The sequence below is a fragment of the Ursus arctos genome, unplaced genomic scaffold, assembly GCF_023065955.2.
Source record: "Ursus arctos isolate Adak ecotype North America unplaced genomic scaffold, UrsArc2.0 scaffold_13, whole genome shotgun sequence".
NCBI lineage: Eukaryota > Metazoa > Chordata > Mammalia > Carnivora > Ursidae > Ursus > Ursus arctos.
Genome location: NW_026622797.1, coordinates 69,015,745 through 69,156,431, shown reverse-complemented (window position 1 = coordinate 69,156,431; position 140,687 = coordinate 69,015,745). Strand labels below are relative to the sequence as shown.

At 37.6% G+C, this 140,687-nt stretch overlaps 2 protein-coding genes across 4 annotated transcripts; one reads left to right on the top strand and one right to left on the bottom strand.

The window, feature by feature from the left end:
• Window positions 1–30,856: 30,856 nt before the first annotated feature.
• Window positions 30,857–120,345, top strand: ZNF292 (zinc finger protein 292). 3 transcript variants are annotated; one of them, XM_026511846.4, is made up of 8 exons: window positions 30,857–31,157; window positions 78,382–78,536; window positions 78,725–78,803; window positions 81,030–81,165; window positions 95,832–96,034; window positions 102,393–102,529; window positions 104,852–104,993; window positions 111,247–120,345. In XM_026511846.4, exons 1-8 carry the CDS (start codon window positions 30,990–30,992, stop codon window positions 118,396–118,398), a joined length of 8,172 nt encoding a protein of 2,723 aa, XP_026367631.2. In that variant the 5' UTR covers window positions 30,857–30,989; the 3' UTR covers window positions 118,399–120,345. The 3 variants fall into 3 exon arrangements, with proteins under 3 accessions (XP_026367631.2, XP_057167188.1, XP_044244830.2); XM_057311205.1 differs by lacking the exons at window positions 30,857–31,157; window positions 78,382–78,536; window positions 81,030–81,165; XM_044388895.3 differs by lacking the exons at window positions 30,857–31,157; window positions 78,382–78,536; window positions 78,725–78,803; window positions 81,030–81,165; window positions 95,832–96,034 and adding an exon at window positions 101,896–101,919.
• A 4,627-nt stretch (window positions 120,346–124,972) lies between these two features.
• GJB7 (gap junction protein beta 7) lies at window positions 124,973–137,990 on the bottom strand. Its single transcript, XM_057311206.1, has one exon. It carries the CDS (start codon window positions 137,968–137,970, stop codon window positions 137,164–137,166), a length of 807 nt encoding a protein of 268 aa, XP_057167189.1. The 5' UTR covers window positions 137,971–137,990; the 3' UTR covers window positions 124,973–137,163.
• Between the last annotated feature and the right edge of the window lie 2,697 nt (window positions 137,991–140,687).

The window sequence follows — 140,687 nt, the reverse complement described above, 5'->3', positions numbered from 1 at the left end:
CTTTGTGTGAATATTTATGTTTTGCCGAGAAATGTTGGTACACTTGATTACGAGCTGCTCTCCCAAACTGTACCAAAGAGAGATACCAATAGTATTATAGTCTCTCTCTCTATCTGTATCTACGTCTATAGCCTCTGGTAGAGCTGGGGAAAGTAACTCATGATCAAGTAATCAAGCACCCCAATATTTCTTAGCAAAACATATATATACACATATACTTTTTCTAAAATTAATACCTTTTTTAAAACGTCTGTGAATTCTGAAACACATCTATTCCCAAGGGTTGCAAACATGGAATTATGAACCTGAATAGATATAAAAACAGCTACCAAACACAGTCTTCCTTTTCCCATGTGTTCGACCTATTACATAGGGACTGGGGTTGGCTGAGCCTGGGCCTAAAAATATTTTAAATGAGTCGTAATGGGCACCATACGACTTTCATTTACCATTTCCTGCTTGTTAGAAAGTTTTCCAAATCCCCTTCACTTGCAGTCTCCTGGAAATGCTGGTAAACTTGTTCCACTTCCTGGAGATAGTACACATCCTGAAAGTTATCCTTTTTGTGCACCCGCTTCTTCACCCAAATGCTAAAGCCTTTCTGCTTTTATTACCCAGGACTTGTACTGTTGTCCCCCAAATCCCAATGTAGGCCTGAGGGGAAGCCCCAGTTCACCTGTTCCTTTAGAGGCATCTCAGTGTCCTTTGTTCTAACAGAGGTAGCAGGCTGGTTCCAACGTTTGGCTTAATTTTTTCCATCTTTGTCTAACTCAAGATTTCTAAAATCCTGCTCTCCTAATCTGCCATCAACACTTTTGTCATTTTCTTCTTTTATTTTCAACACTATATTTCCTTTATTGCTCCCAAAATAATTATGCAACTATTTGGGGGGAAAATTCATGATTATCAAAAAGCATATAGAAATAAAATTAAGTACACTAGAATTTCATATAGAAGGAACTTGCACCTAGGGAAGGATTGCTGGCCTTACAAGACTTCAAATATAATTTCTAGACGTCACTTTCATGCAGACAGCTCTGATTCCATATATGCAGCATGGTCGTAATAATTTATGGAATAATGTGACTTTCCCCCAAAGGCGAGACTGATAATTCTTATTCCTGGCTTATGAGGGACTTAAATAACTTAAGCAGTTTTCTCCTGCACATGCTTTTACCCCCAATGCAAGCCGTTACCAATCTGGGATTAGTTTAATCATTCAGTCTGATTATCCTGAAGTTTCTCTACACCACGCTTCTCTAAGAAGACATTGCTACAGAGTTGGGCATTTTCTCTGGTAGATGGTTCATATCTTCAGCTTTCATCTCTGCTTCTTAGGTTTATACTTGTTAAACTAGCCACACACGTCAAGCAAAAAATCTTGAGCTCTGTGTATGCAACAGTAATTAGCAGCACAGGATTATTTTTCCATTAGACTCTCAGAGGAAGTTTGTAATCTGTTCAAATTGTAAAAGCCTGGCCTTAACAGAGGAAACTGTGCGACTTCCCAGTCCCTGAGACAACACGAAGGGCTCCTCTGTCATTTGTGTATACTTCTGTTCTCTAAGTGATATTCTTTTAAATAAGTAACAATTGGTATGTCCTGGCCACTGGCATTTTATGACTAGACCCAGCTCCAGCACGGACGTGCTGGTACGTGAGTGGTAAGAAGCAGTAGTTTCTGTTCATCTTGATGCATTCCTGTAGACCAAAAGTCAATAAGCACTTGACATTCAGAAAGCATCCTCATGCTGGCAAGTCCAATTCTTGTGTCTTAGTTTGTTCAGGCTGCCATAACAAAATACTTTATGGGGTTTAAACAACAGAGATTTATTTTCTCACAGTTCTGGAAGCTGGAGATCCGAGATCAGGGTGCCAGCATGGTTGGTTCTGGTGAGAATCCTTTTCCTGGCTTGTAGACAAACATCTTCTCACCACGTCCTCACGTGGCAGAGAGAAAGAGCAGGCTCTGGCCTCTCTCCTTAAAGAGGCACTAAACCCATCACAAAGGCCCCACCCTGATGACCTCATCTAAACCTAATTACCTCCCCAAAGCCCCATCACCAAATACCACGACATTGGGGGTTAGGGCTTAACCATTCATTTGGTGAGGGAGGGGCGGACACAAGTTGGTCCACAGTAACTCCATAATACGTCTTCCAAGTAAGCAATGCAATAGTAATGCAGAAGTTAAGCTTTGTGTGAAAAGCGCCTGGAGAGAATGATGTAGCAGGTACAAGCGCAAGGGCCCTATTGTGAACTACACACACACACACACACACACACACACACACGCACACGATGTCACTATGTGGCAACTGAGAAAATCCCCCGAACTATAGTGCTTGGTTCTTCATGTAAGCCACAACGCACTCTCTAGTTTGATGATTCTATTAGGGAAATTTACATTTCAGAATAATTCTTGGTGTTTTTTGACAATTCCACCTGAAGACTAGCCACAGAAACAGAAATAGAGAGCAGTAGCTTTTCCCTGGCCCTTTTTTCTGCCCAAGTGGTCTCCTAGAATATCTGCATCCACAGCTGAGCCTCCACAAAGGCGCTCCTTTGCCCATTACCGGATTGGACATGTTGAGGGGAAAAGGAGTTGTCATTTGGTGTTCTTTTTAACTCTTTTAAGTTTCTGTATGGCTGTGCTTCATTGATTGGGTTTAGCCTACAGGGGATTTCAGGAATAAGAAATTACTCGGGGTTTTTAAAAGATTTTATTTATTTACTTGCAGAGAGAAAGAGAGAGAAGGCACAAGCAGGGGGAGCCGCAGGCAGAGGGAGAAGCAGACTCCCCGCTTAGCAGGGAGTCGGATGTGGGACTCGATCTCCCTGAGCCGAAGGCAGACCCTTAACCAACTGAGCCAACCAGGCATCCCTAAAATATTAGTCTTTTGAAGACCTATTCCTTCCTTGCCTGGCTTTTGTGCTTGGAGTTTGTTATACTTTTACTGAAAACGAGTATGTCTCCTCTTCCCACCCAACTCCTATCTCCTTCATGAAACTTACTTCATTCTACTCTGAATTCTTCCTTTCTCTGGCTCTTAAAACATGGGTTATGTGGGGTGTACAGTAACTTTCTCAAAAGTTTTTGAAAGTGGTCGGACATGACATTCAATAAATATTTGACTGATTCATTGATATTCTTTATAAATAGCCCTAGTCCATCAATTACGTATCCACGGTGTAGAGTTTTTAAAAAGAGAGAGGGAGGAGGGGAGAGAGCAAGTTGTGTGCAGTTGGACTTCTTCCTGGAAGCCTCTTTATTGTTTCTGCCACCCAAAGCATCTCATCTGACCCATTGGGCCAACTGGAAAAAGGAAGGACAGCAGACACACCCACTCTTAGATACTCACATTTATCTGGAGAGTCTATTCACATCCGTCTCCTAACCCAGACTTTTGTTTGAAGAGATGCAGACCTCTTTTCAAGGGACCTGTCACTAACATCTGACTACGGTGCACTTTCCAATGTTGTCGTCCTCTCCCAGTGCAAGGTTAGGTTCGTATGGGGGTTTGGTTTCATTTTGTTGTTTTGTTTCCATTGCTCTCAGGTAGGAGCAAAGGAAGGTTGGGTTGGAGTGGAAGTCACTTACCAGGTATTCTTTCCAATCTTCTGCCTTATACTTGGTCCTGGAGATTTGAACTTAAAAAGCAAGCAAACAAACAGAAAAGAGGAAGTTGCTGCCTCGGCTCCTGGTTCAGTTGTCCTTGAGGCAATGATGGCCTACCACCCAGTACTGTGTTACTGGGAAAGAGTTAGGAAGCCAAAAAAAAAAAAAAAAAAAAAAGGAAAGTGACCACATGCATTCATATTTTGAAACATCATTTAGTTATAGATCATGATAATTTGGTTCAATGTCAGTAGTACTGCAAAAAGTACTGAAGAACTTATTAAAATGATACTTCTGGGAGGCACCTGGGGGCTCAGATGGATAAGCATCTGCCTTCAACTCGGGTCATGATCTCCATGTCCTGGGATTGAGCCCCACGTTGGGCTTCCCCCTGCTTGTACTGTGTCTGTCTCTGTCTTTCTCTCAAATGAATAAATTTAAAAAAAAATGAAGCTTCTGGAAAACAGGATTTTGTAACAAATTTAAATACTTTTTAAAAATGAATCATGAAATTAAGTTTATCCTGGACTCCTTCATGTTTCCCCAAGTCTTAGCTCAAGCAACAACTTAACGCTATCAACAACCTTTTTCCTATGAAAGTCCATGTGCAATTTATATCTATAAAGTGGAATTTTGATCTTTGATTGCTGTGAAAGCAGTGGGTTGCTTTCAGCAAAGGTGACATTGTGCCCCTAATCAAGTAAAAGAATAGCTGTGTAAGGAGCTGTTATCTTGGTGTGAAAAAATGGAGACTGCGCATCTCTGACAAGGAATGTATTTGCAAGTTGTTGATCTCAGGGGAGATTTAGGGGAGGAAGTTAATATTTTCTTGCTAAAATCTCTATCACCACAAAGTGTGAACTAATTGTAAATAATGCAAAAGCTTGTATGAGCGAAAATTATCTGTATACAAAGAGCTGTAGGAAAGTAAATTTAGCTGCTGAAGATATATGGCATAAAGGCTTTTTATTAAAAAGTGGTTAATATTATATTCTTCTCCCAATATTATCTACATTCTTATTACCGCTAGTCAACAATGTTACAAGGGGAATTTATTACATTCATTGTATTCCTATTAATCTTTTAAAAAATAAATATGATATTGTTTTCATTTTATCATTTCACAGCTATTGTTTTTCAACTAGGCAATGATTTTTACCATATGGCTGAAATCAATAGACATTTCACAAGTAATATACATAGGTTTATCATCAATCAAAAACCCCAAGGACCTAACATAGCACTTAGTAAATTGAGTTTGAATTCATCCTTGCTATTCTTGTCTCTTGTGAAAACTTTTTTAAAAGTCCTGATTTTGATGTAAAGTTCCATGATTTATTACTTGCGTATAACACCCAGTGCACCATGTAACACGTGCCCTCCTTAATACCCATCACCGGCCTATCCCAATCCCCCATTCCCTTCCCCTCTGAAGCCCTGTTTGTTTCCCAGAGTCCATAGTCTCTCATGGTTCATTCCCCCTTCTGTTTACCGCCTCTTCCTTCTTCCCTTTCTTCTCCTAGGGATGTACTGTATGGTGACTAACATAATATAATAAAAAATTATTATAAAAAAATATACTGAAGGACTATGGTAAGCTGGAAAGAACATGCCTTTCTAAAGTAAAAACAGCTGCTCAGCTCCCATCAGTGGTGGCCAAGTTGACACATGGGCCAATTTGTCCAGTTTTTGAAGAGAATTTAAAAATCCATATTTAATGTGAAATTTTCTAAACCTCATAGGTCTACTGTTAATACTATGTGGCCAAGGATTCACTCAGCTGGTCTGGGTTGATTACACCCTCCACATTACAAAGAAAGGTTTGGCCTTTGTCTGGCTCCTGGAAGGTAACCTGTAAGCCCTTAGAATACCCTGCCCGACAAGGGTGTTTTTTGTTTACCTAAGGGCCTTAGATTACATTAGCGAGTCTATGCCAACAATGTGATTTATGGATCCTGTGATATCAGCCTGACCACCTATGTGACCAACCAAGAAAAACACTGGACACCAAGGTTCAGGTGAACGTCCCTGGTTGGCAATACTCCATGCGTGTTGTCATACATCATTGCTGGGAGAATTAAGCACTGTCCCCATAACTACTGGGATAGGACAACTGGAAACTTCTGCCAGGAATGTCCTAGACATTGCTCTATGTACCTTTTTCCATTGCTAATTCTAATCTTTATCCTTTTGATGTAATAACTATAACCATGAGTATAAAAAAAAAAGTTACCTCATTAACATAACACAGGTGATGTATGGAACTGTTGAATCACTATATTGTACACCGGAAACTAATATAACACTGTATGTTAACTACACTGGAAATAAAACAAAAAACATAAATTCTACCAAAAAAATAAATAAATAAAATAAAAGTCCTGGTTTGTTTTACTGAGAAAATAATGCAATTCTCAATACTAATTGACAAAAATTTAAGGAGATATAATTCAAAAATTCATTTACTTCACATAGCTGGGATATGAAAATTTGGGAACTTTTTCTTCCACACTTGCTCTGCCTCTGGTAATACAGTATAACAGGATATTTTGAGACTACTTTGATTTTCTGCAATTTTTGCATAGAAAACCTTCCCTTTAAAAAAAAGGTTGGAGATAGAGTGTTTGCTTTCCAGGAAGGCAAAACCAAGCTCCTCTCTTAGGAAAAGCTATATGAAACCATTAATTGCTTTGGGTTATTTGATTATACCACCTGCCCCCAAGTCAAGACACCAAAATGAGAGAAACTAAAAATTTAAAGGGCCAGGGCACCTGGCTGGCTCACTTTGTACAGCATGTGACTCTGGATCTCAGGGTTGTGAGTCCAAGTGCCATGCTGGGTGTGGAGCCTACTGGAAGGAAAGAAAGAAGAAAGAAAGAAAGAAAGAAAGAAAGAAAGAAAGAAAGAAAGAAAGAAAGAAAGAAAGAAAGAAAAGAAAAGAAAAGAAAAGAAAAGAAAAGAAAAGAAAAGAAAAACTGAAGGATCAAATTATTAAAATGATCATAGCACCTAAATTAGACACTAATTGATATTGAGAGTAGAAGGGAAAATACATAGTTAAAATTAAGGAAATTCAAAAATGTAGTTGTGGATAGGTACACATATCAAAAGAATCTAACTAGCACTTAGAGGTCCTGGTAATGAAAATCAGACAACTCCAGATACAGAAAATACGGAGATAATAGAAATCAATCGTTGTTACACCAGGACCTCAAACTTTTCATACATCACTTTCCTTTTTTGCAGAGTGTCTGGGAATTCCTGCTTCCTGTGTATAGTATAATCCTCCTTAGTATGGGTACCTAGTCCTTTATCATAGCCCCTCATAGTCCAATCTGTACTACTTCTTTAGGTTCTGGAACCCACCTGCAGGTTTCTCCCACCTGCCAAGAAGAAGTTCATGGTTGAGTGTTTACCAATGAATAATTCTCACTTATGTTAACATGGCAGGCCAGCAACAGTGTATAAGCAGTCTCTCTCTCAATCTAAAGAAACTTGCTGCAATGATTTTTACACATTATCCTCATGAAATTGAACTTGGTGTTATTTGGAACGGCAGTACGCATGTACACACACATAAAAGTTATAAAGGAAACCTGCCAGGGAATGTTTCGATAGTAGAGAGAAGGAAAAGAAAGGAAGGAAGTAAACATTTTGGAGAGAATTAAATTTAACAATTAACTATAAATCTCTGCAAGATACTGGGAATTCTGTAAAATAACCATAAACTCTCTGGGCTCACAAATCTTTCTGTAGTCATTTTGACCTCTCCATAAAAGCTGTCAGAGAGCCAGCCTTCCCCCTTCTCCTGCCTTTTGGTTGAGAGATTAGAATCAGAGGTATTTTTTTTCCTTCTTTTTAAATGATTTTTTATTATATTATGTTAGTCACCGTACAGTACATCCCCAGTTTCCGATGTAAGGCTCGATGATTCCTTAGTTGCGTATAACACCCAGTGCACCATGCAATACGTGCCCTCCTTACTACCCATCACCAGTCTATCCCATTCCCCCAGCCCCCTCCCCTCTGAGGCCCTCAGTTTGTTTCTCATAGTCCATAGTCTCTCATGTTTCATTCCCCCTTCTGATTACCCCCCCTTTCTTTATCCCTTTCTTCCCCTACTGATCATCCTAGTTCTTATGTTCCATAGATGAGAGAAATCATATGATAGTTGTCTTTCTCTGCTTGACTTATTTCACTTAGCATTATCTCCTCCAGAATCAGAGGTATTTTGTTGAAAAGGGCCAACAAACCAAAAAGGGATAGGACCATTTGAAATCTGCAGTTTGGAGAAGAGTCAGAGCCAGAAACTTCTTGACTTCTCTATGGCTAATATTATTTTTGCAGAATATGATACAACTTGGCTATATAGTAACCCATAAAATGTTAGAAACAAAATTAGGGTAACAATCATCCCTTCAAGCTTTAGTTGGTATTCCTTTAGAATAGGGTGATTTTCAGAAACTTAAATGCTTGCAACTGAAAACAGCTTTTATGAATAAGAATGAGGTACATTCTTACCAGATCAATACCTTGTTTTCAAGGGGCCAGGTTCTCATTCCATGTAACTATGGAAATCAGAGTACACAGGAAGGCCATCTTCCCCAGAGGGAGCTGGTTACAGGTGAACTTTCTGATGCTGTCAGTGAAATTGAAATTCTAGATCCAGCTATGTTAATTGAATTCAACACACTCTAATGGGCATATACATCATTTTAGTAAATTTTATTCTGGTAAAGGGAAACAAAGCACAAATAATATGACTGAAAGGCTTACTTGTCCTCTAAGTACATGCTATTGAACAAATGTAGAAACATTCTCTGCATCAAAATCCCTATTTAATGTGGCATCTTTTAACTACCTCCAGCAGTAACATGCTAGCAATTGATTTTGATAAATCTTTATCTGAGCCAAATTACTAATATCTACCTTAAGTATGTCTATTTTAAAGTTTCAAGTTGTTGTTCCTCATTATATTAAAATTGACCAGCTTAAACACTATCTTCGTTTTATGACACTAGCACTTGTATTTGTTTCCTATGACTGCTATAATAAAGTTATCACAAACTTGATGGCTTAAAACAATGTCAATTTGCTATCTTATAGCTCTGGAGGTCAGAAGTCCTAAATGGGTCTTACTACGCTAAAATTAGGGTTTGGACAGGTCTGCATTCCTTCTGGAGGCTCTAGGACAGAATCCCTTTTCTGACCTTTTCCAGTTTCGAGAGGCTGCTGCACTCCTTGGCTGGTGGCCCCCTTCTATCTCAAAGCCAGCAACAGCTAGTCAAGCTTTTCTCACATCAAATCATTCTGTCTTCCTCTTCTGCCTCATTCTTGCACATTAAAAGGACACTTGTTTTTTTTTTTTAAGATTTTATTTATTTATTTGACAGAGAGACAGCCAGTGAGAGAGGGAACACAGCAGGGGGAGTGGGAGAGGAAGAAGCAGGCTCCTAGAGGAGGAGCCTGATGTGGGGCTCAATCCCAGAATGCCGGGATCACGCCCTGAGCCGAAGGCAGACACTTAACGACTGCACCACCCAAGTGCCCCTAAAAGGACACTTGTGACAACACTAGGTCCCCACAGAATAATCACCTATCTTAAAGTCAGATTAGCCACTGTAATTCCACCTGCAACCGTAATCCTCCCTGGCCTTGTAACCTAACATATTCACAGGTTCTGGGGATTAGGGCATGGACATCTGTAGGTGAGAGGGCATCATTCTGACCACCACAGTATCCCAATGTTTATCCTAATGTATCACATCCTCAAAGACTCATTTTTGGACTAAGACATATTTCAACTTTGAAAAGAGACTTATAGGTCATTCTCTGTTACAGTTTGGATTGTGTCCCCCAGAAAGTGATGTCAAAGTCCTGACCTCTGTTACCTGTGACTGTGATCTTCCTTGGAAATAGGGTTTGTGCGGATGTGATTTAGGGAAGACACAGTCATGAGGGTGGACCCTACTCCAGTATGACGGGTACCCTGAAAAAAGAGAAAATGTCTTGCGACCCGTAGATACATAGACGAACCACCACAGAGACCCATGGGGAGGCTGCCGTGTGACGGCAGAGGCAGGGACTGGGGCTGCAAACCAAGCGATGTCCAGGACTCACAGCCACCACCACCAGAAGCTGGGAAGAGGCAAAGAAGGATTCTCCCCCACAGGGCTCAGAGTGAACACGGCGCTGCCGGCATCTTAATTTTAGAACTCTAGCCTCCGGAACTATGAGACAATACATTTCTGTCATGTTAGGCCATGCAGCTTGTGCTATGAAAGCACGACTCTATCACAGCCAGCCTAGGAAACTAATGCACACTCTCTGTTCTTATCGCCCTCCTTGACTCTGTATGGATACTTTCTAGTCTATCAGCATCTTTCTTCTAATGGGCTCCAAAGTATGCAAAGCTTTACCCAAAATGGAGATTTACCAAAGATGAGTTGAGAGGACTTCTTACATTTCTTCAAAGTTCCCTGGTTTAGGCAGGTTCGAGTATTTCCTTCATTTTGTGGCAAGATTTTCCATTGCATTGTGAGGTCCTGTAACTTCCAATCGAACCTGTAGTGTTCACTGCAGATTAAGTAAATTATCAATTTAACTTCACTTTTAATATCAGCACTGTTTTTAGCAACCTCACAATAGAAATTTTCAGCTCTTTCCATAACAGCTTATTGAAGGGGTCTATGCAACAACGAGAAAATACAGAAATGATAAAACACTACTCATGCTCTAATGACCTGGTTTTTTGATACATTAACTTTGGAGCATCTGACCCTGAAGGGACCTTCTCTGAGAACTGCCCAGCCCACATAGGGTGGGCCCCAGCAACCAGGTTTGTCTGAGATGACCTGCCCCGCTGCTATGACTGACTGGCTGGCTTAGAATGAGGGCTGACCTGATTCTCTTTCCCCGAAATTTGGAAGTGGGATGCAGTGCCATTTGATCTGTGTGTGGAAGCAAGTGATGGAAATGACAAGCCCTTTACGGAGAGATGTGTTGCTCCTGCGTATAAGGAGAAGTTGAGAAAATCAAAGTGCAAGGGCAGAAAATGAAGCACCTGGGGCCCCAAACCAAGAGTGATTGAGAGAGTGCCTTCCATGGTTCCTGAGTGCTTTCCAGTTCCTGGCTAGCCCACATGTGTGAGTTAATAATTTCCTTCCTTTTTACTTAACTTACTGTGAAGAGTGTAGGTCATCTGTAACTAAGAGAACGTTGACTAAGACAGGGGAAATCGAATAAATAGCTAGAAGACAACTAGAAAGTAAGAAACATCTTAGATAAGTGATATGCACACGGAGAACAGTTCAGCGTATATGACTAAAGAGAATTTTAGAAGGTCAATAAGTGGGATTCTGAGCTAGAAAGGTAGGTTAGAGCTGCACTGTTTGGTTGACATGGCGCCGCGGCCAGTTTGGAGCAGCAAAGTGACAGGATAATAACTGTTAACATTTATTGAGTGTTAATTATGTGCCAGGGGTAAGAATTTCACTTGCATATTTCCATTCAGTTGCAACAACCATAGGTTGTGGGACTTATTAAAATCCACAATACAAATAAGGAAGGAAGGAATGAGAAATAAAGTGGCTTAACCATTCCCCCACACTTAGCTCACTCCAGATTCGGGTTCAACTCTTTTAGATTGTCTCATCTCAAAATCAGAGTTGTACTTTAGGACAGCTCTAGTTGGAACTCCTTAGCACAACACAGAAGAAGAGGAAGATGGTAAAAAGACAAATTAAGAAAACTTACCATAGGAGATACTTAGGAGAGCCACTGGGAATGACATTGGGAATGGAGAAGAGAAAGGATACAATGAGAAAGGATACAATTATTTCTTTGGCACGTCTGAACAACTTATGGCAACAGGGAAAAGGAAGGAAAAAGTCATGGCTGAACTCAAGCTTTGGAACTTAAAGCTTGGAAGCATAGTAATGCCCCTAACAGAAAGAGGAGAGCAAGAGCCTGGGTGAGAGCAAGGATGGGAGAGAACCTTGAAGACTTCATCTGGGGAGTGAGATGACTGCCAAACATCTAGGTGGAACTCCCCTACAGGCAGGTGGATGTGTGACACTAAGGCTCAGGGAAAAGTTCAGATTTTGATTTGGGGAGTCATCTTCATAAAAATAAAAGTTCAAGCCATGAACATGGATGAGATTGCCAAAGGAGAGGATATAATGAAAAGGTTGATAGCAGAATACTCAAAGAAGATAAAGGCAAATATTTATATAATCTTGAAAAAAAAAGAAAGAAAAGAAAAGGTTGCTAGCAGATACTTAAAAAAACATTTAGCAGCCTGAAGAGTTTCTAGTGAGATCAAAGATCTAATATAATGGAATTACATTATATCACCGGAGGCAAGAACAAAGAGATTAGTAACTCAGTATCTTGAGCAACTAAGATGCAATTTCAGGTCTTAAGGACCTTAGAAGATACATCCCCAAACTAGAAACTTAATAGTGTAAACGTGGCTCTTTCTGGGCTCGGTCCTAGTTTGTGGCAACATAGCTAAACACACCAAGGTCAGAATGGTCAAATCCAGGACCCATCATGGTGCCTCCCTCCAGAAAATGGTGAGGAAAATGAAATAAGCCAGTATGCCAAATACACTTTCTCCTTCAGTGGCAGAACCAAAGTGAAAAGACCAGCTGTGGGGATCTGGCGCTGTGGTTCCTGCATGAAAACAGTAGCCAGTGGAGCCTGGACACACAAGACCACTTCTGCCCTCAAGGTAATGTCTGCCATCAGAAGACTGAACGAATTGAAAGACCGGCAGGAGCTCCACCATTTGAAACCTTGCTAGCCTTTAACAAATGGGTGAATGTAGGTAACAAAATTATATGGTTTCCTGTTAAATTTATTAATTAGATATTCTGATTTGCATTGCATTGATTTTGCTTCTCAAAAAAGACTTGGAAATTAAAATCCTTTTTAAGTTTTATGAGAAAAAATCGTGGTAAATGTGTCACATAGAAGTTATTTTCCAAAATAATTATATAAATAAGGCCTTTATGAGATCAGAGGTGGAAGTAAAGAGCTTGAGCTCCAATTCATGAAGGTCTTCACCGCAAGTTTCTGGGCATCCTACACTACACACTCAAGGCACATGTGATCATCTGCAATCATCTTTAACAGAATGAGGTGCTTTACTTTTACTGTGCTTTGGAGGGAAAGCATTTGGAGTAACTGTGAAAATTCTCAGTGAAAAAAAAAAAGCTTGTATGGGGAAGTGATGGTAATCAGTTACCCTTTTAAAAGTAGTCTTTTGCTTCCTATATACATTGTGTAAGTATATGAAAGATGCAAAATACTCCAAAAGACTGAGTTTGTCATAAAACTAGTTTTTAAAGTTTACAGCCTTATAACCTCAAATAGGAAGTACAGAGCAGTTTCTAATACTCCTGTGAGGAGCAATGCCGACTGATCATTTGGAAGTCAGAAAATCATGTTTTGACTTTAATCTTGGAAGTTCACTTGAACCACATCTGGCTCATTTTTAAGTCCTGGTTTTATGCATTTGACAGGAAACTTGAGCAAAAGGAAAACAGATTTCTAGTGGTTTCTCCTTTCAGCTTTACTCCCCTGCTGTGTTGTGGCAGTCAGGACTCTGAGAGAAATGATTCTAGCGTTCTAAATGATACACCGAAGCTGCGGACAGTTGAGTGCTTATAAATGTTGTTACATTCTCTACTTAAAAAAAGGGCAGAGCACCAAAGAAGGAAATGCTACAGTGGAATGGAAGGGACAGCAAGATCTGAGCATCCTGAAGCAAAGGGGAAAGGAAGTTGCCTCCTTGTTTCACATTATATTTCATGCATAAAATAAGTAACCTCTCCTTAGAAATCAAGCCATTTACCTTTGTCACTAATTCAAAAGAGGAATGATACACCAGAAAGCTATTCGATGGGCAGAAATATCAAATAAGAAAGAAACATTAGCTCCATCTTAATATTTCTCTAACGACTTAAGAGTAAGGTATTCCCTTAAGAGTATATTTTAAACCTAACTTAAACAATTCCAAGCACAGTATATTTATGGAATTCCATATCAGTGTTATGTAGAGTTAACAATTGCTTAAAATACTATCTGATTTTCATTGACTATATCCGTCAGAAATTAATAGGAGCTATGATCAAGTCAAGAGATACTCAATTTGACCCAAAACTTAAGAAATGCTCATTAAAAGGAGATACTATTTTTAAACTATGAGTTGTTTTGTTTTGTTTACAAGGGGAAATCACCAAATTTTGTAGTTTAAGTAGTTAGTAGAGGACATTGATGGAAAACAGTATAGATAGAAATTCATCATGGTCTAAGTGGCATTCCAACACCTGTAGTCCTTACAGCCACTTCCCTAGGAAACGGTCCCTGGTTTTTGCCAGCTCCTAGTGGAGTTCCCTCAGCCGGAAGAGGCTAGACCAGGGTTGTGGAGCAGATCACACTACGTCAATCAGGAGGAAACCTCACATGGGAATCTTAAGGTTGGCAGCTGTGCTAATCACTTAGGTGGCTGTCCCGTGCCCAGGACGACTTTGTGTAAGGACAGCAGTAAAGAGAAGGCATCAAGTTTCTGGGTCTCATTACCATCCCAGCCAGGTACTAACTTCTAGCCAAAAGGCAGACTTTCTCCTCCCCATAGAGTAGCCACGGGCTAGAGGACTGGAGCCTAAGCAATCGACATGAAAGTGTTCCTATAAGACTGTACACCTTGAAGGGCCCCTGAAATGAGAGTAAAGGAAGAGGAGAGAGAGTACTCACCAATTTTGCACCAAAACTCAGAGTCCAGATGTAAAGACTCAAAGCCCCACATTCGGACGCTATGTGATGTGGTTTTGGAATATAGGTGAGGTTTGGTGAGGTGGAGTCCAGAGTCAACAACCAAGAAAGAATTCTTGTGTCATCTTTGGTGCAAAGCGGTGGTTTATTAAAGCACAAGGACAGGACCCGTGGGGAAAAGAGCTGCTGCCTAACTATGAAATCGTTTTAAAACTTTGACAAAACAGTTCTACTAAGGATTGAGAGAAAACAGGCTCTCTTCTACTCTGTTGATGGGACTATAAGTTGGTGCAACATTTTGGAAGGGCAATTTGGCAATATCTGACTAAATTAAAAGCACACATTGCTTTTGATCCAATAATTTCTTGTTGGGAGGGGGATTTATCCCATGGATATTTGCTTGCTCAGATAAGCAGATATATGCACAGGGAAGGTCACTGAAGCATTTTTATAGTAATATAAAAAAGGAAATAACCTAATTGCTCATCAATGATATAAGTAAACTATCTTCATTTATCCATGGAATACCATACAGTCATTGTAAAGAATGCTGATATGAAAATATTTCTAAATGAATTGTTAAGAGAAAAAAAAGCAAAATAGAAAAATGCCTGAGTGGTATGAGTTGATTTGTTTAAGAAAGTGAAGTGGTGATATACACGCAAATACTTACATATACAGAAGAAAATTCTTAAGAATAAATAAACTGTTATTGAGTTCAGTGATGGACTAAAGGTCAAGAATGAGGAAGATTTTTTTAAAATTCTATGTCTGTTTTTACTGCTTGAAAAATATATGCAAATATGAATTATATTTATAGTTTTAAAATAAATGGCACCTAATCAGTAATTATAGAAACTGTTGGAATATGGGGCGCCTGGGTGGTGCAGTCGTTAAGCATCTGCCTTCAGCTCAGGGCGTGATCCCAGCGTTCTGGGATCGAGCCCCACATCGGGCTCCTCCGCTGGGCGACTGCTTCTTCCTCTCCCACTCCTCCTGCTTGTGTTCCCTCTCTCGCTGGCTGTCTCTATCTCTGACAAATAAATAAATAAAATCTTAAATAAAAAAGAAACTGTTGGAATTCATAAATCAAATTTTAAATTAAGTCTTCCTTCCCTTTCCACTTACCCTTATGTGTATTTTTAAAATGCAGTTTATCATAACATATAAATACAGGGAAAGTTTTGAACTCTTTTCCTTCTATCCCTGCACACCCTTTCTTTTTTTTTTTTTTAAGTTTTTTGTTGTTGTTGTTGTTTGTTTTGTTTTTTTAATAATCTCTGCACCCAACGTGGGGCTTGAACTTACAACCCCAAGATGAAGAGTCACACACGCTACCGACTGAGCCAGCCAGGCACCCCTGAACACCCCTTCTGACAGGGCTCTTAAGAAGTAATAAAGTTCTTCTCAACAAGTAGCCTCACTAGAGAATGCATGAAGAAGGGGTTGAAAGATGCACATTTATTGAAAACACATCAATTATGTGCCCAGCATGAACTAAGGGCTTCGGATCCAAGTGTTTCACAAAACAAAGGCTTTGGATAATCAGAATGATCAGAACAAATTATGAAGGGTTAGCTATGAGTTTTTAAAAAGTGGTTTGTGTTCATTGGTGAGTGAAGGTAGAAGGAAGGTGTTTCGACATTTTTTTTACAAAATTGGTAGAGTTACCTGGCCGGTCCAGTGGGTAGAGCATGCAACTTTCGATCTTGGGGTCTTGAGTTCAAGCCCAATGTTGGGGGTTAAGTTTCTGTTTTTCTTCTAAGATTAACTTATTTATTTGACACAGAGAGAGAGAGCACAAGCAGGGGAAGTGGCAGGCAGATGGAGAGGGAGAAGAAGGTTCCACACTGAGGAGGGAGCTGGATGTGTGTATCAATCCCAGGACCCTGAGATCATGACCTGAGCCAAAGGCAGAAGCTTAACCAATTGAGCCACGTAGGCGCCCTGATACAGTTTACTTACAAAAAGAAAGAAAAAATTGATGCAAGGGCCATGAGCTAGAGGGAAGGAAGGAAAGGCAGAAGTAGACAACCATAGGTCTAGAACGGTATGATCTGAAGGCCCCTGAAGTGTTAGTCAGAAATGTAGGTTTCCAGGGCCCAGCCCCAGCCTACCGAATCAGACAGACATTCTAGAAGTGTGGTCTGGGAATCTGTATTTAAGTTAACTTGTCCAATTGAACTTTACTACACCAAAATTTAAAAGCTTTTCTCTCAGATAATTCAGATCCTGAAGAATAAGTCCTACTTGGACCCAGAAGTAGTCTCCTCACATTTATTTCCTCCTTAGATTTCTAAGAAGGTAGTAAGGGCTCCTATTAAGCAGTGCATTGGACGTTAGTTCATAAACTCATGGTGAAGAAATTGAGAAAAGAACCAGTCATGGTAAGAGAACAATTGGGTTGGAAATTTAGAATCTCTCGAGAACGATTAAAAAAATCAGTATTGTGACAAAATATAAGAGCGAAGACAAAATTAAATTAGACCTAAAGCACAGATTAAGTTTGTGAAAGAGAAAGCTAGAGCCCACATGTTTGCAGCCCATCTGTTACCATGTAACAACTGAGCACATGTATCTTGTCTTCTTTTGATTGTACTTGTTACAAATTCTGATTATAGACAATTTTATTGTTCAAGTATAGATCCCCCAAATATTTAAAAGACAGTTGTAAATAAGCTCCTAAAGTTTGGAGGGCATATGTTCTCCCTGCAGACTCTAAGACATTTTAAATAATGAGGATAAGTATAAATCTGTATCCATATGACTATAAAATACAAACTGAATTGAATTTGTTTCAATGGGCATTTATTGAGTAGTTATTATTACCTTGCAATGTGCTAAAGGGTATTGGAGAACTGAGGCTGAATACAAAACACAATCTCTACCCTCAAAGGGCTTACAGGCTCCTGAGCAAGGCTCCTGAGCAAGGCTCATCTATAGATCAACTGTAATAAAAGGCAAAGTGACAGATTCCAAACCAAATATAATATGTAGCGAATCAAAGGCATGGGAGTTTTGAGGAGCTGTTATTTCTGTATGGTAAGGGCAGGTAAGGGAAAGCAGAACAAACGAGTTAAATTTACTCTAATGACAATGTTACACCTAGACTTCGCTCCACCCAAGCAGACCAAGGAAGGCTTCACAGAGGAGCTGTGGTTAGAGAGGAACTCAAGACGATGGGGATGTGGGGAGAGAAATAGTAAGAGAACATTTTTGTAAAGGTATGAGAGAGGGTAAGTGCTTAGTGGGACTGATTCTGCCCAGTGTGTGAATAGGATACTATATACTCCAACTGATATTAATTGAATGATTGTTTTTGTTTTATTGAAGAATATGTAAGATTCACAGAAATCACCAAAATTTCTTAAAGCAAACCTTTTTAAAGTTGATGTCCTAAAACGGGAAGAAACCTGTACATTTCCAAGTTCATCACACTTTGACAGGACTGTTTTTAAAAATCCAGATGCTTATGGGTGAAATAGCTAAAAGGTATTAAGAAGTACAAATTTCTAGTTATAAAATAAATAAGTCATGGTGAGGAAAAGTTCAGCATAGGGAATATATATATAATATATATATAATACATATAATGTGATCACATTGTATGGTGGCACATGGTGACCATACTTATTGGGGTGAGCATTGAGTAATGTATACAATTGTTTAATCAATATGTTATATACCTAAAAGTAATATAACATTGTACACCAATTTTATTTCAATAAAAGAAAGCATTAAAAGAAAGCATTAAAAAAAATCAGGTGCCTGAAAGGGAGCAGAATTTGCATCTCCAAAATGTGTCTCTTTAGCATGAGGTTTATTTTATTTATTTTTTAATTTAAATTCAATTAGCCAACATATAGTACATCATTAGTTTCAGATGTAGAGTTCAATAATTCTTCAGTTGTGTATGATATCCAGTGCTCATCACATCTCATGCCCTCCTTAATGCCCATCACCTAGTTACCCCTTCCCCCCATCTACCTCCCCTCCAGCAACCCTCAGTTTGTTTCTATAGTTAAGAGTTGGCATAAGGATTATTTTAAACTAGTTATTATTATAAATTGATTAAGAAACAGCAGACACAGGTAAAGTTCTGAAAACTGAGTAGAAGTTACTCTTTTGTAAGAGACATTTATATTTATGAGGGAAACCTCTGTTTCTAAGGGTGTCTCCCTCTCTGTGCCAGGAAGAGGGGAATGACTCAATCTCTAGAAACTTTTATCAATGGAGAAAATAAGACTTAAATTTGCATTACAACCATACCCTGGTTTGGTGTGCTTTTCCTGGTAACCTCCCATCACTGACTCCCCCCCCCCCCATCCAACATCTTCTTTTGTCTTTAGTTGAAGATGATATTTAAGGTGATGACTTTGGCCATTTGGGGGAGGTACTCAGTTTTCCAGGGTCTCTCCCATGTATACAGGAAGTATATATGAGGGAGAAAGAATTCTTGTCTGTAGAGGCTACTTTTAGGCAACAAGCTCGAGCAATGAATGGAAACCCGAGGGAGATAAAGGGGCCCACAGCAACCATGGGGCTGAATGCAAACAGGCTCATTTGGCAACCCACCTTGAAACAGCCACAGGCCCTAGCTGACCAATAAGGAACTTACAACCCGGCACAGGTACCAAAAAAGGAAAATTCCATTGTTCCCATACCTCCTCACCTTCCCTCCTTCACTATAGCCCCTCACCACTGCCTCCTGTCAGACAGTCTCTCCTTTGCTGTCCTGCCTGCTGTTCTTTTGCAGTGTATTCAATAAACTTCCATCTCCTGGGGCGCCAGGGTGGCTCAGTTGGTTAAGCGGCTGCCTTCAGCTCAGGTCAAGATCTCAGGGTCCTAGAATCGAACCCTGCAAGCCCTGAGCCCTGTTGGGCTCTCTGCTCAGCGGAGAGCCTGCCTCTCCCTCTCCCTCTGCCTCCCGCTCTGCCTACTCGTGCGTGTTCTCTCTCTATCTCTGTCAAATACATAAAACCTTTTTAAAAATTAAAAAAAAAAAAACCTTCTATCTCCTTTGTTCTGCCTTGGGTATATTCTTTCAGCACCCATGCCACCAGGCTCCACCCAATTGGGTCGCCCAACATTGTCCCCTCAAAGGTCCTTGTAACTGGACTAAGATTCAAATTGACATAAGACAGATTCATGGGAGAAAATAAAATTTAATAGGCATACCCACAGGGAATTCACATAGACAAGGAAATTCCGAAGACAGTCAGGCAAAATGAGGCATATATGTCATTCTGAACTAAGTAGAGGAAGTAGGGGTCTGGGATTTCAGAGGAGAGGAATGCACTTCACAAGGTGATAAAAAGAGCAGATACTTGGTAATTAGATGGTTGCCCTACCACAGATGGGTCACTTAGATAAAATTTACATCTGCTAATAATTCTTAGTCTGAAAGACCCCCCCAATTTAGATTCTTCTGTGTGGTTAAGGGAGGAACAAAAGTTTCTCCTGAGCCCACAAGGTCTCAAGTGCTTTCAGCTCAAAATAATCCACATGCCTGAGTTCAGGGAGGGGCCTGTCCTGAACGCCATCGTATACATGTTATTAAACTTAATTTTTCTCCTGTTAATCTGTTGTCTATCAATAATGATGAGGCCAGCCAAAAAAACTAGATGGTAAGAAGGGCCAACGTTCCACCCCTACAGTTTTGGCAAGCCAGGTGGGACCTTCACCGGCCAGATACTGTTTGCTTTAAGGCTGCTGCCACTGAGAGATTCTGGGACCTCTGACAAAAAGCTGGCAGAAGGTGAGAATTCTTATCAAATCAGTCTCCCAGACTGCAGGGTTTGGTGGAAGTGAAGGTGATGAGAGTCCTTTTTTATGTTTTTATTTGTTTTGCTTTTCTGAATTTACATTAGCAGAGAAAATATTTGTGGAACTATTTCCTTGGGTATAGTGACCCTGGTAAAGATTTGTTTTGAATACTCATGGTTTTTATTGATCCTTTTCCTCCCAGAGATAGTCAATGTCTTTCTTAGTTTCTGTCCAGTGCTCGTCATAAAGAGGAAAACCGTAAGGTTTCTTAGTTTCTGTCCAGTTGTTTGTCATAAAGAGGAAAACCATAAGGTAGAATGTAGGCCTAGGCATGCTCTGTGCCTGCTGTTCAAGCCTGCCTCGGACTCGCGGTTCATGGTTCTCACCAGACCAGCATCTGTCTAGACAAACTTGACTGTAGGTTAATGCACACAGGAGGTGAAGGTTGTTGCTAAGGGGCATCTTGGAAGCCAAAGCCACTATATTGGTGGGCACAAATAGAGCACTTAAGAGCAGTTAGAGAGCTTGCCACCTAACGCAAAGACCCCCATGTTAGGATAAGTTGGTCACAGAACAGGTTAGATTGACACAAGGTCACTCACCAACCCCAAGACAATTTCTGTGCAATGAAGTCCCTCTACGGTATTAGTTTGACTCCAAGAAACCCAAGGCTTACGGTTGTTCATGTGCGTATCTGAAAAACTGGATGAGGCTTTCCTCTAGTCTTCTATGTCTTGGGAGCATGGCTTTGTGACCAGAGAGAATATTCTCACTGCCAACTGTAGGATGCATGTACATTTGGCTGACAGCCCAATAGGTTGTGGATCCAAAAAGAGAGGGAGGCATGGAAACTTCTGATTTATAGCCAGTAGGTCAGAAGTATGGGTAACAATCAGAACTTGCAACTGGCAACCACATTCTCTTTGTCCAACTGTGCCAGTTCTCAGGGGAGTTTGTTATAAGGGGTCCTGGTTCATAAGGGACCTTTGTTGTCTCAACCTCTGTTGTTTTGTTAGTGCTGGAAAAGTCCTATTCCAGTAGTGCCTGCCCAGTGTCACAGATTAGCAGGTCTGTGACTGGAGGCATCTCACATTCTTGTGGGAAACTGGATACACTGCACTACACCATTCTTACCACCTGTGCCAATGAAGTCCGACTTCTGAGGCTACCTCTGGGAGTGAGCTTTCTGAATCTTGTGAGGGCTGCATCTTTGGCACTCTCCCTTGGGGATGCCTCTTATGTCTGCAGTTAAGCCATAAAAAGGCTTGTTGGTTTGAGTCATTATTAAGATGAAAGTAAGTTCCTACTCATCAATGGTTGGATGATGGATCCTTGGAACTGGACAAATTTCTGTATCTAAATTTTTTTTTCCCCAAAGAGCTTTTATCCTAAACAATTGTCTTAGAACCTATGGAAAGACCAAATTGAAAAGTAGATACAAAGGATGATAGCTAGCCTTAGGGACTGACTCCCCTAATAAGTTGGAAGAACAGAAATTAAACATAGTACAAAAATTAGAGTCCACATCTAATGTAAGTTCCCCTTCTCCACTCTCTCATACACCCCTTTATCCCCACCTCCCTGTCCCTCACTCTTCAGAAGATCTTTTATATCTCTGGGCCCCTGGTTTAACCCCTATTTCAAAATCCAGCCTCATTGCCCCAGCAAATCCCATTACATACCAAAACTCCTCCAACTCCCCCCTACAAAATCCCTTAAATACCCACGTGCTTGGGTTTTTGTTGTTGTTGTTTTTAAGATTTTGTTTATTAATCTGAGAGAGAGAGAGAGAACTTGCCACAGGGAGAGGCAGAAGCAGACTCCCCACCGAGCAGGGAGCCCAACACCACTGCTGCCAATGGGGCTTGATCCCAGGACCCTGAGATCATGACCTGAGCTGAAGGCAGATGCCTAACCAACTGAGCCACCGAGGCACTCCCAACTGCCCTTTTTGACTTACCTTTCTCTACAAGATTTATAGAGAGCACTCTAGTCTGATTTCTAGCCCCAGGGTATACAGGTTACTCATGTAAACATTAAAAGTCAGGAAGTGAATTTAGCAGAAGCACCTGAGACTGGGGGTAGAGCTCACTCTGCTGTTTCTTACAATTCCTCCTTACTTCCCAGGACTCTGTAATTACACTGTGCCAACTTTAGGCCTTCTTATACAATGCTCTTTATGGACGCATCCAGGACCTCCACTGCAAGAAATTCATAAACCCTGGACAGCAACAGATCTTTTAAATTATAAAGCCCTTTCAGAAGACCCCACCAAATTTAGAGGGGAATTGGAAAGATTAATGGTCCTTCACAAGCCCACTCAGAGGGACCTAGATTGGCTGCTAAAGGGTGTTCTTCATTCCCAAGATTATACTATATTTATCAGACAAGCCAGATGGCCCCCTGGGGGGAACTCCCCCCTCCCCCCACCTTACCCCCAAAGGAAACGGATGAGCAGAATCTCTTCCAGGCCCTCCTACAAATGACTGGGAAACAGCTCAGCTGGAGGCTGACAGGGGCTTGATAGGAGCAATATTAGGGAATTGGTCTGAGGTTGAGTTATGCGTTCAGAAAGAGGAGCATCCAAAGGCCTTTGATAATTGCTTTATACAGACTTTTTAAAGATATAAAACATTAAGCCCTGAAGTTCTAGAACAAAGACATCTTTTTAAATTCCCATTTTATTTGTAATGGAAGTCTTCCTGATATAAAGAAACAAATTGAAGATAATTTAATTGGTTGGGTAGATCAGCCCCTTGATACTCAGGCTGCAATCCAGTTCTTTAAGGAAGTGGAAACAACTGTCTATCTTGCAACTCTCTGCAAAACCAGAAATGTGGTTCTAGAAGCAATTCAAAGCTAACTATTCTCACCAATCCCAAAACCCCTACTCATCTCAGAATTCTTGTAGGTATTATAAAAGATCAGGAAATTGGAAACACAAATGTCTTGCACTTAAGGAAAGGAAAAATTTAAATAGTAACTAATGTAGGGGTGCTTGGCTGGCTCAGTCAGTAGAGTGTGTAATTCTTAACCTCGGGGTCATTAGTTCAACCTCCACATTGGGCAGAGAGCCTACTTAAAACGAAACAAAACAAAACAAAACAGTGATTAATGTAAACTTATGTATACCCTCAAAACTCCTACTGTGAGGCCTTGCCAGGTCTGAGGACCCGGGGCGGGGGGCAGGGGAGGGTCCTGAAGGACCAGCCAGAAGGGTCCTTGGCTATATGCAAGATAGAAATCAGACTTGAGCCAGCAGGAAGTGAGACCAGAGTTTACTGATGATACGTGAAGAGAGAGCAGGTATGATGAAGATGCTGAGAGACTCAGAAAGGAAAAGGAGAATGAATCTTGTTTTTGCTTGGGGTCTGGAGTTTTTATTGAGGATAGTCATCTGGTGGTGTACGTGTCTTCTTGGGCATTCAGGAACTGGTCGAATAAGGACAAGTGTTCAGGCGTCCTCCATAAGTCACTTATGCCCTAAAGACAGGGGTCTTGGTGTCAGGGTGTCTGTAGTCAGTGGTCTTGGAAAATGTACTTGACAACCTTGCCTGGTGACTCCTTAGATATTCTCTATTATGCAGGAAATCTAAAAAAAAAAAACAAAAAACAAAAACAAACCCAACATTAACTCCTTGACCTTTACAAGAAGGACATACATTAAGGCAGGGGTGCAGGTTATAGCAAGAATAGAAGAAGGAAAAGGAGCAAAGAAAAAAACAACAGCTTTTTTTCTTTGGGTCCCTTCAGTTTCCCTCTCACCATCTTGGAGAAAACTTGGATAATTTCTCTGTGCCCTTGTGGTATAGATTTTCTACTCCCCTCTTCTCTGGGAACTAAGAACCATTTTTCAAAATGCAAGCTTCAGGGAGATGTTTCTCATCAGAAGAAATATGAAGGGGGTAGGTATTTAGAAAGTGGGCTAATAAAAAGTCTTAAATGTATTCCTCACAAATATTAGTAGAAAAAGCTTTAGCCTTCGCAAGATTTATTCCATCTGCCAAAAACACAGCTTGGATCCAACTTCTCTTTTATAAACCAATAAGTTTTGCATTATGATGCCCACCTCATAGCTAAAGTTTTATTTTACTTTATTTTTTAAAGATTTTATTTATTTGTTTCTTTCTTTATTTTAGAGCAAGAACGAGAAAGAGAGCATGAGCAGCGGGAGGGGCAGAGGGAGAGGGAGAGAGGGAATCTCAAGAAGACTCCACGGACAGATGCAGGGCTGAATCTCACAATCCTGAGATCACGACGTGAGCTGAAACCAAGAGCCGATGCTTAACCACCTGAGCCACCCAGGCATCTCTCACAGCTGAAATTTTATTTTATTTATTTTATTTTTTTATAATGATTTTTTATTATATTATGTTAGTCACCATACAGTACATCCCCGACAGCTGAAATTTTAAAACAAAGCTTTAAGATTTCTTCGAGTCTGTATATTTATGTTCATCTATGCATGTATACACCTGTTACAGATGTGTGATATTTTTGTTGCTAAAGTTAAGTTGTAGGAGAGCTCTATTTAATTGACTTAAAAACAAATTCTTCTAAACATAATTGCTGGGAACGAATTATTTAGAGAGATGTAAGTGGGATAAGAGTTATAGATAAACTTTTCAGCAACAATTATATTTTAAGGTGTGTGTACTTAAAAACAGTTTCCCAAATCTCTTTGGTAATTTGGAAGTTCAGTTTTGCTAAATTAAAATAAATGATGAGATATTTATTGACTATCTAGATCATTTTCAAATAAGATAAAATAGTGATTATAGAAAGAAAAATTATGCCTCAGTAGAAATTATAATGTGCAGATATCAGATTTTAGTCCTATTAAGTCCAGTCACGATAATTGTCTTTGAGGTTTTGGTATTTCCTGTAAATTGGATGGATCCTAAATTCTTCTAGTTTCCTCAGCTGGCTACAATCTCCAAACTAACTTTTCCAATTTTCTCCCATCCTTTGATTTGGAATCACTGAGAACTAAAACTGTCCTTCACCTCCAAGCCCTGCAAACTGAAACTAGACACTTGATATGAATTTCAGAAATTGGGCTTGGGTGGCTCAATCCATTAAGCATCTGACTCCTGGGTTTGGCTCAGTTAGTGACCTCAGGGTCATGAGATCGAGCCCCAAGTCAGGTTCCATGTTCAGCTCGGAGTCAGCTTGACTTTCTCCCTCTCCCTCTTGCTCTTCCCCATCCCTGCTCCCATGCTCTCTCTCTCAAATAAATAAATCTTTTTAAAAATTCAGAAAAATTGCCACAATAGCTCATATTTAGACAATCTTCTTCACGCTTCTTGTATGGTCCTCTCAGAAATTTTATTGGTACACAGATGATATAATCAGAGCCATTCAAACTGGAAACCAGGAAAATCTCTCAGATTGTCATTGCATCCCCTCACTCCATCTGAAGGTTCTTCAACCCTGACAACTAGAAATCTTGACTGGCTGTCTCCTGGACTCAGAAACTGATTTATAATTTGTTCCAATCATTAACCTTTGCTTTTCTTTTGTTTCCACAGAAATGGTTCTTGTTAATTACCTGATTGCTTACACAATATAGGCCTAACTTTGGGATCCCACCTAGACTGCCTTCTGAAATGAGACATGAGTGTGTAACTGAACTGACCAATTGTCAGGACTAAGAGACAGCTTCTGTGAGATGGAGCAACTCAAGCTTCTTGATTGTGAAATTTCTTATTTAAAGTTTCAAAGGTGGGACTAAAGGGCAGCAGAATTTGTTACCCCAAAATGTGTCTCTTAGCCTGAGGATTATATTAAACTGGTTATTTTTAAGAAACAGCAGACACGGGTAAGCTCTGAGAACTGAGTAGAAGTTACTCTTTTGTAAGAGACATTTATATTTACAAGGGAAATCTCCATTTGTAAGGGCGTCTCCCTCCTTCACTGTGTGTGGAAGAAGGGGATGATTCAATCTCTAGAAACTCATGTCCACAGACAAGACCAGAACTTAAATCTGCGTAACCACCATGCCCTGGCTTACAGTTTCCCGTGTCTGTTCCATGTAAACCACCATGCCCTGGCTTACAGTTTCCCATGTCTGTTCCATGTAAACCACCATGCCCTGGCTTACAGTTTCCTGTGTCTGTTCCATGTAAACCACCATGCTCTGGCTTACAGTTTCCCGTGTCTGTTCCATGTATACAGGAGGTACACATGTTATTAAACTTTGCTTTCTCCTGTTAATCTGTTTTATAGCAATTTAATCACTAGAACCTAGAAGGGAAGAAAGGAAAATTATGATCCTTCATGCCACAGAAGTAATACTCTCTGATAGATTTTCAATGAAGTAAATGAGATACAGTGATTAAAACAGAAATATAAGAAAAGAAAGGTACTTTCTACTTTTTTCTCTTTGCTTCTTTGGAGAGGTACTGTGAACTAACTCAAGGATTCTCTACAGAAACGGTGCATACTACTCTCATGCTTCCAAGATTTTATCTTGCTTTATTTAGTGATTATTTTCACCTTGGTTAATTTGTACGTTTGAATAATTGAGGCTGTATTAAAAGCATTTCCTTAAGGGATTGTTCCTCTTTCTCATTCACATGTGGCTTTTCCTCCTGGGGAAAGAAAAAAAGTTATCAAAATAGGCAATAAAAATATCCCTCCTCATTTAATTACCTGTCCATCTTCTTTCTGGGACAACTCAAGGACTAAAATTAATCCTCCTAAATGTGGGTCCTGTGTCCCGGTGCCTTTGGAATAATTTCAGCATGTGGAACAGCACCTGCCTCGTGTTTTCATCTTATTTGACTCCTTTCACTGTTCCTCTCCAGAAAAATGTCTTCCTTGTCAAAGGGTGGTACGTTTTTAACCGATGCCAATAGAGCTTCAAACCCATGCTCCTTCTTTGTGTCTGTGGGCACGGCAGTGGTTCCCAGACTCCGGGGATACTTTCTACCGGACCGAGCCCCAGATAGACTCTAGCCCTCATCTCCGAGTTCCCCGAGGCGGCCTGTCCGGGGCCGGCGGCCCAGCTCTTTGAAAGAGAGCAGGTTGAGCCTACCAGACAGTAAGCAGCAGTGCCCGCGCCGCGGCCTCGGCAGGACAGACTGGAGCATCCCCTCCCGGTCGGTTTCCGGAGGCCCAGCGCCCCGCCGCGCCCTGTCGAGGCTCCAGCATTTCTGGGCCGGGAGGCCCCTGGCGCCCACGGCTCCCGGGCCAGGAGACACAGCCGCCCTATGGACTTGATCTGCAGCGCTAGGTGGGAAAGCCGCCTTGGCCAACGCTACGTTGCTAGCGCGCGGGCGGCGGCGGCGGAGGCGGCCCCAGGACCGAGGACGCAAGCGCTCCCGCGGCTGCCGGGCTAGCGAGCTTGGACCACGGTCTGCGGAGCCAAGTCTGGCCTCCGCCGACTGGAGACCCGCATACAGGGTTAGCGGAGCAGAGCGGAGCGAGCTTTAGTCCGGCTCTAGTCCTGTGGACCTTCTCGGCCGCGGGTGCCCAGGGAGAGAGCCGGGGAAGGCAGAAACAGCCGCTCCAGAGAGCGGCACGCTGTCTCTGCCATCTCCCGACCTTGCGCTGTTTCCCCGCCTGTTGGGGTGGGGGCCCGACTGCTGTGGCTCTCTGCGCCCGGGGTCGGAAGGACCTGCCCAGCCTCAACCCTCAGCGAACCGTTTTCCGCAAACACCGCGTTCGCTGCATCCCTGGCACGGCCCTCTGGTTCTGTTAGCAGGCACAACCCAGCTCCCTTCCTTCCCCCTGGGCCCTGCTATTTCAAGAATTCTAGTGAAAAAATGTGCACTGGCGAGGTGCAGGTCGGGGCAGGCTGGGCAACGCGAGAAACAGGCAGGCACAGGTGGCCTGGATGCAAACACATCTGTCCGCTAAAGGTTTCCCCAGCTTTATTGATCGCAGGAGTTGGGTAGGGGTCTATTCCTGTCTCTCAGATTTACTCTGAAATTGAGCCTCTTGGGAATGGAAGTCCATATGATTATATCATGTCCATAGCAGTCACGCTGTGTCCAAAATGGGCGCAGGCATTCGCTGTGCAGACATTGAGTTCCCCCAGAGAGGCAGATTCTCTTGGCCCTAGGGTTTATTCTTGTTTCTGGATGGAACAGGCCTCCGAATTCTCCCAGGAACGTCTCAGTAAGTAGGTGTGTGTGTGTGTGTGTGTGTGTGTGTGTGTGTAATGATTCCCATGAACTGACAGTTTGGTATTTAAGAACAAATGGACTTAGGTACAAACAAGTCATGAACTTGTTGATACATGTTTTCTATGGATAAGAATGAGATTTCTGAGATCTCCAGACAATGTCAACCTCAACGGAGAGTATTTCCAGTCCTTCTCATTTAATTAAAAACCTGTACTTTGTTGAGATTCTGTAGACATTCTAGTTAGCACCTCAGACTATTGTGTTCTGAGTTGAATCTACACGCATTTTCATAATAGAACACTTGTCATGTTGTAAATAATGCCTTTGCAGGTGACTCTTCATCACAACTGTAAGCTTCTTCAAGGCAGGAATAGTTTTTATTCACCTTTGATTTTCCCAAACCAAGCAGTGCATGTGCATAAATACTTAGTAAATGATGATTAAATATTACACCACTCACTCCTAGTCCTTCCATTTCCTATAGGCTCTAAAACAGAGGAACGGGGAGGTAGAGCTCAAAGATAACAGATAAAAGTTAAGGACTTAGTCGTTCATGCTGAGGGACATTTGCAAGACCTTAATAGTGCTCAGCATCAATTTGCTAATCAGGTCTCCTTGGTTTTAGGGCTCTCCTGGGCAGGAGGTGGGACTGACCTACATTCTCAGGCTATTTTTTAAAATCAGTATTTGGATATATTTCTCTTTTCATATACATTCCTTTCTTTTCTCTGTTTTTCTTTCTGTAGATTAGGTGTGGTATAAGTCATTATACTTGAAGTGAAAATATACCTTGCTAACCTTTTGGTATCTATCTTTGGATTTACTGGTACATTTGGCTAATTTCATATTTCTCACTTTTTATATTTGCACCGTCATCCTAAAATCACATAAATTGGAGAAACCTGGTTTTGGATGTCTAAAATACTTCACTTGGGAAAGTGAGCTGCAAATATTAAAATCTATTAGCTGCCTTAATTGTTGCTTTTTCAGCTATCAGTGATACTTTAAAAAATATCCCCCCTCCTTAGCCTTTTAATGTACTCCCCAGACTCTTCCATAAGTACATGTATGTTAATATGTAATATCAGTACACATATGTTGTACTAATATTTTAACTGATACTGTTTTTCATAAGGGGTTCAGTTGTGCCCACTCCCCTTATACATTGGCACTTAACAGATGTTGCTACCACTGATGCATTGCAAAACATTAATTCCAGACAACATATTATCTAGAATATTTTCTGTAGCTGCTAGAAATCTCTGGAAGAGGATGCTGCGCACAATAGGAAGTCTTATTTTAAATTCTTGTACTAGAAAAATATACTTCACTTGGAATGATAGTGAAAAGACTAGGTGCCTGATCAGTATCATTATTTCTGAATTTCTGTAGACCATTCAGTTTTAAGAAAGATAAGCATCTTGTCTAATTTTCTACTACTAACAAAATATTCATTTTATTTTTCTGAACATTAGGGTTAAGGACTTGACTTTTTGTTGTACCTCTTCTGTTTTGTTCAAGTGCCACATATTCATTCCTTTCAGGTAACCATATACAATATGGTGAGAATGCCATCTCTATTTGCAGCACCAGGACAAAAAATGCTGTTGAATTTATAATTCTTGGTAACCTTGTTCTTTTATTTTAGCATCAATTTTCTCTCCTCCGTTGTGATTTTAATGGAGTTCTTATTGTTTTTTTTTTTTTTTCTTGACCTACTTTCTTTTCAAGAGCTTTCATATAGTGTTTTCAGTGATGGTGATTTCTGTAATGTGTAGGAGAAAGTCTTAAATCACAGTGAAACAGATTAGTTGGCTATCACTTAGTCTAGAAATGTTTTCGTGGCTTAAAAATCATCTGGTTACAACGTCCACAATTTCATAGAGCTTAATCTTTCAAGCTATGCTTTTCATGAGCTCACTCGGTTTTCCAGACTGAGGATTTGAACCTCATTCTGCTCTGATCCAATTGTTATTTTTCTTTGTTGCCTCCACCCCCTAGAGATTGTGTTTCCAGGGGAGAGGCGTTCTTGGGGCTGAAGAGGAGAGCCTAGTGGGATGAGATCTGGTACCTCAAAACTAGATCCCTCCTCCCCCGCCTGGTGAGAAGTCAGAGACAATTTTGACAGTTCATAGTCCCGCTTTGGCTTTCACGCTTGCGGTCCATGGGTAGGTTTTACCTTCTCCCTTTTCCCCTGTTCCGGATTGCCTACAGGCCAACCGCATATGCAGCCATTGCCCTAGCCCACCCAGAGCTTTCTCTCGCCCATCCTCTTGGGGAACTGGGGCAAATGTCCGTAGAATACTTCGGGGACTGGGGAAAGCTACACCGGAATCGGGACACTCGAGAGGGCAGCCCCTCCCCAGGCTTTCCCCCACCCCTAGTCGCGGCGCCCACGTGACCGACAGCAGGCTTCCACCGGCCCGCCCCTTTCGGCCGCTGCAGCCCACTTCCCGCTCGGGGTAAGTTAAACCGCGGTTTTCCGCACCGCCCCAACCCCGCCCTCTTCCTTTCCCCTTCCCTTCACCTCCCTCGGGCTCCCTCGCGCCACTCTCCCCACTCCCCCATCCTCCCCATCGGGCCCTTTGTACGTGCTCGGCGGCGTGCGAGCGCGCCCGGCACGTGACCCCGCCGAACGTGGCATTGTGTTATCACGTGACCCAGGTGCGTACGCGACGGAGCGGGGTGTGAAGATGGCGGACGAAGAGGCCGAGCAGGAGAGGTTGAGTCGCGGCGGAGGCGGCTGCGTCGCGGAGCTGCAGCGCCTGGGCGAGCGGCTCCAGGAGCTGGAGCGACAGTTGCGGGAGAGCCGCGTGCCGGCCGTGGAAGCGGCCACGGAGTACTGTCAGCAGCTGTGCCAGGTGAGGGCGCCCGGGGGTCCCCTCCCCCTTTTCCCCAGCCAGAGGGGGAAGAGGGCGAGCGAGCGCCTGGGGGCTGAGCGGTGGTCGTCGCTTCTTTGGCATCGTTGGCGCCGCCGCCCAGGCGGGAGCGGGGAGTACGAGGAAGGCGCCTTTGTGTGACTGCCGTTGTGGCGGTTGTTGTCGGCAGCTCCTGACTGGGGGAAGGGAGTTGTGGTCAGGGCGGAAAATCCCCCCTCCCCTTTCCTTCCCCGAACTCGGGACTGCGCGGTCCCCGAGGCCAAGGAGATGTAGACGGCCGAGGACTGGAGTCCTCTCTGCCGCAGGGAGAGGGTAAAGGAGGAATGGAGGCCAGGTCCTCTCTTTCCTCCTCCTCTTATTGTGCACTGGGGATTACCGCGCCCCCCGCCTCTGCGCCTCTGGTTTCCCACTCCGACGGGCCTCCGCCCCCACTGGTTTGATTCCTTTGCTTCCCCCTGCTTTCATCCGTCCCGCCCCCGGCCCGGTCCTCGCTGTCTCCCGGCCTTTGTTGTTCGAGTTTCGCCTTAGGACTGAAGGGGCCTTTGTTGATGTTCCGAGGAACAGTCCTCGCCGACCCCTTCTAGCCGGCCGAGACGTTCGGGGGTGGGGGCGAAGAGGTTGTCCCTTCCTGCGTTTGCTTGCTGGTGCACCGCTTCCATGGTAAAGGTTGCTCTCCTCGGTAGAGGATAGGAGCTCTCCCTGTATCCCGTGGGGCGGCTTCCCAGAGTCAGCTTCTGTTTGGCTTTCACCCTTCGAGAAGTACGGTTTCCTCTGCCCTTCCTCCCCCATCTCCCCACCGCCCCTATTACTTGGAGCCTTCTCTATTTGGCCTCCTGGTGAAACGGAGAGGATTGAGGTCCTTGTGGACCTGTGCTCAGGTCAGTTTCAGACCTTTCCTTCCTTTTCTTGAATAAGGACACTGCTTTCCGGTAACTGCGCTCTAACCAGGATTTGGAATGTTAAAAGCACTGTTTGCTTGGTAGAAATCGGAGAGTTTGGGTCTACATTTGGACCTGATTACAAACCCTCCAGTTACGTTTGAAATTTCAAGCAGCTGCTGCTGGCTGTGGTGAAGATTTTGGTTAGATTGTCGTGTCGAGGAAAAAGGCAATTTATACAGGTCGCATTTAGAGTTAACTTGTCATTGTATCATTATAGAGAACTTGTTTTGGAAAGATACCCTAAGGCCGAACAATGGGTGGACTATTTTAGAATCTCGGAATAGATTACATTTTTACTTAATTTTTAGTGTTCAGAAATCTTTCCTTTAGAAGATGAGGGATTCTCGAACCCATACAAAAAATTCTCCATTAATGTATGCACGCTATTGTCACTAGTTATTTGGTAGTACTTCATTATCTTAAAAAAAAAACTTTGTGAGATCAAGTGGTGACTTGTCTAGGAGTCTGTGCAATGTGAATGCTCCCCACTTAAGGTAATAAACTTCTGATGAATACGTATGGCAAAATTGCAGATTCCATCATTCCCTTGAATCCTTGTTTTAAAGAATTGTTGAAATTTGCCATTTTGACCTACCCTGGCAGTGCCAGTTCATGGTTAATTGGTCTTTTAGATATAAAGATTTACTTTAGCTGTAAAAGAATACTTAAAGTACCCATAAAAGGAAGTGTTTCTTTTATAAGTAAAGTCCGCTCTAGCCACTGGAAAATATTAAAGTCTAGCTTTGCTGAAAGATACTTTTCAGATAGCTACATCCACTGATGGGTTTAAAGCTAATTACTGTAAATATTCTTGGCCAGCAATATTTATATGCAGGATTAATAATTCTGGGAAAGTGGAATCTCACGCAGGTTGGACTTTTTGAGTGTATGCAATATCAAAGTTATCACTTTAAAAAGTATTTTTAGTGGATGAAACATCATTGTTTTTTATCAGTATGAAAGGAATTTACTGTGTTTTAAGTGATTAGTTTTATAACAGGTAAATAGTTTTTATTGACCAGTGCTGCAGGAAACAGTAATAAAACAAATGCTGGGTTTCTGGATTTCAAGAATAATGAAATATTTCATGCATTAAAATCCCACAATAATTTAAATACATTTAAAAGTAATCTCCATTACTTGAACAGTTACAGAATGTATCTGATATTTGATCCCCTCTAGAACAAATGCAATGTTTTTTTTTTTTTTTTCCTCTAATAATCTGTTTTAGTGATTTGGTCAGATGGGCAGTAACTTGAAGCATAATTGTTTCTTTAAAATTGTATCCTAGCCATTATTAACATTCTGATATGAGTTGAGCAAAGCAGTGGTTAACAAAGGATTTATTGGAGCCATTTAAAAATGGTACTTGAAATGCTAGGAGCTAGAAATTAGGTCTTGTTTCGAACCTTGAGATTAGCGTTTTCTTTGTAAGCTTTTTCCGTAAAACTGATACTCACATGCTTCAGAAAGGCAAAGATGAACAAATATTTGTTAGAGTTAGTGGGCTTCAGACTTAATATCTATACCTGTTAACACTTAGTGCTTGTGTAATCCTTATTGTTGCATTTATTTTAAAAAATGAATTAGTTTTAAAAAATGAACTATGTATTTTGAATTTTTACCTCAGCAGATGAGTTTTGGAGAATATAGTGAAACCTACAAAGAAGTTGCTTATGCATATTACTAGTTTATAGATTTTCTTTCTTTTTGAATGAAGAACAATATAACAGATTTCTTGAGTTCTGAGAAGTAAAATAGAAATAAAAGACATTAAGATTTTCTTACTGTTAACAGTATTGTTTTGTTCTTTATATTGTGTTGGAAGTATGCCCCATTTTTACTTGTTTACCTGGACATTTGCTTAAAGCTTAAGTAGGAGGAGGTAAAGGTTGTAGGGGATGAGTGTAAAGGAGTGCCTGTCAAAAATCTCAAATTTCTATAAATCTTTACTAGCTAGCTTTAATCTGGGTAATGTAGTTTACTTCATTGATTTTCTTAAAATCGACTTAGAATAAGATAAGAATATAGGATAACCAGAAAAATTTCTTGCATTTATTTGTGTAAGGATCATTACATAAAAATTGATTATAATTGGAACTTCTTGGACTATTTATTGTATTAGACGGGGTCAGTATTCACTCACTCACTCAGCATTGTTATTGAATATCTACACTGTGGGCCAGTCATGTTCATGGTCCCTGGCTTCAAGGAGCCTACAGTCTCTGAAGGAAGGTAGACAACTAATTGTTGTAAAATGTGATCTATCTTTTATTTAGGAGATCAGTGCAGTAGAGTGGAAGGTTTTTATTTGGGAGTTTAAACCGAAGCATGTCAATAGAAGAATTGTTCTAAAAGGATTTTAAAGTAATTATTCATTTAAAAAGTTAAGCCATTGTAATAGTTGAAGAATGATTTGTTAGGGCATAGTAGTTGTTGACAACATTATATACAAGGCTGGATGAGTGGTTGATTAATACATGAGTTGTGACTGGTTTTGGTTATTTATCTTTTGGTGGCTGATAATTGTTTTAAAAGATTGGATTGCAGTTTTGGAAATATGTTTGTATTTTGCACGAGTGCACACATACACACAGATACTTCATACTTTAATTCATATAAGCAGTGTTTCTCAACTGCCTAGTACTTTTTCCCCTGAAGTTCTCTGTTCAGGGGCATTTGAAAATATGTGGGGTCAGTTCTGTCATTGCAATGTCTGCAGATGTGATACTGGCATTTAGTGCCCGTGGGCCATGGATACTAAATTTTCTGAGGTGATTAGGACAGTCCCACCTCATTGAAATGTATTCCTCTACCTAAATACCCACAGTGTTCTTTTGAGAAAACACTGAACAGAAAGAAAAATAATATATTAAGATTTTTTTAGTTGTTATGATCTTTTCATGTTAAGATAATATAGATATCATATTAAGAAACGTAGCTGATGTAGAACAGGTCCAGGTAAATGCTGTTCAACCATATTTAAATTCACACAGAGCTTGAGAGGTCAAGAAAATTTCTACTTCCTTAGTAGAAATTACAAGCAATTACTTAAACAATTACTAAAACAATTCAGTTTTACTGGGGTAAGAGGGTAGCAATTTCAGCATACTTAACTGTCCTGATTAAAGCACAGATTTGACCTTTTGATATAATTAAAATTCTGTACTTTTAAGAAAGCATTTAATGCAAAGACTAGATTTAGATGTTAGGGGATGTAAGATACAGAGGACTTTTGTAGTATATAAAATAATAAGAATTAAATAAAACTTCAAGATGACAGTTGAAGAGGTGTCAAAAGGCAGTGTGTCATTAACAAATTTACTTTCTGTTCTATTTTTTAAATTGAAAGTGTAGTGTAGGGACTCCTGGGGGGCTCAGTCAGTTAAGCGTCTGCAGTAGGCTCTGGTCATGATCCGAGGGTCCCAGGGTTGAGTCCCATATCTGCCTGCTGCTCCCTCTGCTTGTGCACCATCTCTCTTTCTCTGGCAAATAAATAAAATCTTTAAAAAAAGAAGTTTACTGAATTTTTTTTTTTTTTACAAATTTAAACAGAGAAAGGGCATATAACAAAAACTTGATCTTCCTATCCAGACCTCCTGTCACCCCCAACAAAGATAGTCCCTCTAATAGTTTTTTATTCCTCTTTCCAGAAATACATGTTAGCTCTTTTTAAAAAATTAAGATGAGGACATACTGTACACTGCATCTTGCTTTTATTCACCAAAAAATATATCTTTGAGATCATTCCATAGCTCCTCCTGTAAATCTGAGGCTTTTTTTTTAAAAGATTGTATTTATTTGACAGAGACAGTGCACAAGCAGGGGGAGCAGCAGGCAGAGGGAGAGGGAGAAGCTGGCTCCCCCCTGTGCAGCAGGAAGTCTGCTGCTCCTCCTACCCGTTCCTACTCTCTCACTCTCTCTCAAATAAATAAATAAAATTAAAAAAAAAATAAACACTAATAATTCCAGTCTATGGCTGTCTTTAATCAGTTAATTATTAGTGGGTATTTAGAGAAATAAGTTAATTTTACATATAGTAATTTCAATAAATTGTTCAAAGTAGGAGGTAAGCATTTCTGCCTGGGGTATCAGAGAAAGTTTTACTGAGATAGGATTTGAGATGGACCTTAGTGCTTTTATTAACTGATGCCTTCTTGGAATAAGAAGCAAAAATCAAAGTAAAACTGTTAGGAGAGCTGCTGAGTATTTAAATTATGTAGTTAAAATATTTCAGAGTATATTTTTGTTTCATCTGTTTGATACAAGTTGATTCTTTTATCTCCATGTTCTGTTTAGCTTTGTTATAGTGGCAACGTTCTGAAAATGCTCACTTTCCTCAAAAACTAGACTTTTTTTTCTTTTGATTATTAGAGGATATCTTAAGTTAATTTTTAGGACACTTCAAATCAGAAGAAAGGATGGCTGCCTTGTTAATTAGTGATAATTACTTTAGGTATTGAGGGAGTAATAAGTCATTTAAACTTTAACAGCGTAGGTAATGCTCAAGGGAAGTAATTTTTTAAATGTTCATAATTAGTATGATTGCATATTGGAGATATTAAATTCCACTTTCCAGAATATGCTTTATACCAGTTTTAGCAAAGGAAAACTTTACCAAATTTTGCTTGCCTCCTTCTTGACACTTATTTCCTGGTCCTAAATTGAAATGGAGGAAGATAAGATGTATTCTGCAGTTGCCCTTCATAATATTTTATATGACTAACCTGCAAAACCAAGGATTTTTGAAAATATATGTTAACTATATGAAGCTACTGCCGTATTTATTTTCCTTGAAATTCTGTCGAAGTTGAGAAATTACCTTATTTTTTCCCAACTCCCACACATAAATCCAGTTCATAAAATTAACCAGTCACTATGGGAGGAGCTTCATTTATAAAATGGAAAGTTTGTTTTTTATCAATGGGTTTGTTACATACCCCATATAACTTTTTAACTATGTATTGTTTCCAGGAGAATCTCTTGATTCATTATTTCTTTTTTAGCATTGAGAGTTGCACAGTGCACCTCAGAAGAAAAATGTTACTTTTTCCTCCTTCACTTCACTTTACAAAAACTTAATCTGTGAGTAAGCATATTTAGCCAAGAAGATGTGTTAAAATTCAGTATTACATATATTTTTTCTTATTCATTTTTTAAAAAATGTTATTTATTTGGCAGAGAGAGCACAAGCAGGGAGATTAGCAGGAAGAGGGAGCGGGAGAAGCAGGTTCCCCCAACGAGCAGGGAGCCTGATGTGGGGCTTGATCCCAGGACTCTGGGATCATGAGCTGAGCCCAAGGCAGACGCTTAACTGACTGAGCCATCCAGGCGCCCCTTTCTTAATTTATTTTAATTAGGTAATTAAATTCCTCATGTGGGAGCACTAAGGGAACTATGGAGATCTCTGCCTTCGAAGCTCTTACAAATTTGATGCATATATTAACAGTTAAGCAATAATATTAGATGGTAAAGTGTCTAATGATAAATAATAATAAGTGGAATGTGAATTAAGAGCATTTTGAAATTAATTTAGTAAAAATTGATCAGGAAAGGAAAACTTATTTACATTGAGTCTTGAATGAATTTGGGTAACTAAACAGAAGTGGGAAGGGTGGGAATAAACACTCAGAAAAACGGAACAACCTCAAACTGGCATCGTGGAGGAAAAGGTCAGGGGTTGGGTTGAAAAATAGGATAGAAAAGGTAGATTAGAACCAGAGTAAGGGTTTAGGATCCAAATGAAGGAATTTTAATTAATCTTTTAAGTATAGATAATATATGGTTATATTGCTTAAAGACTCACCCTTCTAAATTTGGGACACTGAAACAGACGAAAAGAAGTTCACAATGCTACAACCTTAGGTGTTTGTTTTTGAAGTAGGCTCCATGTCCAGTGTGTGCTTGAACTCACACCCTGAGATTGAGAATCACACGCTCTACTGACTGAGCCAGCCAGGCACCCCCCGACTTTGGTTTTTCTTGAAGTATCCTGTATCCATTTTATTGCAGTGTAACAAACTACCCCAAAACATAGTGGCTTTAGAAGAACAGCTGGGGTTTTTGTTTGTTTTACATAAGCTCTACCCCTGATGTGGGGCTGGAACTCACTACCCCAAGATCAAGAGTTACATGCTCTACCAATAGAGCCAGCTAGGTGCTCCAGAAGAATAGCTGTTTTTATTACTGTTCTCAAGTCTGTGGGTCCATTGGGTGGTTTGCAGTCACCTGGTAGGTTGTCTGGGGCTGAATGGTCCCAAATGGTCTCACTCATTTGTCTTGTTGTCAGGTGGGTTGGTCAAGGTTCCTTAGTTGGGTTGGCTCATTTGCTCCACTCTTACCATCTAGTAAGGTAACCTGGAATTTCTTTACATGGCAAGAAGAGAACAAGTTCTGTTGCACAACTGCTTTTTAAGCTTCTGCTTGTGTCATGTTTGCCAAGGTCTTTTTGGGTACAAGTGGTCAAACCCATCTTCTTTTGGGTACAAGGAGATGTGATTCTTTTTATAACATAACAGTCTACCACATATCCCCATTCTCTTTAATCCCCACTGCAATGTCAGACACTTTTATAGGTCAGATTTCAATTTTTCCTCTCTGTAGCCCTGCCTCTGCTTTTTTCTTGTCAGTCCATATTCTCTAATCAAAGCACATCTCTTTGTTCCTTTTCTCTTAGATTGGCTAAAGGCATTTCCAGTCCCGTTTTCTAATCTCAGTCTCTAAGCAGAAGAAGGGGGCCCCCACTACATCACTCAGACTTTGGGAAATTTGTAGAACAACCTCTTTATTTACAATAGTTCTTTACCTTAATATTAAATCTGGTCTCAGCTTGGTGTTTTGTGCTGTCTGAACATTGTGCAGTCCAATAATAGCATCCTAGGTCCTAATCTTTAGCCTTCTTCTTCTTCTTTTTTTTTTTTTTTGTAACTGATGAACTTGCTTTTAATCTTACTTTCAATTTCTGAAAGTCCCCAGTATCCTGCGTTTTATCTTTCTACCTAATTGGCAGTCCAATACTTGTAACAGTGTTTTCTCAAGTTTGAGTTTGCAGAAACCCAAGAGAGTGAGTCTTTAGATCTTAGAGTTACAAGTTTTGACATCAGCTTATAGTAAGATGTAACTTTTTTTTTTTAACTTTACAACTTGTCACACTGAAACAAAAATATCACAAAACAGTACTTATCCTTACTAGGTATGGTGCATTCTATTTTATTATTTATTATTATTTTGCAAAGCTGCTCTTGATTTTATAGTCCATTGATAGTTATAGCCAACAGTTTGAAAACTACTTATGGGGGATCACTGTGCTCAGTTTAGTAGTAAGCATAAAGGTAAGCAGGCAGTCCTGAATTATAAGGTGGCCTTCTAGTCTAGCTGATTCAGAACATTCTTACATTTTAGGAGGAGAATCAAAATTTAAATACAGTTTTAAATTTCTTACAGTGAACGCTGGAAACCCAGCATTATGACCGTGGAACCCAACTTGAGAAATACTGGTGCGTGGGATAACATACACGTTTAAGCCTCAGCCCAGGGCTCTACTTGCTCTGTTTACATTTTTTCCATCCTTTCACTGTTCAGCAGGAACTTTCTGCTCCATCGAAATTGGTCTCTTCATTCCTCACAAGTATACCTGTTTGTTTTACTTCCTTTGTGATTTTGCTTAGAGGAGAAGTGTTATGTAGTGGAAAGCCAAATGGATTTGGATATGAGCTCCTCTCTAATCTGAACAAGATCTTTAGCTCATGCTTTCTTTGAAGAAATAAGGTGGGGCGAGAATGAAGCTTGGAGTTAGAGAGAGGCTGGACTAAGATTGAAGAGGAAGAGAATTAATGTTCAAAAAGGCACTGTTAGATTCTTTACTAACAGTGAATTGTTTATTCTGAAGACCTGTGAGACCATAGGATTGAATACCGTTCCATTTGTTTAAATGTTTCACTTTATCCAAATTGCCTCCTAGGATCTCATCATTACTATGTGGTAATTGTTTAGTATGACACTGAATCATCAGAAAATGTTAAATTTTTTAGGCATTTGTTTAAGAAGGCTGAGATATTTGGTTAAATGGCTAAAGTGAAGCAGTTAAAATATCTGGACAGTGTGTTAATGTGGAACATTTGACATCCTTATTAATAACTGACATAGGCAACATTATATATTAACTTCATAGCTCTCAGATATAGGTTTTATATTTAAAAAGAGGTAATCTAAATTTAAAAGTGGTAATTAATAATTGACTGGATTCCCATCCCAAACAATTTTATAGGGATATTAGAAAGTTAGCATATCAAATATTTAAATTAATTCCTGTGGTAATTTTAGCTTACCAAAGTTAATTGAAGCCGATATTTGTGATTTTTGAGAGAAAATTATTTTCGTTAAATAAGAATGATTTTACTACTACTTTTAGATGAGCCATTATCAAAATGAGGGACTTAGAATTTTATTTGTTCTAAATTAATAGCTTACATTTTGTATTTTCTGTGTAAACATTTGTACATATTCTTGATCTTTCCCTAATTTTGCAAATATGATAAATCTCCATCAATAAAAAATGTGAAACATTATGTTTAACTCAAAAGCATTATCATTTTGTCAATTTATATTCTGAAAAATACAAATTTTTATTTTAAATTTTTGAACAAAACTTTCACAAGATTATATTTCAAAAGAATAAAACATGAAGTTTAATAAAATACTAAAATTGATACTTAAGTAGTTTGATCTTTTGACTTACCACAACTTATCCAAACCATATTTGCATAAGTTTTATTTTTTTAAAGATTGATTGATTTCAGAAAAGGGGAGAGAGAGTGCGCACTCCCTTACAGCGGCAAGGGGGGTTGGGGAAGGCACGGGGGAGAGGATGAGAGTGTCTTTAAGCAGACTCTGTGCTGAGTGCAGAGCCCAGCTTGGGGCTCCATCTCATGACCTGAGCTGAAACCTAGAGTCCCACACTTAACCTGCCGCCCACGTGCCCCTGTATAACTTTATTGTAAAGCTCTATTAGGGAAATTAAAAAAAAAATGTTCCCAGCCTAAAATGGGATATTGCATGTAACAACAGATACTATGAATAAAATTATATCCTCAAACAAATTGATCGTGCACTTCATGGTCAGCATGAAGATATTTTATAGGAAGCAGTTCTGAATGCTCATGTCATAATTGCTGTTTCTTTAGTAATTAAGATTCACCCTATTATGTAAAACTGAGTATGTTGTCAAGTCATACTTAGCATATTCAATATTGTGACCTATTTATAAAATATTTCTGAAAAGGTGACCTGGTGTTGCAAACGCTGCCAAAGAGAAATTATTTTTAACACCAGAAAGACCTTTGAGGATTTACTTCTCTTGAATGAAACCATTTGTGGTGTTTGATTCCCCCCTACCCCCGCCCACCCTGAGAATCATCTTCTGTAGATCTTGTTTTACTTAATGGAAAAAACCTACTCTTTACATCCTGTCTTTCATATATACTTTGCTTGACAGTCCATTAGATACTGTGAATTAAAGTCTTGGGATTCTTAGGACACTGGTTTTAATTTTCACAAAATTGTTTATAAAGTCCCTTGGCATGCTACTTAACTTTTCTTTGCTTCTTTATCCTTGAAATAGAAATGTTACAGACCTTCGTTGTCAGAATTGATCAAAGACATAATTATTTTAAATGATTGTTATAATATAAAGCAACATTTTCATTTACACTTAGAGACTACTTTGGAAATACCTTTGATGTTTTATATATGATAATGACCTAGTTTAATTTGAAAACAATAATTCTGTCATATTCAATGCCATCTATTAACCATCACCTTGAAAAATAACAGAGTACCGATCTACCAACTTTTTTGAAGTCTGTATTTTAGAGAAGGTGGAATTTTATTTCATAATAAATTATTAAAAAATTCTTTTGACTTTGGGGGTGTGAGTGGGAGAGAGATAACTTGATGTGTGCAATGTACCAGGAGAAGATTATTAGCTTTACAATTGAAACGTTTCCTTTCCAAATTTTAAAATTCCATAATTTTATATTGGGGATTTGAGAGGCTGGGGATAAGAGAAGGTAGTATTACATATTAAAGTACAGATTTTGAACTATGATTCAAATTACAACTCCCTTACTTCCTTATGGACTTCAGGCTTGGTTTTGTGTCTGTGTTCTCATCTACAGACTGGAGGTAATATCTGCCTTAAAGTTGTGATTAAGGCATAATGTTTGGTGAGCATTTTGCATGTTACGATGCTGGAAGTACACAGTAAATGCTAGCTGTTAATATACTTAAGAAGACTAGATCTGAAATTTTCCTTCGTAAAAGAACATTAATCTTAGTAAACTACTCCTTAGTTTATTGTCATCTAGATAGTGGTTTTAAAACTTAAAAAAGTTAAGGGAATTCTTTCCCTTGACCCCAAAGTTTTACTTGATATCTTGATGTGTAAAACAGAAAAGTTACCTCTGCAGAAAAGTTTGAGAAGTACTAATCTAGCATATACCAGTACCATTGCCAGAGGTTGTAAAGGGAGTTCAGGCATACTTTTCTGACATTATTTTCTTCTTAAACAGGTATGGGTTTTTTCCCTTATTTTTCTTCATTTTACTGCTTTCTTCTCTGTATTCTGGAGAACATAATGAATGTTCTTGTCTTAGAGACGTAATAAAGCCATCACTGAGAACTTTCATATAGTCTATTTAATTTTAAAAGAGTTTTAATTATGCTGTTTACTTTTGTTTTACCTACTAAGACACGTTAAATAAACACATTTTTTGGTACCTGATATTTAAAATACATTTATTTCTCTGGAAGCATGGCACTGACATGTATATAGTGTGAATAGAGAAATTGTACCTTATCAGAGGAACAATAAAGTTAAATAATAGTGAACCTTAAGCACACTTCCACAAATATACTCCATGCTAACATTTAATTCTTTTTGAGTTCATGGAGAAGACCTACACCATCTTACACATTCCCCCCAGTCTTCATTTCTTTTTCTCTGGATCTTTCATTTTCTTCCGTAGGTTTCCAGAGAAGTGGCTGTTCCCTGTAAAGTGGATCTCTTTATCTGTGCAGTTGATTCCCCACCCTCTCAGAGCACCTTTCCACTTTTATTGTGTCTTCGTCATTTTTCTTTTCCATCACTTCTGTCCTTGAACCTGTAGAGCGTGCATGTCTTTTTCATCTTTTTGCTTTGTTGGTCATTTATGTTCAGATTTCTTTGTTTTCTTTAAGCCCTTCACTCACATATGAGACCTTTCTTACCTTATGGGGGGGGGGGGTTAAACTGGTTTTCTAATCTTTATTGCCATGCTTCTTAGAAAGGTACCGTATTTATTGTCTTCATTTCTTACCTTCCATTGCAGTTTAGATTCTACCCCTCACCATACTAAAGAAAATGTTGTTTTAAAGGTCACTTGCTCAGCATATCTGTGATACTTAACATTAACTATAGAGCCAAGTAGCAATCCACCAGCTCAGATTACTTTATGTGACTCTGTTGTTTTTAAGAAAACGTAATTGTCCAGAGTTTAAAAATTACAAACTTTTGTATTGAAATATGGATGTTTGGCTTATCTTGGAAAGTCAGAAGATCTGGCAGTATTGCACTCATTCATGGCTATGGGCTGGAGTGGATGCCTGCTCAGCCCCTATTGGAATTTAAAGTGTTTGTGATCCCATCTTAAGTTCATCTCCCTTCAGCTTATTCACACTGCTCTCCTAATCTCATACCTTTGTGACTGCTCCTTGGTCATCTCTACTGACTCTTCCTTTCACCTGCTGGAATTGCACAGTAATTATTAGCTAAAATTAATGTATTTAGAAGGACTAGATCCAAAATTGCAGGGTGTGTGTGTGACATTTCCTCAAATGTGCTTTTCTTCCTTGCATTTACGTGAATAGCCTCAACCATTTTCTCACCTTATCGTCATGTCTGAGATTGGACTCTTACCAGAAAGTGACTCATGTTGTCCTGGTTGATAATCCATGCTTTACATACTAATCTTCAGCAGTCTTTCACTCTGACAGCATCCCTTGTTACCTGGTCTGGATAGAATTTCCAGGTATCTATCCATTCTTTCAGACCTTATATTCTTCTTAGCTCTTAGGTCTTGGCTCCTGTTTCCAGCTACCTACGGAACTCTTCCTCATGGAGCTCAGTAGGTACTTCTAATTAAACATGCTTGAAATTGAACTCATCCACTCTCCCTTACATTCCTCTACTCCCCACCAAACAGAAGGCCTGTTGGTATTGGTGACGTTGCCCCCACTCACGCTTAAATTTAGGTTTTGAAACCTCGAGTCACTTTTAGTTCTAACTTCTTTCACCTCCACAATCTAGTCACCAAGTTCAGTTGATTTTATTCATGTGCTGCTTCCTGTAGTCTTCTCTGGCTGGATGACCTGGCTTCATGACCTTCATGACCTGGCTCCCAGTGCACCAGCCTCGCTGATGGGGGAGCCATATTCCTTACTTCTCTGTAGCCTTAGAGCTTCATGTTTTGTTCTTATACCACAGTTTTCATATCCTCCCTCATGTCTGTGCTTTGGCTTTAGCTTTTTCCTTTAGTGTTTCCTCCTTTTATAAACCTGATGTCTATACATATTTCTTTCCCTTAATCTGTGATAAAATTATTAGGTATTAATTTCTAAGGAGGCCTTCCTACACTCCTAAATAGATTTAATGACATTTCACATATTTATATTAGACTGTATGTTTTTCTGGCTTTTATCATAGTTTCTCTGTGTTATGATTGCATTTGTCTCCTCACCTTACCCCCAGATTGGAACTTCTTAAAAGCAGGAGACAGGGGGCACCTGGGTGATTCAGTCAGTTAAGCATATGACTCTTGGACTCTTGGTTTCAACTCAGGTCATGATCTCGGGGTCATGAGATCAAGCCCCGCCCTCAGTGTGGAGTCTGCTTGAGGTTCTCCCTCTTCCTCTGCCCTTCCCCCCCTCTTTCTCTTAAATATTTTTATTATTTAAGAGAAAGAGAGCATGAGTGGGGGGGAAGGGCAGAGGGAGAAGCAGACTCCCCACTGAGTAGGGAGCTCAATGCGGGGCTTGATCCCAGGACCCTGAGATCATGACCTGAGCTGAAAGCAGACACTTAACCAACTGAGCCACCTGGGCACTCCTCAGAGAAAATAATAAATAAAATCTTAAAAAAAAAAAAAAAAAGCAGGGGCCATGCCTTATTTTACTGAATCATAGGTAATTAAATCTTGTTGGATGTTTGTCTCTTCTTTTTCCCTTGAATAGGTGGTTTTAATTATTGGAGGGGAGAGTAAATTCTGTGCTTATAAGAGGCTGTTACTTACTGAAATTAAGTTCGTTCTGACCACTCTTATTTCATCTCAGTTCTGACATTGGGTATCTGTTTTCGGCCAGGTATTGAGTTTGGTCAAATGGAGTTCTTATAAAGCAAACATGAGTACATGATCAGTGGTAGTCAATAGCTTATATTTATTAAATGCTGGCTATGTGCCAGGAACTATTGAAAGTGTGTGTGTGTGTTAGAAAGAGAGTGAGTATGTATGTTGGGGCAGGAAAGGGAGAGATTGAGAGAGAGGAACTCATTTAATCTTCAACAACCCTCTGAAATAGAGTTGCTATTCCTATTTATATATGAGATTGCTAAGGTGCAAAGCAGTACAGTAACTTGTCTAAGTCAAGTAACTAGGATTTAATGTTTAAAAAACAAGCAAGAGGGGTGCCTGATTGGCTCAGTCAGTTAAGCATCTGACTCTTGGTCTTGGCTCAGGTCTTGATCTCACTTTTGTGAGTTCAGGCCCTGCATTGGGCTCCACACTGGGTGTGGAGCCTTTAAAACAACAACAGCAAAACGAAACAAAAACAGGAAAAGCAAAACCCAAACTAAGTAAAACATTTTTTTTTTCTTTTTGGAAGGACTATGTAGGTTTGTTTGTTTGTTTGTTTTTTTAAGGGTACAGAAGGAATTTACAATAGTAAACTTTAATAATTTGAAAACTAAATTTATCAGGAAAGCAGAACAATGAATATAAGCATTTTACTATTGTAGTGGAGATTACGTAATAGCCTTATTTAATAATGTGTTAATTAGGGTTCTTTGTTTAGCAGTAGTGGGAATTTTATTAGTTTTGAATTTATTTGAGTAATGTATGAGTCTTTTAAAGGTAATCATACGTATTTATGAACTGTAATGGGAGCAACTTGTTGAAGAAATTGGTTTCTAATCTCCACATACAACTTTTTTCCTCCACATATAACTGAGATAATTTCTTTATTTTACTGGATTAAGAAAAAAATACCTGCATTTGTGATGTGTTTTGTTTCTTTATTTGGCAAAAAGAAGTACCTAAAACTCTTGGAGAAAAGTAGGGTCATTGTCACACCAGTGATCTTTAAGCAGCTTTTAATTGGGTATTCTACCAGTAAACATTTGAATATGAAACCTCAATATAGGAATGTCTAATTATAAGTTGTATATGTTTATAGACACAGTAGTCCCCCTCTTATCTATCCTCTGTTTCACTTTTTGTGGTTTCAGTTACCCATGGTCATTTGTGGTCCAGAGTAGATGATCTTCCTTCTAACATATCCTTCTAACAGTCAGTAGTAGCCTAATGCTACATCATCGTGCCTATGTCATTCACCTCACTTTATCTCATGGGGTAGGCATTATATAATTTCATCCTAAGAAGAAGAAGGGTTAGTATAGCACAATAAGGTAGTTTGAGAGAGTGTGTACACACATACACACCACATATATGTACTATTACAGCATATATAGTTATTTGAGTCTGTATACTAAATTATAAAATTTACATTTTAGATAAATTCCATAGAACAAGAAGTTTTTCCCCCTTCTATATTTCACTGTATACTCTTTCTTTGGAAACTGCTGGTTTATAGTGCTACGAGTAGCTGAGGTTTCTGAGATAAATTATTAAATAACTGCCTGACCTATTTTTCCCATTTTCAGAGTGTACTGGAGATGTGACTGCAGATTTTAATTACTGTCTTTTGGTCAAATTTAATGTAGCGGGTATTTCTGGTTTATTGTTTCTTTCATGCTTTACCCTTTATGAAGATACCTGAGTATTAAGTGTCCGGGTTATCAGAGTCCCTCTCAGCTCTAAATCAACTCAGTTACTTGCTCTGCGATATTGGAGCTTGACCCTTTAAGCATTTCTTCTTTGATTGATGTTCAGCTTTGTTAGTAGAGCATACTGAAGGGACACTACACAAGGAAGGGGCTTTAGTTTCTTGCTCCTGATGCATGACTGTTAGTGGGACAGATATGGGGACATCCAGTGGTCCTCTGCCCCAGGTTGAGTGCCCATAATAAACACACTCTTGGTGAGCTCACAGCCCTAGCCCCAAGTGACCATCTAACCATAGTTGCCCCGACATGTACATTGCAAACTCCGAACATCATAAACATCATGTCTCCTTCCTGGAAAGCCAGCAGCTAATTCCCCAGTTCCCCCTGCACGTCATCTTATACCATAGAGAGTTGTTTTCCTTGGCCCTCCCTGTTTAGGCACTGCTGGGTCAGGTTCTTAACGTTTCATCTCCCTGTGTGTGCTCACTGACCAGCCTATTAGGTCCAGACAGCCCAACCTGGCAAACTTCTTTGACATCCAGTAGGCTGCAACCACATCTTCTCCTTTGTCCATAGCCTAGTTTGGACCTCTTCTATGTTTTTTTCTTGGATACTTGCACTCAGCCCTCTGGTATTCTTTAGACTTCTCTTTACACATTTATGTATGTTACTCCCCTGTTATAATTAATAATTCTTTAAGTGGAACTTTCCCTTTTCAAGTCACCATGTGGTTCCTGTTTCTTGGTTGGACCCTGATACAGTAGGCTAAAATAAAATAAATTACATACTATATCTGTAGATTAGTACCAATACTTTTTCCTTCATATACATGGCATTATTTGGGTCATCACCTAGTCCATGGAAACTTAGTTTAGTATTAAAAAATAAAATAACATGGTTGTAAAATGCAGTTGTTCATTCTAGTGGGATTATAACTGTGTAGGAATCATCCTTAAAAGTCCCTGATCCCTGGGCACCTGGGTGGCTCAGTTGGTTGAGTGTCTGACTGTTGGTTTCAACTCAGGTCATGATCTCAGGGTCCTGGAATTCAGCCCTCAGTGGGGAGTCTGCTTCCACTCTCCCTCTCCCTCTGCACCTCCCACCCCCCGCCGCTTGTGTGCATGCTTGCATGCATGCTCTCTTTCTCTCTGAAATGAATAAATCTTAAAAAAAAGTCACTGGTCTCAAAATTGTTGAGATGAAGGAATGGAATAATTGTGTAAGTGTGTTTTCATAGTTAAATATGTCTCTAATTTAAACAGTCAAGAAACATCAAGTGAGAACTTTTTAGTCCTATTAAGTTATTAGCATATTTGATAGCTCAAAAAATTTCCACCTGGACATTTCTTTTTTAATAAATTAGCAAATGACAGTCATGTGAATTATCTTTTAAAAATTTACCCAAATAAGAGATTGGATTAAAAGAAAAGCACCCCCACGCTCCCAGAGGATGTAGGACTGGTAAGGCATGGAGACACAGAACTGCTGTTGTGACCAATTTATTAGTAGTACTGACTTGTTAAATGTTTTATTTGTAGGCATGTAAATTTGATTGTTCATCATTTTCATATTTGAATCTTGTGGTTATTTAAAATCAATACCTTTTCCAATTTTAAGATCCCCTGATATCTTTCATAACATTTAACACGTATCTGTAGTTATTTCTGTGCAGTTGATTGAAGTGTTGTGTTAACACTACCTTCATTCCCAGAAATTTTTCTCAATTCAGTGGATACTGAATTTCTGACTTATATGTTGGCTTTTGTGCACCCTAGTGCTAGTGTTTTCTTTGAAGCTGTGATACGTATTTCAAATGGAAAATGACAGTATCTACAGAAATTGAAGAAGGAAGGAATAAAATTATAGATTATTGATTCTATAGCAAAATTTGTTAAATCTATGTCTAATAGCTTTCATACTGGTGCAGAAGTAATGAATCTGCATATTGTATTAAATTATGTTAAAGTAAAATCAATAAAATAGGATACTAGACTCTTGTTCTAGGGGTTTCCTAACTCCTGGACCTATTGCTTCAATTTCACCATTTGTGACAACTTTGGGTCAAGATACTATTGAAGATAAAACTGATGCCACTGGCTGTGTAGATGATGGTCTTCCCAGTGGAACATTTACCTAGTTAGTATTTTAAGTAAATTTTTAAAAGCAAATGATGTTTTCTGTAGAGGATCCTTTTTTTTTTTTAAACTTAGGATATAATTACTATGTATAAAGTGAATGTTCTTGAAAAGGAAAAAGTACTTTTTTTTTGGAAAAAGTACTTTTCAGTAAAGTTACAAATAGGCGTTTTCCTCCCTTGAAATGAAAAGAATGGTATTTTATTCTGTTGTTTGACATGTGAAATTCTGTAGGAGTGTGATGTACTAGAGAAGGATAATTACAAGGAATGAATCTAATCATAATGGAAAATAGAATTCTTTGCAACAGTAAGAGTAATAGGGAAGAAAATTTATAATATACATTGTTGTCAAATACATTTTTTTCTTCCATGCTGGCCCCTGCAAGAAAATATAACATGAAATTCATATACTATATATTGTATCTTACTAAGAAGTTACTATTTTTCAAACTTTATTTAAAAAGTTTTTTTTTATTTTATTTATTTATAAAGGCTCCTTCATTTAACACAGTGTGGCAGTTTAATAGAGTTAATAATTTTAATTTTGTTGATGTACTATTTGTATTATTTTAGAACATACTTTTCTGTGTTTATTAATAGAGGTAAAACGCCCAGGCTAATCACAAGTCTTTTTTTATTTACAGTATATGCTTTTTTGCTTTCTTTAAGTTTTATTTTTTATTAGAGAGAGAGAGAGAGAGCATGCGCACATGCATGCATGCAAGGAAGGAGGGGGCAGAGGGAGAGAGAGAGCGGAAGCAGACGCCCCACTGAGTGCAGAGCAGAGTCTGTGGTGACGTGGTCCCATGACCCCCGAGATCGTGACCTGAGCCAAGATCAAGAGTCGGGCGCTCAACCAGCTGAGCCATCCAGGCTCCCCTACAGTGCATGCTTTAATGTTATTTTGTATTCTAGGAACATTATGCCATGCAGGAAAGAAGGGTTTTCTACTATTTCTCTAAGTATTACACAAGCTTACTATCCAACTTAGAAACAAGAGGCGGGGGTGTGTGTGTGTAATTCTGTTAGGGAACATCTAGAATAATTTATGGGGATGTGTGGATGTGTCTTAAGTAGATAAGATTTCAAGTGGATAATAATGGGGAAATGTGGGTAATTTAGCGAAGGATAATTGGAATAGAAGAGTCTCCAAAGAGACAAGCTGCGTTGTTATGCTGAGTGCAGTCTTTTTTTTTTAAGTTCCTGTACTCCTGAACCCATATTTACTCTGAAAACTTGAACTCAAAACTTTTTCCTAACTACTTAAGCAGCAAGGCTTCATGGAGTAGATAAATAGGGCAAGACTGTTGTATGTGGTTTTTTTAAGTTCAGGATTCCAATTCTGCCATCATCACTCTGGTCTTTAAGAGTTATTCTGTGAGTGGATAAATTACCTTGTGTTGAATTTCTCATCCTAATAAAAATAGTGGTCAAATTTTTAGGTAAAAAGTGGCCTACATATAGCAATTTGTCATTCTTTCTGACTTAAATACATAAAAAGTATTGTGGATTATGGGTACAGGTCAATTGTGATAAGTTATCAGTGAACTTTTTTGTAAAATCATCTTGTCCAGTAACTCATTTGACTAAATATCCAAATTCCAAGGCCTGGCCGCTTAGTACTGGAAAATACATATATCCATAGCCAGATCTACAGCTGAAGGGCTGTTGGATGAACTGTTCTGTGGACAAATGTTTGATATTTACTGATGACTAAATATAGTTTGGTGTTTCTAGATTAAAAACTACTGTCATTACTTAACTCTTTGTCTCTGCCAGCAGTGACAGTAAATGTCTACAAACTCCAGGAATGTAAAGTAAATGAATGACTTACGTAGGGAAAGAACAGTGAGGAACCAGCGTTCCCACCCAGATTCACTAACTGCTGGCTGCCTTCTTATTGTTGCTATGTGGGAATTCTGGCCTGGTGTTGCTAGATCTTCTGATTTCTCCAGAAGAACTAGAAATCCAGATTCTTAGTATAACATTACAATTTTGAAATATTGGCAACTAATTAAAAAATGTCTTGGGGGAAACACCCCATACACTGTATGAGCCAAACAAAACATGTCTGGGTAATTTAAATTAATTCCTGGATAATTTGAGCAATCTATTTGCCAGAAACAGGACATGAAAAACAACTCCTCCCTCAGAGTGTATTTTGGTTCTTTTTGATTCCATCACAGTCTTTGTGTTTCCATTTTTCATTTGCATCCTTGGAAATTATAGTTTCCTGAATGCATCTGGAAAGAGAGGTGTACAAATAGACAGTAAGATAAGGGGAGGGAAACAACTCAGGTTGCTTTGGTACCTAATTTGGAATAGAGAGATCACTAAGGTAAAGATTCCCATTGGCAGATAGGTAGAAACATCTTATCATCTTCCTGGTCTTCTTTTCCTACTTTAATTTATCCTGAGGCCTAACAGATTTTTAGTCAGTATTTTAACTTTCCAGAACTATTTAAACATTGCATATATCCAAGGGAGATTTTATGAATATTTCAGTGGGAGGATGGAAGAGAGCCAGTCAGATAACAATTAACATGGTTGCAACTTACATGATTACAATTTTAAATATATATTTATGTTAAAATTAGTTTATAGAATGTCAGTATTGCTTAATTTTTTGCCTTATCTGAGAAAATTCTCAAGTTTAGATTAATAATGGCCAGCTGTATTAGCTTCTGATTATTTTAGCAAGTTTAGTTCACAGTGTTGAAAGAGCCAGTATCAAGTTTGATAACTAAGTAAAAATAGCCAATATCAGGTATGAAAATGAGTATAATAATGAAGAGTTTTTAAAAATACAAATCTGGGGCACCTAAGTGCCTCAGTCGGTTAAGCATCTGCCTTTGGCTTAGGTCATGATCTCAGGGTCCTGGGATTGAGCCCCACACTGGGCTCCCTGCTCAATGGGGGAGTCTGCTTCTCCCTCTCCCCCTCCCCCTGCGCATGCTCTCCCTCTCTCTCTCAAATAAATAAAATCTTTTTAAAAAATTTAAAAAAATAAATAAAATAAAAATACAAATCTTAGGGGCCATGTGGGTGGCTCATTTGGTTAAGCATCTGCCTCTGGCTCAGGTCATGATCCTGGGGTCCTGGGATTGAGCCCCGCATTGGGCTCCCTGCTCAGTGGGGAGTCTGCTTCTCCCTCGCGCTCTCCCTGTTGCATTCTCTCTCTCTCTCTCTCAAGTAAATAAATAAAACCTTAAAAAAAAGTACAGATCTTAAAAATAATTATAAATACAAATCTTTTTTTTTTTTTCTTTCTCTCTCTCTTTTTTTTTTTTTTTGAGGTAGGCTCACGTGAAGCTCAATACAGTGCTGAACTCATGACCCTGAGATCAAGACCTGGGCTGAAATCAAGAGTCCGATGCTTAACCGGCTCAGCCACATGGGTGCCCCGACAAATCTTTTATTTTTTTTTTTAATAAATTTTTTACTAAAATAGTTTTAAATTTACAGAAACATTGTGAAGACAGTACATTGAATTCCCAAATACCCTACAGCTAGTTTCCCACATCAGTCACATCTTGTATTAGTATGGTACATTCATCACAGTTAACCAATATTGATATAGTATCATTAAAATCTATTTTCAGATTTCCTTAGTTTTAAGGTTTTTTTCTGTCAGGATCCCATCCAGGATACCACATTAACTTTTAGCTGTCATATCTCTTTTGGCTCCTTTGAGCTGTGATGATTTCTCAGACTTTTCTTATTTTTGATGACTTTTAAGTTTTGAGGAGTACTGGTCAGATATTATGTAGAATATTCCTCAATTGGAATTTGTCTAATGTTTTTCCCTTGATTAGGCTGGAGTTATGGTATTTTGGCAGGAAGACCACACAGGTAAAGTGCCATTGTCATCACAGTCATATTAAGGGTGCATATTATCAATATAACCTAACACTGTTGATGTTAACCTTGATCACCTGGCTTAGCAGTGTTTGTCAGGTTTCTCCACTGTAAGGTCGTTCTTTTTTAGCTCTTTCCATGCTGTACTTTTTGGAAACAAGTCACTGTGCACAGCCCACAATTAAGAGGTGGGAAGTTACACTCTACTTCCTTGGGAGTGGAGTGTAGGTAAATTATTGGGAATTTTTTTCTGTGGGAGGTTTGTCTCTTCTCCTGCATTTATTTATTCAGTCACTTATTTACATCAGTGTGGATTCATGGATATTTATTGTATACTTTGGGTTATAATCCAGTACTGTATTTTCTTGCCCAACTTATTCCAGCTTTGGGCATTGGGGGCTCTTTCATTTGACTCATGTATTCCTTTGACATAGCTCTTCACTCCAGTCCCTGTGTGTGTGTGTGTGTGTGTGTGTGTGTGTGTGTGTGTAGGTGTGTTTTAGCACAAGTCTTTGGTCTAGAAGAAAAATTTTAAAGTACAGGTTATGTGTTATGTACTAATTATTCCTCCATTTTTACACCCTTGCTAACCCTAAAACCCCATAATTAACAAAATTCAACTACTGTGGTTATGCCCTACTATCAGCATTCTTCATTCAAGTACTTTCAGAGGCATTGATGAACATTGTCAAGATAGAAAATGCTAAAAGATTTTGAAATTCTCAAAGCAGTGAAAAATACTCATGCTTGCTGTGGGGAAATTTACTGGGAAATGGAGTTTTCAGGCAAGTGGATATATATTTTTAAGAAGACTGAAGAAAAAATTCCTTCAAAGGAATGTTTAAATAGCTAAAAACGGGCGCCTGGGTGGCACAGCGGTTAAGCGTCTGCCTTCGGCTCAGGGCGTGATCCCAGCGTTCTGGGATCGAGCCCCACATCAGGCTCCCTGCTGGGAGCCTGCTTCTTCCTCTCTCACTCCCCCTGCTTGTGTTCCCTTTCTCGCTGGCTGGCTCTCTCTCTGTCAAATAATGAAATCTTTAAAAATTAAAAATAAAAATAAATAGCCAAAAACATCTTTGAAGCGTGGTTTACTTTACTTTTGATCAACTTTAATGGTTTTTAGTGATACAATACTCATTTCCAGTCATTGGACTTTCATGTATAATCAGCTTATATAGTTTAATTTACTAGGAACCAGTGATCTCATTGGTTGGGGTGGGGGGGTCACTGATGTTAATATATTTATAGAAATGTAATTCAGTCATCAGCATCCTTTGAAAGTCAGTTCTAACAATTTTCTAGATAGTGGAAACATCTTTTGTTTGAGTATTGACAGATACAATACTTGTGATTAGTTTTTCTTAACTCTCTAGTACATAGTATTAATGGCCCCTTTCCAGTTCTTTTTTCACTATTTCTTTTTAAGTTATAAAAATAACGTTCTTGTTTTTTAAAAATCGAAGCAATACAAAAGTTATTATCTTCTCCATCCTGTTCCACCCTTTACTTCTGAAGTAACTAGTTACAAAATTGAGTATCTTTCCAGATGTTTGTCTGTGTATTCACATTAGTATAATTGATTCGTGTTTATACGTTCAAGCTTAAAAAGAGGGATCATGTATTTTGTTCTATGCATACATTTTTTTTTCACCTTATAATGTATCCTGGTCATTACATGTCAATAAATTCAAAACGACTTCATTCTTTTTATTTATTTTTTAAAATATTTTTCAGATTTTATTTATTTATTTATTTATTTATTTATTTTTAAAGATTTCATTTGTTTATTTGACACAGAGAGAACAAGCAGGGGGAGCAGCAGGCAGAGGGAGAGGGAGAAGCATTTCCCCCCGACAAGCAGGGAGTCCAATGTGGGGCTCAATCCCAGGACCCCGGGATCATGACCTGAGCGGAAGGCAAATGCTTAACCAACTGAGCCACCCAGGCGCCCCTTAAGATTTTATTTTTTTAAGTAATCTCTGCATCCGACATGGGGCTCTAACTTGTGACACCAAGATCAAGAGTCACACACTTCCAACTAAACCAGCCAGGCGCCCCTACTTCATTCTTTTTAAATAAAACATCATAGCGTGGACATACCATTAACTTACTAAAGTGTTTTCTATTGGTGACATTTATGTTATTTCCAATATTTTGGATTACAGGAAATGTCAAAATACCCTTATATATCTATTTTTGCATGTACGCGGCAGAATTTGTTCAGGATTATTTTGTGGAACCAGAATTTTTAGTTTTAACGGTTGTGCCCATGTAAAATGTTTGTATTGCCAACTTGACCTCCAGAAGACTGTACTAATAAACATTCTACAGCACTGGTTGTTTTTAAATTATAATTTTTGCCATTTTGCAGGGTGAAATGGTGTCTCCTGTAATCTTTTTATTTCTGACAACTGTGGAGGTTTAATTTCTTTTTCTTATATATATGCTTTGCAATGAAGAAGTCTTTCAAAAGTTTTAATTTTCCATCTCTGAATCTGGGTATTGAGGGTGTTATAGTAAAAGTAGTTTTCAGGTAATTTCTATTTTAGGAGTATTTTTTAAGTCTTTCTATCAGGTACCTCTGAATTACAGTTAATGTTATTAAAAAGGTAATGTGGATTTGAACCATTAATGTTTAAGCAGTGTTTAATATAGGTTGATTGGTATTTTCTTTTTCATTAGTGTCAAATTATTTCTATAAATTTGATTACTTATATCAGAAAATTCAGACAGCCAGGGATCTGTGTCTTAAGTGACACTAATTTGTTTTAAATTTGTCAAGTGTGGTTCCACAGAACAATCCTAAACAAACTTTCTCTATATCCTCACCAAAACTTGGTATTGTCTGTCTTTTTAATTAAAGCCATTCTAGTGGATATGTAGTGGTTTCTTGTGGTTTAATTTACATTTCCCTGATGACTAATGATGAGCATCTTTTCATGTACTTTTTAAGCCATTTGTTTTCTTTGGCAAACTGTCAATTTAAAACCTTTGCCCATTTTGAGGGGTCATTTGTCTTTTTATTATAGAGTTGTAATGATTCTTCATGTATTCTAGAGACATGGCCTTTATCAGATAATATCACTTAAAAAACATTTTCTTCCAGGGCGCCTGGGTGGCACAGCGGTTAAGCGTCTGCCTTCGGCTCAGGGCGTGATCCCGGCGTTATGGGATCGAGCCCCACATCAGGCTCTTCCGCTATGAGCCTGCTTCTTCCTCTCCCACTCCCCCTGCTTGTGTTCCCTCTCTCGCTGGCTGTCTCTATCTCTGTCGAATGAATAAATAAATAAAATCTTTAAACAAAACAAAACAAAACATTTTCTTCCAGCCTGTGGTGCCTCTTCGTTTTTTAATCTTTTTTTAAAATGAGAAATGCTTTTACCTCCCGTTTTTTTTGAGGTATAATTGACAGATAAAATTATATATACTTAAGGTGTGCAAGATAATGATTTAATATATACATTATGAAATGATTACAGTCAAGGTAATTAAAACATCACCTCCCAGTTCCCAGTTGTGTGTGTGTGTGCCCGTGCGCGCTTGCGTGCACGTGCATTGAGAACACTTAAGATTTACTCTCTTACCAACATACTAACTCTAGTCGCCGTGCTAACATTAGATCCCCAGGATCTATTCATCTTATAACTGAAAGTTTGTACTCTTTGGTCCGCATTTCTCAATTTCCCTCACTACCACCCCTAGTCGCTGGTCAACCACCACTCTATATTCTCTGTTTCTGTGAGTTTGACTTTTTTTTTTTTTTTAAAGATTCCGTGGATGAGTGACATCATACAGTATTTGACTTTCTGTGTTTGGCTTATTTCACTTAGCATAATGTCCTCTAGGTTCATATATATTGTAGCAAATAGCAGGATTTTCTTTCTTTTTTTTCTTTTTTTTTTTTTTAGTGGCTGAATAATATTCTGTTGTGAATGTATACCACATTTTCTTTATTCATTTGTCAACAGTTAGGTTATTTCCATATATTGGCTATTGTGAGTACAATGTTGCAGTGAATATGGAAGTGCAGATATCTCTGAGATACTAATTTCATTTCCTTCAGGTTTATACCCAGAGGTGGGATTGCTAGACCATATGGTAGCCCCATTTTTAATTTTCTGAGAAACCCCATACTGTTTTCCATAATGGCTGTACCAATTTACATTCCCACCAGTAGTGTACATGGGTTCCCTTTTCTCCACATAATTGCCAAAACTTATCTCTTACTTTTCTGATATCAGGTGTGAGGTGGTATCTCGTTGTGGTTTTGATTTGCATTCCCTGATTAATGATACTGAGCACCTTTTCAGATACCTGTTGGTCATTTGTATGTCTCCTTTGGAAAAATGTTTCCAGGTCCTTTGCCCATTTTTTAACTGGATTTTTTTGTTGTCGTTAGGAAGTTGCATGAGTTCCTTGTATATTTCAGATATATATATTTCAGGTATCAACCCCCTTATCAGATACATGATTTGCAAATATTTTCTCTCATTTCATGTTTCCTTTTAATTTTGTTAATTGTTTTCTTTGCTGTACAGAAGCTTTTTATTTTATTTATTTTTTTAAAGATTTTATTTATTTGACAGAGAGAGAGACAGCCAGTGAGAGAGGGAACAGAAGCAGGGGGAGTGGGAGAGGAAGAAGCAGGCTCCCAGCAGAGGAGCCTGATGTGGGGCTCGATCCCAGAAAGCTGGTATCACCCTGAGCCAAAGGCAGACGCTTAACGACCGAGCCACCCAGGCGCCCCTGTACAGAAGCTTTTTATTTTGATGTAGTTCCACTTGCCTATTTTTGCTTTTGTTGCCTGTGCTTTTGGTGTCATAGCCAAAAAAAAAAAAAAAAAAAATCATTGCTAAGACCAATGTCATCAGGGAGTTGTTTTTTTATGTTTTCTTCTAGGAATTTTATGGTTTCAGGTCTTATTTACATTTATGCCTTCAGTATATTTCAGTTTAGTTTTTGTGAGTGGTTTGAGATAGGAGTCCAGTTTCATTCTTTTTTGTGTGAATATTCAGTTTTCTCAAGACCATTTGTTGAAGAGACCATTTATTGAAGAGTCTTTCCCCCTTGTGTGTTCTTGGCCCCCTTGTCAAAAGATTAGTTGACCTACCTCCTAATACCATCATCTTGGGGGTTAGTATTTCAGCATAGGGATTTTGAGGGACACATGTATTCAGTCCATAGCCGTGGGGGTATCATATATGTGGCAATTGGTCTATGATAGATGCACCCAGTAGACTCTCTGGTACCTTTCCTGGCTAAGCCCCAGCAAGTTCAGATTGAAACTCATGCTGTTATTATTTATGCCATCTTGACTCTGCTTCTTTAAATATGGCTATGTGCAAATGGGTTTGTAGGTTCCTGAACATATTAGGGTTAAATTATGTGTAGAGGGTTGGTTGGTTTTTTTTTTGTTTTGTTTTTTTTTTCTGCAGGATTTTGGATCTCTCATGTGGCATTTAGCTATATGTTGGAATAAAGTCATCCCTCTAGACTTGAGCCATGTGCTCCCCTTTACTATGACTGTTTTACTATTGGAATCTTGATATAAAGGTACAGGTCTGCCAGACATATGCTGTCATGGTTCTCGGAATATAAATACAAAGTTAGAAATGTTATGGATATTAAACTCCATGGTCAGAATTGTCCTTTTTAGGGTGCCCTATGTACAGAAATAATTCTATAGCATTATGAGAATTAATTCATTGGATGGGATCTAAAAACATTCCTTCTCTAGGTTATGTAGTAGGCATTTTTTTGTCACTGCTTCCATTACATTGAGTTTCATAGGAATTAGTCACTTGTAAGCATTATGAATAGTTTAGTATCAAACATGTTCATATTGATCCAATATTGATACCCTCTACACTAAGAAACTGATCTGGTTGCGTGTATAAGCCTTGCTTATTGCAAAGGCTATACTGTACAAGAACTGGCCATGTGAGGGCAGGGAGTAAGAAATTGGGGATCATGGTGTTCATGCCGCCAAAGTGTTGCGAAGAAAGTAGGCCTTGGAGACTGAGAGACTCTGGAGAGCGAGGGTTTAAAGCCTCTATATTGAAGAACTTTTTTGGATTGAAAGCTATCAGAAGTTCAGTTTCTTTTTTTTTTTTTTTTTTAAGATTTTATTTATTTTTATTTATTCGACAGAGATAGAGACAGCCAGCGAGAGAGGGAACACAAGCAGGGGGAGTGGGAGAGGAAGAAGCAGGCTCACAGCAGAGGAGCCTGATGTGGGGCTCGATCCCAGAACGCGGGGATCACGCCCTGAGCCGAAGGCAGACGCTTAACCGCTGTGCCACCCAGGCGCCCCAGAAGTTCAGTTTCTGAATGATTACCTCCTTCCCTAGAATGAGTGTATGAGAGTGTGAATTATTAATGTCATTTATAATTTATTTTCTTGGTCATAGTAAAACATTTATTTGTTAAAGTGATATAGGTTATTCAAGATTCTATACTCTTAAATCATGGATTGTAGTGTAACATGGACAGAACGCAATACCAGTGGAGGCTTCTTTCTTTACTTCTTTGAAAAAAATACTTGTAGGCCAGAAGAAGAAAATTTTGATTTTAAAAGGGGATGAACCATGGTCTAATGGAGCCAGTTCTGCTCACATGAGACTTCAGCTTTGGCTCCTGTGGACAGTTTCTTATGGACACCAGTTCAACAATTAGCCTTTGTAAATTGAAACATTTTTTGAACTTTATCCGATGAAAATATCAGTGACAACTTTTTTGCAAGAGAGAGCAGGAGAGGATTGTGGTGCTCTTCAGATTAATTTCCGCCTTTCTGGAGCCTGAAGAGTTCCTCACTACTATGAAGGAGTCAGCACTATGCCCGGTTGCTGCAGAAGGTGGACACGGTGAAAGTATCTCCAAAGCCGATTCTGAGGATGGTGTTAAGAAGAAAGGGTGCTCAGCTACTGTGTATCTTCCCACCACCTTAATGGTTATAGGGACCTAGATTACTGGTTTATTATAAAAGACTCTAACTCAGGAACAGCCAGATGGAAAAGATGCACAGGGCAAGGTAGGTGGAAAGGGCCGAGAGCTTCTATGACCTCTCCAGGGATGTCACTCTCCCAGCACCTTCTTGTGTTTATCCTGGAAGCTCCCATAATTGATTTTCTTTGAAAATGCTAACGTGCTACTGAGATAGCTATGATAGTGGCCGTTTGCCAAGGATAGTAGACTAAGATGTGGAGCAGCAAGTGTCAGGACCAGAATAATGTAGAAGTAAGATGATAAAATGATCTTGAATTTCGTTTTAAGTAAGAGACTCTCCTGAATTCTCACTGTTTAGGAGAAAGGTATATAAGAGTAGCACCCTTAGAAGAAAATATGCTGATGGAAAGTTCTCAAGCCTGAGATACAGAGGCAGACTTGGGAGTTAGAAGTGATGCAGATGAACATCTGTTCTTAAAGTCAGACTTCTGACAAGCTTGGTCGTTGGAATTCTCTTGGACCTTTTATGTATGCATTGTCTGCCATAATGACATTTTTTTTTTAAAGATTTTATTTATTTATTTATTTGACAGAGAGACAGCCAGTGAGAGAGGGAACACAGGCAGAGGGAGTGGGAGAGGAAGAAGCAGGCTCATAGTGGAGGAGCCTGATGTGGGGCTCGATCCCACAACGCCGGGATCAGGCCCTGAGCCGAAGCCAGACGCTTAACGACTGTGCCACCCAGGCGCCCCGCAATAATGACATTTTTATTTTTCCTTTCCAGTCTTTATTACTTTCATTTCTTTTTTGAATTGCGCTGATTAGTCCTATGGTGTTGAATGGAAACAGTGGTAGCAGGCATTTTTGTTTTGTTTCTGACTTTAAAGGGAAATGATCTTAACATTTCACTTTCACTGATTCTGGTCAGAGGTACCTTTTACCCCAAAGTCTACCTGAGATTTCAGTTGATCAGAATTTTTTTTACACCGGATTAGCCATTTAGCTAATTGTTTCTATCCTTGGCCCATTTCAGTTGGATTGTGTGTTTGTCTTCCTTTTCTTTCTTTTTCTTTCTTTCTTTCTTTCTTTCTTTCTTTCTTTCTTTCTTTCTCTCTCTCTCTCTCTTTCTTTCTTTCTTTCTTTCTCTTTTTAACTGATTTCTAAGAGTTATTTTTATATTAGGAATATATTAATAAGTATTCTTTGGGAATATGGACTGCAAATATTTCTTCCCAGTTCATGGCTTTTCATTTGTTTTTTTGTGGGGTTTTGATGAACAGAAGTTTTAAATTCTAATGTTGCTGCAGTTGTCGTTATCTTCCTCTATGGTTTTGTATTTTGTGTCTTATTTAAGAAGTCCTTAATTTTCCCTTGAGATATTCTCAAAATCTTGAGATATTCTCCTCTTATGTTTTCTTCTTAAAGTTTTAAAGTATTACTTCTCACGTTTTTTTATTCAGTCCCATATGGGATATAGTTTTGTTGTATGCTGATAATAGTTGTAACTTTTCCCCCAGGATAGCTAGTTGTTTCATCATTATTTAAGGAATAGTCTGTACTTACTCCCTGATTTCTAATGGCACATCTTTTATATCCCAAGTTCCTATGTATGCCTAGTAGTGCTGTTTTAAAGCTCTGATTCTCTTCCATCATCTATACCAATATCACATTCTCAGTTTTTCTTCAGGATAAGTTTTGCTATCTCATTAGGGCAAATACTGCCACCTGACTTTTCAGAATTGGTTTGTCCTTTTGTATGAATTTTACAATCAACTTACCAAGTTAAATGAAAAATCCTATGGGGAATTTCATTGACATCACTTTGATTTTATAGATTAAATTTGGGTCACATTGCCATCTTTATTAATTTTATCTTACTACATCCGTGAATGAGGTTATTTCCATTTATGCAGGCCTTCTTTTATGTCTTTAAGTGAAGTTTCATATTTTTTTCCTGACAAGATCTTAAAAATATTTTGTTAAATTTATTCCTAGGTATTTCGTGGGTTTAGTTATTATGAGTGGTATTTTTTTAACAATTATATTTTCTACTTATTTAGTTGTGAACAGAATTGATTTTTTGCATTGGCTTGATAACCCTGCAACTATACTGAATTCCCTTCAACTTCTTATGTATGCATTGTCTGGAGTAATGACAATTTAAAATATATATATATATATTTATTTATTAGAGTGTGTGCACGCACACCAGCAGAGGGAGAAGGGGAGAAAGAATCTTAAGCAGGCTCCATGCCCAGTGCAGAGCCCATAGTGGGGCTCAGTCTCAGGACTCTGAGATCATGACCCGAACAGAAACCAAGAGTCAGTCGCTTAACTGACTGAGCCACCCAGGCGCTCCGATAAATGACATTCTTTTTTTTCCTATCCAGCCTTTATTAAACTTTATTTCTACCTACACTGATTAGCTCTACAGTGTTGAATAGAAGCAGTGATAGCAGGCATTTTTTATTTGGTTTCTGACTTTAAAGGGAAACATTTTTAACATTTCACTCATACGTATGAGATTTGCTGTGGGTTTTACTGAATACCCTCAGTTTTGTTGAGGAGCTTTCCTTTTATTCATTGTTGCAAAGGTTTTTTTTTTCCTGTACTTTGAATGGGTTGCATTTTTATACGTCGTTTTTTTGAGTAATTATTGAAATAATCATATAGTGTCTCCTTTAAATCTGTTATTGTAAATTAGTAAATAGATTTTTTTTCTAATTTTAAACTGTCCTTGTATTGCTCAGATAAATCCTACTGGGTCAAGAATACATTTAAAAAATACATTGTAGCCATTCTTTCCTTCCTAATAACTCAGTCCTTATCTTTGAATCCATTACGCAGGGTGGAGTAGGTAATCTGGGGATGGGAGCAGGGGTGCTGCATTGACCCAGAGTGAGTGTCAAAGCCCAGATTGGGCAAAGAGGGTATCTGCACAGAGTAGCAGCTCAGTGGGGCAGGAGTCAGAGCCCAGTTAGGATGATGAATGCTTCATAAGGAGGTGGCTCACATGGCTGTGTGTGGAGATTTAGAGTCCAGGTGTGATTGAGTAGAGAGCATCCATGAAGGAGGAAGGGAGCAGCCTGAAGCATTTCTGCAGAGGGGCATTTCTGTCAGAGCCTAAGCAGAGGGAGAAGGGTGGTTGGGGGAGGGTGGAATTACCTAGAGAGATAGCCAGTTGCGGCATGCTAATAAGTGAGAGCCCAAAAGGAGGGCAGACCCTACTTAATCAAGTGATTAAAATGAATGTCATAAAGGGACAGATTGAAATCACGTATCACTTATTACAATGAGGTACAGTGAGAAGAAATCACTATCACTAATGTGGTATTCCTGCTAAAATGCATAACATGAATACAATTACAGGAAAATACCAAACCCAAATTAAGGGACATTCTACAAAATAACTGGCCCATAATCTTTGATAGTATAAGGGTCCTGAATGAGTCTTAGAAGACTGAAGGGACGTGAAAACTAAATACATTCCATTAGTCTGAACTGTATCCTTCTCTTTACAAGGAATGATCGGGATAATTGGCACACTTGAATGGTGTCTGAGAATTAAATGGCATTAACTTATCAGTATTTATTTCCTGATTTTCATGGTCATACTCTGTTTATATAAGAGGTCCTTGTTTGTAGGAAATAAAGACAAATATTTAAAGGCAATGGGGCATCAGGTTGGCAACTAACTTCCAAAAGGTTCAGGGAAAATTTTTCTCTGTACTATATTTCCAGCTTTTCTGTAACTTTGTGATTGTTTCAGGATATTTAAAAAATTTTTAAATGTTTATTGAAGATGTGGTTTAGTAATATTTAGGATTTTAAAAAGATTTTTATTTATTTATTAGAAAGAGAGAGTACAAGCAGGGGGAGCAGCAGGCAGAGGGAGAAGCAGGCTCCAATGTGGGGCTCAATCCCAGGACCCTGAGATCATTTCCTGAACCAAAGGCAGAAGCTTATTGACTGAGCCACCCGGCACCCAATATTTAGGATTTTAAAATCTTTGTTTATAAGTGAGATTGGCCTGTGATTTTCCTTTCACATACTATGTATGCCCAGTTTTCAAGTTTATAGTAGCCTCAAACAATGAATTGGGAGAGTTTTCTTTCCCTCCATTTTCTCCTTCCTTTTTTCCAGAAGTTTCTGTAATAGATGATCCGTTTTCTGACAGATTGTTTGCTGGATTTTTCTGTAAAATCATTTGGTGATTTTTTTTTTTTTTAATTGGATTCAGGTTCTTTAGTGGGTTCTCTTTCTACTTCTTTTTGAGATAGTTTTAGAAACTTTTTCTAAAATACTTCCCATTCAGATTTTTAAGCTTTTTCATTAAAAATCAATTAAGTTAAATAGTAAAAAAAAAAAAAAAAAAGATTTTTAAGCATTTCAAATAAGGAATAAGGTTATTTAATGTATTATGTTAACAGTTAAAAAATTGTATTGCTTCTGTAGTGGTGGTCTCTTTCTCATTCCTAATTCTATGTATTTGTGCTTTATCTTTTTTTTTTTTTGATAAATTTTGTCAAAAGATTTTTTAAGATTTTATTTATTTATTTGACAGAGAGAGACACAGTGAGAGAGGGAACACAAGCAGGGGGAGTGGGAGAGGGAGAAGCAGGTTTCCCGCTGAGCAGGGAGCCCTATGTGGGGCTCGATCCTAGGACCCTGGGATCATGACCTGAGCCGAAGGCAGACGCTTAACGACAGCCACCCAGGCGCCCCTTCTTATTTTTTAATCTTTTCAAATGACCAGTGTTTGGATTTGTTGATCCTTTCTCTTGTATCTTTATTTTCTATTTCATTTATTTCTTATACTTTTTTTACTTTTAAAAAAAATTATTGTACTTTGAGTTTATTCTGTTCGTTGTCTAAGTTAAGTTGGCTTAAGTTGGCTACTTAGTTTTCACAAAATTCTGCATAATAACCACAAAAGTCTTAGCGACATGTAACAGTAAGCATGTATTGCTCACTCATCCAAGATCAGGAGATGGTTGGCTAGGCATTCTGTGGGTCTTGACTGGAGTCATGCATAGGTTTGAGGTTGGCTGGATGTTGACTGACAGATTGGCCTTAACAAGAGCAACCAGAGGACATCTTCTACTCATCCTCCTGATTGGGTAATCTGGATGTATCGTCTTATGTTGATAGTAGAAGCATAAGACAGGGCAAGAGCCTTAAACTTACAGCTGGCCTGCCCTTACTCCTGCCCCATTCTTTTGGTTAAAACAAGTTGCAAAGGATACGAAAATATTCTCTACCGGTATGGGAAGTATTCCAAAGTCATGTCAAAAAGAGCCTGGATGCAGGGAGTGGAGAATTCAATCCACCACACTTGCCATCGCCAGTATTTTGCTTTTCCAAACTTTATATTACAGAAAATTTACAGAATAGTACAATGGATACCTTTCACAAGATTTGCTAGTTGTTAACATTTTGCTGTATTTGCTTTGTCTCACACTTTCTTTTCTCTTTTTCCTGGATTTTTTAAGTTAGCAGGCATCATGACATTGTCCCCCTTATATTTTTGTATCCTAAGGCCAAAGACAAGCATCACACTCAGGAAATTTAATATTGACACATTAATATTATCTAATTACAGTACATGTTTAGACTTCTGTATTTGTCCCAATAATATCCTCTGTGTTTTTCTTTCTTTCTTTTTTTTTTTTTTTTAAGATTTTATTTATTTGACAGAGAGAGAGACAGCCAGCGAGAGAGGGAACACAAGCAGGGGGGAGTGGGAGAGGAAGAAGCAGGCTCCCAGTGGAGCAGGGAGCCGGATGTGGGGCTTGATCCCATCACCCTGGGATCACGCCCTGAGCCGAAGGCAGACGCTTAACGACTGAGCCACGCAGGTGCCCCATAAGTGTTTTTCATTGTATCTTTTCTAATGCAGTCAGTTTTGCTTTATCACAATGTATGTACTCCTAGCAATCACCTTGTTGTGCAAAATCATGGGGTTTATGGAGAAAATGGGGTTAGAGGCACAACACTCAAAAACTTCATGTCTCTCCCTCCTTCCCTTCCTCCCTCCTTTTCTCTCCCTCCCTCTTTTCCCTTTTTCCCTCCCTCCCTTCCTTTCCCCCTCCCCCCACAGTGAACCTTATAAAAACAGTAATATTGTTTTATATCCATTTAGTAGTTAAGACATACATAAGTACTAACATGAATGTGGTACTTAACCTCAAAAAAAACCTAAGTTTGCTTGTAGGTGTCAGAAGGGATACAGCTTGCAAGTTATTGTGAGGTGGTGGAAGGAGAGTTCTCTGACATTGGAAAGAAAGTGTAATACCATGTGTGTGTAGGTGTGGTTCAACACACCTGGTGAACTGAGATAGATGGTACATGTTTTTAGTTGTGTGTATTTTGCATATTCCTGCACAGCTCAGTTCCGCTGGGTTCAGTTTTCTACTTTCACCTGATGTTTCTCACCAAAAGAATCACACATAAGCAAGTGGGAAATTCGTGTCTTGCTCATACTGTGTTGAAACAAATGTGTGGGTTTGTTTTTTGTTTTTTGTAAGAAAAAAACTATAGCAGAAGTTGGAGTATAAACATTTGCATGTATAAATTTCCCTTTTTAGATTGCTTTAGCTGCATCCTACAAATTTTGATATTGTGTTTTTGCTGTAGTTCAAGTCTAAGTATTATTCTCTAATTTCTATTAGGATTTCTTCCAGCCGTAATTTAGAAGTACATTTAAAGATTTTCAAGTTTGTAGTTTTCCTTATAGGGGTAGTCTTTTGATAATAGTTTCTAACTTTATTTCACTGTGTGAAGAATGAAATGTATGACATTAATTGTGTTTGTTTGTTTTTTTTTTGTGACTGTCTAGTTTGCAGTTAATTTTTGTAAATGTTTTATTTGTGTTTGTAAAGAATGTTCATTCTCTAATTGTTTGCCATTTTCTATAGACTTACTGCCTTAGCTGAATTTTCTATGTATGTATTGCTGATTGAATCCAAACTCTTCCCTCAGTTGTGTAAATCTCCTCTCAGCTTATTCAGGCACATTAGGTAGTCTATCAAGTTCCCCTTGAAGAAATTTCTCCTAGAGTCATCTTGTTGGGTTGCAGTTATTCTTCAGGCCTGTTACACAGCTTTCTTCTTGGATCTTCATCGCCTCTCTCTTTGTTAGATTCCCTTTTTCTTGGATATCACTCTCACTTCTTCCCTGCTTTATTCTCATTTTGGCAAAATTCTCCTCCTTTGGTAGCATCTTGGAAAAATGTGCTTAGAAGGTGAAATTTTTGAGAACTTGCATGTCTGAAAATAACTATGCTGTCTTAATACTTACGATAGTTGGATGGAAATTTCCCGTCAGTTTTTAATACAGTGCTTCATTTTCCTTGGCTCCAGTGCTGCTGTTGAGAAGTCTACTATTTTCTCCTTTAAGCCTTTTTTGATCCTCTTAGTCCTTGAGCTCTGAAATTTTATGAAAAGGTACCATGGTGTAGGTCTACTTTCAGCAATTGTGATGGGCACTCTGGGTCTTTCCATTAAAATTCATGTGCTTAGGTTCTTGGAAATTCACTTGAATTAGTTCTTTGATTTCTTTCCTTCCATTTCTCTGTTTTGACTTTTTGGAATTCCTGTTGTTAACTAGAGGACCTCAAGCACTGTTCTCCAAATTTTCTTATCTTTTCTCTCCTATACCTTTTATTTTACTTACTGGAGACATTTCCTCAGCTTATCTTCTAGCTCTTTGAGGATTTAATTTCTACTATTGTTTTTAATTAAATCTTTTTTTCTAAATATGATATGGCATTTGTTCATAAGTCTAATACACTTTCTCACCTCTGAGGACATTAATAATAGTTTTTTGGATTTTGTCTTCTCCCATAATCTCAGAGTCTCTCTGCTTACTCCAGGTTTCTGTCTTGTTTGTTTGTTTGTTTGTTTGAGTTTCTGTGTGTGTGTGTGTGTGTGTGTTGTTTTTGTTTCTTACTGTTTGTTTTGATCTCTCACTATTAGATGCTCTCCTCAAATGTCTAGTTGGTCCTTGGCTGTGTGTATATTTAAAGGTATACTACTGAAAAAGGATTCAGAGCCCCACGCCCCTGAATGAGGTTTGTTGTGGTCTTCACTGTAAGGGAACCTAACTGGGGTTTTTTTTTCCCCCCTGGGAAAAGCCTGGTAGAATCTTTGGGTCTTTTCTCTTGAGTTCCCAGAGAAGGACTCCACTAAAGTTTCTGGAGATTCTGACAATGATTTTGGGAAGAGGATTTGAGAAAGGGAGCTGCCTCTGTGGTCAGTGTGTAAAGTTGACTTAATGCCTTGTTATAAAAGTAAGATACCTCCCCTCAATTGTGTACAGACACCTTTAAAAAAAAAAAGAAAGAAAACTTCTCTACAGAATAAGCTTCTGCTGGCAATAGAGAGGAATAGTTCCTAGCTTGGGTCATCTAACTGTGGAGAGGGACTAGGAAATCAGAGAGGCTTAACCACTTAAGTAGACTTTCAACCAATCTTCTTCCTAGACCCACCTTCACCCCCATTTCTAGAGGCACGTAGTGCTCCCAATTCCTGAACCCTTTGGTATTCCTGCAGTTAGTGTCTATATAAAGTCTCCTTAAGAGTCACTTTTCTTAGAGTGCCACTCTTCTATATGCTTTTTAGGGTTTAATATTTTGTTTCTCTTTCTTTCATTTCTGTTTTCTTAGTTTTTTGGGGCTTATGCTACTATTTTATTTTATTTTACACAGAGAGAGAGAGAGCGCACAAGCAGGGGGAGTGGCAGAGGGAGAGGGAGAAGCAGACTCCCTGCTGAGGAGGGAGCCCAACACAGGGCTCCATCGCAGGACCCTGGGATCATGACCTGAGCTGAAGGCAGATGCTTAACCAACTGAGCCACCCAGGCATCCCTGGGTTCATGCTACTTTAAAAAAATTGTTGTTTTAGTGAAATTTGGAGAGAGCAAGGTACAAAACTGTGCGTATCCAGTCCACCATTTTTACACAAAACCTTAAAATAAATTTTAATAACTTTGAAATTTAAAGAGCATTACACACCAAATGCTCAGGGGATCCAAAAGGTCAAAACTGTAAGATGTTATTTGCCTTCTTTCACTTGTGTACAGTGGAGTCTTCCAGAGGTTATATGATGTGTGATATTGCAACAGATTAAATGCAGAAATAGGCAAATCATGCTTTTTTCTAAGTCAAACACTGAAGAAATTTGAAAAATATAAAATAATGGCATTCATATTACTAATTTTTTGAAGTTTTTTTCACTAAAAATATTTTATTTCTAGTAACATGTGGTAGGTTTATTATTGTTATTTAAAATCCATTCAAAAATGTATAGTTTAAAAATCTTCGTTTTCATTTCTAATATGGTGAATATCAATGGTTATAACCCACATAAAAAACAATCTTTGGTATCCTCAGTAATTTTTAAGAGAGTAAAGAGTCATGAGGTCAAAACTTTGGAGAGTTTCTACTCTAGACAATCCTAGATATAAATTGGAACTGAACATGAGTATAAGAGGATAAAGATATCCAACGCTCCACTAGTCTCAGCTTTACAAAGGACAGTAATGTGATTTAGTTCTCATGCTCATTAACTTTAACACTCCTGTGTTTTTTTTTTTTTTTCAAAATTCTTTTGTTTTCTCACCTAATAATGCTTAGAGGAACAAAAGGAAGCTGCTGGAAGTTAATCTATACTGTCTTTCTCCCTAGAGTATATATGTTCCAGTCTCTAATGACTTAGATAATGAGAAATAAGTTTAAGAGCCAAAATGTTAAAGTGTGCGTTTTTATTCCCATGGGGGTTAAAATTGGCTCTTCAAGAGAAAAACTTAGATATTATAATAGTTTGTGACCCATAAACAGGTATACATCACATCTGGGTGTTAACATCTCATTGGAGATGGGGGATGGTTAGGAAAAAAAAATCAGAAGTTTCCTTAGGAAGGGATGATAAGGAAAAAGGTTGCAAAACCCTGCATTAGCGATCCTGTTAGATCGTGATCTTTTAACCTTTCTTTTACTTATACTTCTTTCTCTTCTCTAGACTTGTTCTATATGCCACAGGGTAGAGGCTGTGACCACAAATACCTTGTAGGGGTGCAGTAGATCCCTTAAAGAGGGAGACAGCTAGGTGAGGCTTGTAGCAACCAGAGAGTTTATGCTCAAGGATTTTGGCTCATCATTCAGCACCAGCCAGTTGTTGTCACAGTGGAATATGGGCCCAAAGTTACCAAGATTCCTAAATTTTTTAAAAAGAAAAGCCAGAAACCCAAATTTTATGGAAAACTTATTTTTTAGGGGCTCCTGGGTAGCTCTTTTGGTTAAGCTTCCGACTCTTGATTTCAGCTCAGGTCATGATCTCAGGTTGTGAGATTGAGCCCACTTTGGGCTCTGTGCTGGGCATGGAGCCTGCCTGAGATTCTCTCTTTCTCTCTCCCTCTGTCCCTCCCCCTACCTTTAAAAATTTTATTTTTAAATATCAGAAGTTAATTTGAATAATTTAAAAATAATACAGCAGTGAAAACCTCTATGAAGCACTGGTTTAGGACACCCCCCCCACACACCACAGTAAGTGTAGGCTCTTCTACTGTGATAGAATGTGCCTCCAAAATATGACTGTCCTACAGCATCCTGACCTCAGTCATCTTGCTCCTGCTTGAATAACTGTGGTAGATCCTCTTGTCCCAAGAGGACAACCTGTCTTATATTGGTTAACTCTTAATTGTTTGATGGCTCTGCCTCAGAGGAAGCAGAAATATATCTCCTTCAAACTTTAACCTAGTGGTCCTGGTTTGTTTTGTGAGACCACGCAGAATAAAATTTACTCTTCTCTTACATGACAGGTCTTCACATTTGTGAATTTGTGAATAAAAAATTTCTCCAGAAATGTAGAGCATAGAACTTAAACTCTAAAGTCAACTGTTAGGGTTTGAATCTATTCTCTGCCTCTTAACTAGCTCTGTAGTGTTGGGGCTTGTTACTTTAATCCAGTTTGTCCAATTTTAATATAGTACTGTAGTTTATCTAATTGCTAATAGGTATTACATGTAAAGCTCTCAGAACAGTGCCTAACTTATAGTAAATATTCAGTAAATGTTATTATCCAGATTAAGCATCCTTAGTACCATCAATCATTCTTCATTTAACACAGTTTTATATTTTCTTGCCATACTTAATATTTTACTCATTAATGGAGGCAATCTGGTGCCCTACAGGAAAACTTTTAAGTTTCTGTCCCTAATTCTTATCTTCTATACTGTCCCCTCACACCTCTCTCAAAACCAGATCACAATGACTTTTATCTTTGTTTATGTGTATATATAAATATAAATGTGCATACATATATGCACACATACATTCACTTCTTCATTCTTGAGGGTATGTGGACATAAAAACCATTAGACAACCAAACCGTAAGACTGGCTTCTCCCTCACTTTCCTAATAGAACCCTGATTTTATTCACACAGTTTCCTTCCTCCACATGGCTTTATGCTTGAGGGAATCAGGCCCTAGCTGCAGCCTTGGAGAGTGGGTTCTGATTGGTTTAAAAGTCAACCAGGGGGTTCCATGATGGCTGGGTGATTTTTGACGAAGGTGTGTGATGCAGTTCTGGCCATTGAGACCTGAGGAGAAATCTGATGGGAATTGAGTTTGGGGTTTCTGAGAAAGGTTTCCTTGTTCCTAAATGAGATGCACATGAAGAGATAGTCTCATCTTTCTGGTTACTGCTTAGTCTGGATAAGAAACCTGTTTCACTGTTTTAGGCCTGGGGATTCTGTGGGGGCACCACCTGAGGATAGCAAAGTGAAGACATAGGTGGGTTCTTAACATAGGTGGGTTCTTGAAGACATTGTTTTTATTTGTTTGTACTTTTCTTCTTTCAAGTTTTTGTTTAAATTCCAATTAGTTAATATACTGTGTAATATTAGTTTCAGGTAAAGGCTTTAGTGATTCATTGCTTATATACAACACCCAGTGCTCATCACAATCTTGAAGACACCGTTGACCTACTACACTAACCAATCCTGGAACCTGCCCTTCCTCTTAATTTCCTATTATATGAAAAACCTTTTTTATTGTATGCTGCTTTGAGTCTGACTTCAAACTAAAATAAGCTTTGTCAATAAAGAAGTTATTTAATTCTAGTATGTCTGGCAAATTGGATAAATAGTACCTCATCTCATAGTTATAAGGAATAATTGAAGTAATAGAGGTAAAAGGTACTTCCTAGTTACAAAGTAGCATCACAAATTTTTAGTTCTCTTACAGTACCACAACCAGTATTTGTTTGTAGTGGACAGAATATTTCACAGAGAGTGAGGGCTTTGCTAATTACCAATTCTATTAATAGTATGCAGATCACTAGACCCTTTAATTACTACTCTGTAAAACAGAATTAAATGATCTTTAAGGTCTCTTCTAATTCTGTGAAATGAACAGGGGTCTGATCATTCTGAAATTTCCACTTAAAAACCCTGTATAGATTAAGACAGTAGATATAAGTAAGTAACTCCTTTTTAATTGAAGAAAGCATAATTTATTAACCAGTTATGTTGGAGATACTTCCAGTTTCACAGTGGTTGTGCTGATCTTAGTGTCTTGAGAAACAAGGGAAGTACTACTATTAATAGACTTACTGGCTATAAATATCAACTCTCAAAGCTTTATAAGCATAGATATTTGCTTTTTAACGAGCTTTTTAACTTTCTTATATGTAATCATTATGAGTATGTCGTCACTTTTCTCATATTATCTCAATCCACTGTCATCTTTCTACCCTCTCCCTATTTACATTATTCCCAGACTATTAAATAGCCACCTGAGTGGTCTCGTTTTCACCAGAATCTGCTGCCTCTCCCTCTTTCCTCATTTCTAAAATGAGGTGAAGAGAGATAGTTTTTAAGGTATTTTCTGGTTCTAACATTCTTTGATTTGTCAGTTATTTTTCTCATCAGTTCAGACTCTATTAAACCCAAAAGAGTTAATTTTTGGTTACCTATTAGAGTTAAGTTTAAAAACTTCTTTCATCTGAGGACAGAAAAACTCTGTTCATAAAGGAAAGAAGTAATATTTTTTTTCTAAAGATTTTATTTATTTATTTGACAGAGAGAGACAGCCAGCGAGAGAGGGAACACAAGCAGGGGGAGTGGGAGAGGAAGAAGCAGGCTCCCAGTGGAGGAGCCTGATGTGGGACTCGATCCCAGAACGCTGGGATCACGCCCTGAGCCGAAGGCAGACGCTTAACAACTGCGCCACCCAGGCGCCCCAGGAAGGAAGTAATATTTGAGTACCCTTTGGAGAGCTAGACATATCAAGAAATGTAGGTCTTGAGGAAAATGTAGGTACAAGCATACCTTGGAGATAATGCAGAATCAATTTCAGACCACTGCAATAAAGCAAATATCACAATAAAGTGAGTTAAATGAATTTTTTGGTTTCCCAGTGCACATAAAATTACACTGTACTGCAGTCTACTAAGTGTGCAATAGCATTAGGTCTAAAAAACATGTACTTAATTAATTTTTTGAAGGATTTTATTTTTAAATAATCTCTACACTGAATGTGGGCCTTAAATTTACAACCCCAGGATCAACAGTTGTATGCTTCACTGACTAAGCCAGCCAGGTACCCCTGTACTTATCTTAATTTAAAAATACTTTATTGCTAAAACATATTAACCATCATCTGAACTTTTGGCGAGTCATAATCTTTTTGCAAGTGGAGGGTCATGCTTCGATGATGGCTGCTGACTGATCAGGTAGTAGTTGCTGAGGGTTGGAGTGGCCTGTGACATTTTCTTAAAGTAAGACAACACTTAAGTTTGTTCTGATTGACTCTTCCTTCCACCAATAATTTCTCTGTAGCATGCGATGTTGTGTGATAGCACTTTGCCCACAGTAGAACTTATTTCAGATTTGAAGTTAGTCCTCTCAGATCGTGCCGCTGCTTTATCAACTAAGTTTATGTAATATTCTGTATCCTTTGTTGTCATTTGAACAGTCTTCATAGCATCTTCACCTGGAGTAGATTCCATCTCAAGAAACCACTTTCTTTGCTCATCCCTAACGTGCAACTCCTCATCTGTTTAAGTTTTATCATGAGGTTGCAGCAATACAGTCACATCTTCAGGCTCCACTTTTAGTTTTTTATTTAATCTCTACACCCCATGTGGAACTCAAACTCACTACCTCATGCCGAGATCAAGAGTCCCATGCTCTTCTGACTGAGACCGCCAGGCACCCCTTCAGGCTCCGCTTCCTAATTCTAGTTCTCTTGCTGTTTCTTTTTCTTTTCTCTTCTCTTCTCTTCTCTTCAAATTTTTATTTACTTGTCAGAGAGAGAGCACAAGCCAGGGGGAGAGGCAGAGGGAGAAGCAGGCTCCCTGCTGCCCAATGCGGGACTCGATCCCAGGGCCCCAAGATCATGACCTGAGTTGAAGGCAGATGCTTAACCGACTGAGCCACCTAGGTGTCCCTCTCTTGCTGTTTCCACCACATCTGCAGTTACTGCAGTTATTGGAAGCAGCTTCTTCCAATGTCGATATTTTGCCCTCTTCCCTTGAATCGTAAATGTCCTTAATGGCATCTAGAATGGTGAATCCTTTCCAGAATGTTTTAAACTTCCTTTGATCTGAGGACCCATCAGAAGAATCACTGTTTCAGGCGGTTGTAGCCTTATGAAAGTATTTCTTAAATAATAAGATTTGAAAGTCGAAGTCACACTTTGATCCATGGGCTCCAGAACAGAAGTTGTATTAGCAGGTATGAAAACAACATGCATCTTGTACATCTCCATCATAGCTCTTGGGTGACCAGGTGCATTGTCAGTGAGTGGTAATATTTGAAAGGAAGCTTTTCCTCAACAGTGGGCTTAAAATATTCAATAAACCATGTCGTAAACAGATGCGCTATCCCTCAAGTTTTGTCCCATTTATAGAGCTCAAGCAGAGTAGATTTAGCATAATTCTTAATGGCCCTAGTATCTTCAGCATGGGCTCTACTTAAAGTCACCAGCTGCGTTAGCCCTTGACAAAAGAGTTGGCCTTTCCTTTGAAGCTTTGAAACCAAGCGTTGACTTCTCCTTTCTAGCTAAGAAAGTCCTAGGTGGCATCTTTTGCGATAGAAGGCTGTTTTGTCTACACTGAAAATCTGTTTACTGTAGCCACTTTCATTAATATCTTAGCTAGACCTTCTGGGTGACTTGCTGCTTCACCTTACACTTTTATGTTACAGAGATGGCTTCTTTTCTTAAACCTTTAACCTTTTCTTGAGCCGGCTTCTGCTAACTTCAACCTTTTCTCCTGCAACTTACTCTCTCAGCCTTCATAGATTGAAGTGAGTTAGCGTCTTGCTCTGGATTAGGCTTTGGTTTAAGGGAATCCTGTGGCTGGTTTTATTCAGACCACTAAAACTTTATATTAACAGTAAGGCTGTTTCACTTTATTAGCATGCGTGTGTTATAGGAGTAGCACTTTTCATTTCCTTCAAGAACTTTAACTTGCATTCATAACTTTGCTGTTTGGCACAGGAGGCCTAGCTTTCAGCTTGTCTGGGCTGTTGACATGCCTTCCTCATTAAGCTTAGTCATTTCTAGCTTTCTATATAAAAGTAAGAGATGTGTGACTCTTTCACTTGAATACTTAGAGGGCCATTGTGGGGTTAATTGCCCTAGTTTCAATACTGTTAGGCCTCTGAGAATAGGGAGGCCCAAGGAGAGGGAGAAGGAGAGGGATGGTCTGAAGTGCATTCAGAATACACGCACCATGCAGCATTTATAGATTAAGTTCAGTCTTAGATGGATGTGGTTTGTGGTGCCCTAAACAGTTACAGTAGTAACATCAAAGGTCACTGATCACAGATCACCATGGCAAATATAATAATAACGAAAAAGTTTGAAATATTTTAAGAATTACCAAAATGTGACGACCACAAAGTAAGCAAATGCTGTTGGAAAAATTGTGCTGATAGACTTGCTCAATGCAGGGTTGCCAAAAACCTTCAGTTTTTAAAAGACGCAAAACCTTTGAAGCACAATGAAGTGAAGTGCAACAAAATGAGGTATGCCTAGATATGTACATATATGTAGAAATGTATGACCTTTTTAAGGGTTTCGTTTGGTTAGGAGATGAAAGGAGGAAGCTTATAATTTCAAATCCATTGGGAAATTGGTATGCTATATTTTCTGTTCTTTTTCAGCAAAAGTTAAAACTCTTATAGAAATTGATTCATTACTGCTAGAGGACTAATAGGGGAAACCTAAGCATTCATTCAGTCTAATCCATGTTAGATTAGAAATATTTGCCAGGCATGAAATTTCCTAGACCTCTAAACACGTTTTTCCAGGAAAAGGAAAATAATATTTAATAACTTTGTGTAGAAAGACAGTTGCTCGCTTAAGTAAGAATTGTATGCACAGTTGGTGTTAATTCGGAAATTCTTGAAGATGTGAGGTCCTCCTCTGCCACATCACCATAAAATGCCCAAGGAACACATTAAAACCAACATTATACTCTATTTCATTCCTAGAAATAGATAGATGATTACAAACAATCCCAAAATGCAGATCTTTGCATTCAGTTGGTAGGTTTGGTTTAGATTTTGTAAGTTCTTTTTTTTTTTTTTTTAAGATTTTATTTATTTTTGAGAGAGAGCACGTGCGCATGAGTGGGGGAGGGGCAGAGGAAGAGGAAGAAGCCTCGGGGCTAGATATTTATAAGTTCTGTTGAGGAATTTTTTCTTTTTTACTGCCAACACGAAATACATGCTCTTTTCCAATGCCAGTTCTCGAACTCTCCAACACCAAATAGGGAGTGTCCTGCAATTAAAATTAAATTCTGATCGTTAACTGGCTGAATTCAGACCCCAGGGGTTAAAGGGATCCGCCCCCAAGACTGCCCTCACTTCAGATGTCAGTGGCAAGTTTGGGTCTCCAGGTTACCTGCACGTCTGTCCAACTTGGAGAGGATCAGGGTCTGTGCATATGTGACTGGTCAGAGAGTGAGTTGTTACTATGTTGCTCTTTAATTTACCAGAGTACCCTTTCTAGTCCATCCTTCCTTATTCTCTCTGATCATTAGCTACTGTTAGAGGTAGTAGAGAGGACAAGGCAGTGTTTTGAGTATTTGATAGTAGAATGTAAGTTCTTCCTTCCTCCCTCCCTAACTTTATAACTTACTTCCTACCTTTCTACCTATCTACGTATTTTTTAAAAGCTACTTCTGTGTGCCAGAGCGTATAAGCCCTCACGGAGTTTTCATTCACGATACCCTGTTTTCTGGGAGAGGGCACCTGAATTTCCACATGTGGTGAGCTGAGTCTTAAATCTTGAAGTGTGAAGAGGACCAACTATGGCAGTTTTCTATATTATAAAAACAATTGGAGTTCTTTATTTAGTATAATTATAGAACCTTTTAGATAATACTTTTTAGTTAACTCAGTATTTTAATAGTGTAGAGCCTTAAGTGTGGATGTCTTTAAATGCTGCTGCCAGTTTCTTCTACCTCTTCTATAGGATAAACAGCAGGGGGGAGTTTTTGTTTTGTGGGGTTTTTTTTACTTTTAGTAATTCTGATAAGGTATATTTGAAATATTTACTTCATTAAGGAATAAACAGTTTTTTATTTTAAAAAAATAAGTTTTTTATTTACAAAAGTTACTTGACCTTTTTCTTTAATATCTTTAATACTGATTTTACGTATGTTGATGTACTTTAGATGATTTTTTAAAGTGATAATGGTTGTTGTAAAAATTGTGATATGTGGTACTATTATTTTTTTATTAACTGAAAAATCACATGTCTTCTCTTACTATATGCAATTTATTTATTTTAGGTGTTGAATTTTATGCTCCTTATATGAAAAATAGAAACATAAATATTTGAAATTCTTTACTGCATGTCTTCTGGTCAAGCTGGTCTGGGAATCTTCTTTTTAAAATAACTTTTAAATGTTAGAAGTTTTGAGGTGAAAGGTGGCATTTTGACTAGAGAAGGAAGAATATAATGCTTATGACACATATCCTTCATGAAATGATGCTGTTGTTGGATAATTACACTAATCTTTTCTCTGACAGAGAGCTGTTGGAAATAAGACTATGACTTTATTACTTTTAATATTTTAATCAGTGTAAGCTACTTTTTGTTTTTATAAATAAAAAATGTTATTTTTCAAAATTTCTCAGAGAAGAAAGAAAAAGTTAATTAGCCAATATGTATTTTGATTTACATTGAATACTTTTTATTATTCCTTCCAAAACAGACACTCCTTGAATATGCAGAGAAATGGAAAACTTCAGAAGATCCTTTACCTTTATTGGAGGTATACACAGTGGCTATCCAAAGTTATGTTAAAGCCCGACCTTATCTTACCTCTGAATGTGAAAATGTAGCATTGGTTCTGGAACGCTTGGCATTGTGAGTAGACCTTTGAGTAAATAAAAAATTAGATTTAGCTTTTTGTTTTAATTCTGTATCTCAGTCTTAACGGTAGTTTAATTTTAAATAGAATAGTTACGGGTGTCTACTGATAGTAGCTTTATTTGTTTTATTTTACTTTGAATTTTAATAAATATTTGTATCCTTACCAATTTTTTGTTTTTTAGAAGCTGTGTTGAACTTTTACTGTGTCTGCCTGTTGAGTTATCAGATAAACAGTGGGAACAATTTCAGACACTGGTGCAGGTGAGAATATTTATCTATTAAATTTCATATAGGTATATCTTATATCCTTTTTCTTTATTCTTAATAATTATTTGGTTACACTTTAAAACATCTATGTAATAACAAGCATTAATTGCAGCTCTTGTTTACACTAATGTCACGCATATACTAGGTGTTCAATAAATATGTGTTAAATGAAGATACATATTTAGATAGATTGGTTGAATATTGCACTGTTCTGTAGGATCAGTTAATTAGGACTTTCACAGACCAGTAAGGGAAAAAAAAAGAAAATGTCCTAATTTGTATTTAGAAACAGCTTAATTGCTGAACATCTGCAATATGCCTTATACGAATTTAACATTTAATCCCTATGAAAACTTTGTGGGGGTAGGTATATTTTTCCCATTTTAAAGGTGAGGAAACTGAGGCTCATACTTTAAAATATTTATCTACCCAGATTTATACAGCCAATATTACAGAGTAGTTACTTGAATCAAGGTTCTTTATTCCAAAGTCCATGCTTTTCTCCTATAACTGAAAACACATGCTTTGTCTCTTTTATTTAGTGCTGTTATTCTACCTTATAGAAGTACTACACAATTTAGTACTTAGTTGTCTTGGAGTATTTTCAAGAATGTTAAATTTTGTTTCAAGCACTAGATTGTGCTGGTTATACTATAGCTTCAAGTAAGTTTTGGTTAATTGATTAAAAAGAATGTTTTTGCTAGCTAGTTTCGGAAAGTATTTCTCTTTCTCTAGCCAGAGTTCATAAAGTATATTTTGGCGTGATGTTTTTTTTCTGTAGGAGATATAGTAAAGAGAATTAGTTTCAAATTTTAGAAGCATGTGAAATAAACTGTACTTAGGTAGAGAAGGCAGCTTTCGTATTTTAATATTAACCATTAAAGTCTTCATCAATTGCAAAATTCTTTAAGGTAGGATTCATATCTTAATATCATAAGATTTCACATAGTGTCTTACACATAATACTTAACTGTTGAAATGAAGGTGTCTTGTCTTGTTTGTCATGTTGCAACTAACTTTTTGATGACACAGTTTCTACTTCAGCATATCAGTAACTCATGTCTTAGATTGTTTTGCCAGCAAGTATTTATTTTTAGGCAAATAATTATTTTAGGAACTTTTCATTGTTTGGCACTCTACCCCAGAATTAAGTTGTTTATATACAAATATAATACTGAATTCCTCATGCTATTTTGTCAGCATATGATAAACTTCTAAACTTTCCTTTTTGAAACCATAGCACTAGTTGATACTTTTTCATATGGGTTAATGAGAAGGAAATAACTCTTTAAATCCTTATATGGTAGCTTTCAGCAGTTGCTCGAAGAAACTTTCTTAAAGCACTGGAACTTGTTGCAGTGGGGAGACTTTATGGTTTTGAGGAATAGACTTTTTGTATAAACATAGCATGTAGCTTTAAGAATTTCCATGACAGTTTGCTCTCATATCAGAGCTTCCTTGGGGTTATTTTATACCTGCTTAACAGCATTTGTTTCATTTTGCCTTTGTTTTACTGTTTTAACCTTTCTTTACCCCACTAGAGGATAAGCTCCATAGTTGCAGGGACCAGTTGCTCTCTTCCCTAGTCCTTTGCCCATAGAAATTCCCAATAAACATTTTCTGAATTGAATAAAAACCATTGGTCTTTTGTGTCTTGAACAATATGCTAATTGCATGAACACTTGGAAACAACTAGTAAGCAAATTTTAGTGTCAGTTTTAAATAGAATATTTCCAAGGCTATGTAATGAATAAATGAAAAATCATGCATCTAGTTGTTTTCATAAGTCCCTTTTATTGGAATATGTGCATGTTGTCACTTAGGCCTTGATGCAAATCTGTCCTTTATTAATGGTAGAAGTCTTTCTGGAAAAAGTTTTTTTTTACTAACACAAAGGATATAAAATGTGTAAGGTCTTTTATGCTGTGGATATTCTGATAGTTTCCTTCAGAAGTAACTTTGCTCTTGGTTTAGATTTTGGGGGAAAATAATTTTAACTTATTTCTAGAAATACATTGTATTTAAAATTTACAATTGATACAATTCTTGAGATTCATCTTTAAGAATCAGAAGTAAAGGAATTCAGCACTTTGTAATGTGATGTGAAATTTTTAAGATAAAAGTCTTATTTTTCAAAAGTTTAGTATTATATTTAGAGCCTGATAAGCTTGCTTTTAAAAATCTGTTGTAATTCTTTGGATGTTTATTTAATATTTATAGGTAGCTCATGAAAAGCTGATGGAGAATGGCAGCTGTGAATTGCATTTTTTAGCTACTCTAGCTCAAGAGACTGGGGTGTGGAAAAACCCGGTACTGTGCACTATTCTTTCCCAGGAACCATTGGATAAGGATAAAGGTAAATTTTCTAGAGAGAGAGAAAAAAAAAGAATCATTAGACTAGAAAAAAATAAGTACTTAAAATTGTTTTGATAAATATAATTCATCTCAAGATTTCCCAAAGAAGGACCATTTAGTTAAATTTTAGCTGAGGTGCTTGAGGCCCTTCACCTTCATTTTATTTGGGGGAAGATATACTTATAGGCTATTACACAGTCTTAGAGTAACAGAAAAAGTAAAATTTTTTCCCAACATCTTTTCAAATAGAGGAATTCCCTCTGCAATATCCTGACAGGTGGCAATCTAGCTTATATTTGATAACATACTTGACAGATGGGAAACAGAAATAGGGCAGTTAAATGATTTTCCTCAAAATAGAGAAAGAAATTAAACCTAGAACTCTCAAGTCTTCTGCCTCTAAGATTAGTACTCTTTCTCAAACAGCTTATCGCTCCATCTTATTTTATTCTGTTTTGTTGTTACTGTATGAGCTTGGACAATAAAGATCCCAGTTAAACTGAAACTGGCAGATACCCTGTTGGAAGTAGATGGCCAAATCACTAATAATATGTAAACACTTAATGTTCAGAGCTCAAAAAATTATATATACCACGAAGAATAGAGCAGTTATTGTCTTTGGTATTTTCCTTGAGATTATTTAGGAAGGTGCACAGATTTCACCCGAACTTTTCCCATGGTACTTAACTGAAGAAGTAAACAAACTTCTTTTGTTGATTGCTGCTTTGCTTGTTGATTGATGGCAAACTTTAGGCATTTTGCTATGTTATAGCAAATTGTGAAGGCTCTGAGAAAGGAATATTCGGTCCATTGGTTGTGAACTCTTCTGGTACATTGGTATTTACCGAAAGGCTTTCCAGCCAATCTCCAAACTTCTCTTCAAGCTGTTTTTTCCTACCTGGCTCCCCTCTTAACCATTTCTCCATGCTTTGCTTGATAGTTCTAGCGATGTTATCCATTCCTTAATTTTCACAAGCAGATTGTTTTTAGTACCCCCTTCCATTGTGGATATCCACAGATTAACTGCAGTATTCTCAAGACCTTGGAGAAATGCGGAGTGGATTCTGATTATTTAAATTAATAATAACAACATTTAAAAGTTGAGAATCTTAGATTTTTTTGCCTTTGGCATATTAGTTATATTCCCAGTATACTAATACCACTAAGATTTTGTTCTTACAATCAAATTATCCTTTCTAATTTATTCAGCTTTTGGAAATACTGGATGTAATAGATTAATAATATCAGATTACATTGTATAGTTCCTAACAGTTTGAAATGTGCTTTTATATTCATGGTTTCAAATTTAACCTTGATGATCCTGTGAAAAAGGTAGGATCTTTATTATCCCTATTTTACAGATGAGGAAACGGAGGCTCAGGAAGATTGGTTGTCTTTTCTATATTACATTGCCAGTGTTTTGAGGCAGAGCCAGGAATTGAAGTCAGGACCTCTCTCCTTTTTTATATCATGCCCTGTTGCACCTAGCTTAATAAATTGCACCTAGCTTAAATAAAGAATTAACTCCATTTTTCTGTTGTCAATTTCTGAAGAGCTTTTTTTTTTTTTTTTTTGCTAAACTCAACACATTACACTAAAGCAAGAAAATGGTACCTTCACCTTAGCAGAGATTTAAAATTTATTTTTAAAAAATATGTGCTCAGTTTCCTTACTTGCTTGGATGTGCCTAACATCATTTCTGTTAACAAAGTCTCTGCCCATCTCTGCTGCTTTATTTCTTGTTCTTTGCCTGACATAGCTACTGGAGTAATTTGGACTATTGAGCCAAGAGGAGTTTCTTACGATAGCAGTAGTTGTAGGTAGCCAGACTTTAATACAACTCAGTGAAGCAATCAGATGTTAAACGACAGAGTTTTTGCAGCCATAATCTTTACTTGGTCCTCACTTACTTAGAATGTCTCTTTGATGGGAGTCATTTTACAGATAATCACATAAACTTAGAAGTGTATGTTTCATAATTACATCTTTTGAAAAAGTTGAAGGAGTTAACATTTTACACAAAAATATTAATTTATTTACATGTTCAAACTTGATGACTCAAAAGGATGGGGAACTTTAAGCTTTAAATATCCAGCCTCTTAGTTTAACTTAACTACAGCAAGTTTGTAGAGAACCAGAGCTTAGAGAATAATGAATACACCTTAGGAGGCTATGCTCATTAGTTTGTTTATAGTGAAGCCTTTGGAGGTTTGATGTAATATTTGAACAGTAATCTACTTAATCCTGAACTTTTTTTTTAATTGAGTAAATTTGGATTCACTAAAACCCAGCTAACCCAAGAAATGCTCTTTGATTTGGGGAATTGAGGGTGGCTGAAAATGCTGGTTTCACTTTAAGGTTTTAGCATCTTAGAATGAAGTAACTCTAATAACTAAATCAACATAGTTCAAGTAGATGGCCTTTGAATATCACAGGAACTTTAAGCTTATATATTACTTGTACCTTTCTTTAGTCATAGTCTCAGAATTAGAAAGACAGTAACGCTTATTTTTTTACCCAATTTCAGCTCCCTTCTAAATATCACTGATAAATAAATTGGCTTTCTCTTAAACACCAATTTCTTCCCTAGAGAGGTGATTTGCTGTGTAGTTCAGTCTGTTCTTAACCTGTGATTAGAAAATCTTCACTACGAAAACTGTGAAAACAGTATTCTTAGAATTTCATCTTTTGAATCTAGTGCTACCCCTAGAGCCATGCCAAACAAAGTATAAATCCCTCTTCTCGTGCCATAGCAATTGAGATTTTTAAAGATTTTAAATCTAAATCGTGATTCCTGGTTTTTTTAGTGCATTTTGTTGTTCTCTTTAATATGTAATTCTCAGAATCTTATGTGTACCCTAAATATAATCTGGCTGACTTTGAGGTCATTGGTACTCTCATTTTTCATCCTAACAATTTATACTTTTAGTGTGACTTAAGGTGACATTAAACTTTGTGGGTAGCTATATCATTCTCACAACTCAGTGAGATTACTAAAATCACACAAAAATTTTAAAAAATAAATGCTACCCTTAAATTATCAACTGCATTTTTATACTTTGTCTTTTGGCACACAAGGCATTGCTTTTTTTTTTTTTTTCTTTCTGCTTAATTTCACTGTTAGATTCATTCTGTGTTTGCAACTTTTCAGTATTCTTTTCAGTCTTGATTTTGTTATCCAAGGTTTTTGTCCTTACCAGTTTCCTCTTACTAACATATATTCTGTTGGCATCCAGGTCCTTGAAAATAACCATAAAATGGTCATGTCCAGAAACCTAGCCCCTCGGATACTTACGAAATCTTCCTTCTTACCTTCAGTCCTTTAATCAATACTCTTTGATTATGGTTGTTTGATAAAATATGCCTGTTTTTCCTTTGTCTGCTCTGTGGTTCTCCTTTTGTGTAAATAAGGATTTGATGAAAGACCATAACACCATAACAAGTATTTGGCTAGAGTTCTTTTAAGTAATAATGTTTAATATTGAGGTTAGTATGACCTAATTTATTATTTTTTAAAATGAACTTTTTATTTTAGAATAGTTTTAGATTTACAGAAAAATTGTGAGTTCCCCATATACCCCACTACCAGTTTTCCTTATTCTTCATATCTTACATTAGTATGATACATTTGTCACAGTTAATAAACCAGCATTTATACTTTGTTATTAATTAACTTCCATACTTTATTCAGATTTCCTTAGTTTTTACCTAATGTCCTTTTTCTGTTCCAGGATCCCATCCAGGATACCACATTACATTTAGTCGTCATGTCTTCTTAGGCTCCTCTTGGCTGTGACAGTTTTTCAGACTTTCCTTGTTTTTGATGACCTTGACAGTTTTGAGGAATACTGGTCAGGTATTTTGTAGAATATCCCTTAATTGGGAGTTGTCTGATGTTGCTCTCTTGATTAGAACTGGGCTTGTGGATTTGGGGAGGAAGATCACAGAGGTAAAGTGCCATTGTTATCACATCATATCAGGGGTACATACTATCCACATGACTTCTCATTGTTGATATTAACCTTGCTTACCTGGCTGTGGTGCTGTGTTTTGTCAGGTTTCTCCACTCTAAAGTTACTCTTTTTCTCCCTTTCCATATAGTACTCTTTGGAAGGAAGTTATCATGCAACCCACACTTAAGAGGTGGAAATTTAAGCTCCACCTCCTGGAGGGGGGAAGTATCTACACAGATTATTTGGAATTTACACAGATTTCCCCCATTTATTCAGTCATTTATTTATATCAGTATAGACTAAGGGATATTCATTTTATACTTTGGTATAATCCAATACTATTATTTATTTTGTTACTCAAATTGTCCCAGCCTTGGCCATTGCGAACCCTCTGATTTAATTTCTGTGTCCCTTTGACATACCCTTGTCATTATAGATTATGTTTTTTATTTGAGTACTTTCTTGCTTTCTAGCTCTATAAGGTACTCCAGCTTATTTTCCTTATTTCCCGCCCCAGTTGTAGAATTGGCTATTTTTCCAAAGAATCCTAGTTCTTTTTTCTTGGAGAACAGTAATAGACCTGATAACTGGGTGTGTTTATTGCTACTGAAGTGACATTGCTTCTAGGGTATCATTGCTTCTAGGACCTCTCAACAGACAAAGCAAGAAAATATATGTAGGTATACTAATCTGTGTGTAGACACATCTGTAAATATTTCCATATGTAACCAGCTGTATTTATATCAAACTAAATAGAAAGGTTCATCCTAATGTCTTCCACTCTAATCCATACCACAGGGATCGTTCTTTTCTCCTCTTTTTGCTTATCTGTAACTTCTCACTTCAACAGAATGTCCTATAATTGGAATCATGCAATATTATAGTCTTTTCAGACTGACCTCCTACCATTGGCCATCTATATACTTAATCAGTGTTAGTGTACATGTATAGTGGTTTCAGAATTGATAACTTATACCTCTGTGGAAAACAACTTTACTGATTAGAATACAATGCTTATGTACGATTTCTCTTGCCATTTTTCTTATAGACTCTGTTCATCCAGAGTTAGTTAGGTGAGCACTTTATTTCCCTTCCTCTTTCAGTGAAGTTCTTTCATAACATTTATAATACACATTTTTTTTTGCCATATTAATTTCATCCTGGGCTTCCCCAACCTCCTAAATTTTTAAAAATTTGCATACCTTAAGATTTCTTGTTTGTGCTGTAAAGTTCTATAGGCTTTGGCAAATGCATAGTACGATGTATCCACCATGGCGGTATCATACAGAATAGTTTCACTGCCATAAAAAATCAACTGTCTTCACCCACTGAAGCCTCTCGTGAACACCTGATAACTACTGATTTCTTTACCATCTCTATAGTTTTGCGTTTTCAAGATTGTCTTACAATTATAGCCTTTTGGCCTAGCTTCTTTTACTTGGCAATATGTATTTAACATTCATCTATGTCTTGTGTATCTCAACAACTCATTCCTTTTTATTGCTGAATAGTATTCCATGATAGTATGTGTTATATGAATGTACCAGTTTCTTCATTCACCTATTAAAAGACATCTTGTTTACTACCATTGCTGTTTATGAATAAAGCTACTGTAAACATTTGCATGTAAGTTTTTGGGTGGATGTAAGTTTCACACGAGTTGGGTAAATACTGGGGTAAGATTGCTAGATCATATGGTAAGACTGTGTTTTGCTTTGTAAGAAACTGCCAAACTGTTTTCTAAAGTGCCTGTACCATTCTGTATTCTCACCAGCAGTGAATGACGATTCATGTTACTCTAGACCCTCGTTGGTAATTGGGATTACCTATTTTGGTAATTGCAGCCATTCTGATAGGTGTGTCGTAATATCACATTTTTGTTTCAGTTAGCATCTCTGTGATGACATAAGACACTGAACATGTTTTCATATGCATATTTGCCATCTGTATATCTTCTTCGGTGAGGCATCCCTTTAGATTTTTTTTCTATTTTTTAATCAGGTTATTTGTTCTCTTATTGTTAATTTTTAACAGTGCTTTGTATATTCTGGATACGAGTTCTTTATCAGACATGAGTGTTGCAAATACGTTCTTTCAGTCTGTGGCTCATCCTTTTTCTTAACAGTGTCTTTCACAGAGCAGAAATTTAAAATTTTAATGAAGTCCAACTTATGAATTTTTTCTTTTGTGGATCGTGCTTTTGGTGTTTTATCTAAAAACTCATTACCACTATGTTAACTATACTGGAATTAAAATGAAATAATATAAAATAAAAATAGCAATGCATACATACATACTCATTACCAAACCTAGAGTTCTATAGATTTCTTTCATAGAAGTTTTATAGTGTCACATTTTACATTTGGGTCTCTGATACATACTGAGATAATTTTTGTGACAGGCATAACCTAATTTATGATTAATGAATCTGTCTTGGCTCTTAATGCTCATGAATCTTCTGAACAATCACACACCATGCTTTTAATATAATTAATTTTGAGACTCTTATTCAGGATTATATCTGTTGCTCATCCCTATCTTGAAAATTACTTTTTCCCATTTATTTCCATTTGCTGCATTGTTCTGCCCTTTTAAATACAAAGCTTATTAACAGAACCACCATTAGAGGAATTCTCCTTTTTCTCCGTTATCATAAATAATGCATAGTCAAACCCAAGTGGCAATCTTTTCTCCAGAAGTTACCCACCTCTGCTAGTTTGATTGTTCTCAACATTTTTGGTGTGCTATGGGTCATCTTGGGTTCTGGCTTTAATAACATCTTGCATAGGTTCGTAACACTTGTGTGTGCATCGTTGGTCCTGAGCCTGCTTTCCATTTTGTACAGATCATTTTACAGTCTAAACTCTGAGAGAGCTCCCTATTACAGTCACACTGAGTTCCCTCAAACCTGTCCCTTATACTTCTATATTGGGATAATTTGCAGTTGCACAAATTACATTTTTGTTAGCTTGCCAGTCCTTTCTTGAATCTTAGGCCCTGCAGTCTTCTCCCCCCACCCCGGAACCCCTTCTTTTTCAAAGGAAATTTCTTAAGCTTACCACAGTACTTATAAATCCTTAAGAATTTTGTGAGAAAATAAGTCTTTATTTCAGTAATAAACTTTGCATTTAAAAGTGAAGGTGGAAAAACTGTTCCCTGGTTTATCAGATATTAGCATACATAAGATGTAATATTTGAAGGGAGGGGAGATGGGAGGAGAGAGCAGGTGATAACTCATACTTTCCAGGTAAATAGGATGAGGTCAGATCTGATTGCAGGCAGCTGCATTTAGTTTTGGATAATCTCCAGTTCTTTCACCCTGATACTTTTGTTGTATTTTTCGTGTGTAGTATATATAGCTTTACATGTCTGTACAGAGAATGCCAGAAGAGGTGACTTCGAAAACTAGATTCAAATCTATTGACAGTTACTTTGTGTTAGGACATTTCTTACAGAGAGTCACTAAAAAGAGTACCTTAAAGACTATATTAAGTACTTTTAGAAATAACAGTTGGCCTAACTTGTTTCTCTTTGGTTTTGTTTCGTTTTTGTTTCCTTTTCCTTTTTCCTTTCCCTCCCTTCTTTTCTTTCCCTCCCTTCTTTTCTTTTCTTTTTTCTTTTCTTTCTTTTTTCTCTTTTCTTTTCTTTTCTTTTCTTTCTTGTTGTTTGATTTCTCTTTTTTTGCCTTATGGCCTTCTCCCTTCTGTGCCCTTAATTGATCTTGTCCTGATATAAAAAGTAAGTGAATGGAACATTTTAGATTTTATTTTTAAAAATCACTTCTAAATTAGACTACCTTTTACTTATGTATAACCCTTAGATCATTGAGGACCGGTGACTGGATAGAATTAAGCTGATAGAATTTAACTGTAGTAAGCCTATAAAAGTGTTCAGTCCCATTTTAGGCTGATGACATATTTATATTTAATGTTAATTATACTCCTATATAATTAAATATAAATGTAGTGACCCCCAAATCGTCATTTTTACTAGAAATGGTTTTAAAATACACTCATTGGTTTCTTGAAGCATTCTGTTTTAGTAAGTGTATTGTATAATAAAGTTACATGGATAAATACGTCAACTTAATTACATTCAAATCTCATAGTGAAATCTTATTTCACACGAAAATTTTAGTGTTGCTTACTAACTAGGTTCATCTATGGCATGGATATTTTTTTTAGTCCTCAAAAATTCTTTTTTTCTTTTTTTTAGATTTTATTTGAGAGAGTGTGAGTAAGAGAACAGGAGTGGGGCGTGGGGGGTGGGGAGGGGAGGCAGAAGCAGACTCCTCACTGAGCAGGGACCTGATATGGGTAGATCAGGGACTCCAGGATCATGACCTGGGCTGAAGGCAGACACTTAAACCAACTGAGTCACCCAAGCGCCTCTAGTCTTTAAAAATTCTGTTTTATAGCAACCAAGTCAAAAAATCAGTTATGATCAAAAGGTTTTACCGTAGTCAAGTAATGACCATGAAGTTTCAGATTTAATGAAAAAGCAAGCAACATGATTTAAGAAATTCTTAAATCTTTTAAGTAAAAAATTCTATTTCTTATAAATGTAACATATTCCCTCAGGAAAGGGTGAAGGGTAGAGTGAAGATTAAGACTATCCCTAATTGGTAATTTGGACACCGAAATACAGATACCTAGAGAAGTGTTCCTCAAACCTGTCTGTGATTAAATTACCTAGAGAGTTTTTAGACATTTCAGTGCTGGAGGCCTGCCTCAGACCAGAGGCTCTGGGTCTGAGCCCCAGGCATCAGTACTTTTTAGAAGATCAACATACTTATGCAGCCATGGTTAAGAACCACTTGCCTACAGCTTGAAGTATTGTGTTTTTATTAAATTTCTAAATGTGGGGGCCCCTGGGTTGCTCAGTCGGTTAGAGTTTTAGAGTCTGCCTTCTGCTGAGATCATGATCCCAGGGTTCTGGGATCGAGCCCCACACCGGGCTCCCTGCTCAGTGGGAATTCTGCTGCTCACTCTTCCTCTGCCCCTCCGTCTGCTTGTGCTCTCTCAAATAAAAAAATAAAATCTAAAAATTTTAACAAAAATTCTGAATTTGGATATTTGTGACTAACAGTACTGCCTTGATTTTTTAAATTTATTTTTTTATTGTGGTAAAAAACAGATAACAGTGTACCATTTAATCATTTTTAATTGTATAGTTCAGTAGTGTTAGGTATATTCATATTGTTGTAAAAAACATCTCCAGAACTTTTCATCTTGCAAAACTAAGATTCTGTAACTTTCTTTTCTTTTTTTAAGATTTTATTTATTTAAGAGAGCGTACACGAGTGGTGGGAGGGGTGGGGGGGCCAACAGATGCCCCGTTGAGCATGGAGCCTGACTCAGGGCTCAATCTCAGGACCCCAAGATCATGAGCTGAGCTGATGTCAGATGATTAACTGACTGAGCCACCCAGGCTCCCCAACAATTTTTTTTTTTTTAATTCTGTAACAATTTAATATCAACTCCCTCTACCACACCTCTCCCAGCCCCTGGCTAACCACCATTTTATTTTTGGTTTCTATAACTTAGATTACTTTTGTTACCTTAATAAGTAGAATCATATCATATTTGCCTTTTTGTGACTGCCTTATTTCACTTAGCATAATGTTCTCAAGGGTCATCCATGTTGTAGCACATCCCAGGATTTCTTCCTTTTTAAGAGTGAATAATACTCCACTGCATGGATGTATACCACATTTTGTTTATTCATTCGTTGGTGGACATTGGGGTTGCTTCCACTTCTTAGCTTTTATGAGTAGTACTGCTGTGAACATGGGGGTGCATGTGCATATCACTTGAAGACCCTCCTTTCAGTTCTTTTATGTACAAACCCAGAAGTGGAATAGCTGGATCATATGGTAGATAGTTCTGTTTTTAACTTCGAGGAGCTTCCAGATTGTTTTCCATAGAAGTTCCACCATTTTACAGTCCCATCAACAGTACACAAAGGTTCCAATTTCTCCACATCCTCACCAACACTTACTTTCTGAGTTTGTTGGGGTTTTTTTTTTTATAGTAATTTTTCTAATGGATTATGAGGTGATACCTCATTGTAGTTTGATTTGCATTTCTCTGATGGTTAGTTGGGTACCTTTTCATGTGTTCGTTGGACGTTTGTATGTCATCTTTGGATAAATGTCTGTTAAAGTCCTTTGCCCACTTTGTAATAGGTTTATTTGATTTTTTATTGTTGAGTTGTAAGAATTCTTTATATATTCTGGATATTAACCCCTTATCAGATATATGACTTGCAGATATTTTCTTCCATTACGTAGGTTGCCTTTTCACTTTGTTGATTCTGTCTTTTGATGCATAAAAAAAATTAGGTTTGATGTAGTTGCAGTTGGCTGTTTTTGTTTTTATTGTCCGTATCTTGGTGTCATATCCAGTAAATCCTTGCCAAGTCCAATGTCTTCAGGTGTATCTCCTTTGTTTTCTTTTAGGAGTTTTGTAGTTTTGGGTCTTACATTTAGATCTTTAATCCATTTTGAGTTAAATTTCTGTATGGTATATGGTAAGTGTCCAGCTTCATTCTTTTGCATGTAAACATGAGTTTTCCCAGCACCATTTGTTGAAGAGACTGTCCATTTCTCATTGACTGATCTTGGCACTCTTGTTGAAGATCATTTGACCATATATATGAAGGTTTGTTTCTGGCCTTTTTGCTCTGTTGCATTGCCTATATGTCTGTCTTTATGCTAGTACCACACTGTTCCGATTACTGTAGCTTTATAAATAATTTTGAAGTAAGGAAGTGTGACACTTCAGACTTTGTTCTTTTTCAAAATTGTTTTGGCTATTGGGAGTCCCTTGAGATTTCATTTGAATTTTAGGGTAAATTTTTCTCTCTCTGCAAGAAACATTGTGATTTGACAGGAATTGTATTAAATTCTTAGATAGCTTTGATAGCTGGACATCTTAACAGTATTAAGTCTTTGAATCCACAAACACGGGGATCTCTCCATCTACTTGTGTCTTTAATTTCTTTCAGCCATGTTTTGTAGATTTCAGAGTACAAGTCTTTCACCTTAGTTAGATTTGTTCCTAAGTATTTGTTGATACTGTAAATGGAATTGTTTTCTTAATTTCCTTTTCAGGTTGTTCATTGTTAGTATATAAAAATGCAACTTATTTTTGTATTTTAATTTTTGTATCCTATAACTTGGCTAAAGTCACTTATTCTAATAGTTTTTTTGTGGCATCCTTAGGGTTTCCTACATAAAAAATCATGTCATCTGTAGTCGGATTGTTTTACTTCTTCCTTTCCAATTTGGTTGCCCTTCCTCCCTCCCTCCCTCCCTCCCTCCCTCCCTCCCTCCCTCCTTTCCTTCCTTCCTTCCTTTTCTTTCCCTCTTCCTTTCTTCCTCTTCTTTCTTTCTCTCTCTCTCTCTTTCTTTCCAAATGGTAAATTGTTTTTAAGAGAAAATACAAATTATATTTTTTAAAAAGGAATAATTGATGCAGATTCAGGTAGGCCATGGTGAAAAGTTTAGAATTTACTCATGGAAGGCAAAGGGAAAGCTTTTGAGTGTTTTAAGCTGGAGAAGATGTGATGGTGTAAGGGTGGATGCAGAAGACTAGCAGAGTGCTACAAAGTGGTCTGATGGATTAATGACGGGCTGGGAGGAGTGGGTAAATGGTAGGAGTAGAGGTGGAGAAAAGTGAATGGGATGGAGTATTTAGGCATTAGAAGTGACAGAATTAGGAGGTGAATTGGATGTGTGGGTGAAAAGAAAGCACAAGAGAGCATTTTTTAAGGCCACTGTTAGATTCCTGGCTTGAGCATGACTAAGTGAATTGAGATAATACGTACTGTGGTATAGAGATTGGTTTGCAGAGTTTGAGATGCTTGCTAAATAGCTAGTTCAGAGATGCTGCAGAGGAGATTGTGGGCAAATCTGGCCATGGAAATACATGCCCAGTAGATTAAGTTGAGGGAAATCCAGGACCTAGTTAGTCTAAGCTTTGGTGCATAGGACATGCTCATTTAATATTTGTGTAATGATTTATCACAAAATCAACTTATATATTGTAATATAGTTAAAGTTACTTATCTTTAATGTAGAAACTAGTATTTTTTAATACCGCGTAAGTGGCATTCTATGCGAAGAAGCCATTCTTTCTTACTGAGCTAGCTAAATATTATTGATTTACATTATCGTTTTACGTCGTCCAGCTCTCTTGATAGGCTCAAATGTAGTAAAATCTGCTTTTCTGTTCAAGTCCATAAATACAGAGAAAAGAGATTAAAAGGCTGCACACAGTAAAATTCAAGATATTTTTATTTTTATGGGATGGAAGTGGAAAAAGCAGGGTAGAGAATGAGATGTGATGTGACTAGCTACTCAAGGATAAATATAAAACTTTTTTCATAAGTCTGGCAAGCCCTAAAACAGGTAGTCTTTGATGTGATATTATAATGCTGTAAGAAGAAGCATGCTCTGGATTGGAGAGAAGTAGAGAAAGATACAAAGGAATGAGAAATGGAAAAAGGCCAGGAAGAGTAAGCATTCTGCAGGTTCTGAATTGAGTATTGAGATATAATGTACTTTTGATCCATTTGAATCCTGAGCTTCGGAATACACGATTATTTTCCTTTAAAAGTTAATGCTACTTTACAGCTCTTTACTGCTATAAAGTGCCATTCTAAATAGAAGTAGACACACTTAATGTGAATTTGGTTTTCTTATCCCACCACTGTATTAAGCTGGAAGTCAGAAGACACATTATTCTGGTCCTGGTTCTGTCATTAACTGGCTTTATGACCCTAGGAAGTTACTTACTTTCTGTGAGCCTCAGTTTACTCATCTGCCAAATGATGGAGCTGGACGAAATGATCTATAAAGTCCCTTCTGCTCTAATATTCTATATTTTCTTTGGAAACAGTTTTGCCCTAAGTGTGGCAGTGGTTTCCCATCATTTAAAAAAAAAAAAATCTATGTTTTTGAAATTTTACAATATTAACATATATTCTCCTATATATTGAATTAGCACAGAAAATTATTTTGCACAATTTGTCATTCTAATTTATATGTTGCTATTTGAGATTTTTAGGGACTATTTGAGATTCTATTCAGTGTCATCAGTTTTGTTAAATACTTGCCACTTTTAAATAATTTCTTTGCCACAGTCCTCAGAATTTGTTAATTATGAGTTTTAGTGGGAGTGTTTTAAGTAATTCCCAGACTTTTTATTGTTAGATTTTCCCTTTTGAGAGAATTATTGTATTAGGAAACTAAGCTTTAGTTTTTTAAGTCTATGACTTATTTATAGCCAGAAAACTTTTAACTTTTTTTTTTTTTAAGTTTTCATTTAGAATCTTTCCTGATTTTGGTTTGGCAGTGAAATAAACGGTGAAAACATACTTGCGATATAATTGTCTGAGTGGGATCATGTGATACTAAAAAAAGTAATGCCCTGTATATGTGAGACATACAGTCAGAGGCACCACAGAGTTAGGCATTTAGTTTTATTTATCCGTGTTCAATCTTTATACTTTTTGATTTAATGTGTCAGAAGAATAGAGTTTCAGGTACAAAGGTCTAGACTTCAAGAAAAGGATGGAATTTGGGATCCTGTGTTAAAATGCTTATATGTTCATGGTTTTAATACTGAGGAGCCATGATTATACTGTTTCATAGAAGAATCTTTACACAGTGGAATACAGTGCAGTTAGATCTAAAAAATAAAAGTACTAGAGGGTAGCAAAGGATATTTAAAGAAGGAAGAACATCTCTCATTCTCCATCTTTTAACCCACAAATTACTTACTAGACATATCTTCCAGTCTGTTCATAAGTAAAAAAATTGTATGTTTTATTTAGAGTATTTAAAATTGTATTACTAAAAGCCTTCCAAAGGTTTCAGGCTAACTATCACCAAGTAAAATTTTAAACATGATTTTCTCATTCTGGTAAGGAAAAGAGGGAAGAGTTTAAATTTGTACTTGTTAAAATTTGAAGTCTCCTTCACAAATTCGAAAAATAAAAAATTTTATTTGTAGCTGAGAAGACAAGCAGTAGGAAATTTGAAGATTTGAACAGAATAGAAATGTATTATGTGTAAGTGGGTCTTAAGCAAATGTTGAGGTTTATCAGTTGATGTTTAAAAATTATAAACCTACAGAAGTTTCAGTAGACTCCCCCTACCCCTTATTTATTTTTCTGTAGATAATTCATTTGTCCTAAAACATCTATTAAAGCAAAATAGACTTCACCTTTGTAAAATAAAAAATACATCATCAGTATTGAATGCAATATTGGTTGAATCTTATCTTCTAGAATATCCAGTGGTTACCAGTATAAGTGTGTCATTCCCCAGCACTGCAGATTTCCAGGGATGCTAACTTCTGATATTCAAGAATAAATGCTGTGGGGAAAAGAATTTAGTGTAATTTTAATAGCATGGACTGTTAGAATTCAGTGCAAAATTATTATCATAAAGAAGTTAATTCACCTCATTCTAAATGGTACTCCCAGGGGTAAAAATATTTAATGCAACTTTCAGAAGTTAGCAGTGGAATTTTCTTTTGCTTATAAAGTCAAGTATTTTATAGTATCATGACAGTAATAGAAAATTGCAAAGCAAAAAAAAGAGTATTAGTTCCTGTGCTTTAAAAAAGATATTCCTTCTAAGTATTTGTATTGCAAATGAATTATTACCAAATGTTAATAATCTATTATGTCTTGTTTTTTAAAGTGAATGAATTTTTAGCTTTTGAGGGTCCCATCTTGTTGGATATGAGAATTAAACATCTAATCAAAACCAATCAGTTAAGTCAAGCAACTGCTCTAGCAAAGCTGTGTTCTGACCATCCGGAGATTGGTACAAAAGGTAGTTTTAAGCAAACTTACCTTGTTTGTCTTTGTACATCATCACCAAATGAAAAGTTAATCGAAGAGGTGAGTATGGTTTTTTTTTGTTAGTAATTATTTTTAAAAGTGAAGAAGTTAATTTTTAGTTAGAATGTCTTTGACTTCTTTTAGATAGTGAGGGACTGTTGTCAGTCTTAAATTTTAGTATGCTCTGGGGTAGTGATTCTAAGCAGCTTTCAGGGTTATATGTAAACTGATTTCATCTAACTTCTTTTTAAATTGAATCTTTTTACTGCTTTGGTTAAATTATGGAAATATGGAGGTGGCTTAAAAATTTAGTAGGATGTTTTTATTTGTTAGCGATTGGGCCTAAACTTTACTGACTTCAGGATACCTGTAGATCTAACTGGCTAATTTAAGTACCTATAGAATTTATATGACTTCCTCCTAAAAATATGTTCTCTGTTTTATACACACACACACACACGCATAATGTATTCAAAAACAGAATGTATTCCTAGGGAGAAGTCATATAGATAGATAGGTATTTATATATATTAAGGTCAAATTTTTATCTGCATATTTAATGTAAAACTTTATTCTCTGTGAGACATATGATTTTTTTACTTCTAGTTTGGCATAAAGCATAGTATTCATGTATTTGTTTTATACTACAGAATTCTGAGATAGAATCATGGTCCAAATGGGAATTTGCATTTTGGAGGACTCATAATTCTAAAATGAAGTTGGAGACAGGGTAGGAAAATTAAAAGTTGTTGATCAAGAAACAGGGAATGTGTATTTAAAAATTTAGATAAAGAAAACTATAATGTGTTGAACAGTGTTGATTGAGCATTTAATGCACACAGGTGTCTTGTCTCTCTAATGTAAGTATCCTTCAACCCCAGAGCAATAGAGAGAGGAGAAGAAAATGACAGAGGACACACTTAAAGATGTAACAGGAAGAGTTGAGATACAAATCAAGACAATTAAGACAGCTTGCATGATCAGCTGATTAGACAGATACTATAATCAGTCTGGAAGAAGGATAGCTTCAGACAAAAAGCTGAATGCCCATATGAGGTTAGAAGTTGTAATTATAGTGGTAATTGTGTGATTGATTGATTGGTTTGAGAAAATAAAGAGGAAGATGGTAGGCTTGAACCAAGATTAGAAATAAGGTTGTTGTGGATGGTGAGGATAATCAGGGTACTGGGAAGAGTGATGTTTGGCAGTTCCTAGGCTGGATAGACTAGAGTTCAGGGCTGTAGCTTAGGAAATTATATTATTAGTTTGGACATATAGAAGATTGAAGTTTTCTTACTAGTTCAGAATAGCTATGTAGACAGTTAACTGGCAGACATACAAAGTTTCTTGAGATAGCTTTTGAAATGTGTTTAACAGTTTTTCTAAAATTCTTAAATTATTGTGTTGCTGCTACATCTTAGATATTTTTCAGCTTCTTAGTAAAGCTTTCATTATCAGTTCATTCCTTGCCCTTATGTCAGTCTTCCATTCATCTCTCCTCCCTTCATCAAATTTTTATTAAGTGAATGATGGGTGCTAAGTAGTGGGGGGTTAAATGTGAGTTAAGGCATAAGTCTTAGCCTAAAGAAGCTTAACTTCTAATAGGAAACTAAACATAGGGTCATTAGGTTAGCTCTGAAGTCCCTGTTTGAAGTTGAAGACTATGAATTTGTAATCTGCAGGAAAAATCTGTATTTCTGACTCTCTTGAATAATCAAAAGATCTTGCAGTACTGAACTTAAGTTCCCTTTGATTTAATTTTTCAGAGTTGAGTAGCAGCAGCCTAGCTTGCTCTGGGAGATCCTCAGGAAAATTCCCTGTGAGGTCCCCAGGTATCTGTGATGTCATATAAAATGATTTTTTTTCCTTCTTACATTAAGCAGTAGAATTAAGGCTTTTCATGTTTTTAAACAGAGTTCACCAAAGTCTCACCCAGAAACAACTCTAGATCATAAAGTGCAGAACAGGACAGGATATGTGTAAGTCTACACATTCCTTGTTAAAACAAGTCCTCTTTTGCTTAGAGGTTGTTTGGTTACTCTTTTATGTTCCCATTACCAACATATAGAAATTTTTTCTTCATTGTTCCGTGTGAAGTGGGTTAAGATTGGCTGTCACCAAGGCCTGTATTATTTCTGCCCCAAGGGAAGGTAGTCACTTTGGAACAATTGCCCGGGTATTGCCCCCTTCAGATGAGGTATGCTCTCTCTCACACATTGATTTGCTTTTACCTGTCTGGTTCTTATAAGCATTTGAGTTTTTTACCCATTCCTTAGTGTATGGTAAGAATAGATATTGGAAAGACTCAACTCTGACCTGAATTCTGTGGTCCTTTTGAGGAAATCCTTGTCCAGGAAAGCCAGTAGGCAAGGAATTGAGTAGGATTTTCCCAGGATCCTTTCATTGTAATCTACCAGCTAGCCCTGGTAGATGGCTGAGGAATGGGGCTGAGAGAGATGAGTATTTATCTGGCTTCTCTGGAAGGAATAGCTTGGCCTGTATTCTTGGTATACGTATAAAACAAAGTGAACAGTGTTTTAGTATTTTAGATCTATTTAGAGCCAGTATTTCTATTGGTTTTGTCATTAAACATAAAATTTAAAAAGTAAAATCCTCTTTTTCTCTAACCATCCCTTCCCCATTTAATACTCCCCCAAGTTTAAAATTTGATACATAACCTTTCTGATATTTTTCTATGCACATACATATATTTTTATATGCTTCAAACTTATATATACACACCCTGACCTGCTCGTCACTTTTCCCCATTTATTATGGGCATCCTTCCATATCGTTCCATATAAATCGACCTCATTCTTTCTCATGGCTGCATAATTCCATAGTATGGATTTGTAATATCTTTAGTCAGATTGCGGACATTTAAATGGTTTCCTTATATATACATCCTTTCATTCTTGTCAGGGGTACACTGGTAGGGCAAATTTCTGGAAGCAGAATTGCTGGATTAAGGAGTTTACACATTTTAAATTAATAGATAGAGCCATACTACCATCCAAAAAAGATTATACCAATTGTACTCCCATAAACAGTATATCAAATTTCCTCTTCCCTAACACTGGAGATTGTCTTTTAAATGTTGGCTAACCTGAGAGTTAAAAAATAGTAGGTCATGATTTGATTTTATGTTTTCTTAGTACGGTAAATTTACCATTTAAGTTCTTCTTTATTTTTAAGGTTTATTTTAGAGGGAAAGCTAGTGGGGGGAGGGGCAGAAGGAGAGAATCTTTCAAGCAGAAGGATGGAGTGGGGGGGGTAGATGGGGGAGGTGGGGGGGGGCAGAGGCTCCATCCCACGACCCAGGAGATCATTACTTGAGTCAAAACCAAGAGTTGAAACCAAGAGTCCAACACTCAACCAGCTGAGCCACACAGGCGCCTCTAAGTTCTTTTTTAGTTGGAAAGCAATTTTATGTTGATAAGCAAGACCTTTTAAAGGTACACTTGGCAATGTATGTAGAATACTGGTGAAGTGTTCTGTATTTTTTGAATACCTGGCATAAGGAGCCATATTAAAACATAAAAATCATTATTCACGTTCTTGAAATGATTTTTCTGTTTTAGAGGGAGTTAGCATAATATGTCTTTAACAAATAGATCATTCTGACTTTAAAAATTTGTTCACAGTTCTAAATTTTCTGGTGTTTAAATTTTTGCTCATTTTTCAAAGCAATAGAGAAAAGATGTCTCTAATATATTGTCATTGTTTAGGTATATACTGGTAATTCCTACTTTTGATGCCTTGGATTTAAAAAAAATAATTCTTGTTCATTAATAGCTATATTTGACTTGTATTTCACTTTCATGGTTTGAATTCAGCCATCCATTAGATGGTTTCATTTCCCTGCCATTCTCTTTAGTGTCCTGTTTTTCCGGGAGGACCATCTAGTGGCAAACCAGGGAAATGAAAGCTATGAAGTACACAATAAAAATTGTTTTCCTAGTATACCTATAAAAAGTGAGGTTTTCTGTATTACCAAATATGGCAAATGTTTCAGTTGATATGTTGTATATATGTGAAATAAATATATTGAGGCTATTTTACATACAAATACATATATATTTCTAATTATTAAGTGTAAGCTAATAATATAGGTAATGTCATTGGGAAAATAAATTTCCTTATATATAATGTACACATTTTGTATCATTTGAGCATTCAAGAAGAGTGGCTTTGGTTTTAGAAGAACAACAACAGCAGAAGATCAGATTCAAAACAAATCACACTTTCAGGATATAAGATTTTTTATTAAACCTAAACATGTAAAAATCAGTATTTAGCAATAAAGGGCCTCAATTTGCTTGTGCATGGGGAATTCTGAAAGAGCACAGACTTTGAAGCTGCACCTGGGTTAAAATCTTGACTGCCGCTAATTAAGTAAGCATGTGACTTCGAGCAAATAACTTAACCTCTCTGAACCTTATCTCTAAAACGTTGGCAGTAGTATCTACCAGACAAGCTATTGTGCTGGTTAGCAGTGCTATTTCTGGAGAAGCTAGCACTAATACATAGTAGCTGCTATTATTATTACTATTATTAACATGAAAAAATATAACTTATGGGTTGACTTCTAAAATTTGTCTGCATGTGTGTACCAGGGTAATTGTTTAAAGTTAACACAGCTTACAATAAAAGATAATGTGATGGAAAGAGCGTGTTTAATGTCAGTTAGATAAAATTTGATTTGTAGCTCTACCACTTAATTAACTGTTGCAACCTGGGCAAATTACATAATTTCTTTCTTTCTTTCTTTTTTTTTTTTTTTTTAAAGATTTTATTTATTTATTTATTTGACAGAGATAGAGACAGCCAGCGAGAGAGGGAACACAAGCAGAGGGAGTGGGAGAGGAAGAAGCAGGCTCATAGCGGAGGAGCCTGATGTGGGGCTCGAACCCAGAACGCTGGGATCACGCCCTGAGCCGAAGGCAGACGCTTAACCGCTGTGCCACCCAGGCGCCCCAAATTACATAATTTCTTTGAACCCCACATTTCATTATGTATAAAATGTTAATGATAATACCTACCTAGTAGGAAATTTATGATTAAATAATAAAATATGTCTGATAATGCACTTAACAATGTAGATATTTGAAAATATTTATTGTATGATTATATGTTGTTCAGCCCTTTTTTTATTTGTCTAAGTGGGGTCACTTAAAGGTAAAGATTTGTTAGAAAGAGTCAGACGGAGGAGTAGTGAAAAGAGCACTGCACCAGGGAATTCCAAGACTTAGGTTTCAGTCTTAACTCTGCCACTAACTTCATCATTACTGTAAGAAATCATTGTTAAATACACAGACTCAGAGTTGGGTCTTTTCTTGTTTTAGAGTTTTCTAGCCCACCTTTATAAAATGGAACGTCTCAATCTGTCCTCATGCAGCCTTTATCCTCCTCAAAGATCAACCTCCAGATAATCCTCATTTAGACACTTGTTCAGTCCTAAACACATTACATTTTACAGATACGCATGCGCACGCACACACACACACTTTTCCTGTACTCAAAAGTTGATCAGGAGAGAGAGAAGATATACAGGGAGGGGCATGGTTATCTCTGTGGTACATGGGTGCCAGTGGTCTGTATTGGTCTCTGTTTTTTTTTGGTTTTTTGTTTTTGTTTTTTTTCCCATTTGTCAGTTATACCATGTTGGAATTAATCTTTTTATTTCATGGAACACCAGTGATTTGTGATTCGCTATATTCTTGTCTTACAGCAAATGCTTATAGAGATCTATTTATGTATTAAATTATTGTAATGTGGTAGTAAATTTAATTTTTCAAAAAATAAGCAATAGATATACATGTGTAATTAAATGAAGAAGTTGCCTTCATCTAGGTTATACTTATGCATGCATGACTGTTGACAGGCTTTGAGATGGAATGAATTTATATGAAAAGAAAAATAATGGAGATTTATAGAACACTGAGGTGAGCTTAATTTAAAGGTGGTATAACTACATAAAATGTTTCATAGTATACTTTCTTCCCCTCAGATGAATACACACTTTATTAGTCTATATCCAGTAGAACTTTCTGTGTCTTTCTGCTGATTCTAATGCTTTTTAAATTACCAGATAAAAGGGGGAAAAAACACAGCTTTTCTTTTTCAGTATCATAGACCTGATTAATGGGTAGAGGGTAATTATAATTAGCATTAGTTATTTCAAAATAATAAATATTTGTAAAGTTCATGAAAATAGTTGGTTCTCTGACTTGAAGAAAGATTATTTCTTTACTGCAGCCCAGTAATGACAAACTATGAATTGATAGTATATGAGTTAATGAGGTTTTACTTATAAAAATGATCTATAAACACTAGTGAAGATTCTAAAGTATATTACTGTATATCCTGATAATAATACCATTTTATGGCATATTTTCTATATCCTTTTTCCCTGTAGATTTCAGAAGTTGATTGCAAAGATGCACTAGAAATGATTTGTAACTTAGAATCTGAGGGTGATGAAAAAAGTGCTCTTGTCTTATGTACTGCATTTTTATCACGTCAGCTCCAACAAGGAGATATGTACTGTGCTTGGTGAGTTGGTTTTATTTTGTAAAGAAAAGTTAAATAAGAATACAAGATAGGTTGTGAGAATTCAGAGAGCTTAAGAACATATTTTTTAATCTTTTAAAATCTTATCAAAGCAAAAAGCTTATTTTCAGTTATTACAATGTTGTGCAAACTGATTATCAAGTAATTCATATTATGACTTTAAATTTTTTCTATATTAAGGACCACACAACTCCTTAGGATACCAGTAATGATTGTATAATGATTAATAATGATCAGGAAGTTTTTAGATGTTAGAAGGTGAAAGAAAGGTTTATTTTTTCTAATGCCACAGTTTTTTCAGATATGTAAGCAATCTCTGTGATTGCTGTGAATATTTTTTTCTCTGTGCATAATACACACTTCAACTACATAACTAGCTTAGTCATTCTTGTATGGAAATCCAGTTCATTTTCCATCTGTGAGATAACATTCTACTTCACTAACTTCTTGAGTGCACATTTCTTTATATGGTACATTTTCAAGTGTGCAGAGCCTGTTATATATAATCTTTGGGAAACGTACAACTAATAGAGATGTTGACTTCAATTGACTCAAAAAATCTTAAGATCTGCTGTCTTAAATTAATGTGTTAGCTAAAACTGACAATTTATTGGCCAGTGAATAGCATTATTGGTCTTCATTGTTGTGTTGGTAGTATTGGAAACACAAAATTTAGCTTACAACATTCTGAATTTTAAGAATTTTTACCAAATGACATATGACATACAAATCCCATGAATATGGGACAGACAAGCTAAATAAATGTGTAATTAAAGAAGAATAAAGTTCACAATTATAGAGGTTTTCTGAGCAGTTGTGAGTTTGTTGTGAAGGGAAAATCATATATGCAGTACACAGAGGATTGATATGAAAGGTGGGTAGAAAGATTCTGAAGGGAGAATAAAAAAGCATGCATTTACTGAGGAGAAATAGATTTTCCATGTAACATAAATATTAGTAGTGACTAAAAAATTAACTCTTACACTGCTTTAAAAAAGTCATCAAAGTCTGGATTTTGTATCAACAAGGCAGTCTATTATAAGCTCTTAAGTAGGAGGGCAAAGTAGAAATTTATGTTTAAGAAATGCTGTTTAATACAAGTACTTGAGAATGGATTGGCGTCTGAACAGTGAGGACAGAGTTGGGGGGAAGAAGTGGCAGGACAGAGTTGAGCTAGAAAAGTGAACTAGAAAACCAGTTAACAGTACAGCTGGGAAGTTATGGAGGCTTCTTTATGGATGTAGGATGGGTTGAAAAAAATCTTGAAGGTAACAGTCTTTAGGATAATAGAAAGCAGAGGCTTATAGGGTCAGTGATAATGGTGCATTAAATTACAAAGATGAACTGGAAAGAATGTTAATCATCTTTTTCATATATTAAGTTTCAGGTTTCAGAAAAGATCAAAGTGGAGAAGTCTTACGAAGAACTAGAGAGATGAAATGAAAGTGGTCAAGACTGGAGAGACAGATTTTGAAGTCCTTAATATATAGGTTAAAATCCAGTAAATGAGCAAGTTACTCAAGTGGGTGGTGAAAGGGCAGAGCTAGGAGTGCAAACTGAGGAAATAATAATAGGAAAGGCCTGTATTGAGAATACTTTGTGGAAAAAGTTGAAGCAAGGAAGAAGATGTTTGTGAAAATTAACCATGGAGGACAAAGAGAAATAGGACGATAGGTAAAAGGGAGGAAAATTCATCATTTCAGTAGGATTATTTTCTGTGAAAAATACATCCTAATTGCATTTGAAATAAATTTCAAAGTTCATTTTTCAAAATTTCTTTTATCATTTCACCAATTTGACAGAAATTACTTTCTTTTGAGTTCTGTGTCATCATTGATTGTTAACATTTATCTAGTAATAAATTTTAAATTTAATTGATCAATTAAATTGGTCAATTTTCAGTTTCAGGTAGAAGATAAAATTAAATGCTTTTTAAAAATACACCATTGATCTATATATGCATTTATATACACACACAGACATTTTGTACTTTATTACATAAAGTTCAAATGTGGCTCGGTTGCCATTTGTATAACTTGTTTAAGTGGGACGTGCTTTACTAGTAACAGGTAGTGCTTCTCTCTGACATTAAAAAATATTTAAAAAACGATAAATCATATCCTGATTTCATTTAGTCTCTAAAAAGTTGAGATAAATTTATATTTTTATCTTGTTTAAACTTAATTTCCACATGTAGAATTGGAATCTGAAACCAGTTTTAATTTCAAATGTAATGACTGGACCAACATAGTCCCTGGTTATTATATTATTGCTCCCAACTTATTTTTTATGCTTTTTTTTAAGGGAACTCACTCTCTTTTGGAGTAAATTACAGCAAAGAGTAGAACCATCTATACAAGTGTACCTAGAGAGATGTCGGCAGCTGTCTCTGTTAACCAAGACGGTATATCACATTTTCTTCCTGATTAAAGTTATTAATTCAGAGGTAAGAATAATCAAGCTATTTTTTCTTAATTTAAAATATATTAATTATCTTCAATAAAAAATTATTTTGGCACCTCTTCCAGTGACTTTTGTTATTTCGTTTAGAGTTTTGAACCTTGCTTTTCTTATTAGTCTTATAATAGACATTTGATACAGAAAAACTTAAAAATACAAATGAGAGCCAGGGAGTTGCTCTTGACCTAAAGAAAAGTAATACACATATGCTAGTATTTTATCATTCTACAATTTTTACTCCTGGGTGTTATGCTATTTTGAGAATTTGGCTTTGTAGAAATTTAGAAAGTATGAAGAAACATAGAGATAGCTTCCTATGCTGGCAGTCTGGCGATTACATTATCTAAAGATCCTCCTTCTATAAAATGCCCCAAAATACTTGACGAAATAAACATTTCTTTTGATGTATAGCATCTAAGATTGCAAGAATGTTAGGGGAAATCCATAGGCTCAAAATGAAGAGGAACTTAAAACTGGAGCAGAAAGCTTAAGCTGCTGCTTGGTTTCTCCTGGCCTGATAGGTATTGGGATATGTTACTACCTGTTTGCACATTGGGTGGGATATAGCTTTATGGGGATAAGAGATGAGATCTTGGGCCCTCTCAAGTTGGGGAGTTGGAGCTGAGCTCTCTGTCCCCCTGCCCCACCTGTGAAGTCCTATAATGTCATTGAAAAAGTAGACTAGAAAAATACTACTTTTTAATAGAGATAGGTGATAGGGAAGCTTGTGCATATGCTACTGGGCTGTGGGTCAGAGAAGGAAAAATGTTTCCCTTAAGAAGTTGTAACCATAGGTCTACCTTCACACAAATTTGGGGTCTAAATTTACCCTATTTAGATAGTCCAGAAATCCCCATGCCGAGTAAGTAACGTTTAAGAAGGTAAGAGGGGGTGCGCCTGGGTGGCACAGCGGTTAAGCGTCTGCCTTCGGCTCAGGGCGTGATCCCGTCGTTATGGGATCGAGCCCCACGTCAGGCTCCTCCGCTATGAGCCTGCTTCTTCTCCCACTCCCCCTGCTTGTGTTCCCTCTCTTGCTGGCTGTCTCTATCTCTGTCTAATAAATAAATAAAATCTTAAAAAAAAAAAAAAAAAGAAAAAGAAGGTAAGAGGGAAGTACTGGGCTGGTAATACCTGGCAGAATGCAGAACTTCTTTAGAGGGACATATACTCAGTGCAGGATTCTCAGGTAAAGCCCCTCATCTTAAGATGAGTTCATGATCAAGAATTATGGAACATGAAACAGTTTGTCATGAGGGAGTTTTGGCAGAGAAAAATAACAATAGGATTAAATATACAAGGATAGACACTGTATATTTAAAGACGTAAGTAAATTTAACCATCAAGATTTATACAGCAGGGGCGCCTGAGTGCCTCAGTCTGTTAAGCAGCTGCCTTCAGCTCCAGTCATGATCCCAGAATCCTGGGATCAAGCCCCATGTCAGGTTCCCTGCTCCGCAGGGAGAGAGCCTGCTTCTCCCTCTCCCTCTGCCCTCCATCTGCTTGTGCTCTCTCTCTTGTTCTCTCTCTCAAATAAATAAATGAAATCTTAAAAAAAAAAAAAAAAGATTTGTAAAGCATATGAAACAGAGAGGCATGAATGAATTTCAGTAGAGAAAAGGAATAGAATTATTTGAGTAACACTTTAAGTAACACAATTATGGAAATTCTATAAAACAGATACATTTAAAGACATAAAATAAGGAATTAAAGCATGAGAAAGAAAGATACTATCAAAATGACCAAGCAGATTTTAAAGTCAAAAAACCTTTGGAAATAAACAACATAGTCATTGAAACGAAAACACTTAATAAGTAGATTAAACAGATTAGATACAACTGAAGAGGAAAGTGATAAGCAGAGGTTGCATGTGCATTTCTAATTATCTAAATTGGAATCCACGTTTTACAGAATTAATTTTTTAAAGATTTTTTTATTCATTTGAGACGGAGACAGAGTGAGCGAGCACGAGCAGTGGGGAGAGGGAGAAGCAGACGACTCACTGAGCCAGGAACCCCACAGGGGGCTCGATCCTAGGACCCTGGGATCATGACCAAGCTGAAGGCAGATGCTTAACCAACTGAGGCACCCCAGAATTTATTTCCTTACAGTAACCCTTACAGTAATGCAGTTGGTTTCCATTTTAAATGTACACAGAGGACATTCTCCAGAGTTGCTACCATTGCATAGAATGGGGTGCCAAACAGTGCTTAGAAATCCTTAAGAATGGGGATGCAGCATGAAAGAAGTATTTTTTTTTAAGATTCATTTATTTATTTATTTGTGAGAGAGAGAGCACACGAGTAGGGGAGAGGGGCAGACAGAGAGGGAGAGAGAAAATCTCCATCACAGGACCTTGAGATCATGACCTGAGCCAAAATTGAGAGTTGGACTCCTAACTGACAGAGCCACCCAGAAGTCCCAAGAAGGTTTTCTTAATTCATCTGTAATTTTTTTTTTGAAAGGAGAGACTGAAAGATACTCTCCTGTCCCCCTTTAAAGGTAACTTTTAAAATCTGTAGTTGATCAATAAATATCTCCACTTTTTCTCTTGAAATGATTTCTTTTCAGGAGAATAAAATTTCTCTTTCAGGAGTAAAGAACAGGAGGAGTGAATTCATCTGCTTTCCAGTTTTTGTCTGTCGACCTTGTTAATGCATTCTGATTTTTCATTTTATATATTATAGTACTGTAGTTAAAAATGAACTTAATAGTAAGTTTCTTAAAAAATTACTGTGCAATTTTAAAATATAGGTTGTGCCACTGCTTTGTCTAACTTGACGTGCAGTACAGCAAAGTGGAAGGAGCTTGAAACTAGAAGCCAGACAGATTGGTTATAAATCTTGACTTTCTCTTGAGCACCTGGTAACTCTAACCAGTTTGTATTTTGTTTCTTACTTAATCAAGAAGGTTAGGTAAAAGTGGCTCTCTTCCCTCAACCTTACACCCGACTCATAAGGAGATTGTGTTGGAGAGGGAAGAACTTGGACAAGAGCCACACTGTCCATTATGGTAGCCAGTAGCCACATTTTAGGTGCTCAGTAGCTGCATGTGGCTAGTGACATATTGAATAGCATAAAGAACACTTCTGTCATCACAGACAGTTCTGTTGAATAGTACCTTTCTGGAGACACTTTGGGTTCAGAAGTAAAGCCCATAAAAAAGCATAACTGATAAATCATCAGCCACCATTGGGGATTGATTCAGACCCCAGCTTTTCTCCCTTCCTTGGGGGTGGGGGTGTGGGCAAGAGCTGAAAGTTCCAATCCTCTAATCACAGGTTTGTTCCCCTATCAGCCCCCATCCGGTGGTTATCTTGGGGCTTTCCAAAAATCGCCTCATTAACACAAACTCCTTTGTGGTTAAAAGGGCCCTATAACAGCACCTGTTTCACAGTTTAAGGCTCTAGAGCTATTTCAGGAGCTGGGAATAAAAGATGCCCTTAAAGCTCTTATCACTTAGGAAATTACAAAGGTTTTAGGAGCTATTTGCTGGGAGCCCTGGATTAAAACCAAAATATATATATGTATTTCTTAAATCAGAATATCTCAAGTGGTATCAAGACAAAATGAGAGAATGGCATATTTGAGGAATTACAGTTATTTCAGTTTACTTGGAATATAGGCTGTTTGAGTAGGGCAAAAGATAAAAGATGAGTCTAGACGAGATGAGGCATAGGTAAAGATTGTAAAGGCCCTTTTGTATTCCCCCATTAAGAATATATTTAATTCTGGGTGCCTGGGTGGCTCAGTTGGTTAAGCAACTGCCTTTGGCTCAGGTCACGATCCTGGAGTCCAAGGATTGAATCCTGGGCTCCCTGCTTGGTGGGGAGTGTGCTTCTCCCTCCTTACCCTCCCCCCTCTCGTGCTCTCTCTCTTTCATTCTCTCTCAAATAAATAAGTAAATAAATAAAATTTAAAAAAAGAATATATTTAATTCTGAGATACAGAGGTAACCATTTAAAAATTTTAAAGCAGGGTAAGACATGATGCTGTGTGTGGATGGAGAAGGGCTGAATAGGGTGTACATGGGGGAACTAATCAGTCTGTAGGCCTCTGGTAGCTTTGGGCCAAGAATACTAGGCAATTAGTGGAAAGGAACAGAAAAGTGGGGGGTACCAAAGATAAAACCTTGTATCTTTCAGAAGGTTGCTTCATGATGGATCATTGTCAGTGGAGGTGAGTCTCTATTCCTCCTCTGAATTTTTAGCACTTAACTTTCTTCTGTTCCTGTCACTCTCAGACTTAAGTTGGTGTTATCAGTAACTTTTATTAACTAATGATATGAATTAAGTAGATTTTTATAGGCTAATTGTTTAATCACATATTTTATGGGAAATTATTAATTCAAACTCATCTTTAAAAACACTTGTTACTGCCTATAAACAATTTTTAATCACACACAAAGATGAAAAACTCACAAGAATAAAAACTTCGTTGTTCGTTGGCATTAAGATTTCACATTTAATTACAACATTAAGATATTTTTAAAGTAAATTTATTCAAAGCCATTTGCCCTTAATGAGTCGAAATGCACCCTTGAATCCGATAGCAGACTGTATTAGAATAGAACTGTTGAGTTTCTCTCTGAAATAATTTAAGTTGCATTTTCTAAGCAGTAAGTAGAATTTTTGAATCTGCTTTTGTTGTTTATAAAGGGATCTACAGTCACGTGACGGAATAGTTACAGTCATCTTCCTCAACACAGATGGCATCCACAAAACCTGCTTCCTGAATCCTTTCTTAAAGTCATTTCTTTCTCCATCATTTCCTGAATTTTCTAAATAAATACATCCTTTTCTAGAATTCTCGTCCTGTACATATTTACTAGTCCTTCTGGTATATGTCTTCATTATCACTTCAGATGATTTTTATGGTCGACTTGACCTTTGATTTCTCCAAGATGTCTTCTGATATGCACCTTTCCTCACCATATGCCTTTTTTTTCCTATTATGACAGAGGAGTGGCCTAATTATCCATTATTAGTAGTAGCCCCTAAGGCATGTAACAGAGGTGCAGATGTTTTACTGTAAACGTTTTCTGGCTCAGATTTATCTCAGAATAGTAGAAAATAACTATACAGGTTTGATGTAAGAGCTAGAGAAGTATGGTCCCACTTCTTTCCCTGTTGTCCTTTCCTCACTGTCACTTTTAAAAATAGGTCTCATACCTATTCTTGTCCATTTTCTTCTTGGTCTTTGTGCCCTTGCTTTTCCTAAAGTCAAGCCAATTTAGTATCCTCCCCTCACTTTCCTATTGGCCTACAAATCTAAGCTTCTGTTGTAGTAAAATATTTTATTTCCTTCTTAGCTTGTAACAATACAGACCCTATCAGGTTTTTTTTACTTACTTCTTTTCTGCCTGTGATCCTGTATAACACATACTCCATTCCCTTGAATGTGGCCACATCTTATAGCTGGCTTATTTCTTGTATTTATGTTCTCTCAGTCCTTTTAAAACCCATTTTTATCTCTTCACTACATACATCTTCAAATGACTCGTACCTTCATTACTGCTATCTTATAATGATAGTTCAAGATGCTAATTCAAAAGGAAAAATATTTATTGTGTCTTCTTGTACTTCTAATTTTTAAGGTGGTTCAACAATAAGGTATGTGATTTGGCATTCAGAGTCCCCCTATGAAGGATCAAATTACTTTATTCTGTTAAATGTGAAAATCTCCTTTCATTACTAGTAAGTTAGGAAATACGGGGACTTTCTCATGAGAGTTCTGTAATTGGGTTAAGAGAGTTTTTATTTCAGAAGGATTGTAAATACAAACTTAGGAAATAAGATTTGTGATAAAGTTGACATTTATTGATCACTTCCTATGTAACCAGACATACTAAACTATATCAGATACATTAGATACATAATACTCGTTAATGCTCACAGCAGTTTTATCAAGTTTAAATGCTGTTTTGATCTGTATTTTGTAAGTGGGCTGTGAACAGTTAGAGAAGGTAATAACTTCCAAGTTTGCCTAGCTGTATTTGATGATTTTATACCCAGGTCTTCTCTTTGTTCCCAGTGTTTATCCTTTCTCTGCAGTTCTTTACGGTTCATTTCGCGTGTGCGCGCATGCACACACAGCTAAGCTACAGTGCTTTAGAAAAGGCAGCATTTCATATGCTGCTGCAGAATTTGAGAATAGTAAACGCCAGTTTTAAAATTACTAAATTCACAAATCTGTGTTGGTTAGTATAGATTAAATTAACATTTCCTATTTGCTTTTTCACAGACTGAAGGGGCTGGACTTGCCACCTGTATAGAATTATGTGTAAAAGCCCTTCGTTTGGAATCTACAGAAAATACTGAAGTGAAAATATCTATTTGCAAGACCATTTCATGCTTGTTGCCTGATGATCTGGAAGTTAAACGTGCTTGTCAACTGAGTGAATTTCTTATTGAGCCTACAGTGGATGCATATTATGCTGTGGAAATGCTGTATAACCAGCCAGACCAGAAATATGATGAAGAGAATCTTCCAATACCAAATTCTCTACGCTGTGAGCTCTTACTTGTATTGAAAACTCAGTGGCCCTTTGATCCAGAATTCTGGGATTGGAAAACGTTAAAACGGCAATGTCTTGCATTAATGGGGGAGGAAGCATCTATTGTGTCTTCAATAGATGAACTAAATGACAGTGAAGTTTATGAGAAAGTAGTGGACTACCAGGAAGAGATTAAAGAAACTTCTATGAATGGACTTTCTGGTGGAATTGGTGCTAATTCTGGCCTTCTTAAAGACATCTGTGATGAAAAGCAGAAGAAGAGAGAGATAAAACAATTAAGAGAGAGGGGATTTATTTCTGCTAGGTTTAGGAATTGGCAAGCCTACATGCAGTATTGTGTGCTATGTGACAAAGAATTCCTTGGTCACAGAATAGTACGACATGCTCAAAAACATTACAAAGATGGGATTTACAGTTGCCCTATATGTGCAAAGAACTTCAATTCTAAAGAAACTTTTGTCCCTCATGTCACATTGCATGTTAAACAGTCTAGTAAAGAGAGACTAGCAGCTATGAAACCATTAAGAAGATTGGGGAGGCCACCTAAGATCACAACTACCAATGAGAATCAGAAGACTAATGCTGTGACCAAGCAGGAACAGCGGCCTATAAAAAAGAATAGTCTTTATTCAACAGACTTCATAGTGTTTAATGACAATGATGGTTCAGATGATGAGAATGATGACAAAGATAAATCTTATGAACCAGAAGTGATCCCAGTTCAGAAACCAGTACCTGTTAATGAATTTAATTGCCCTGTAACTTTTTGTAAAAAGGGCTTTAAGTACTTTAAAAATTTAATTGCTCATGTAAAGGGGCATAAGGATAATGAAGATGCCAAGCGCTTTCTTGAAATGCAAAGCAAAAAAGTCATTTGCCAGTACTGTAGACGGCATTTTGTAAGTGTTACTCATCTTAATGATCACCTACAAATGCACTGTGGCAGTAAACCATATATCTGTATACAGATGAAATGTAAGGCTGGTTTTAATAGTTACGCAGAGCTCTTAACACACCGAAAGGAACATCAAGTCTTTAGAGCAAAGTGTATGTTTCCTAAATGCGGCAGAATTTTTTCAGAAGCTTATTTACTGTATGATCATGAAGCACAGCATTATAATACCTATACTTGTAAGTTCACAGGTTGTGGTAAAGTTTATCGTTCTCAGAGTGAGCTGGAAAAGCACCTGGACGATCACAGTACTCCTGAGAAAGTGCTGCCTCCTGAAGACCAACGTACTTCATCTGGAGATTGTGTTCAGCCTTCTAAAGTGAATCCGAACACAGAAGTGAGCATCGAGAAAGAGAGGTCTGTGCTTCCTTCAGAAAATAACATTGAAAACACCTTACCTGCAGATAGAAGTGATGCTTGGGATAAAAGCAAAACAGAATCAGCTGTGGCCAAACAAGACCAGATTTCTGCATCAGAGCTCGGGCCAGCTGATGGACCATTGTCACATGGTTTGGAGAACCCTGTGACTACTCCTCTGCTTCAGGCCAGTGAAGTAGCTGTGTCCATTAAAGTGTCCCTCAATCAGGGGATCGAGGATAACTTTGGAAAGCAAGAAAACTCAACTGTGGAAGGCACTGGTGAATCACTGGTCACAAACTTACATACACCAGTTGAAAATACTTGTAACGATTTGTGTCGTCCAGGCTTTCAAGAAAGAAAAGAACAGGATTGCTTTAATGAAGCCCAGATTACTCAGAATTCTTTAGTAAATTCAGAAACCCTCAAAATAGGTGACCTTACCCCACAAAACTTAGAAAGACAAGTGAATAATCTGATGACCTTTTCTGTGCAAAATCAGGCAGGATTTCAAAACAGTTTACCAGCTTCCAAGTTTGAATGTGGAGGTAATGTTAAAACATCATCCAGTCTTTATAATTTACCTCTTAAGACATTGGAAAGTATCACATTTGTTCCACCACAGCCCAACCCAAGTAGTTCTTTAGGAACTCCATCAGTGCCTCCAAAAGCGCCAGTTCAGAAATTCAGTTGCCAGGTTGAGGGATGTACTCGAACCTATAATTCTTCACAGAGTATTGGGAAACACATGAAGACAGCACACCCTGACCAGTATGCTGCATTTAAAATGCAACGCAAAAGTAAAAAAGGTCAGAAGTCTAACAACTTAAATACACCAAATAATGGAAAGTTTGTTTATTTTTTGCCATCACAGGTGAGCAGCTCTAACAATGCATTTTTTACACCACAGACCAAAGCCAACGGGAATCCTACTTGTTCAAATCAGTTGCAGCATGTCTCGCCTTCCGTTTTTCCAGCTCATTTAACAAGTGTGTCAACTCCACTGTTGCCCTCAGTGGAAAGTGTCATAAATCCAAATATACCTTCTCAGGATAAAAATGAACAAGGTGGTGGTATTATATGTTCCCAAATGGAAAATTTATCTGCTACTACCTTGCCAGCACAAATGGAAGATCTAACCAAAACAGTTTTGCCTTTGAATATTGACAGTGGCTCAGATCCTTTCCTTCCTCTCCCTGCAGAAAGTAGTTCAATGTCTCTCTTCCCTTCACCAGCAGATAGTGGGGCTAATTCTGTTTTTTCCCAACTGGAAAATAATACAAATCATTTTTCCTCACAGATTGAAGGAAACACTAATTCCTCCTTTCTAAAGGGAGGTAATGGTGAAAATGCAGTTTTTCCTTCACAAGTCAATGTTGCAAATGACTTTAATAGCACCAGTGCCCAACAGTCTGGACCTGAAAAAGTTAAAAAAGACCGTGGGCGGGGCCCAAATGGGAAGGAAAGAAAACCCAAGCACAACAAAAGGGCTAAATGGCCCGCAATTATCAGAGATGGGAAATTTATCTGTAGCAGGTGTTACAGGGCTTTTACTAATCCCAGATCTCTGGGTGGACACTTGTCTAAGCGATCTTACTGTAAACCACTGGATGGAGCAGAAATTGCTCAAGAACTTCTACAGAATAATGGACAGCCTTCTCTTCTTGCCAGCATGATTCTCTCCACAAATGCAGTAAATTTGCAGCAGCCTCAACAATCTGCCTTCAATCCAGAAGCATGTTTTAAAGATCCATCGTTCCTGCAACTTCTTGCTGCTGAAAATCGCTCATCAGCATTTTTACCAAATACATTTCCTCGGACTGGTGTGACTGGCTTTAGTACCAGTGTTAGTCAAGAAGGAAGTGAAATTATTAAACAGGCTTTGGAAACTGCTGGCATTCCCAGTACATTTGAGGGTGCCGAAATGCTTTCTCATGTTCCAACAGGTTGTGTTTCAGATGCACAAGTAAATGCAACAGTGATGCCAAATCCACCTGTGCCTCCCCTGTTGCAAACTGTATGCCACCCAAACCCCCTGCTGACAAACCAGAATAGGACACCAAACTCCAAAACTTCCTCCATTGAGGAATGCAGCAGTTTGCCTGTTTTCCCAACAAATGACTTACTACTGAAGACCGTTGAAAATGGTTTGTGTTCTAGTTCATTCCCTAATTCTAATGGGCCATCACAAAATTTTGCCAGTAACAGTTCACGTGTTTCAGTTATAAGTGGTCCTCAGAACACGAGGTCTAGTCATTTAAATAAAAAGGGAAACAGTGCTTCAAAGAGAAGAAAGAAAGTTGCTCCTCCCCTAATTGCACCTAATGCTTCCCAAAACTTGGTAACAAGTGACTTAACGGCAATGGGACTTATAGCAAAGAGTATTGAGATACCAACTAGTAACCTCCATTCAAATGTAATTCCAAATTGTGAGCCTCAGGGTTTGGTGGAAAACCTAACACAGAAATTAAATAATGTTGACAATCAGTTATTTATTACTGATGTGAAAGAAAACTTTAAAACCAATCTAGAGTCCCATACAGTGTTAGCTCCTTTAACATTAAAAACTGAAAATGGTGATTCCCAAATGATGGCTTTGAATTCATGCACAACTTCAATAAATTCTGATTTGCAGATTTCTGAAGACAATGTCATACAAAACTTTGAAAAGACTCTTGAAATTATTAAAAGTGCTATGAATTCTCAGATACTTGAGGTAAAAAGTGGATCTCACGGTGTTGGTGAAACATCACAGAATGCTCAAATAAATTACAACATTCAGCTTCCTTCAGTAAACACTGTACAAAATAACAAGTTACCTGATTCTTCTCAGTTTTCTTCCTTCATAGGTGTCATACCAGCAAAAAGTAACATTCCTCCATCCGAAGTATTACACAAGGAGGATCAAATACAGGAAATTTTAGAAGGCTTGCAGAAATTAAAATTAGAAAATGACCTGTCCACTCCAGCATCTCAATGTGTACTAATAAATACATCAGTGACACTGACTCCCACTCCTGTTAAACCAATTCCAAATGTCACAGTTGTTCAGCCAGTTTCTGAAATGATTAGCAACATTCAGTTTAGTGACAAAGTTAATAAACCTTTTGTGTGTCAAAACCAGGGCTGTAATTACAGTGCTATGACAAAGGATGCTTTATTTAAACACTATGGTAAGATTCATCAGTACACTCCAGAGATGATTCTTGAAATTAAGAAGAATCAGTTGAAGTTTGCTCCATTTAAATGTGTAGTACCTACCTGTACAAAAACATTTACAAGAAATTCTAATCTCCGGGCACACTGCCAATTGGTCCATCATTTTACAACAGAAGAAATGGTAAAGTTAAAAATAAAAAGGCCTTATGGAAGAAAATCTCAGAGTGAAAATTTGTCAGCCCCACGAATTACACAAGTAAAAAGACAGCTAACTATGACAGAGGAAAATAAAAGGGAATTCCAGCCTGCTTTAGACTTGGGAGCAATGAAGGAAAATGCCCTCATTAATGTAGCAGTGATCCCAGAAAAACAACTTGTAGAAAAAAAAAGTCCTGAAAAAATAGAAAGTTCCTTGCAAGGGATCACACTTACTTCAGAACAATGTAATACAAATTCTCTCACAAACATACAAACCAAAGGACGGAAAATTAGGAGACTTAAAAAAGAAAAGGAAGAGAAAAAACGCAAGAAGCCAGTTTCTCCCTCCCTTGAGTTTCCAACAAGGTACAGTCCCTACAGACCTTATCGATGTGTTCACCAGGGTTGTTTTGCTGCTTTTACTATACAGCAAAACTTAATTCTGCATTACCAGGCTGTACACAAGTCAGATCTACCTGCATTTTCTGCAGAAGTTGAAGAAGAAGGTGAAGCTGGTAAGGAAAGTGAAGAAATTGAAACTAAACAGACTGTGAAAGAATTTCGGTGTCAGGTGAGTGACTGTTCTCGAATTTTCCAAGCAATTACTGGCCTGATACAGCACTACATGAAACTTCATGAAATGACTCCTGAGGAAATTGAAAGTATGACTGCTTCTGTGGATGTTGGAAAATTTCCATGTGACCAGTTAGAGTGTAAGTCTTCATTTACCACATATTTGAACTATGTTGTTCATCTTGAGGCAGATCATGGAATTGGGATAAGGGGAAGTAAAACTGAAGAAGATGGCATATACAAGTGTGACTGTGAAGGCTGTGACCGTATATATGCAACTCGGTCAAATCTCCTCCGACACATTTTTAATAAGCATAATGACAAACATAAAGCTCATTTGATTCGGCCAAGAAGATTAACACCTGGTCAGGAAAATATATCAAGCAAAGCAAACCAAGAAAAGACAAAGTCTAAGCATCGGGGGACAAAACACAGATCTGGAAAGGAAGGAATCAAAATGCCTAAGACGAAACGAAAGAAAAAAAATAATTTAGAAAACAAGACTGCAAAAATTGTGCAGATTGAAGAAAATAAGCCTTATTCTCTGAAACGTGGAAAGCACGTATATTCTATAAAGGCTAGAAATGATGCCTTATCTGAGTGTACAAGCAGATTTGTGACCCAGTATCCATGTATGATAAAAGGGTGTACATCAGTTGTTACAAGTGAAAGCAATATAATTAGACATTATAAATGCCATAAATTATCAAAGGCATTTACATCACAACACCGTAATCTTCTCATTGTCTTCAAACGGTGTTGCAACTCACAATTAAAGGACACTTCTGAACAAGAAGGTGGTAAGAGTGATGTGAAAAATTCTGATTCATGTGTATCAGAGAGCAACGATAACTCCAGAACAGCTACAGTTCTACAGAGGGAAAGTGAAAAAAACGAAAAAGACGAAATGGATGAGCTAACAGAATTATTTATTACAAAATTAATAAATGAAGACAATGCAAGTGTGGAGACCCAAGCTCATACCTCTTCAAATGTAAGTAATGATTTTCAGGAAAATAATCCCTGCCAGTCAGAAAAACAAAAAACAAGTAATTTGAAGAGAGTTAATAAAGAAAAAAATGTCTCCCAAAATAAAAAGAGAAAAGTTGAAAAAGCAGAACCAGCATCGGCAGTTGAGTTAAGTAGTACGCATAAAGAAGAAGAGACTGCTGTTGCAATTCAAACTACAGAGGAGCATCCTGCATCTTTTGACTGGAGCTCATTTAAACCAATGGGATTCGAAGTATCATTTCTGAAGTTTCTTGAGGAGTCTGCAGTGAAGCAGAAGAAAAATTCTGACAAAGACCATCCAAATAGTGGAAATAAGAAAGGATCCCATTCAAATTCAAGAAAAAATATTGATAAGACTGCTGTGACTAGTGGAAATCATGTATGTTCTTGTAAAGAAAGTGAAACCTTTGTACAGTTTGCCAATCCATCACAGCTTCAGTGCAGTGATAATGTAAAAATTGTTTTAGACAAGACTCTTAAAGATTGCACTGAACTTGTGTTAAAACAACTTCAGGAAATGAAACCTACCGTCAGTCTGACAAAACTTGAAGTACATTCAAATGATGCAGATGTGTCTGTTATGAAAGAAATTAGTATGGGTAAAGCCACAGGTAGAGGGCAGTACTGATCACTAATGTACTTTAAATACATTATTTACGGTTTTATTTTAAATAGGAAGCCATCAAGCATGCTAGAATTGTGAAACTTTTTCATTAATTTTTGTTGACATGAATTAACCTGGCCAAAAAAAAAAGGAAAAAGAAAAAAAAAACATGACATTTGTCATGTAAAACTTTTTTTTTTTATCCCTATGGGACTTGAGGAACAGAATCAAAACTTCAGTTATTGTAAATAGTTGAGCTACACCTCAAATTTCTATTAGCCAGTTGCCCTTTCCATGAACTAAATTGAATTATCTGTGTGATTGATATGTTTCACCAGGTCACTGCTCATGTAGAACAGTAATCTTTGTAGATACCTTTTTTGTATATATTTATTATTGTAAATCATTTGCTGCCACCAGCAGTGTGTAAGTCTAAACTATTAAATGACACATTTATATTTGGAATTTTAATTTTTAACTAAGTGATCAAGTTTTTAAAACTGTTCTTTTATTGTTTTAAATTAAGAATTTTTTGAACTAAAAGTAGAAAGTCTGCCATAGTTCATTGATTTTTACATAAAACATTTATTTACAAGATCTCAAAATTACTTTTCACAAAGTAGGCACATTATATCAACACCTTGCTCTGCTTTGTAAATTTATCCTCCAGGATTTGGGGATGGTATTCATGTGAAATTATAGCAGATTCTTTAGCAGTTTCCTATAGCTACAGGTTTTTTCCAATGCTTCTAATTGGATATAGTTACTATGATTCCATGAAATATAATGGAAATGTGAATAAAGAATTTACTACATCAAAGATTTTAAACATTTGGTATTAAAAAAATCCTTTGTGAATGTGATAGAAACTAGTAGTGTGGAGCAGTGTAAATATTTGAGGTGGTGATTTGTGAAGTAGCCCAGTATTGCCTTAAATAAAATCACATTTCATTTCTTGTTTTATACATGTGATCTTACAAAGTTTTTTTTTTTTCCATTTTCTGAGATTTATAGATTGGTGTATAGCTTTAAACTGTATAAACTTTTGTGGAAAGATTTTTTTAAACATTTTTATAAATCTTAAAATTGGTATCATCAAAGTGAGCCCATCTTGTGTTTATAAAATGCAAGAGTCTTAACATTTATAATTACATAGATGAAACACTTTCTATAAGGAAGTTGGATGTTTTGATTTTACTGTTTATAGATGTTAGATTGTACAGATTTGTATTTTCCCACCACATCTAATGATACTTTTTCATTAGATTGGTCTTCCAGAGCAGTATTAGTTGTTATAATTGATTATTTTGGTTATTCAGTATATAGTTAGCTCTTATAGTTTAGCTTTATTCACCATATTTATACTGTGGATTCATGGCAGAGACAGAGGTTATTTCAGGAGAGTTTATTACCTTCATTTGAAGTCCAACTAAAGTCAGTATGGGAAACAAAAGAAATCATCTTTTGAATTTACTTTTGTTTCTGTTTGCCATATATAGTAGCATTGATTTTTGACTTTGTGTTTGTTATAAACCAGTTGCATTCACAATATTAGCCTGAGATATTGATGATGTTGTAATAATATGAAAATGTGTATATTCCCTGTGCAACATCAGATTTGCAGGAAAAATGAAGCACTTAACTGAAATTGCTGGTACTCTGAATAAATAAGCATGGTCAAGGAGTGAATTATTTTCTTTTGGAAAGTATTTTTTTAAGTTTTATTAAAGCATTATAGTTTTATTTTTAGGACCTAATGGGTTATATTGAATAGTTGGTTTCACCTCCTTAAGGTTTATTACCAATATGCATAAAACTTGACACATTAAAATCCCTTCCCTTTGGTAAGCCCACTGTTATTTATTAAAATAAAAGTTGTTCTTATGGGTAATTAATACATGTTTTTTTTCCTAAATTAACAATAACTTAACTCTGAATAATTTTAATATTAAATTTTTGTTAACAACTGAATGTTTCTGTACAGTTTTCTTGGAAGTTGACCTAGCTCTTAAAGATAGACATTTGGCAAAACTGCCCTAAATAGTGCAGTAGCAAGTAGATTTATTTCTGGTGAGTGTAGTGATGAGGCACTGTTAAGTGAAAATACCATTGTATTGGGGCTTTTCTTTTGCTCATTAGCTCAAGAAAATTGACTCCTAGACATTTCTGTAATTGTTCTCCTACATGTCAGGAGAAAGTTTGCCAACATTGCGTTAATTTTTTTATATTCCAGGTACTGTTTGCTAAAAGTAATTATGGCAGAGTGGGCTTCTTAGCATGGAACAGAAAAATCAAGTTATGGTATAAAATATGAATTTATAGAACAGCATGTTGGTAAAATTTAATATGGAATGTGATGCCTAAGTATTAAAAAAGGAATCTTAAAGTATATATTTTTCATGTATACTTTTCCTCAGTCTATTGTCTTGAGATATTTTCTTCCTACAGCCTCCGTTTGCCTAGGTTTTATCATTTAAAAATGGATTTTTTTCCCCAAAGAATTTGAATCTACAGATCAGAACACGTTTTTTCAAAATGTATCTATCACGTGAAGTGAAACGGTAACAGTTTGGGAAATTTTCAGCAATGTTAAATTTAGCATAAATTATTTTGAAGGGCTAGGCAGAGGTCAAGTTTTGGCAAGGCAATTTTTTGATCATCAGGTAAGCAAACAGTTGGCTATAGCTATTAAGACTACATAAATACTATAGCTAGAGATATCAAAGGGAATGCTCTTTTGCTGGGGGGGTGGGGGTGTTCATGAAGGTCTGTAGAAAAGGTGAGTCTTGAAAGATAAATGACTAGTCCTTAGATGGTCATAGGGGAAATGGAAATTCCAGGTATGGAGGTATGATAAAGCAGCGTAGCGCATTTGCAGTATTGCAGGTGGTCTATGTGGAAAGATACGGGGTTGGAGAAGCTGAAGAGGAAATGGGCCAGATCATGAAGGTTCTTGTATGCCATATAGTGTTCAGTTTTGATTTACTAAGTGGTGACTGAATGCATTTAAGTTCAACAGTTTGAGCAGGTGCCAATTTTAAATAATTGGTATTATATAGAGGATTGGATAAGTTGGAAGTTAAAAGCAGGGAGACTTGAGGCAAAAAATGGTGTCGGCCAGAAGAAAAGATGTTAACAGAGTTGAGAAAGAGTAGAACTGTAAGGCACCCTTTTTCAAAGCGTTTATTGTAGTGAGATACTACCAGGTTGGAACGTCTGTCACCAAAGGTTTCTAAACTGCACGTTCTAGCTTGCTCTTAAAGAATCCAGTGCATAGTAGTGTATTAGAGACTGGAAGTTCTGTGCAGAGAACACATTAACTGTTAAATGATGGGAATTTTTCAGACTTAATTGACAATGAAAATATTTTTCTTTTTTGATGTTAATACTTAGATATATCCTACTAACTTAGTGTTCTAGGGAGCACATTTTAGGTAACACTCCTCTAAAATGACATTCATTAAACGAGGGCTGAGAATCAGCAGGTGTGTGCCCCAGTGCAGATTGTATCAGCTATTTACAAATGGCGATTTTTCTGATTGGCCAATTTGTCCATTCCAACTGATAAGTTTCACATGTCCTTTTATAACAGTTTTTAATTTTATATTGTTTGTTATCTGTGCCTCCCAACACTACCTACCTCTCAGTGAACAAAATGATAGTATCTGCTTTATTTCTCTATGGGTTTGCTCATTTGAGGTGCTTCATTTCAGTGATCTGCTCTCCATAAATGGGAGCCCTACATGATCACTTCCATACTTGGAATTCAGATTCCCTTTGTCCAGCCACAAACTGCTATCCTACCTGCTTGGGATATCTCCACTAAAAAAATAATTCTACCTCATCGCAACTAGTCAGTTAATCCTACCACCTTCTCATTGTTCATCTGCTCACCATGTCTTCAACTTGTCCTACTTAAGAGACTAGTTCCCTCTGTTACATCCACTTCTTTGCAGGTATCCTCAGACCATGCCCCCTCTCTGTGTTATGATCTAGAACAATTTCAAAACCTTCTGTCTGCTCTTGAGCAGTTGAATGGGAGGAAATTGTTACAACAGGCAAGTTTATAATCTCAAAGAGACTCAAAACTGGCAGTTTTTCTGCAGTGTTATTGTAATAACTTGCTTCCACAAACTTAAATGACTTTTTTTTTCTCCAGTTTTTCTACTCCCCTCATTAATGCCCTTTTAATCACATTTTGCTGAGAAAATAGAAAAAATGTGACAGGAATTTTCTCCACTTTTCACCACCAGATTTATGAGCCCATCTATAGATCTGCATGCTTATCAAAAAATCAGTCCTTCCTAACCTCAAAAACTTTGAATTAGGTACTCTGTCTTCATCAAACTTTCTCCTACTAGATCCTTTTCAACAGTCTATATATGTGTCCTAGTAGCTCCTGTTCTTAATAAAAGGAGGTGGGAAGGGCGATTCCATCTAACTGTAATCCCTTGTATTTGGTTCCCATCAGAGCTAATCTGAGTTGTCAAACATTCCATTTCTTTTCATTTAGTCCCACTTTATATATCCCCACAACTGTTCTGAAATTGCTTTCATCAGGATCATTCTCTTCCATGCTGCCATATTTGTTCTTTTTTCTGCTCATTCACTGCTTTAGGAGCATTCTGCAGGGTTGATGACTTACTCTTGGAAATACTCTCTTGGTTATCTTCCCTTTTCTGGCTGCTGCTTCATTGAGTCCAACCCTACTTCCTCTCCCAATACCTCACCTTGGCTTATCGCGTGTGTATGTTTCCACTCTCTCTCTGGATGATTTAGTCTGTTCTCTGGCATTCAGTATGAATCTTCTGTCACACCCAAATTTATACCTCTAAGAACAAACTTTTCATAGTTCCAGGCTTGTAATTTCAACTGCCTACCTCAGTTAAACTAACACCTCCAAATCATTTCTTTCTCTACCCCATCTTCAATCTGTTCATCTTCCAGTATTCCTTGTCTGGATAAGTGAAATCACTACCTAGGTTTCTCAATCTCTGTTCTCTAACATATGGTAACCAATTCACACCCTTTCTCTATGTTTGGTCACAATTACAGGGATTTTTGTCTCAAGCAAAAAAGGAACCCACTTCTCATCCAAATCATTTCTTGCCTAGACCACTGTAACATTCTCCTTATGAGCTTTCTTCCAGAATATTCCCCACCAAACAGCTAGGTTAATTTTTTTTTTAATGTAATTTTAGTGGGTCTGAGGGGAGTGGGTGGAGAAAGGAAATTTTTTCTTCACATTGCCCTTTGAATAAGGTGTTTGTTTTACTATGATGCCTGCCTATCTAAATACATCTTGTTGCTCTCCTTTGCCCATTGTGTTCTAGCCACATTGCTTTCGTTTGAGTTTGTCAAACCAACCAGGCTCTTTCACATCTCAAGGCCCTTGCACTAGTTGTTCCTTCTGCTTGGAATGCTATATTTTACTGTGTACTAACTCACTCATTCTTTAGGCCTTAGACCTCAGCCTCATTAACCATTACTCCATTGCAGCACTCAACTTTCCTTGATAGCGTTTATCAGGTTATAATTGCTTTTTTATTCTGTGCCAAAGAACAATCCGCAACCTTGGACATAGTACATATTTAGTGGTAGTAAAAACAACTTGAATGCTTAAATGGGGGATAAAGAGAATTGATTCTGACTTTCCTAGAGCTCCGAGTCTACACAATTGCTATAATTATTAGTGCTAAGGGCATTGTAAGAATATATAATAGGGTAAGAATTTGATGCTATGTAGTCTGGTGAAGGAAAGCAGTTAATAAAGACTTCTCTAAAGCAGGAGATAAGGAGAGGGAAGTTAGAGAAAACTCCAGGCTGTTTTTTGAAGTTCATTTTCTGGTGAGGAAGTGGAGTGTTCCTGTGGAAAATTCAAGGAGACCAGTTAAGGAGGCTGTCCCAAGTTGTCCAGGGAAAAGCGAATACTGTCTTGAAGAGTGGTGATGGCTGAAGGAGAGAAGTGAATGGACTTGAGAGATCTAGAATAGTTGACAGGACATGATCATTATGGGTTTTGGGAAAAGAGGATAGAAATGGAGAAAATTTGCAGGTTTTTGGTTTTAGTGGGTCTGAGGGGAGTGGATGGAGAAAGGAAATTTTTTTATTTAGGTAGGGAAGGATAAAAGAGCAGTTTTGTGAATTGATGATTGCCTAAGGGAAGAATATATAGAAAAGGATCCAGGACCTAACTGAGAAACTCAGAATTTCAAAGTACATTAAAAGAGAAATAGGAAAAAATCATGAGACTTGTAGGATGGGACAATTTCAAGGTGTCATATTCTGCTGAGATAAGGGAATTGTAAAGTATCCTTTGGATTTAGCGGTGGGAAAGTAATCCATGATCTTTGCAATTACTTAGTTTGAGTGGAAGTCAGTTCGAGAAGTGTAGAGAGCAAGTGTAAACACCTATTTTGGTGTTTTATTGAAATAAAAAAAAAAAGAGGAATGATACAGTGGTAGCTAGAGTGTCATGGAGTCCAACCAGTTTTTTACAGTATAGGCAAATCAAGCATATTCAAGTTCCATTGAGGATTTGGTAGAGAGGGGTTAAGTTCCAATGAGAAGGATTTGGTAGGGGGGGGGGGTTAAGATGTGAAAAGTAGCATATGTTGTAAAATTCTTAAGTTTTGGCTTGAGTAATTGTGAATGGTGACTCTGTATGTCAAAGTAATACAGAAGGAATAGGGTTGGAAGAACGGTTAATATTGAGTTTGAGGTTCTTATAGGTCATTAAGGCAGAGAGGAATAGTGATAAGTTCTTTATAGGGGTCTGAAACTACAGTTGTGGACTTTGATCCCTTGAATACAAGTATCTTGGATTCTGTCTCACGGGCATTTTGCTTAGAAATCTGAGATAGAGTGAGCACTTACTACATTTTGCTGGAATTGGAAGAAAGAGCAAGCATGAAGGGAATGATAAATCACCAAGGAGAGAACCGTGAGGAACACCAACACTTTGCGGGCAGAAAAAAAGAAACTAGCAAAGACGACTTGGAAAGGAAGGTTTAAGTTAGGTGAGGACCAGGAATGGAGGTAAGGGTATGGGGCATTATGGAAGCTGGAGGAGAATAATGAAGGGTAGTTGGTCCTGTATTGTGCCACTGGGAGATCATTAATAAAGAGGCTACTAAAATTAATCTTTGATCTTTAAGAAGTTTTAGTGGATGTCAAGTGATGGATGTTTGTCTAGTTATATTCAATTGGTGAATGAGCTAAGGAAGTCAAGGCAATGAATTATTTAAGTGTCTTGCACAAAGGAAAAGGAAATGGGTCAGTGCTTTCCCACATTTAAAGGATTTTGAGATGAATCTTGAATATTTGTGGATTCTGGGGAGGTAGCTGTTAAAGAGATAGAAGTTTAGAGTAGTAGATGGAACCTGCTCCTAAGAACGCAGGTTAGAAATACTAGCTGTACACAATTAAAAGGACATCTCTTAGACTATTGTTTTGGGTTTTTTAAAAAAGATTTTATTTATTTATTTGACAGAGCTCAAGCGGAGGGAGAGGGAGAAGCAGGCTCCCCACTGAGCAGGGATCCCGATGTTGGTCTTGATCCCAGAACCCTGGGATCATGATCTGAGCCGAAGGCAGATGCTCAACCGATGGAGCCACCCAGGCGCCCTACTCTTAGACTGTTGTTAAATAGAAATGTTGAGCTCCTTGTCATCAAGAAAGGAAACAGAAATGTACAGAATAGCAAGCCTTGGAAGAGTAGGAAACCAAGGTTTAAATTAAAGGTTTGAGTTGAAGAGTAAGAGAAGGAGCTAAGTAGCAGATATAAAAGGATTACTGATAGCATTCAGCACAGCTGAGTTGAGAACATGATCTTGTAGTGGCACCATCTGTATGATTATGTAATATTTCCAGTACTCTTCCTCAACTTGAATGGAGGAGAAAGAGAAGAGTTTGAATAGTCCTGGCAGGAGTAAATACATCGATGAATTAGGCCCAATTAGAGAAGGAAACAAAGCCAAAAGGACTGAAGAGAAGAGAGTGGTCAAGGGACTGGAGGTCTTTGTGGCACCAAAGAGAGAGTATAATGGGAATAAAGCCAAGATTTAGGTATGAAACACCAGGGCATTGAAATTTGTGAAATTGAAATTAAGTGTTTGGAAATGGCTATAGTAGATTGCTGAATTAGAATGTAGATGAGAGTTGTTGGAGTTGAAAATTTTAAAGAATTTTTGTCTAATTTATTGAATGGACTGTGTACAGAAGATATCCCTAGTAGGAACTGGGTATAAGGAGACAGAGTCAAGTGCTGACGTCCTTAATTAAGGTTTGTCAGGGAGAATGCTTCCAGGCTAAGTGGAACACGTAAGGAGTTTGGGAAAGTAGTTTCTTGTATCCTCTTGGCCCAGAAGTCTTACGAAATCCAGATTCAGTTAAGGTTACAGAATACAAATTTGTGAAGTGGCAAACAGTCCTAGAGATAACTCTTTAAAGAACATAATTAATAGAATTTGAAAGGCTTAAGCGGAAGTCAGGGGGAAAGGAATTCGAATAGTAAGAATGGAGGTAGTAGGGAGAGGGCATTTTTAGTGACCAAGAGGAGAGAAACTTTGAATACTTCTTCAAGACCAAGGCTGCAAGTCTAACAAGAACCTGCTCTTTCTAGCTCTCCAGGCCTAGGTCCCATGTATCAGATCTGCTAATGATAGTAACAGTTAATATTTCTTGGCTGCTAGTATGTGCTAGACTGTGCTTAAGAAAGTTCCTTGTATTTCCATTTATTCTAACATTAATTCTTAGGTGCTAATATTCTCATTTTAAGATGAAATTGCGTAAGGTGAGGAAAGGCTAAGTATCTTGCCTAAGAGTTACACAGCTAGTATGTGGCATAGCCAAGAGTTGAAACCATGTTCCTTGACTCCGGGGCTTGTATATGCCTTTATTTGGAAAGCATAGGCAGCCAAATGAAATAACAAGTTGCTCAATGTCTTTATTTGGAATGATGTAAAAATTGTCGTGGTTGCTGAAAAGAATTCCCCCCCCAGGTGATTAGTAGATAATTTGTAAATGATATTTTTAATGTTATATACGTACATACATACATATGTATATTTGTTGTTGTTTACGGTTAATCAATATTGACTCCAAAGGGGGAAAAAAGATGAACTTCTGGAATCACATCTGCACTGTGAAGAAGGTAGCTGTGTTGTTGAAGGTAGGGAGCACAGAACAACAAAGGGCTCACTACTAGAGATCTTTGCTACAGCCGTGTACTCTTAAACCAAAGAAGCTAAGAGAAAGGGAAGTAAGCAGTTGTGGAGGGGTAGAATGGATTCTGACCAGCTCTCTTCTCACTCTATAGTCAGTGTATTGGGAGCCCTGTAATTGAAACAAGTAGTCCGATGTTTTGTTTGCTGCCATTTCAGCTTCTAGGTTCTTGTGTTCCCTCAAAGAACTATGGGCATGTCAAAAGGATATTCACTATGCAGGCTGCCCTTAAAACTGCCTTTGGTACTACCATCTCTAGATTCCCTAATAAAAATCCCTGTTACCCAGGACAGGTTGGAGAAGAGGAAAGGGACGTCAGGGTGATAGTGATACCCCTCATGTGCTGTGGTCCCTCCGTAGCAGTGAAGTGTTTAAGTCCCTGGGGTTTTGAGGACAGAGTAGCTTTCAAACTATTAAGGAGCAGATCACACCAGGAAATTCTTCATTGGGAACAGGCACCTAGGAGTCACCCCTACAAGGAGAGTGACCCCTTCTCACCAAGCTAAAGTAAATCCTTTTATGTGGAGGCTTCAAGATGTTAACCAACACCTAAACACTTAAGGTTGGGAAAGGGGATGGGGTATACAAAGAATCTCTTACATATTTGAAAAAACATTTCTGTAATCAATACAGTCCAAACATTCAAGTCATTTTGGCAATTCCTGTTACCTCCAACCCTAAAACACAGCTGTAAACAAATTATTATTACATTTACTTATTTGAAAATTTCAAAACAATCCTTAAAAGTATTTACTAAACCTACTTAACAGCTTCTTAAAGCTGGAGCATTACAAGGTTTTTCTCAAGTATATGTGCTCTCAAAAGGAATTTGCTCATCCTGTGACGGCATTTGGGTGGTGGTCTCACCTTATTTAGGCAGTTTAAAATGGAATTCTCAAGCCCTGCCCCATAAGAGGAATAGAAAAAGTAGCAACCATTTTATAGATGAGGGCAGTGACATGGAGAAATGTAATGACTTGTAATAACAAACCTACAAAACAGGTCTGACCCCTCGCTTAGAATGCTTTCTTTACTGTCCGGCTGGCTGAAAAGCAGAAGGATGAATGTGGAGAGTGTCAGGATTATAGAGTGAAAATTATCATTGCAATTATGGGAGGCAGTGCAATATACTTATGAGTAAATAAGGCAAAATTTTAAGTTCTGTCACATGTCGTGGTATATGTTGATGGTCTTACACTTCAAAAATAAGGTTTCTTAACGTAATCTACATGTTACCAGTATAAAATGAGAAACTAAAGCAATTCTAGTTTCTTCCAGTAAAATCTTGATCCTACACCAGCTCCCCAGCCAAAGTTGATGAGCCAGAAGTATGAAAGGCAACAGCTGTTCTGCTAGAAGTGAAATGACCAGAATCATCCAGAATGTTCTGTATAATGGTGTGAGCCTTTCTACCACAAAATGGTAGGTTGTGTGTAATCACTGAGATTTTAACTGTGTTATTCTTTTTCTCTAAGCCAATATTCCCAACAATGAGAGAAAAATTGAATTTTGATTTTAAAATTGTTGGCAGAAACCCAGTCCTACAGGTTGGATACATTTTTTTTTTTCTTTCCCTTTTCATTGACCAAGCTGTAGAATCGGTGTAGGCAGCTTTTCTCAGAAGTACAGCTCTGAAGCAAAGGGCAAGACGTGCTCCATTCATCAGAGCCTTCCGGTCTTCGGCAACACTGAGTTGGGCAGGCAGGGGAGCAACAGTTAAGGAGCTGAGCTCAGAGATCCTGGAAGGGAGGTTTGGGAAGCCAAAGACTGAAATCTGGCGTTCCCTGTCTCATAAGGGCAATAGATGATATTTAATAAACAGTTGTGTCAGACCTCTGAGTTCATTATATGTCAACTCATTTAATCACAGCCATAGAAAGGAAGTAGCTGGTATTGGAGGTAATTGTCACAGTTTTTATTCATATGTCACCACCTGACTCATCTATTCTTAGAGACCCATATGTTCTTACTGAGGTTAAACCTAGACTACTGCTTGAAGGAAAATTTAAATTGTAGTCACAATGGTATATATGTGCGTGTACACACACACGTATGTATACCTTCAGCAGAGAAAGCAAACATTGTAGTCGATTTTATAATTCTGTCAGAATGGGAAGAAAGACCATGTCACTATTTTGATTTGGTAAAATCTACATCTCAATCCTGTTAAAACCTTGCTTTCCCATCTTTATCAGAGGCCATGTTCATATTGACTTCACCAAAAAAAAATTACGTACACTCCTTCTCAGCAAACGTATGCATGTTCTATTCAATAAATATTCAGATGTTTTTTAAGTACTTGTCTCTCAGAGCATATTTTTTTTTAATTAGGTGATTCACTTGTAGCTGCCAGCATTTGTGTTTCTGACTACAGGTTTGTCAACCTTTGCTGGCGTGAAGTTGGACTGGGAGTGAAATTGGATGTGCACCCAACGTACATGCTGCATAGTATAAAACAAATGAAAAAGTGGATGTGTGGAGTGTGTGGTGGTCAGATACTGAGTTGCACAGGAATAAGAGGCCACAAGATGGCAAGCTAACATAGGAAATGTGGTGTAGAGCGAAGCTCTAGAAATTGAAACAAATTACTTTTCCATTTTTTATTTATACGTTATAAAGGACATGGGCTAAGATGTGGTCATTTATATTTTTGAGTACTTAACGATAAATTGAACAGTTATTGAAGTACAGTTTTGAAAATTGGGAAATGAGTATGATGTATGTTTTTTAATAGACCACCATTTATAATGAAACAGGCTAGAGTGACCTTGCATGTATTATATGTATTTTTAACTATCGAAAACAGCAAAAAATCTTGTTTTGACAAGAAGGTGGTCACACTGCTACCTCTACATGCAAAGGAGACTTGGAAATGTACATTTTTTTTTTTAAGCTGGGCACATTGTCATTCCCAACAAAATCGGAATTTAGTTGACCACTAAGGTAAAAAACAACAACAAAAAACAACGGAGTGCAATGCAGTTGGTTATTTTATGCGATACCAATGTTCCAAAGATCTTTGAAACAACTTTGTACAGAAAACTTCTGAAAGACTAGATTTGGAGTTAAAAAAAAAAATCCTGTATTCTTACTCCATCACTTTATGTAATGATTAGGCAAGTCACTTCCATCATTCTGAGTTGTACTCTTCTCATTATAAGCATTTCAAAAGATTTCTTCCATTCCAGAATACCATGATTTTTTTAGTTCATGCAACATAGCTGGCTGTAAGATTCATGAATATGTTAATGGTTGCTGAGCTACTACTGTGGGTTAAGCCTTGAGGGTACAATGGCAAAGGATATGGCTCTTGCCCACATTCAGTATGCTCGTAATTTAGAGGGGGATACAAATGCACAAGCAAATTATATAGGGATAAGTGATATAATAAAGCCATGTATTGTTAATTACAATATCTAACATGAAAAAAATAATCTCCATTTACCAACGCTTTGCATGGATCATCTTTAATCTGGTTAACAAGCTATGACATATGTATGATTTATCCCCATTTTACATTTTTAAAAAATGCTCTCTGGTAGAAATATTTGATCCAAGCCTTGAAATGAAATTATATTTTTCAAGGTGGAGAAAAGAATGAAATTATAGAAAATATTAAGTACCTTACATGTTACTACGATGCCATGATTATAAAGAAGATAAATCTTGGGATGCCTGGGTGGCTTAGTCGGTTAAGTGTCTGCCTTTGGCTCAGGTCATGGTCCCAGGGTCCTGGGATCGAGTCCTGGGATCAAGTCCCAGGTCAGACTCCTTGCTCAATTGGGAGTCTGCTTCTCTCTCTGTCCCTCCACCTGCTTGTGTTCTCTCTCTCTCTCTGTCTTTCTCTCACTCTGATAAATAAAATCTTTAAAAAAAAAGATAAATCTTGTTATAATCAGTTCTATGAAACTGCCTAAGTTGTTTAAAGAGGTGTCTTATTGTACATTAAATTTGTTTTTTAAAGGTGATTCTCTATGAGAGATCTTTCTATGGTGTCAGGTTTATATAATGAGATAACCAATACAAAGTCTTATTTTGCCATTACCCAGTATACTCTAGGTATGAGAGCCATAGAATCTTCGAGAGGCAAAAGGACATTTGGAGATCGTTTAGCTATATACCTGCCGTACAATTCAGGAATATTCTTGATCATCTCTCTCAGTGTTAGGGTTCTCACTACTTTACCGGGCAGTCATTTTATTTTGAGGTCGTTCGAATTAATAGAATATTTCTATAGTAGATAAAAATGTTTGTCTCTTTGATATTCACCAATTAGTCCTGGTTCTGAAACATTGGAACATGCAATAAGCTATTTCTCTTTCAAGATTGGGAAAATCATTCCCTATAGTCCGGACACAAACTTCCAACAAGAAGTTTTCAATTCAATTTCAAAACAAGTTTAACTTGTTTTCAATAGTCTTATACTACACTTTGCTCATTTCTAAGGCATAAGCTTAAACTCCAAGGACTTTATGTCATGAACTAATATCAATCCTTGTCTCATATTAAAGTTTTAAATCTTGATGCAGAATGACTATGTGTTCCATTTCATCTGACTTGTTCTGAACAAAATTCCACTGAGATTTTTAATCATGTTTTATGTCTGACATTCAACATACTGGTCATTTCTTTTGTGTTCGGTAGATATAAGCATATCTTCTGTGTCTTCAACCCAATCACTAACATGAATGTAGTCAGGAGCTATTTTTGGCGATAAGTAAAGGAGCCTAACAAGGCAATGGCTTACATCAGGTAGGAGTTCTCTCTCACATAACAACAAAAACAAAAGCATGGAAATAGTGACTTCAGAGCTAATATGGCGATTCCATGACAGATGGCAGCAAATGTCCCAGGAGCTGTCTTTCTGCTGCTTCATGCATAAGGTCATGCTTCCATCCTCAAAGTCCCCTCATGGTAGAAAGATGTTTACTGCAGCTCTAGCTGTGGTGTCTCAGGCAGGAAGGGGATGGGGAGTGAAAAGAAGCTTCAAGCTATGTCAGCCCTACTTTTTAACTTTCCCCAAAGCATTGGTCAAAAAATCTTGTTTTGACCAGAAGATTTCACATTGCTACTTTTACAGGGAAAGGAGACCTGGAAACATGACTTTTTAGTTGGGGACATTGCCACCTCCAACAAAATCAGATTCTTTTAGGTGAAGAGGAGTAAATGGTTGGGTCCACAAAAGAAGGAAGAAGCAAGAGGAACAGATTTTTTCCCCAAGAAACCTTGAACTTCTAAGTACCAGGGACCTATACTGTGGGGATACAGGATATGAAAAGATGAATAAGACAACCTTCACCTTAGCCACAGTGAGTGGTTTTTAATGTCATCATCAAATTAATGTAATTAGAAGTCATTTTGTCCGAGAAGATTGGTTTATCGCATTTGCTAGTCTTCTGTAGAAAGTCAAATCTCAAGTTACTGCACTGACTCGCCTTTGAAATAAATGCTTTATAAATGAAAGCACTTGTTTAACCTAATGACTGATACTTCTTTTAGTTACAAGGGATTGGTGATCATCAATTTAGTTAATGAAATTTTTATAGCAAGAAAGTGAAATGGGATTGCTTAATATTTGTCTTCTCTGGACCCAGTATATTGCACAGAGTTCAACAGTGACCTTTTCCTAAAGGATAGAAAACTGGAGTCCACTTCTTCAATTTCCTTTTATTCTGTACAGACAGCTCTATACCACAGCCATCTGTCCATCTCTACTCTGACAGCATTAATGTCTGAAAAAAAATTTTCAAGACAAAAAAAATTAACAAGTTATGTATATTACTTTTCTCTGAACAATATTCTTTAATAGAAAATTAAATCTCCATAGTAGGGGAAGAATCAGATACTTCACCTTTAAGTAGATGGGAATGTTGACCTATTTGGGTAACATCAGAATTCATTTTACTCTGTTTTCAAACAGAATATATGGATACATCACAGCCTTTTAAATAATAATCTTTATCTTCTTAGAATAGGAAAATTTCCCTGACTCAGTAGGAACAAGATAGGTCTGTGGAAAATTCTCAGAACTCCCCACAATTACCATTGTCCTCTACAGCTGAAGGAAGATTCGCTCTGTGAGAAAAGACCCAATTTTATACTAAAGAAAGAGCTTCTGGTAGGTTTCTCTCAGAACACCGCCCTTGGGATTTTGTCATAAAATCCAAAGGAATGCTGACACTTTTTGCCTTTACATGGTCCACCACTGGTTCTTTCCTCGCCAATTTTTTTTTTTTTTACAGAAGTGGGATGCACCCTCTCTTTTATGCTCTCTGCAATATTAAATATACAAACAAAATAAAATACGAACTAGGAATAAGTTGGCATTGATATTTGAGAAAGGTGTGCTACGCATGGGATGGGATGGGGCACTTTGGGCTTTTAATTGCTTTGTTTATTAAAATTTTAAGAACAAAAATTAGTGAAACAAAAGATTTATAAAGAAAAAATTCACCTCTTCTTTATCGTAAATAATGTGGAGATCCTTTCACATTTCTCCCCCTATTCACACAAACGTTCTGTACGTACACACATGTAAGTTAGGATGCTCAATACCTAAAAAGGGAAGAGTAAGAGCAAGAGAAGTGTCCTACCTCCTCTTTTTCTTAATTGTACAGGAAAGAAATGTATGAAGACATGGTTTTATTAGGATTCTTCCATTTTCAAGATACAGAAAGCCTGTTTAAACCAGTTTAAGCAAAAATGGGGAATTTATCTTTCATATTACTAAACTGCAGAAAGCAGGGTTGGAGGGGAGCCTGTGTCGGGGACAGCAGGATTGAAAAGTTCAGACATCCCCAGGTCTTTGCCATTTTCTCCTCTCCTCTTAACTTTGCAGTCTTTCTGTCTTAAGGAAGTTGGTTTGATTTCCTTGGGAAGACTGGAACCATAGGCACTTGCACCCGTAGACATTCTTTCATATAAGCACTGAAAAAAAAAATTCCCTCCAGCTCCAATGAGAAGAAACCCTGTGACCACAGACAAAATCTGCAACCAGAAAGATTTTGGGGATGAGTGCTAGAGAGCCAAAATAGCTCAGGAATGGCTTGAATGAAATTAAGAAGACACCTGTTTAGTGATCCGGGAGGCCTGATGAGGTGAGAAAGTGGTTTAAGGCAGAGCCGTGGTTGATTGTTAATTCTGCTTTTACTAGATGTATATCCCTGGAAAAAAAAATGACTGAATTTTGGGGTCTCGCTTTCTTCATCTCTAAGGTTATTGTCTGCTTTCTGAGCACCACTCTTGTAGGGGGGTCAAGTCAAGTGAGGTGACCATGTCAATGCAGGACACAGGTGTGAGCTACTCCCCCATCTTCACCTCCAAGCTCCTCCATGAAAGTGGAGATTTTCTTGAGGCAGGAATTATTTATCTCTGAAGGTACATAGCACAGTGTCTTGTTCTTATTGATTATAGCTCAATAAATATTTATTGATAAGAGAATAAAGATGCCAAAATTTAAATGCCAGTTTCTCTCAGTCAAATGCTTTGGGGCTTCACTGGCACCAAGACAATTTTGAGTATTCTTACAGGAAACTCATTTTGTAAACTAATTAAGCTTAAAGGAGAAAAAAAAAATCACTCCCCTTCCTGTCTAAACAACTTCGTTCACAGTCCTTGCCTCCTGTTACCTTTCCATCTCCTCTCCACGCGAAGTGGGAAAGCAAGGCATGCATATGTCTCACCAATCGTTTTCCCTTGTTGTCATAACTGATGTTAAGAGGCCGAGCTCCTCAAAAACATTTTTGGCAGCAAACTTATCCTCAGACTGAAAAATCGTCTCCATTCCAGTTCTGTGCACTAAAACTCTATTTTCTAGATTCTGTGCCATGATCTGGGCCCCAAAAACCTTAAACTTCTTTAACTCCCTATTACTGTCAAAAATTTATGTATTTCTTTAAGTCTTTCAGTGGTTACCTGCATTTGTGAAGGTGAGGTAAGCTCATGAGTGTGACAGTGAGCGACCTGAGGCATAAATTGAAAGATGGGGAAAACCACAAAGTACAGCTTTCTCTGTGTTGTCCAAGGCACAGTCGTTAAGACAGATTATGGCCACTGTTGGTGACACAGTTTGTAGATAATGACAGAAATAACCTTCATTATGCATGAATCGCAGTGGCTTTCTGCTGAAGAGGGCAGGGCCATGGAAGACATCAGTTTTAGTGAAAATTACATTTTTAATGCACTGACCTCATTAAAAAATTCCCAGTGGAGAAGAATGATTTCTGAGCTATCCCTACCAAGCAGGGTTGCAAGTCGTGTTCTAAAACTGTCAGAAAAGGTTTATTTCACTGAGTATTATCAAATACTCAGTGCAGTCAAGTAACAAAATGACAGACAACACAACAAAACCACTTCATTTTCATCCTGGAGAAATGCACATCCATCAGAGTATTAAATCCAAAGATGATGTATCTGTGATTTTTTTTTTTTTAAATAAGAAAGTAAGGGGTGCCTGGGTGGGTCAGTCAGTTGAGCCTCTGATTCTTGATTTCTGTTCAGGTCATAATCTCAGGGTCATGAGATCAAGCCCCGTGTCAGGCTCCATGCTGGACGTGGAGCCTGCTTAAGATTCTCTTCCTCACCTCTACCTCCCACCCACCACCCTCATGTTCACGTGCTTGCTCTCTCTCTCTCTTAAAAACAAAAACAAAACCTAGAAGCTAGGCTCCAAATCAAGTAATAATAAACATTTTAATTTTTTTTACATTTTTCACACCAATGTAAAAGCATAGTACACATTTTATTATCTATTCTATTAAAAGAGAGGTACTAGTAAATTGCCGGCCAACCATGATATATTGTATAATACATTCTGAATTCCTGATTATAGAAAGGTTCAACAAATACAGAAATTTACAAAATATTTCAGTGTTCAGTGGTAGAAGTGTCAAGTAATTATCAAGTTGGGTATGTTCTCTTTTTGAGTCCTACCCTGCCCCCGGTCAATGTATTCGGTAGGACCTGCCTTCCCATGTGACTCTAGAGTGACCCTTTCAGGTGTCAGGCTTAAGCAGAATATCTCTTGGTAATATGTGTATCCCTCTCCCCCAGTCCACTTATACCCAGGAAGCGCTAACTTGCGGAGTCCTGGGCTCTGCAGTCATTTCCCCAGGCCGGGCCTTCTCACTAGTGTCAGTGCTTCTGTGTGCCCTCGGTTAGCTGCTGCCCCACCTTCAACATACTCTTTCTCTGGAAAGATTAAGTAGGGCTGAGTGAGGGGAGCCTCGGCTGCCACTCTGGAAAGATCCTCAGTGCTTCAACCTCAGACTGGAGGCCGTCATATTTTTCAGAAATGTCACTTTTTATATTTTCCAGTTGACGGATCTAAGCGCTTAAAAGAATGCTGCTTGTTGGATTTCTGCAGACTAATTTGCAATTAACTATCAAACACAGCTCACATACCCACTTGAACCCGACAACAATGAGATCTCTGTCTGGTGTATACAGCTGAGCACATATTGAAAATTAAGAAAAAAAAAATTTCCCTAATGACGTAGAGGCTGACACCCTTTGTTTTCCAATGCAGCTCGGGTCTTGCTGAGAAAGGGTGCAGGTTCTCCTTGTTTAACCCTCTTGTGTGTCAAAAAGCAGTTTCGTTTCACCTCGCTGGGGTGAGCTTATGGCCGAATCTGAATGGCGATTCTGGAGTAGGGGAGGAGCCCCTATCTCACCACATTCAACATATCTGAGGTTGTGGCACTCCTGTGCTGAGGACTTGAGTCTTTTAGAGTATTTTTGGAGACAGCACTTAATAAGGCTTTTGAGAACCAAAACACTCAGTTCAATGAAATTCAACACAATGCACAGGCATGAGGTAATAACCAAGAAGAGTATGAAGATTGTTTTCTCGGTGGGTTTGGAGATGAAGCAGTCCACAGTGTTGGGACAAGGCTTCAAATCACACTTCATAAGGTAGGGAACACTAAAGCCATCATACAGTTTGTAAAATAAAACCAGGAAGCCAATTTCAAAACCAGTTTTAACAACGAGGCTGATAATGTAAGTGTACCACAGGCCCCCATCCATCATACCTGGGCTGACATAGAGTTTCTTTCTGTGCCTTTTCTCTCTACCCTCACGATAGGCTACATGTAGAACCACCAGAAGTGAAGGTGTGGAGACCATGATCAGTTGTAAGGCCCAAAGTCTGATCTGGGAGATGGGAAAGAAGTGATCAAAACACACATTTTCACAACCAGGCTGTTTAACGTTGCACTCAAACTCTTTCTGCTCGTCTTTCCACACATGTTCTGCTGCCACCATGTAGACCAGCAAACGGAAGATGAACACAACAGCCAACCAAATCCGCCCAATCCCAGTTGAGTATTTGTTTACTCCAGTTAGGAGGTCTCTGAGGAACATCCAACTCATGACTTGGGTTCAAAAGAAGGTAAGCTTCTGCAAAAGAAAACAATTTTATCATGATTCATTTATTTTTATTTCATTGATCATTTCCACTGTCTTGATTATGGGATTGTGGAATATAAACTCAAATTTCAACTTTGGATGTTGAGGACTCACTTTCAAACAAGTAGATGACGCAAATTGGTCCACAAATGTAATTGATCTCATGCCCAGTTTAATTTGGAATTTGGTTGGTGATCCCACACACACTATCCCATTTTCAAAAACTTCTTCAGTTTGTTGCTTCTCTCTAAGGGTGGATGGGTTCTGTTACTGATCTTGAAAAAATTAGATATGAATCCCAAGGTGACCTTGGTACATTGAGATAGCCCTCAATACCCACTTCTCAAAGTTGTAATCTCTACTCACTTTTTCTACTTTGTCAATACCCCTCCCTAATCCCTAAATTTCACTCACTGCACCTACCTTCCTTTGTGTCCTGTATCCCATACCAACAGCAGAGCTTGCCCACAGTCTGATAGTGAAAAGTGAGGCTCTCCAATATGAACATCTTCAAACTCATGTTTCCTACTCTTCCAGACCCACTTACATCCATGCCCAGCTTAACCTGCTCCACCCAGTTTAGAATGAGGGGTCAGTCTCATATTGCCTCAAAATGATCATTCCAGCTCTACAGCCCATTCTTGATCTATCCATTTTCCCTGGTTCTATATTCTGTCTCCAACCATCACCGTTTTATTCATCTCAGCATATAAGTGTACTTAAATGTTATCCATTTTTAATGGGAGAAATCTGCATAGCTTATCTCTCTGACAAGCCTCCAATCTTTCTTTATCCCTTATTTCTACCTCCTCAGCTATTATTTACTCTTCAACTCACTGAGTCAGGTTTTTGTGCTCACCATTGCACACTGAAATTAGCACTCCTATTCAACTACCAAATCTTCTGGATGCTCTGGATCTCATTTAATTTTTCTATGATACTATTGCCTACTCTTGTGTTCTTGAAACTTTTTCAGCCTTGACATCCGTATTACTACTCTATCTTCTCTTTCTATTGTTCTGATCCTCTTGATTGTGCCATCTTAGGTTTCTTTGTCTAGTTCTTAAAAGCTCTGTCCTCTGTTCTTTTCTCTCCATATTCTCTCCCTAGAAAATCTCATTCATTCCCATGGATTCAGCTACTGCTTTCAGATTCCTGACTCTCAAATCTTCAGCTCCTCCCCAGATTTCCATATCTTACTGCCTCTTGGTTATCATTTAAATATGTCACAGGCATCTCAAACTTGGTATATCTACAGCTGAATTTATTATCTGTCCTGCCCCTTGATTTTCTTGCTTAATGGCATCACCAATACCCAAGCACCCAAGTTGAATATCATATTCATCCTGGACTCCACTCTCATGACCCTTTTTAATTGCTCACCAAATTCTTCTGATTCCTCCTAAATATCTCTCAAATTCCCCTCCAGGTCACTGCTGAAATCTCTCTTACCTATACATCCTTCCCACGGCTTTCTATTTCCTGTCTTATCATCTCCCCCCCTCCTTTTCCTCCTAATATGTCCTTGATGCTACTTAATTATCTTGCACCTCTCTCCATCTCTTTTGTTCTTTTCCATATAAAAACTGATAGGACAAAAAATCCAGTCAAGAAATGGGCAGAAAACATAAACAGAGATTTCTCCAAAGAAGACATACAGATGGCCAACAGACACATGAAAAAATGCTCAACATCATTTGGCATCACATTGAAACCACAATGAGATACCACCTCACATAGGTCAGAATGGCTAAAATTAATAAGTCAAGAAACAACGGATGTTGGCAAGGACACAGAGGAAGGGGAACCCTCTTACACTGTAGGTGGGAATGCAAATTGGTGCAGCCACTGTGGAAAACAGTTTGGAGGTTCCTCAAGAAGTTAAAAATAAAACTACCCTATGACCTAGCAATTGCATTACTAGGTATTTATCCAATGGATACAAAAATAGTGATTCGAAAGGGCACATGCACCCCAATGTTTATAGAAGCAATGTCCATAATAGCCAAACTATGAAAAGAACCCAGATGTCCACAGAGAGATGACTGGATAAAGAAGATGTGGTATATATAAAAAATGGAATATTACTCAGCCATCAAAAAGGGTAAACGCTGGCCATTTGCAACAATGTGGATGGAAATAGAGGGTGTTATGCTAAGCAAAATTAGTCAGTGAAGGACAAATACCATATGATTTCACTCATGTGGAATTTAAGAAACAAAACAGATGAACATGGGGAAGGGAAGGAAAAATAAGATAAAAACAGAGAGGGAGGAAAACTGTGAGAAACTCTTAACTATAGGAAACAAACTGAGGGTTGCTGGGGGGTAGTCGTTGGGGGTTGGGATAACTGGGTGATGGGCATTTAGGAGGCACTTGCTGTAATAAGCACTGGGTGCTCTGTTGCAACTGATGAATCACTAAATTCTACCCCTGAAACTAATAATACACTATATGTTAACTAAATTGAATTTAAATTAAAAAATAGTTTTAAAAAAAGTTTATAGGATGCTAGGGAGCTTTCTTTCTCATTTCAGTGATGTTGTCTTTCTGGCTTCTATCTTGTCTTATAATTGAATTCTGTGGTGTGGCTCCCAGGTTTTGTTTGTTGGGCCCATTGATATACTCAGCACTCTCTGTTCAGTGCTTTTGAGTTGGTCTCTCAACTACCCTGGAAAGTG

What these genes read in the sequence shown, in the direction of transcription:
- ZNF292 (XM_026511846.4), top strand. Translation starts at nt 30,990, where the DNA reads ATGGCGGACGAAGAGGCCGAGCAGGAGAGGTTGAGTCGCGGCGGAGGC. An exon ending in GTTCTGGAACGCTTGGCATT is followed by an intron (nt 78,537 to 78,724) that starts GTGAGTAGACCT and finishes TTTGTTTTTTAG; the next exon opens with AAGCTGTGTTGAACTTTTAC. An exon ending in ATGAAAAGTTAATCGAAGAG is followed by an intron (nt 96,035 to 102,392) that starts GTGAGTATGGTT and finishes TTTTCCCTGTAG; the next exon opens with ATTTCAGAAGTTGATTGCAA.
- GJB7 (XM_057311206.1), bottom strand. Translation starts at nt 137,970, where the DNA reads ATGAGTTGGATGTTCCTCAGAGACCTCCTAACTGGAGTAAACAAATAC.